The 144,179-nt window shown below is 35.3% G+C and overlaps 8 protein-coding genes across 13 annotated transcripts; 5 read left to right on the forward strand and 3 right to left on the reverse strand.

Annotated features, from left to right (window-relative positions):
• Positions 1-484: 484 nt before the first annotated feature.
• On the reverse strand, positions 485-16,065 carry LOC145888755 (girdin-like). 3 transcript variants are annotated; one of them, XM_082979588.1, is made up of 36 exons: positions 15,911-16,065; positions 14,839-14,921; positions 13,037-13,145; positions 12,848-12,976; positions 11,350-11,433; positions 11,121-11,261; positions 10,525-10,685; positions 10,380-10,461; positions 10,132-10,310; positions 9,908-10,034; positions 9,665-9,800; positions 9,473-9,609; positions 9,212-9,289; positions 8,818-9,039; positions 8,556-8,681; positions 8,367-8,488; positions 8,129-8,237; positions 7,934-8,071; positions 7,752-7,871; positions 7,540-7,692; positions 7,318-7,481; positions 7,103-7,255; positions 6,408-6,546; positions 6,205-6,348; positions 5,871-6,032; positions 5,386-5,643; positions 5,175-5,299; positions 4,975-5,107; positions 4,713-4,912; positions 4,560-4,657; positions 4,235-4,477; positions 3,677-3,769; positions 2,638-2,769; positions 2,504-2,581; positions 1,928-1,998; positions 485-1,572 (listed from the first exon to the last, which is right to left on the reverse strand). In XM_082979588.1, the coding sequence occupies exons 1-36, from the start codon at positions 15,980-15,982 to the stop codon at positions 1,009-1,011; spliced, it is 5,265 nt and encodes a 1,754-aa protein (XP_082835714.1). In that variant the 5' UTR covers positions 15,983-16,065; the 3' UTR covers positions 485-1,008. The 3 variants fall into 3 exon arrangements, with proteins under 3 accessions (XP_082835714.1, XP_082835713.1, XP_082835715.1); XM_082979587.1 differs by having other exon boundaries at positions 1,880-1,998; XM_082979589.1 differs by lacking the exon at positions 3,677-3,769 and having other exon boundaries at positions 1,880-1,998.
• Positions 16,066-17,894: 1,829 nt separating this feature from the next.
• On the reverse strand, positions 17,895-27,363 carry LOC145888441 (uncharacterized). Its single transcript, XM_082979187.1, has 13 exons — positions 27,118-27,363; positions 25,400-25,626; positions 24,492-24,577; positions 22,361-22,450; positions 22,083-22,212; positions 21,828-21,925; positions 21,542-21,744; positions 21,380-21,486; positions 21,174-21,324; positions 20,931-20,995; positions 20,560-20,606; positions 19,533-19,620; positions 17,895-19,468 (listed from the first exon to the last, which is right to left on the reverse strand). Exons 1-13 carry the CDS (start codon positions 27,231-27,233, stop codon positions 18,636-18,638), a joined length of 2,241 nt encoding a protein of 746 aa, XP_082835313.1. The 5' UTR covers positions 27,234-27,363; the 3' UTR covers positions 17,895-18,635.
• A 3,286-nt stretch (positions 27,364-30,649) lies between these two features.
• On the forward strand, positions 30,650-39,254 carry LOC145888634 (uncharacterized). The gene is made up of 15 exons (XM_082979428.1): positions 30,650-30,848; positions 32,161-32,331; positions 32,604-32,765; positions 32,864-33,040; positions 33,351-33,458; positions 33,597-33,718; positions 34,211-34,284; positions 34,340-34,397; positions 34,550-34,633; positions 36,564-36,692; positions 37,160-37,217; positions 37,366-37,513; positions 37,569-37,720; positions 37,788-37,933; positions 38,495-39,254. The coding sequence occupies exons 1-15, from the start codon at positions 30,723-30,725 to the stop codon at positions 38,868-38,870; spliced, it is 2,091 nt and encodes a 696-aa protein (XP_082835554.1). The 5' UTR covers positions 30,650-30,722; the 3' UTR covers positions 38,871-39,254.
• A 332-nt stretch (positions 39,255-39,586) lies between these two features.
• Positions 39,587-44,666, forward strand: LOC145889405 (lysosomal protective protein-like). The gene is made up of 11 exons (XM_082980357.1): positions 39,587-39,792; positions 39,904-40,012; positions 40,083-40,217; positions 41,627-41,788; positions 41,893-42,072; positions 42,139-42,297; positions 42,360-42,487; positions 42,550-42,625; positions 42,707-42,799; positions 43,827-43,931; positions 44,157-44,666. The coding sequence occupies exons 1-11, from the start codon at positions 39,602-39,604 to the stop codon at positions 44,238-44,240; spliced, it is 1,422 nt and encodes a 473-aa protein (XP_082836483.1). The 5' UTR covers positions 39,587-39,601; the 3' UTR covers positions 44,241-44,666.
• A 3,021-nt stretch (positions 44,667-47,687) lies between these two features.
• Positions 47,688-53,936, reverse strand: LOC145888833 (uncharacterized). Of its 3 annotated transcripts, none has more exons than XM_082979698.1 (13): positions 53,734-53,936; positions 53,165-53,670; positions 51,224-51,324; positions 50,899-50,968; positions 50,703-50,807; positions 50,443-50,535; positions 50,197-50,328; positions 50,118-50,147; positions 49,909-50,064; positions 49,597-49,852; positions 49,350-49,484; positions 49,033-49,198; positions 47,688-48,981 (listed from the first exon to the last, which is right to left on the reverse strand). In XM_082979698.1, exons 1-13 carry the CDS (start codon positions 53,888-53,890, stop codon positions 48,189-48,191), a joined length of 2,700 nt encoding a protein of 899 aa, XP_082835824.1. In that variant the 5' UTR covers positions 53,891-53,936; the 3' UTR covers positions 47,688-48,188. The 3 variants fall into 3 exon arrangements, with proteins under 3 accessions (XP_082835824.1, XP_082835825.1, XP_082835823.1); XM_082979699.1 differs by having other exon boundaries at positions 53,165-53,343; positions 53,413-53,936; XM_082979697.1 differs by having other exon boundaries at positions 53,165-53,936.
• Positions 53,937-59,299: 5,363 nt separating this feature from the next.
• LOC145888342 (radial spoke head 10 homolog B-like) lies at positions 59,300-66,075 on the forward strand. Of its 2 annotated transcripts, XM_082979072.1 has the most exons (18): positions 59,300-59,569; positions 59,875-60,002; positions 60,135-60,249; positions 60,326-60,526; positions 60,698-60,874; positions 60,975-61,113; positions 61,902-62,020; positions 62,098-62,284; positions 62,398-62,512; positions 63,071-63,308; positions 63,373-63,480; positions 63,582-63,658; positions 63,792-63,846; positions 63,924-63,969; positions 64,026-64,112; positions 64,797-64,986; positions 65,080-65,134; positions 65,465-66,075. In XM_082979072.1, exons 1-18 carry the CDS (start codon positions 59,399-59,401, stop codon positions 65,513-65,515), a joined length of 2,259 nt encoding a protein of 752 aa, XP_082835198.1. In that variant the 5' UTR covers positions 59,300-59,398; the 3' UTR covers positions 65,516-66,075. The 2 variants fall into 2 exon arrangements, 1 of the variants encoding a protein (XP_082835198.1); XR_014399432.1 differs by lacking the exons at positions 65,080-65,134; positions 65,465-66,075 and having other exon boundaries at positions 64,026-64,504; positions 64,797-64,933.
• A 3,225-nt stretch (positions 66,076-69,300) lies between these two features.
• LOC145888343 (G protein-activated inward rectifier potassium channel 3-like) lies at positions 69,301-75,955 on the forward strand. The gene is made up of 13 exons (XM_082979073.1): positions 69,301-69,429; positions 70,419-70,535; positions 71,142-71,330; positions 71,386-71,476; positions 72,178-72,282; positions 73,825-73,937; positions 74,004-74,154; positions 74,233-74,359; positions 74,465-74,562; positions 74,643-74,729; positions 74,799-74,896; positions 74,949-75,047; positions 75,201-75,955. Exons 1-12 carry the CDS (start codon positions 69,335-69,337, stop codon positions 75,031-75,033), a joined length of 1,356 nt encoding a protein of 451 aa, XP_082835199.1. The 5' UTR covers positions 69,301-69,334; the 3' UTR covers positions 75,034-75,047; positions 75,201-75,955.
• A 6,871-nt stretch (positions 75,956-82,826) lies between these two features.
• LOC145888535 (uncharacterized) lies at positions 82,827-94,347 on the forward strand. Its single transcript, XM_082979307.1, has 18 exons — positions 82,827-82,942; positions 83,416-83,489; positions 84,514-84,581; positions 84,642-84,827; positions 85,023-85,122; positions 86,515-86,596; positions 86,652-86,763; positions 88,820-88,930; positions 89,621-89,668; positions 90,113-90,156; positions 90,231-90,327; positions 90,523-90,683; positions 91,325-91,388; positions 91,717-91,837; positions 92,822-92,903; positions 92,976-92,994; positions 93,050-93,979; positions 94,034-94,347. Exons 1-18 carry the CDS (start codon positions 82,874-82,876, stop codon positions 94,204-94,206), a joined length of 2,541 nt encoding a protein of 846 aa, XP_082835433.1. The 5' UTR covers positions 82,827-82,873; the 3' UTR covers positions 94,207-94,347.
• The last annotated feature ends 49,832 nt before the right edge of the window (positions 94,348-144,179 follow it).

The raw sequence follows: 144,179 nt of genomic DNA on the forward strand, positions 1-144,179 counted from the left end.
TTCAAATTAATGGGCCCTCAAACGATTCATTTTTCTGTTCATACAGCCTGAAGTTTGTGCTTCCTTTTTAGTTCACTTTTCTATAGCACCCGGCAGCTAGTAGCTACCTGATTCGAAATGCCCAAAACCTCAATAAAACTGGGTCAAATTCGTCCTAGCAACAGCACATGTGCTCACTCAACTGTAAATTAGACCACCATGCACAACTGATTGCTTTGTGACTTCCTCGAGAGAGAATAAAATATAAGGTGGGCTTTTCCCGCCGGTAAAACTTATTTTTAAAGAAATACCAATATGCTTCCTTATGTATTAGCATCCCACCTCGATTGGTAACACTTTGGTCTTTAATTGAGCGCAAAATAGCAACCTCGGCGTAGCAACACTCTTCAGCGCAGGGAAACACCGAGGTGACACTTTTGCCCTATGCACATGCATGAAACCTTATTGCTGAAATTCTACAGCTTCGTGACATAATAAACAAAGACAAATCACTACAAATTGTAATTCAATCCTCACCACAGTTTGTGAAATATAATATTTGGTCTTTTAAATTTAGTTTAAACTCGAGAAAGGCACTTTTTCCTGCTCTCGTTTGCAAAAAGAATTCAAAATCACTAAAAAACACATTTTGAGGAAGAGAAACACAAAACAGGATTAAAGGCTAATTACTAATCTAATACACAAACACAGTGAGTAAAAACATTTTTAAAGCAGTACCGCTTACACAACTACATTGGCAAACTAACATGTAATCATAAAAATATGGTTATTTCTGTTGCAAACAAAGTACATGCAAGGGCATTTATTTAGAGTTCAGTAATCTGCTAAAATGTAATGCAATGGGCACAATTGTACATGCAGCAATAAAAACTGCATGCACTGAGCACAGGTAGCATGACCAATTGCAGCTAGAGCGTAAACACTATAACAGTAAAATATACAATAGCAATCAACATTTAGTGCAAGTATTATAAGTGTGTTGAGCGTACTACAAAGGTCATGGTATATTTAAACACATCCATATTCATACCACTGAGTGCTTTTGTCCTCGTCATTGCTCGCTGAAAATTGTTCCTTAGATCTTTCATCAGGAGATGCAGAGGGTGACCTTGTCCTTGGGTCGTTTCTAGCACTTGATCTTCTTTGTGGTTGTGGGATGTCAGGGGGAACATCCCGTCTAATAGGACTTTGACTATATGGTGCATGAGAAGGTGGAGGTACATCACGCCGAATCGGATTGTTCGAGTGATCAATAGATGATGGGATAGGACTTAAACCTGAGTCTTCAATCCCTCTGTTGGAAACTGGAGTTGAAGTCATATCACGGGTATGACCAGGCGTCACTCGCGGTGAAACAGGTTTGCTTTTATTCTTGCTACAACTAGTGTTTTTTGACATGTCATATGCTCGGGGACTGCCAACCAAACTATCCAATCGCTGCACAGTTGCATTATCAGATCTACTTTTTAAGGATACATTTTCTGTTGTACTATGCATGCTCCTTGGTCTTGGTTTTGGACCACTTGAACTTCGAAGAACCACCTCAGGCTGTTTTTTCCTTGCAGAAGGAGTCTATAAATAGTGACAACAAACTTTGTTTCTAAAATACATTTGTAAAATATATTCACACAATAATTTGTTTCAGAGAAAATTTTTTTGCAACATTATATTAGGATACAACAATATTTATGTTTTTTTAGTTTTAGTGGCCCTCTGCCCAATATAAGCAGAACAAAATAATCATCAGTTATAAAAATTATTGGGTGTTTCAAATATGTTTTGAATGTTCTTAATATGTGTTACATGCAATGTTTTAAGTCGATGAGTGAAACTTTGTTTTAAAGCAAAAGGTTAAACAGCCAAAATAAATGTAAGAAACCTGCGGTTTTTGTTCACTTTCTGAGAGAAATTGTTGTAATGTGATAACCTGTTTGCTCGGTGAAGCTCGGGACTCAGAATGTCCATCAACCTTTGTTTCATTTGCCATCGATTCATTGCCTAAAAAGGATTAAAAAAGTTACAGGATAGTTAATTGATTGGAGTGAAAAATAAAACATATTGCATGGAAAAGTTATATTTCGCAATTTTAAAACTAAAACTTAAAATATCATTTAGTTACACATTGTCATGAGGTTATTAATTAATAGGAAACACTTGACAGGTAAAGGACAACTTGCAACACAAAAGGCAAATATTTGAGCAGCGGTTCCCAACCTTTCTTGGTATGCAACACCCCTGCAGAATTTCTGACGATATTGCGACAAACCAATCATTCTTTTCAAATGATTCTCAATGTTGGTATTATTAAAATAATAAAAAATTTTGTCAATATAGAATTACACTACCAGTAAGTGTATGATGACAAATTAACAGAGTAAATAAAAACAAAAGCTCATGACACCAGTAAAAGTTATAATTGGCACCTGTTCAGAAACCACTGGTTGAAAGCCTTAAAATATTTTTTTATGCAATATCAAAACTAGGAAAGGAATTCAGTTAGTACCTGATATCGAAATTTCATTGTTTGATTTTAAGTGAAGGCCATGCTGAGAAAAGGAGGAGCCTCTTATTGAACTCGATCCTGAAAAGGACGAAATTTACGGTACTGTAAAAATGTTTATATGTGGAAGGAAATACCTGTTGATTGTTTGGACGGTAGCCGGACTTGTGGTGACACTGACAGGGAATGTAGAGCATTGGTGGAATATGCTAAATTTCCTCCAAGTCGAGTTTTTCTGCTTTCATGGGAATCCCCTTTGCCAGAGTCCACTAAAAAGGTTAAATGGGTTTTTATATATCCACAAAAACATTTACAGAAAAACAATGCATTTTATACACAACACATTTTTAGAACTACCAATCTTAGTTCACCAGAACTACACACTACTAAGCTATATTCAAGATTGTCATTTATAACAAATTTTTTTTTTCAAATGTCCATAAAACACATTTAAGCCTATTTACAAGTTCAGTTGGAACCGAATTGAATTGGACGGAAATGAAAGGAAGTAAAAAATCTAATCAGCCATAAGTTTCTATCAACTATAAATTATTAGTTGTTTTTAGTGGCCAAAAAAATCTGAAAATTAGCATGACTGCATGTCTTATCGATAGAATGAAAGAGAATACAAAAATAGACTCTATTAAGTTTAGAGCTGAATTAAATTACATTGCATGCAAAGTGAATGGTCTACACCAGGGCTGGCAAACTTGAGTTTGCAGTATGATGTCAACAAAAACACAACATAAAAGTAACATAGTTTGTATCAAATTGTATTCAGCCTTTATTTGATCTTATCACAGACTTACTAACCTAAATGAAATTAGGAGAAAGGATAAAGCAAAGCAAATAGGTTGAATTGATCATAAAACAGGCTTAATGTTACAAAATCGTTTTTTGAAAATATCTGAATTTTGTTTGGCCATTTTATTATTTTCAACATGTGATCTTAAAAATATGCATGCAACTACACCCTTAACAAACTTGGTGTCAACAGAGTTTGGTCACCAACACTTAAATATGCAATAAATGGTGATTTTATTCAAGAATGGTATTATCAGTGAATTACACTCATGCCATTCCTAAGCTTTTCTCCATGCACATTGCACAATGACATGGATAACGACACATGCAGCCACCAAATGTGTCAGCCACCTCATGCAATGCTGATCTTACATGTGTACGATCCCTTTCTTCGCGCAGGATAAATTCGCTGAAGTTGATTAAACAAACTCATATTGCGCCGCATCCTTCGTTTTTTGTGTGTTGCTATATAGCACATGCAAACAATGACACAAAACTTGCTATCACAAAATTAAGTCTTTACTTACACAAAACATTTCCAGCAACTTACTCTATTGATTGTACTAATACTATTATCCATGCAAACTAATCGCATTAAATTATCATGTTTTTATGTTTCCTGCTAAGCGTGGAATTAAATCTTATTTTTACTCTGTACATACACGACATGTGATCAATAAACATGATTCGTTTTCTGGGTTCAGGGTCATTCAGAAATCTAATTTTATCTACAGACAGTTCATGTGTGGGAAGATGTTTTGTAAACAAGATGCTCACAACTTGATAGCAGGTTGATTTAAACATGTTCAACCACAACTTGATAAAGCAACAATATAAACAATAATTATAGCAAAATTGCAGTGAATGTATATTGCCAGTGTGTGGTGAGATAAAATGAATAATCGTCAATGGTAAAAACAAATAATTTACCATTATCTTTTGTTCCTCCATCAGAAATCCAGTCTGCAGAGCCAGAGTCAGCAGATGCGGATTCATTGTGCAAACTATGCATAGAAGTAGATGAAACATAGTCAGAATTGGGTCCATCACGATTAGGTTGGTCGCTATTCTGTGTGTGCAAGCTTGAAGATGTGGGCAAACCGTCACGCTTTCGTCTACTGTCACCGGTTTTTCCCAGGCTCTGCCATGTTTTTCGCAGAGTTGCACCAATTCCTAAAAATTATATTAAAATTTTGTTTTAAGGTTATATGGGTTTTAATTGTATTTCAAAAAAACAGAGTTTACAAGATGTTACCTTTACGCTTTGCCGGAGAGTGTCCGGGAGTTCTGTAGAGATCCATGATCTTTTCCTCTAATTTTTCTTTCTGTCGACGAATCTCTTGCATTCGTTCACTAACAAACTCTTTTGTTAAGTTTGTAGTTAAACACATAATACAATTAAACCTACGTATATTGCTTCTGCTCTGAATATATTTGATCTTTGCTTTCTAAAGTTTGTGAAAGCAGTTCCTCATTTTGACCCATTAGACGACTTATTTGTTCAAGAAGATGACGATTTTCTTCTTCCAGATTTGCTTTCAGCTGCATTAAAACCTCGCACCGATTGTTCAATTTGGCTGCTGTTATATCGAGTTGCTGATTATGATCCTGTGGCAACAGTGTACAAGGTGAATCACTCTATACGGTGAACAAGAAAACAGCCAACCAACCTTAATATCAGAGCTTTCTGCTTCTAGTTTAGCATACTCAAGTTTAGTTTGATTAAGACTTGATTTAAGACCTGAATACTGGGTCTGCAATTCTTCATACTCATTATTCAGGTTCTTGTATGATTTGTTTAACCTAAAATCAACACAAAAACAGAAATGTACAATTATCACTATCTCCTAATTATGACCTATTATTTTACTTTTCATGTGCCTCTTGGAGTGCCTCAAAGTTTTCTGAAACATTATGGGTTTCAGTCTCACGTTTATGTTGGTCTTGTGATGTTTTTTTTATCATTGTTTGTAACTTTTCATCCTTATTCTTCAACTGAAATTGAGATAATTGTCATTAATCTTGAAATAACAATATTACAATTTGCCTTTTTCTGCCAAAACCTTTTTTAACAAACCTACCTCTGTTTTTATATGTCGAATTTGTTGTTTAAGTTTTTGATGATCTTGCAACAAATTTTCCAGTTCAACAGTTTGTCTCTCATGCAGCACTGCCATGTCATCATGATCTTTTACAAGCATTTCCTTCTCTTTAACTGCTGCTTCCAACTTATTTGTCATATCCAATTTCTCGTTTTCATTTGCAAGATAAGTTGTACTGGACTGGGCATTTTGTTTCGTCAATGAACTGCACTGTGACCGCAAAGTGGAGTTTTCCACCTGGCAACAACAAAATTGTTGATATAACAGATAGAAAAAATAATAAAAACGATAGCATATAGAGCTTTTGCTGCTTCTGTGTTTACACTTTGCAGTCACAAAAACTGAAGATATCTTTAGGCAAAATATATTTTTCTGATAAAAACATCTTTAGAGCTGTCTGATAGGCATGTTCAGCTTCACACTTTTTGATCGGAAATGATAAACACAAAGTTGGGAGAAGTTACCTGAAGATTAGCACATTGTTTTTGTAGAGTTACATTCACTTCTTGAGTTCTTTCTTGTTGTTTTTGTACATTTAAGATCTGTGACTTTAAGGATTTCACATGACTTTGTAAATCTTGTGAGGATGATTTTAAGGAAGAATTTTCTGTTAAGAGGGTTGCATTCTACAAAAACACAACAATCATGCAACACTTGCCGATTTGTATGACACAGTTTTAAATTAATATATTTTCCATACATCTCCAGTGTCAACAAGAGTAATACTTACACTAATTGCAACTGTCACATTGGGATTTACGTGTTAAGAATTTTTACAGCCTAAATTAAAAATTTTACCTTTCGTTCAACTGAAATAAGATGGTCCTTAATTTTTAAAATCTCTGATGAGGCATAGTCTTTTTTGGAAGACAGTTTGGGTTCAGCTGAAAGTATTTCTTCCTGGTGACGTTGCGACAAAGACTCAAAATCATGCTTAATAGTCTAAAAGCAAAGCAACTTCATTAAAAGCCAGTGTATAATGAACAAACCAAAAAATGAACCTTCAAGTCACGTCTTAATTTGTTGTTCAGTTGAACAGATTCTTGCAGCCGAGATTCAAGTGAAGTGACTTTGCTTTCTTTTGCTTCTAAAGATTTTTTTAACGTGGATTCAAACCGAGACTCTAAGGCTATAAATCGTCTGTTGACAAAAGCATTGTAATGTTAAACATCACATAATAAGAAGCTGATAAATTCTAATTCAATGAGGAAAGTACATCCATAAACAGCATACAATTTTTGTAGGTTGTGTTCAAGAAAATTATGTTAAACCATTATTTGTAATTATTTCCCCTTTATAGGTCAAGTTGGTTCAAAACACAGAAAAAATCATCATTGTTTAAAGTAGTGTTTCCCAACAGGTGTGGTACGCGACGGCATTCAAGGTGGTACGCGAGCATCTTTCCGTAAATTGCGGATATATTTTGAACTTAAAAGTAATCTCAAAATGTTTGTTACTTCATCCCTTAGGTTACTTTGTAACACATAACTAGGTGGTACGAGTCAAAATTGTTTTACCTCTAAGTGGTACGCAACCACAAAAAGGTTGGGAATCACTGGTTTAAAGTCTTTTAACAAAACAAAAGTTATTACGATGCAATAATCACAAAGTATTATAACAACACAGCCTTAATTTTGTCCGGAACAACAACTACTGAAATTTTTTACAGATATCTGTGAACTGAAAAGTCACCTACTCATTATCATTATTTGAGCCGGACTTTAACAAATCTTCTTGTCTTAAACCAATGCTGTTTAATTCAGTATGAAGTCTATCCAACTCTGTCTGCTTTTGTTGACAATTTAACTTCTCATTCACCAATTCTTCACGTAGTTCATTTAAAGTGGATCTATTTGTAACAGAATAGGACATATATAAGAAGTAGTTATTTTATATAATTAAAACACATACTTGTCGACTATTTGTTGCTTTTGAAGTTTTGATAATTCACTTTCCTTTTGTGAAAGGTGAGAAGAAATTCTTTGCATTTCTTTTTCAGATGAACGCAAATTTTTTAATTGCCTGGACAAAACATGCATTTCACTGTTAGCTGTCTCTATTTCAAGTGCCCTTTCCTGGAAATAATAAATATATGATCACTTTAAATAACATGGCATTTAAAAGGTCACTCACATCCAAACTCCGCTTCAGCTTGTTAATGTCATTCTTTTGCTTATAGTTGGTAGTTTCAAGAATTGAATTTTTTTCTGTTAGGTTTTGGTTTTCTTCATCAACTTTTTCTAATCTCTTTAATTTATGTGAAACATGGCTCAGTTCTGATGTTGTCTTAAGAACATAAGGCAAAGTTTTATTTGTCAATTAGTTTAGTCAATGGCAAATTCAACCTTCTCATGGTTCCTTTCAACTTGATGCAGGTCATTTTCCCTTGAGTTCAGTCTTTGTTTTGTCAGATCTAGCTGTGATCGAAGTCGTTCCATTTCATTTTCTAGTTCTTCTTGTACTATCTAAATAACATTGCTTGCAGAAAATTTTAACTTAAGAATATGAAAATTTAATGGTTAGTTACCTCAAGTTTTTCTGTGTTCTTTGCAGATGCCTTCATTGCCTCAATTGTCTGTTGAAATCGATGAGAAGTTTTTTCAGCTTCTAACTTATCTTGTTCAAGTTCAGTCATTTTGCTGCAAGTTTTCTTCAAACTTTCCACCTAGATTTAACAGAACAGTTGGTGTTTTTATAACCTCTTACTATTTTAAGATATTACCTGACGTTTGAGTCTACTTGCTTCCTGTTCTGTCACAGTTTTGTCAGCTTCTAATGCCTCAAACTGATCTGTGATGTTTGTAAGATGTTGAACCCGCTTCTTTAACTGCCTGAAAAATGTTTCAATAATGTTTATACAATAAATATCTAGTTTGTCCACAAACTATCTCCTGTCAATCTTTTTCAAACAAAACACCAAAAATCAAGTAACAACTTTATGAATTGTGGGGACAGCAAACCTGTTTTCCACTTCCAAATCACTGATATTCTGTTCAAGCTTTGTTAGGTTGTTGTTACTAATTTCTAATTTTTTTACAGTTTTTTCAAGTGTAACATTTTGTTTTTCCAACTTAACATTTTCCTGAAAAAAAACATAAATAACAAAACATTAGTAGTTGCCACCCACCAAAAGTGAAGCAAAATGAAACCTTTTCCAATACATCTGCTCCTTCAACAGCCTCCTTCATTTCCAGAACTTTCTCAGTGAGTTGTTTTTGGTCATATTCACTTTTGTGTAACTTTGAAGTGACATCTTTTACCAGCTCCGAAAGAACCTGCACAAAAATATTTCTAATTAATTAATAATCAAACTGACCGATTTCTTCCCGTCAACTTCCTTTAAAAAAATTAAAACAAATGGTTTCTTTATCTTGATTGGGTGCATGGAAATTATATGTCCATAGTTATTACCTTGTTTTCTTTTTCAATAGCTTTCACTTTGGCATCTCCACCAATTTTAGCTCTTTCTCGAAGAGTTTCAGTAGTTTTTACCAACTGTTGGTTTTCAGCAACCAACTCATCAATTCTTCGGTCAGCTGATGACTGACTGCTTTTTAAAGCAGTTTCAAGTCTCTGTCTTTCTGCAGACAGTTCATTTGATAGTTGCTCAAAATCAAGAACAGACTGTTTTTCCTGCAACAGGTCAGCTTTTATCAAGACCAGTTTTACAACAATACTTGGGAATTTTTTTATTCACAAAATATCTTGCCAAAAAAAACTCTTATATTTGTGTTTTTTAACAACAGAGCAAAAACATTTAGAAAACTTACCTTTAAAAAAGATTTTATATTGGCTTTTGTTTTACCTTGTTAATGATATCCTGAAGTTGCGCAACTTTTTTGCTTAATCTATCATTTTCCTTCTCTGATCGAGCCAGACTTGCCTAAAAAAGGTTTGAGTTTTTCTTAAATTTACTAAAACAAAAAATGCATTCAGACAGGGTTATTTAAACTTTAGCTTTTTTCAAAATTTTATTTACTATATATAAGGAAGCAACAAGCCTCGTATTGAAGTCAGCAGATTTTATTGCACACAAAAACACCTATTTAATAATTTTTTATACTACCTCTGTTATCTCTGCAGTTTTCGCCGAATCTTTGTAAGTGTTTACCAATGTTTGCAAATTTTTGTTTTCTCTTTCTAATCTCAATGCTCTTGTGTGGATCGATTCCTCAGATTCGGCAAGAATAGACAGGCGTCCACCTATTTTGAACAATATTATTACAAAAAAGTAATTATTAACATCACATTAACTTACTCCCTGACTTTTCTTTTGCTTGTTCAAGTTGGTAAGCTAATGAACCAGATTCATTCATACTCTGCATTTTCTCATATTGTAAAGTTGAATTAATGTCTATTAATTCCTGAATTTGCAATTTGTCTTTTTCTCGATCCTTTTTCACAAAAAAGTAATAATGAAAAACTTTACATTCGGAATATTTGTTCCTCTATCGTTTGTGTGTAGTTGGCTATGCACAAACTTTAAAACAATGAAACTTACCTGGGACATTTCACTTATTTGCTGTTTGAGTTCAATCATCTTCTTCTCAGCATCTACTAAATCATCAAGGCGGTTCCTTGTTGATTCCAATTGTTCTTCCAATAGGTTTTTTGTGTCATGTAATATCCTTAAAAGCCAAAAAAACACAACACTTAAACACTTGCCACAAAATAATTGAGAAATTTACAGAAACACAATTTAAGGTAGGAAGAGGAAAAAGGTACCTGTTATCTTCCCTGATTTCTTCAACCCTTTGACGGTAAAAATCGATATCCTTCAGTTTTTCTTTCAACATATCTGCTTCAAATTCAAGTCGTGAAGCTTTGGCAGCTTTGTCTTTCAGAATATCATTTTCATCCCGAAGAGCCCGTGCTCCTCTCGCATCATTCACCAAATTAATGTTCTGTGAAATCGTAACCAGTCTTTCAACCCAAGTTATGAAGACTAGGTGAAATGGAGTATAAAAATGAACCTGTTGCTTAAGCTCTTTAACTGCATTTTGACAATCATGTACTTCCTGTTTAAGATCAGAGTTTTCTTCCATTTTTTCATCCCTGAATACATCAAGCAACATAACACAATGTTAAAGCAAAAAACACAACATAAATTTTTCCTACAATTCTTGTCTTGACTTTCGCAAGTTAGCTTTTAATTCGTTTATTTCAACAATCAGATGTTGTTTAGTGGCCGAAGATGTTAAAATATCTTGTTGCTTTGGGGAACCACCAGTTAGTTGTGACTGTAGGTAATCTCTTTCCAAACTCAAGTCATTCAAATTCTGAACAAGAAAGCAGTTATGTTTGTCCAAATTAATCTTGTCATAACATATAATTGCCAATTAGGTACACTGGCAATGCAGCCAAGGCATTACAGCGAAGCTAAATCAGCCACTTTTCCCCACATTTTACCAAATCAGCCAAGAAGTTGGAGGGAGATCTGTAAAAAGCTCCCACAAAGGTATGAGGCTAACCAGGCACAAATTAACCCAATGATACATATACGTACAGGCAGTTGAGATCAGCAAGTAAGAGCCTGTAGATTGGGGCGATTCTACACTACCATGTGATAACATAAAACACTTTTTGGTTTAAAAAGTTTGCCAGAAGGGCTTTGCATTTATTGAATAAAACACTTCTGCATTATTATTGCCAATGATATTATTATACCTTTAATGACAGTGTTAAGCATTTTGTTCAAACAGATTAAATATTACCATGTTATATTTGTCCCTTTCTGTCACCAAGTTGTGGACATGAATAGACATTCTTTGCAACAAAACACGTAGCTCATCTTGTGGAATTTCATTTGCATCTTCCCATTGCAAATTTAACACATTGTCAGTATTTTCAGTAATCTACAGAAAAAATTTAAAAGATAGTTCCTCAACAATCCACATCCTATTAAACACTTATATTTAAAAAGTTTCAGAACACAAAACCAACATTCTTTATATGGTTCATCATCACTTCCATCCCTTCATATGTAAGCTGTTTCATGGTTTCAACAAACATTTCACGATGATCACACTGAATAAATATCATAAACTAAGTTTGTTTCATAGACATTAGAGTAAAAAGGAAAAAAAATTGCTATACATAAAGCTTTAAGTTAACCCTTAACCCTATTAAAGTATAACATAATTGTTTTCAAGCTTTTTGTCCTTTGATGATGTTTAATTAGTTGTTGACCCAGTTTCAGTTCAAGGTTCGAATTAGCAGTTCGCAATTCGCAAATTGCGAACCGTTTTTGGAGTTGTTGCGACCCGTTTTTGAGATTATTGCGATGCAACATGCAGCAGATTATAAGGCGCCGCATTCTTTTTTATCTATTCATTCGTACACGCAACAAGCACTGATGCAAACAACGTTGTTAACGTTTCTTGGCAATGTCAACGACTATTTTCTTTCAATCCTCGTATTTTTTCAAGCCTCTATTGCGAAAGTCAATGAAACGATGGCGATGTATGACAAAACAAATATTGGGTTGATGAGTTTAAAACAGCAGGTTTTAAGCATAATACACAATTGCGTACGCAGCAAAATTTAAGTATTGGAATTTAAGTTGTAAAAATTAGCTTCTGCTAGTGTCATGGCACATTGTGTTTTTGATTGTTATACCTATAAACATAGGCGTATCCAGGATTTTTTAAGGAGGGGGGTCCAAATTTTTTGGGGAATTCCCCGATTTTCAGGTGTAAACTAAGGTTAATTGTGGTTGGGATTCGCAAAATATGAACGTCAGTGTTCGCGCCAATCGTCACAAAAACGGTGGCTTCCTGGCTTGCACAATTATGTACCACTATGGAACACTCAGTGCGATTTTTTACGGTAGTGCTTGCGCTGTAGTTTTATTGCTACTACTTTCAAAGAAATGCTTGAATATATTTGTAACCAAAAGGGATCAAAGGTGGGCTTACGTTATCAAGAAAACATACAAATGAAAACTATTTTCCAAGCATTGGCCTTATATTCTTCTTTGCACATTTGCGAGCGTTAACAGTTGTTTTCAACACGCGTAATATTGGCAACGTGTTTAACTACTAAACCAATTGACTTTCATGGAAGTAAACCGCTTACTATTACAACAACGTGATCACTACAAAACGACGTTTCGTCCTTAGACTGACTGTTTCGTAACAATGCAACATGTTTGGTAACAATGCTCCCTATTTGGAAACAAAGGCGAATGCAAGCACGATGCGGTTTTTAGTTCAACATTAAAGAAAATTTCTGGTTTTCACGCGGATTTTGACAGAGGGATTTGTTAGCTATTAAAACAAACTAAAATATTTCACAAAATGGGGGGTCCAGACCCCTCGGACCCCCCTGGATACCCCCATGCCTATAAATAATGCACCACTGTTATTAACAAACATATTTCCTATTAGACTGTACTTGATAGTGACTCCCTTTTGCAACACCTTTACTGACCACAACACACCTGTACAGCACACCCAAGTATGAGCAACAACAATTTCTCCATTTCAGCCAAACCCTCGGGTGTCTTATAGTTTCTTACAAGAACCAATAACTTTGGCAAAGGCATCACAATAACTTGTTTTTGAATTTCCTGGTAAAAGCAATAAAATTAATTTGTTTGCAACAATTTAGCAAACATTCCCTAAAATACCTCATAATATGACTTGATATGTTTCAACAGAATAGTCAAATTTTGAAGAATGAGATTGAGATCATTCCGGACATTTTTGTTTGCAACTGGATTTTTTGGTCTTGGGTCACTGAATAAAAAAAAATCTTTGGAAAGGCAATGTATACAAAAACCACAAACATTATTATAATTAAATATAAATCAGAAAAAATATTTATGGATAAATATATTTGTCCAACTACTTTCTTTGCATTCACTTTATAGAAAGGCTTTGACTTTGCTCAAATATTTAGAGGGTTTGTATCACAAGCGTGATGCAAAGTGGTTTGTTATACCATAACAATACACAAAATTGGATTGCATGCAAGTTTAAATGTTAAAACTGGCATGTGATTGAAGAAAACTGCTTTTCCACAAAAGATCAAATAACAAACACTCAACAACCTCCCAGTACATATCTAATTACAAATCACCCAGGTTTTACTTCATGCTAAACAAGGCAATTGTTCTTGTCAACCATCAACAATAGCTTTGTCAGTTTGTTAAGTCATTACAAGATTGGAAGGAACTTAAATAACTTCGTTAACAGTCATTGGGCTGGTTGACACCAAAACATTTCCCCACATTTGCAGTGAACAAAGGCTATAAATGAAACATAGCTCTTTCAGAGTATCAACGAGAAACCACGTTTAAGATTATTAAAACATCTTTGTCAAAAGGAATTAATGCTTGCAGAAATTGCCTTTCAGACATAGCTAACCTAAGCGCGATGTGATACAATGTAAGTTGCACACAAATTACTACAGTTTGATGCCGCTTTTGCACAGAAATAAACAATTGAAACCTGTTCGCTAGTTGGGTGAACCCCACTTCAAAATTTATGGGAGCGCCTATGGTCAATGATTTTACACATCACATACCCAAACATCCTGCTGCCCCAACCAATAACATGGTTTTTATGTAAAACCTAATGAGATAAAAAATATATTTTTGAGATGCTGGAAAATACAAGACGTAGCCATAGCCATAGCAATAAAGTATACTGTATAATAAATCTTAAAATGAATACTAACTAGTGCATTGGAAAGAAGTCTAACGAAACAATATCATCTATACCCGTTTGTTAAACAACAGAATATATAAATGTATAAATGTAGGAAAACCAAGCGAAATGCAAAAAATAATTTGTTTGTAAACTGAAAAGAAAAGGTCAAATCCTAAAAGATTTAAAGCCTTAAATTTTTGGTTGTTTGAGCAATATTTGTTCAGTTTTGATGAGAGCAAATAATATCAATGGCTATGTGTTTGCAGACTTACCAAAGGATCCAGGGCAAACACTTTATTGTTCCATTTGTAAACACATGACACATACACTATGCTGTTAACTAACTTACAAAAAACATTCAAACTTTTATTGCAGTTAACATTTGAATTTAAAAAAATACAATTTCAAAAGCTATTTTGTCGAGCAGTGCTCAAAAAGACCTAAAGGCATGCTTGAAACACCCCGACAATACTAAAATGTTGCATGGACAACATTTGGGAACCTCTGGGCTGCATGCTGGTTAAATTTTTCTAATGTAGCTGTCAATTAGTGTCGAAACAACCCAAATCTCTGAAAGTACTCTAAAAAATTGGAATTAATAGAGCAAAACTTTTGTGTCACATGTGTTGAAAGCATGCACACATTCATATTTTAGTGCAATGTAAAGTATTTCCAAAATCAATGACGGGCCGCAATAAAAGGTTTGGCATATGATGTGCAAGCCCGACTCAGGAAATCCAAATGAAACTCCCATTTGTAACATCCAAATTGTACTCACATTTGTAACATTATTTCATTCAAAACAACGCCATCAATCAACTCTTCCATGTCCAAAGTTTCTCTTCTCACAAGTAGTTGTATCTAAACACACAAATTGTTTTCATCTGCTCGCCAAACTGTTTCATATACAATATAATTTCATTTAGTATATACTTTGTTTATTTAAATAGCAGTGAGCAGTGCCTTAACCAGTTTAACACATTACTATTATTAGTAGAATTGTGAGACCAAATGACCCAACCAGGGTTTTTCCAATCAGTTCAGCATGTGATTTAAAAGTTGACACAAAATAACACTCAGAAAATACATTAAATGCACCAGACTACTATTGCTCATTCATGTCGAATGAAATGGAGTTCCAAGTCAAAAAATGTCACAGAAAGCTGTTTCAAGTCTTTAAAGTGCAATTTGCTTGTTGTAAATTGGATATAAATTGATTACCTTGATCTGCCAGCAATATTGATTTGTAAGAATAGATATTCTTTATCAGTCTGTTACAAAGTAACAATGGAGCTTAACCACACTTAAATGATCCCTCAAAACACAGTTCTTTCGCTGTCTACATACCATAACGTACAAGTTTCAAAATAAATTTAGCATACATAAAACGTTGTTACATACTCCTATTACATGGTAAAAACTAGTGATGTGTTGTGCCGGATATTGACCAATTTTCAATACCCAGACCCGGCCGGATAATACCCTTAATTTTACTGGATAGTTGGGAAAGCATTTTTGTCCTAAAAGCGGACAGACATTTCGCAAATTACTCGTTTTTGGGACCCAGTCTGTTATACTCGCCGACGTAAGGTTTTTCTGTTATTTGTTATTAAGGTTTTTCATGACGTATTATGCCATATTAATAAATGCCCACGTTTAATTGTTCCACTCATGACAGGCTAACCTTAATGTAGCATTCATTTTGGCAATCAAACATTATTGCCATAATACACGAATCGGTGTTAACAAACTGCCGGATCCAAATTATCCGGCCGGATTTGATTACTAACTATCCGGATCTGGCCGGGCCGGATAATTTGGAACTGGGAACATCACTAGTAAAAACTTACCCATTGAACCAACGGTGAGGACATAAACACAGTTGTTGGGTCCAACTTTCTATCCTCACCATTGGAGGTCATTGTAAATAATTTTCCACTTTTTAATGACTAAGAAACATTTACGTACAAATACTTTTAAGATTCTCTGGATTAAGAAACATTTGAAACCTGCACAAAAATCATAATATGACCAATTTCTTCACAATTTTCTTCTTTTACTTGCCAACCAAAGGTTGTGTACTATTTTCGAAAGTTTTTTTGTGTTGCTTGGTCATTATGTGTATAAAATTTTTAGTTTGTAATTTTAGAATATAAATTCAAGTGCCAGTTGTAGTAACTATAAGAGGATTTGTTATCGTTGGTTGAGGGGACGGTGCCCTGTGCACGTACTAGCTAATGTTGATGGGTTTTCTTCAGGTGTAGCCTACGTACTTTAACCGTGCTATGCTATCGCTATGCAATGTTTCTTTAGCCTACCTAGGTCAGATCCTCCGATCCGATAGTAATTTCAAATCGAAATTGGTTTGTTGAGGTAGCTATCTAAACATTAGCAACATAAGTGTTTTTCTACCATACAACTCTGAATTTTAGTAACTTTGCATTTCACGAGAAAGTAATCACTTATCCATTATTAACACAACAAAACATTTAGCCTTCTCCACTCCACTACACAATAGCCGTTTCGGTCATGCTTTACTGAGCAACCGTTAAGAAAGATTTTTTATCAAGCTGAAATACCTACAGAATATTAACAGAGAATGTTGTGGAAAAATCGCCAAACATTCACGCACACAAATATTTGTGTAGTTGGAAATAAAAGCATGAACTTAAAATTGCAAGTTCAGGCGTTTATTTTCACATTTCCACACAAATCCACGTCAATCGAACCCAGAAACCCAAATCGAACCCCTTGGCATTGAAGGAGATAACAAAAACCACCACGAAATATGAATTATTTTGAAGGACACGGAGATAAGTTGCGACACATAGTAAATTATGACTTATTTGAACTATTCTGCTAGGTGGGGCGAAGATGTGCCAAAATTGGTTTAGTTTAGTTGCTTGAAAAGGATCTTTTTGCATCAAATTGCATCCAAACAATTTGGTATTAAGCGCTCTGAACATCTAAATCACCCTTCAAACATGACTCATTTTTAAGCCTATCAGTGGGTTGAGAAACTGAAAAATGTCTGTCATTCAAACTATTTTGCTGAACGTTGTGCGAAGTTGGTTTAGTTGTTTAAAAAGGAAATTTGTTTTGTCGACTGCAGCGTACGACCATGCGTCTCTTCGGGTAATACAAACAGGAAATCCCTGAATGTGGTCCCTCCCTACCAGTGCAGTATTCAAATGTTTGCTTGATGCTGTTATAACCGTAACTAGGTCTGCTTGCGTGTTCTTGCTATAGGAAACTATATTGACTTCGTGAGCTCACTTATGTTATTGAATAGAACGACACGTTGCAATATCAGGCGACGTAACTTAAAATTGTCCCAAGAGCGTCATAGCAACTGAGCGTAAAATCTACTTCAGTTTGTAGGGATTTTGGCTTGTTATAATTTGAATATTTTGTTTAAACTTGGTCTTTCGAAACCGCTTTCAACTCGTTTACATTTACACCCCGTCTTTCCGGCGCCTTAGCCAGTTATCGCGCTTGTGTTACGTCTTTTAAATTGCGCTACTTCAGAGAGCAGTGTGAATGGGTATAGCATGTACCAAGTTGCGATGAAAATGGTCTGTCGTCGAGCTGGATGTCAGAGGGCTGTGGGATTTCTGCAGAAAAGCCCAAATCCGTCCGCATCCTTCGTTCCAGTTGTGTGATAAATTAAGGCAAGAAAAATTGCGTGGTGCTATACGCGCCTTATTATGTTTTTTTTTCAGGTCAATAAACTCGACACACCAAAAAAAAACTTCCCGTTTTTTGGTCCATTTTTTGAGGAAACATCATCCTGAAATTTCCAACTATAACATACGGTTGTGCAATATTAAATATATTCGCCATAACCACACACGCAAACTTTAGTGACAAATACTCATTTTCAACTCAGCAGTGCAACTGCAAATTAGTTTCTCAACCTTTTTGCTGCATCACAATTTTGGCAAAATAATCTTTATGTTGCAGTTTGGGATCCTATTAAAATACAGTAATAATTGTGTCACAACATATATTAGCTATCGAATGGAGGCATTGCCAATCACATGTCATGCAACAATTACATAAAGCAATGTTATTATCAAATACTTGACCAGCATCCAAATAAAATCTTGTTTTAAGGATAAAACTAAAATATAAAGTTTTACATTCCAACATTATTCAAACAACAATTTTCGAAATGCTACAAATAAAGACAGTTTGCAATCCTTGAATCAACAATCAAGTATTATACACAAATCTTTCCTTAGTGGGCTCATATTGAAGTGTAATGACTAACAAAAGAAAAAATAGTTTAGCGGTTCACCTGATAATTTGATGGGTGCACATTAGAATATCACAACATTCAGGATGAGAAACACTCGCAAATAATATTATTTTTTTTTGTAATTTTAAACAGGTTCAGTACACACTGTGCAAAGTGGAACATTTCTTTTTTCGGATAAAGCACACATATTTCTTAGCATTATAGTTTCTGTTAAAAAATTTGCACCCAATGATAATACAAGTGAGGTAAAGTGCGACTATGTTGTCCACCTGAGGGTAACAGTACAAAATGAAGCATCCACTTGAACTATAAAATTATGCAGGAAAGGAGTTGAACTTTCTGGAAATGCTAATGGGTTGTAGCACAAATGGTGTGTGAATGTTTCCCAAAATAAACTCATCGTTTGCACAATACTGCAGACTAAATGGAGCAATGTTTTGTGGTGGTATGGACCTATCAGTAGCACCATCAACAGAAGAAGCATTTACAAGTTCACCTGCACTTCCAATGTTCTGTGTTGCTTGAATATTTGGGAGAACAACTTTGTTCGGAGGATTTACTTTCCTCATTGGATCTTTCCTCAGTTCCTCTAAAATGTTTGCAATTGCAGTCGGACAACAGTTTACCTTGTTTGTTGAGGGCAAAATTCCTGCATGAGTGGGTATTGGTGCAAATACAGGAGGCATAATGTTTACAACTGGGGTAGTAAAAATAATGGCATTATTCTGAGTAATGCAAGTTTCTGGAACAAAACTAGGTGCTAGCATTTTGGCCAGAACTGGGTTGGCGTGAAGCAGATTGGGGTTAATTCCAAGAGGATAATGGTGATGAATTACTGACGGATTATTCTGAGGGCATAACATGCTATTGGTTGTGTGACATTTGGACAGTTCCACCCCAGGGGGTAGATCACTGTGATTAGAAACTTCTTTGTTTGGAGGGTTGAGCCAAATTTTAGAATGATGATCCAAAATATTGTCTGTACTTTTAGGGAGACCAGAGGTGGGTGTAATGTGCAGCTTTTTTCTCTGACCATTATTACTGCCACTGGAAGACGTATCGCAGTTTTTTTTGTCAGGTTGCTCATCAACCTGTTTGTTGTTGAAAACACTTTCTGTTGATTTTATGGAATAGCCAGGCTTTATATCTGCAAAATTCAAGTAACAGCTGCAAACTAAAAGCTCAATAGATTGTCATCATTTTATGCTTACTTTGTTGGGTATTTTGCTTTTCAACTTTTTTTGTTTTTTGCTTTTGCCCAGGTTCACTTGTTTGTGCATGTTTCCCCACAACCAACACCTGTGGAAATAATTTTGGTACATCAAGGGGCAGGGTTGCCAGTTGGGCGCTTCTAATTGAACACGTTATCTTAGGTGCACTTTTGGCACATTTTTTTTTTAGATAGTTATTTCATCAAATAAATGACAAAACACTGTTTCAGCCACATAATGAAATATGGCATTATATTGCAATGATGATTGTGATCAATATTATGCAGCACTCTGGCTCTTGGGAGTCTTGCTCACTGTCTTAGTTTTCCAATCTTTTTTTGTGGGATAAGTGCTCCAACTGTAAGCATGAAATGACTATCTGTGTAACCAACATAGGCGCCTAGTCCGGGGGGGGGCAGGGGGGGCGGCGCCCCCCCAGGTTTTTTAAAAAAAAAACAGTTGGCTATTACGCGCGTCTTTCCGCACCATGTAACTCGTCGCATTTGTTACGTTAAAAAAAAAGACCTAAAAACAATGTGTTTCTTACACGACGCACACAAAATAAGTTGACCTAGTTGCGCTTGCGTAGCTGACACCGGTTGTTGCAACGTCTCGCAGTATGATATGCCAACAGGTAGTTATTGGTCGTGTCGTAGACCGATCTCGTGTTTTCATCGTTAACGCCGCCCTTTTGGCTAATACGCCTCATGCATTGAAATTCAAACACAGTTTTTCGATACTTGATGACGTCATAGTAACAAATTATGACGTCATAATATAGCCGCCCCCCCTGGAAAAATGAAAACTAGGCGCCTATGGTAACCAACATGTATAAACATTGGGGCACATTTGGGTGTGTCATTTTTACAGAAATTGGCGCTTTTGGTCATAATAAATAAAAAAATTTTGACACTCAGCAAAAACTAGCTGGTGTTCAATTTAAAAAAAAGGGTTAAATGACTAACAATAAAAATAGAGTGAAGAATGTTATTGATGCAGTTTTCATTAAATTTAAGTGGTAACTTACTTCTTCAATTTTCAGTTGAGAAACAGTTCCAGAAGCAACAGAGGTTTCTTCAAACAGACAAAAACAGTTTTTTGATAATTTTGAATAACAATGCTTGCATTAAACAAAACCTGATACTAAAAGTAATATTTTTGTCTGGAGCTTTTATCGGTGTTAAAAACAACTATTATGTACAATATTTTTATTAATAGTTTGTCATGTTTTATTGAGTGCCTATTTATAGTATATATTGGTAACAATACATTATACTCCTTGCGTGCTTTAAAAAATACCTTTTACCACATTTCTATGAATGTTTAGGTCAAGCTTGCTCAATTTGTTGTGATAATTTTTACATTATTCCGTTTTTTGCTAGTAGATAAACGACATACTTGATGTTGACGTTTTTTTAGATTCAGTTGTGCCAAGAAAGGATGAAAATAAATCTGGTTCAGGCCTAGAGTAACAGTTTTTAGCAAGTTATTAAATGACATTGTTGAAAACAAACTTCATGAACAACATGGAGATAAACTTATCACTACAGCCAAAACTATTAGAAACTTTGGAAAAAATACAGTGTCATATTACAAGCTAGAGGGTACGAGAAACAGCCTTAATAATACATAATGTCTTACCCAAGAAGGTAATTTATCCAAACGAAAGTATCTTCCATGCCAGTTTGATGTCGATCAATAAGCAAGGTGGCATAAGACTGCATCCACACAAAACTTCCATTTTTTAAAACCCAGCGGTAATATGGTGTGACAACTTGCCCCTTAGCCAAAGCTAAATAAAACAAGCGATTCTTTTTATTTTTATTTTGCCAAACAAAACAACACACCTTCTTTGTGACATAAACTAATTTTGTGAATATCCAATGAATGAACAAACTGATACAAGGAATGTCCTTTCACTTCGTTTGCATCATAAGATGTTAGAGCTTTTACTCTTCAAAATATTTTCATTGTTTTTTTTTAAATGGGGCCAGTTTAATAGATCTAACCTTTCCTCACAGTAATTCACTGTAAGGGATGGATTAAGTCGTGCAATAAAAAGGGGAGCATCAGACTGTACATCTGTTAATGAGGGTGGTGGCATAATATGTCCAATGCCAATAAATCCTTTTGCAGAGACAGTATCACTATTAACCGAACATCTTTCACGATTGCTAATGGTTGAACAGTTCTTTCCAGTTATATGAACCACCTTCGTTATCAACAAAATTGTTTTTTTGGTTAAAAAATACTATCCACTAACTATTAAAAAAAAATTCAATAGTGACTACTAACCTTGTAACCAGATGTTTTTACACCTAAACCACGTCGAGACAAAGTTGATCTCATGCGCACAAAAAATGAACATTCATTAAACTTCTCCTTGGAGTCCACTAAAATTTGAAAAATATGTTGGAAAAATAAACAATTCCTTAAAAACATAAAATTCGCTGTAATCCATTTGTTTGGTCCACTGTTTTTTACCAAAAGCGACAGACATACATACAAACAAAAGTTTTTTTCGAGCATTTCACATAAAAAACATCTAACCTTTGGCTTCATTGTTTTTATTGTTGGGTGGATTGAACACATGACAGTGCTTGTTGGAAAGATAATCTTTGACCTCGTCATGATCAGATGGGTGGATGTAGTTGTAAATACTTGTTCCGATTAAGTCAACCTAGAAGCAACCAAATGTTTTCTTTGTAAGAGTATCCATATTGCTAAGGTTAACAAATTTCATTACCCACTCAAACAATGGCATAAATGGTAATGCAAGAATTTATGTACTTGTGGAGTATTTACCAATCAAACCTTCACAAATTTACCTGTGCAAGTCCTAAGTAGATTGTCACTGTATTTGAAATGTATAAAAATCTTCCTTCTTGGTTAAGCACAAACAGGAAACCATCCAAACTCTGGAGATAAAATATTCATTGAACAAAGTTTTCATTAAAATTAAGAAGTTTTTAACACAAACATAATAGGCAATTCAACAGTAGAATTTCATGATACAGATGTTTCGATTGTTGTCCTACAATCATTTTCAGTGTAAAATGCAGGCGAACCGGCAAAATGTTACAGTGAAGTGACAATAAGTAAAAAAAGGTAGTAGAAGAAGAGCAAAAAACTGAGATTAGAAGCCGAACAGTAACCCAGACAGCTTCGAAGCTAATTCGCGGATCCGACTCTCTCGTTTTCGGAGAAAAGAAAAAGGCAAGCGTCTTAAGCCGCCTCAGCCTTCGATCTAACGCGTAGAGTTGTTTACAGGACAGCTTAAAGCGATTAAGTCAGCTTAAACCCAATTGCGGCAAGTGGCGCGAAGAAGTTAGGTTTATTTAATTTGTTTATGAGGTTGTGCATTTAGGGTTTGCTGTTCTAGTACAACTACGTGAGTATGCTGTAGGGGCTAGAAGGATGTGTTTACTCCAATTTTAGTACATTAATTTTGATTAGTATTGCAAAAGTGTTAAATGAATTGTGCATCAAGATACAAAATAGCAATATTCATTTTGAGGACCTAAGTTGCATTTTGGAGACCTGAAGGAAACAAATGCATTGCAGGGTTGCTGGCACTTGCTTGAAAGAAGAATGATGTATCCGTGAATATGAGACTCATGTCCCTATTGATGTGGCATGTACATTTTCCATCACAAAAAGAACAATTTTTAGTAACTGAAAATAGCACAGTCATACACTTGTGTTAACTGTTATCAATTGGTGCTGGATGTGCTATAATAGAACAAGTCATTGCAAACTGGTTGTTTATTCATTTTTACTGCATCTTATTTATGAAAGGATTATGTGAACAACAATCAACCATAAAATACAAAAGCAGGCTTATGTGAACCTTTTCTGTTTGTCAAAATAAAACAAATATGACAAGAATGCCATGACACAAATTTATGTCGTGTAACTATCACATCTTATGTATATTTGTTTCAAATTAATCAACATTGGGCTGCTATGAAACATTCCATCCGGCCCTTTCTGACACTCAATTGTACATGGGATTAGAGAGCTTCTAAAAAGGATCCTGTGAAGAAGGACAGAGACAATTAATACAACTAAACATACAATTTTCACTTGAATACTATTACCATGGTGTTGTTGTGCAAACATTCCAGGGAAATTCAGCCTTTCAGTTTAATCAGAAATTAAAAAAATATGGGTTGAATCAGGCTTTCTAGTTAAATCATCTTTTATATATCTGGCAAAATCATCTATTGATATTATATATCAACTAACATTATAATCAAGGACCAATTTTCAGAAACCCTAACTGCCAATAACTTTTCTCTGCATGCTTAGATCACAAATATTGATGATTTGTTTAGTGCAGAGAATTACAGCCTGTCAGCCTGAGACACCTAAACTTAAGCTGACTTAAAAGCCCCATGTAAATTCATCGTTTTCACCCGTCGAATTTAAAAATCATGTTACGAGTCGACTTGATGCTCAATTCGACATGGCCATGTAAACTGGGTTCGTGAGTTGCCTTTGGTAATGATAAAAACAAAGGGTAAAAAACAGATTAAATGTAAAAAAATTCAAAATACTTACTCTGTGCCATTAACGACTTTTTAACAACCTGCCTTGGCCGCCATGTATTTAAATTTTTGCTTTTTTACCGTTTGTGTTTGTCATTACCACACACTGTATGGCTTCTAATCTCAACAATTGTGCTTCTTCTACTTCCCACTTTTTTTTACTTATTGTCCATTCACCGTACCATTTTGCCAACAAGCCTGTATTTTACACTGAAAATGATTGTAGTACAACAATCAAAATGTCTGTATCTTAAAATTTTCGGCTATTGCATTGGTTATTTTGAAGATTTACAAAACAGTCAGTTATGTTCCTGAGAAGTTTTTGTTTGTTATTAACCACATCATTAAGTAACACTATACAGTAACATAACTGATTATGATTAACTTGTTTTTAGTGTGTTCTACTCACCTGCAAGATCAAACAACCCAAGTTGTTTACAAAATATTGGCTCACTTGTGTTTCAGAACAAGAATGTTGGTAAGAAAGACTTTTATCTGCAAGATATACCAGTACAACGAAACATTATGGAAAAATAGCTGTCATGATATTTCCGTTTCTTCACAATAATATTGTATGACCCCAAAAGCAGCCTTAGGGCATAATAATTCTGTTTCATTATAAAACATAATCTTTTTTCCAAGCAAGTAGTTTTAAATGCATAAAACAGAGTCATTTTCTGAACAAGCATTTGCCAAAAATTTAATAAATTCATACAAAGAAAAATTAGGGCCCTAGGGATGAGCAACATAGAAGAACAAACTATTCCAAAACATTAAAGAATTAGCTTTTTTCAATCCAAAATCCATTTCTGTTTTTGATGAATATGCCGTGTTGCCTTATCATACATAGCCTTATTCCTCTTGCATTGGTCCCAAACAGGGTTGCCGCAAGATTTTTAAACATACAGTGATGTTATATTGAGATTCCAAACGTTTAATTCAGCCTTAATTTCAATATTTTCATTTTGCGACAGATCACAAATGCTTTCAGTTGATCAACACATGCGGTAGATGTAGTGTATACAAAAAACATACAAGCCATCAAAGAAAAATACTTAAGCAAGTAAAGCATTAAAACTTGCAGGAAAATTAAGAACTAAGTCTTATTATTTTGTGGAATTTAGATTTGGATTCAGATAGTTTGGGATTTAAATCCTCCATATTCGTTATTCTAAATTGCCCATCCGTATTATGGCCATAAATTTCATCCCATGTTTCATCACTTCACAGAAAAACTAACTTTGCATAAAATTCCTTTGTTACACTTTCTGGTAAAAGTTAGGATAGTACAACAAAAAAAGTGTTCACCATACATACCTGCAGTATTAGGTTGTTTTGCTGATTCTATTTTAAAATTTGAATGCAGATAATTTTGCAACTGCAAATGACACATAGTCAGTCGAACAATTGATGCTTTGTCAAGTTGGCTTGAAGTGTCGGATGATATTGGTAACAACCTGGCCAATTCATAAAATTCATGATTTTCTTTTCCACGCCTGGTTCTGGCAGCATTTCTAGATTTTTCCTTTTTGATGTGAACTAACCTGAAATTAAAAAAGGAAATTACAAACTAAATTTTTGCACCCAATTATTTTAGGTTTACACAACATCAGGGTTCAAATTAGTGGTAAAAAACATTACAACCTAAATTCCAATACTTAAATTTTGCTTAGTACAGGATTGTGCATTAGGCTGCTGTTTTAAACTTGCTGACTCAAAATTTGTTTCGTAATACATCGCGATCGTTTCATTGATTTCCGTAAGTATTTATTGCATAATAGAGGCTGGGCAAAATACGAGGATTGAAAGAAAATAGTCGTTGACATTGCCAATAAAAGTTAATTATGTTGTTTTCATCAGTGCTTGTTGCGTGTACGAATGAATAGTAAAAGAGGATAAGGTGCGTTATAATCTGCATCATGTTGCGTCGCAATAATTCAAAAAACGGGTTGCTGCAGCCGAGTCTGCTATATAACAAGCTAACAATGGCCGCTAGTGTTTTGAAAAACAATACTTTAACTTGACATTACAAATATGATTGTTTGTCGTGTCAATAACCTGTCAAAAACAAGTGTTTTTAAAACCACGCCTTGTAGATTCATTTCTGCCGCAATTTCATTACAGACACTACATGAATTATATAATTGTATAGTTAGTGGTGCAAGACCATATCATGTGCCATTGTATATATTTGTTTTTAATCAGCGAAAATTAATGGAATAAAAAATATTGCCTTATACTTGTTAAGCAAACAGAAACAGTCATATTGTTTCATCATTATGGTATATGTTTTTGCGTTTTTCGTTAAACATGGACAAACTCACATATACATAATCAACTTAAAAGTCACATGTTTTTCTGCCAAACTTGATCCTTACATCGCATAAACTGCACTACTTGATATTAAAGCTGAATTTGTATCGCAAATGTCTGAAAATAAATGAAACCACAAATAGCGGCTTCAATAATTAGCTACCGAAACCAGACAACCCCTCATATTTTTTTTCAAGATTCAAAACTGTGGCCGGTCATTAAATCCATGAGATCAAGTCAAGTCAAAGAAAGAAAACAAGTTAGGCAATATTTGAAAAAAAGTTGAAAAAATTCTATAAAACTGCTATATATTCATGTTAAATACATGCATGGTCTGGATTTGCCCTCAAACAAGCTTATATATTCTGCTTGGTTTAGCTAATAAACAAATTCCTTTGGTTATTAATGGTTTTAAACAGCAGCAAAACTTCAGGTAAATTTTTGGTCTGATTACACTCAATAGAGATGTTTAACATGCAGCAAAGTAGATGTACGTACCACATTAGAAAGTTTGTTTATTTTTGGTGATCGTAAATTGTGGACGATGGCAACGTTTTTCACATGTTAATTGCAGTTGACAGCTTTTATGTTAATTTTACAATAATCAAAGCTCCCATTTCAAAACTTCTTGATATTGTTCCCAAAACGAATTATCCTAATGTCCCAAAACCGCATTTTGGAATTTCTATTGTGGACATCATATAAGAATGCAAATAACTCACTTTGATATTTTGGATTTTACTTGCTGTTGGCCTTTTGTATGAGAAACGTCAGATTTTTCTTCAGGTAAGATTGTAGGTTGAAGTGAAATATCTAATTTTTTTCGCTTGATATCCATGTTTCCTATGCATCTTTCTGCCGCTTCTCACATTTTTGAGGCAATACCACGTAAAAAAAACCTCGCTACAATAGTTGTTCGCACTTCGAAAGTGCGAGACTGAGAAGGTGCATAATGCAAGTGAGCCCCTGCCTAAGAAGTATGACCCCGATGCGCATGATCAATTGTGATTAGCTTCAACTTTAGTTTAGCAGCACCTTCACCAGGGACGCACAACCTTTTTATTAATGCCGGCCGCATTGCACAAACTTTATTTCACCAACGGCCGTCAGTGAGTCCAAACTGATAATTTCCCCATTTACTTCTGCCCAAAATTGTAATAAAAAGTTATGTTAAACAATTTTTTTTGCATAAAAATACCTGATCTTATTCTGTTTTATAACAAAGATTGAACAATTTTATAAGCCAATCAAGTTTTTAACAATGTACGGCGACAATACAAATGTTTTTTACGCATGTGTACGGCCGCATGAATTTAGCATCCACGGCCACATGAGGCCGTACGGTGGCAGGTTGTGCACCCCCGACCTATACACTAATGGAATGATTCGTCCTATCTTAGTCAACGGTATTTTTAATCTTGCTTAAATTAAGTTTCAACCGCGTGAAGCAAATGAAAACACGCATACGTGTTTTCTGTACCACCCTAGTACGGCGCAATCCATCGTAAATTGCAATTGCACAAACCAAGACACGTGCACAATAAAACAAACAAGGAGCAAGCAATATCACGTGTGCTGCTTTCTGCTGGATAAGAAATGTTGGTCTGTGCTAGGATGTGTTCGCTTTTGCTCGACAAGAAAGAATACCAGCACACTATATTGAGCACACTTCGGCACTCGCAGTGCAAGTTATGGCGAATATACTCCAACGTTTAACAAAGAAACATGTCGTGGACACAAGGCACAGCCATTTACTTTAACGTGTTGACAAAATAAACTATTGCGGTATAGGGTATAGTAAATCTACTCAAACCATCTCAAACGTATAACAAAGCAACCTATAACGTTGGCAATATGCAGCGTTTTGATTTTTAAAAAATTGGCATAATATGCAATAAAAAATTATTTAGTTGCAAGGGGTTTTGAATCTTTTCCATGTCGCGAGTTTTGTTCATGTATTTGGTCCATGTGACCAAAAATGGAAGTGACGCAAATGACGCAGGCCGAGTAGTTGGCCAAAACGGCGGAATTTTTGGGCTATTTGCGCAACTGATTTTGCCATGGCAAATGTTGTTAGACAACAACGTATGCTGTTCGTAGCTTCCGCATTTCTTCATTAGCCCTGTTTACATGAAATGGTTTGCGAACGAGCTTGCGGCATCGAGCCGTGAAGAACTAATATACCATAACGAGCGAGCTTCGGGGCTCAATTTACATGATCGCGCGAAATTCGGTTCTCGCAAAATGGATATGGCGGCAACGGATAGTTTATTGGAAGTTAGGGCTCTACTTTTACTTCATAATTACCAAAAACGGTGCAAACGAAGAAAGGCTTTGCTGTTGTTACATGTCAATGCGTTGCTTTCTCACAATCGAAGACTTGAACGGCCGTGGCGATTGCAGAGGTGAGATATTGGTGGTATTTATGGGCCAAACTTTATGCTTACTGGAATACAGTGCTTCGCTTTGCATTCATAGTTTTGTATCTTGGTTAAGTTAAATGTTATTTTCGTTTGTTTTAGGTCAGGACAATGGTGGAATGTTATAGTTCCCGGTTTTAATGATTCCCAGTGGTTGACCCATTTCAGATTGAGTAAAGAATGCTTTGGGTGTTTGTGTGAAGAAGTGTGGGAGTCAGGACTTTTCTTTCTTCAACACTTTTTAACAACTCTTGTATTGCTTCGTTGGTCCAAATTACTGGACTTTTTCGCAATATTTTTGTCATTTTTTATGAAATAAATATTAATACCAAGCACACAAATTAAAACCTCAAAACGAATATCTTCGAAAAACATCAACAAGCAAACCTAACCTAAGTTGATTTTGCCGCCAAATTTTTCGAACAGCTGGTTCGCGAAAAGAAGCTAGTTGGGCGAACTAGCTTCCGAACCCACCCCTATTAAGCTAGTTCGCCGAAACCGCTTCCGAACTAGCTTGGGCTGTGATGCGTAACGCTTTTTCTGATAATGGCGGGAAGCGGGTAAGAAGCGTGCCGCGAACCCGCTTTAGACGTCCATGTAAACAGGGCTATTGACAAGACCTGATAAGTCTATGTGCACTGTCAAAAATATTTCTAATTTCCAATACACTGCTTTTGAAAATTTGACCCTATCGAAGAAACATTAAGCACGGTGTGACCATAGTTGTACTATGGTATGACAACCTTGTGATTGTGATGAAAAAAACAAACATTTATACAAATGTTCAAGTACAGTAGTGGACATCTCCCTTTATTCTAAACTTTTTGTAACGTTCATGACTTTTTTATGTTATTTGTCAAGCCTTAATTTTTTTTATAGCAATGCTTAATGAAAAATTATTGAATAATGATTTGTTACAAACTGAACAATTTTGTGAAAATCCCAGGTGGCTGCCGCGATGGATTATTTTTTCGCGTTGCCATTGGCCGTTAGCCGCGTAACATCACCGAAGCGTGCACAAAGTAAACAAGTACTTTTTAATCTTGTGTGGTATGCAAGCGTTTTAGGTTTGTATGTAGTCATACAGTAATGCATGTATCCCGTTATAGTAATTAGGCACGGTCGTACGGATGGTACGCAGTCGTAGATAATTGGGTTTTTGAGCCTATATCCTTTATGTTTCCGAAAATGCGTGGCTCACAGATAATACTGTATTGATCAAAAGATTAAATTCATCATTTCCACCCGACCGCTACTACTAGTTTTCCAGCATAACTAGTGTGGCAATTGATGTTGTTGAAACTAAAGTGGCATTTAAAATTTAAATCTATATTCTATATGCACGGTGTGCAACGACAAGACTTGGAATTGCGTCGCTTTATCTGGCAAATAATTATATTATGTTGTTTTGTCCATTAGTGATTATTATGCTGATTTTCAAAACTTTTTGTTGGAATGTTTTTGTGAGCTCGTTATTTCAGATTAGTTTAAAATTATATTTTATAAAGTGTTTTATTTTTAAATATCAAGCAACAATCATATTTCACCAATATAAGTTACGGTACAAGATCGACAGTCTGCTGTATTGTTTGATTATGTCTATTTTTTGAACTAATGTTACTTGCAGTAAAGTCATTTCATGTTTTTTTGCCTATTTTATGTTGTGTTTGTATCATCTAAACACAAGGCAGAAGTTTAACTTAATAAAAGCAGTACAAAATTAATTTCTGGTCACAGTTTCTTCATACAAACTCCTATTTTTACTTCATTGTGTTTTTTTTATGAATACAGCTGCAATTGCAATCTAAATTTCAAATATTTGTTTGTCAGATCATTTGAGTGTGATTTGAACTTGTCATATTGGGATAATAAGAACAGGGTTTTACACTGTTAGTCCATAAAAACACATGAAGAACTCCATTAAAAGTGTTAAAAAAGTTATCAGTCATGCTGCCAATCAAAGTGTGCGCCTTTATCCAAGCAATCAAGAATACTTGTATGCTATGCGGGAGGATTTAGCAGATTGGTTTAAGGTAAAAACAGATTTTACAGGTTAAATTGGGTATTTTAAAACTTTTAAGTATAGAGTGTCTGATGTCAAGGGCATCCATAATTGTGATAAGTACTGTAATTAGTGGACATTTACCATGTATATTCAACATTGAAACAAGTATATACAGCGCATTTCAGTAATTTGCATGATAGTTCTTGTGTACACATGTGTTTGTCCACAAAAAATATGAAAACAATCCCTATTGTACTAAATCAACGTGACTTTTTCAATTATTTTATCAAATTATATACTGCTACTTTTGGTAGAAAATAGGATTGCCTATGTTTTCGCTAATCATCACATGAGCATTATTTTATGGAAAACTCAAATGTGAGTTTTTTTGTGGTAGTACATTGTATTTCTTTGGAAGAAAGGATTTTGGACAATGGACTGCAGTAATAGTAATATGTTGAAGTCATGTTTTTAGAGCTTACCACATGCCACTGTAACAACGTGACTAAATAAAGTACATTCATTTTGTCATTAGATTTACAAAAAAAGCCACTTCTTTCATAGCAAAGCAATATGCTTGGTAAAAATGCCATGTATTCGGTAACAATATGCCATGTTTTGTAACAATGGCAAAGTTAAGCAGATGTAGTTAGTGTTTAGGTGAATCCCAGAATTAATTCACAAGCATTTACAAGTGTTTAGGTGAATGTTAAAGAATAACACCGGAAATTTTGACAAAAACGTTACATGTGACTTCTCACTTTTGCCTAGCTACTGGCCAAAGCCATACTGTGCCAGGTTTGAGCTGACTAAATTGTTTCCTTTGAACAATTGCACTCACTTTACTGTTTATGATATTGTTAACCTTGTGAATTTGGGCCCTTTATTTTGATTAGCTTCTAATCTTTCCCCCTTATTTTGATTATCCCCTAATTTGGTACTATTTTATAAAACCTAATAAGTTATAAATTATACCAAATTTTGTGAAGAGACTGCAGGCTAGATGGTTGTATCCCGTGGCCCAAAGGTTTCCACCCCTGGAGTAGTGGTTGCATCCTCTACACCCAATTGTTAATTACATGCTAAAAAATGTACTTTAATAATGTATTTGCATGTGAAACACCATGGATTATTTCAACAGTCAATTTATTTCGTATTTACAAACACTTTGGGGCAAAAGGGATCTTGTTTTAACACGCAAACAAAATACTAAAATACTGTGTTTTTTTGCTGTACTGTATTTTTCATTTTCCACATTTGTACTCTGAAACAAATCTAAATGAAAGAACAAAAGAAAACAGTCAGCTACATGTTTAATATGCTGAAATTGTATGTTGTAGGGTCTGTATGCTGTGGACATCAATGTCACAAATTTCTTTGATGTGTTATCGACTGGTACACTGTTGTGTCAACACGCAAACAACATCACAACATGTGCAAATTATGTTAAAGCCACAACAAGCAGCAATCACAACATGCTATTTCCTCAAAGAGTTCTTGTTTACAACCAGGTACATTATGCAAACTAAATTCTTTTACACACTAGCAATTCTCTTCGTAATTATTTTTGCTGTGTAGTTTGTTTTTATTAGCCAAACAAAAATTATATCCACTGTTTTCCATATTTCTACACAATAAAATTCTTTTACTGTGCAATAGCATTTTTTACTGTGCACACACACGCACACACAAAAAAACACACACACACCATATGTATTGTGTCTAAAACTACATTTGCCTTAGGATTGCCGCTTTTAAAATGTAGCATTGATTTTATGCACAGGGCAGATATGTTCGAGCAAGTAGCTTCTTTGCAAGAGATAATGTTGCCAGCTTTATTGGATGGTGTCGCAGTGAACTGAATATTCCAGAAAGTGTAATGTTTGAAACAAATGACTTGGTTTTAAGAGTAAATGAGAAAAATGTGATTTTGTGTCTATTGGAGGTAAATGATTTTGTTGTGTTGTGTTGGTTTGTTAAATTACCTGGTTCAATATATTACTTGTGGTGTTACAATATTACGAGTTAGCTTTTAATAAATAGGTTGCTCGGCAAGGAAGTAAATTTGGTGTTCCAGCTCCTGTTCTAATTCAAATGGAACAAGATATTGACAAAGAAATAGAGTTTGACAAAGAAGCTAAACATAAAAACAACAACCAACGGCCAAAACAACCAGTCGCACAAAAAGTGACCTGTGACTTCAAATCCCTTGATGAAATGGTAACAACTTTTTATTTGAAAGATTTGAATAAAATAAGTGCTTTGAATAATTTTTTTAGCCATTTTTTTACAAATCTGTCTGCTACAATAGTAATAAAAACCTCCATAATACTCTATGACTGGCACATGATGCCTTCTTTTGACGCCCTTCCATGCTACTATAAAAACAGTTTCAAGAATCAGCACTGTTTATTGGTCACATATTTCTACTGGCTTTGTTTGTCCAGCGTCATTGTGTGGAAATCCAGAGTGATCCAACAATTCTTTAATGTGTCCAGTGGTTATCCATTTTGTTTCTTTTTGAATTTAGGTGCAGTATATTCTTGGTATGTGCACATGTCCCAGTCAGTTTCCAATGGTAAAAGTTTCTGATGGAAAATATAAAGTTGGTGACTCAGAAAATTTAATTTTCATGAGGGTTAGTAAATCTTATGTCTAATAATTGTGTTGTAAAATGTGTGCCCTATTTCAAAAGTGGCCCAGTGTGGCGATCCTACCAATCATGCAGTTGCATGGAACATTGCTGCATTGCCTATTCTATTTTAAATGTGTACAGATTTTACGTCAACATGTAATGGTTCGTGTTGGTGGTGGTTGGGATACTCTTGAACATTACCTTGACAAACATGACCCTTGTCGTTGTCAGAGACATAGAGGTGACAAAAGTTTATCACCAAGGTATTTCAAGTTTGAATGGTACAAAAATATTTCCAGAACCCTTTTATTGGTATGGTATTTTATTCAGACAATTTCAACCTTAATTTTTAACATTAGGTGTACAGGCTACTGTGATTGCCAAGTAAGGACCGGAACAGTGGGGCGATCCTGCCAATCATGAAATTGCTTGAAACACTACTGCGTTAATTTTTAATAAATAAATATAAAACAATAATGGTATTGTTGTTTTGCATTTACTGTGGTTGGTGTTCAGTTCTCTGATAATTCAAATACTGAGATACTGAGAACATGTTGTATAAATATGGAAACCTGAAACATTGTGTTTGTGATAAGCCAGCTGCACGTTATCAGAAGAAAATATCTTGTTTTGTGGAACTATGCTGATTAGGTTCATGTAATGATATTTGGTAATTGCTCTTTTTATATGTGGCTTGCTGCAAATTACCTCAATAAACTGTTGTAATTTACTTCATAGCTGCTTTACCTTTGCAGACATTCAAGAACATCAAGTTTATCAAATTCACAGTCCCTTCAATTGACTGAAAATACTCAGCGGAAACCTAAAAGTAAAAGTTTTGTTGTTGTTTGTGTGGCAATAATTTAAAGATGTTTATTGGACAGAAATCAGTCATAATCCACCAGAAACTCGTTATCAGAGAAAAGACACAAAAAGAGTAAGGTAGGCTGATTGCTGTTGTAAAGACTTCACAGAATCATTAAAATTTTTATGTATTCAGCTAATGATTTATTTAGCATTATTGCATGTACACTATGCATGAAATTGATAAATGTTACTTTGTCCCGATTGGAAGCATGTTGTAATTAATGCAGTGCATCTGGAAGATCAACACCTAGGCTTGATGGAGAACGTCAAATCATCACTAGAGTCACAGCACAAAACAATGTGTTTAATAGGTTGGTTATATTAAACTTTTTGACATTGTCAATTTTTTTTTTTGCTGATGAAAAAACAATAAACTACACTGGATCGGTGAACCAAGCCACCCTGGTAGGCTGTCGATCAATAACCGTATCCGTAGTTGCTGAGCAAAACGTTTTATTAAGGTACTTTCCCTTGTGTGGCAGACCTTCGCTTGTACATAGTTATTTTATGTTGTTTGTACACTTTGCAGAAACTGATGATGCCCTTTTCAGGGTGAAATATATTTTTCTGCTTAAAATAAAAACATCTTTAACAGAGCTGTTTAATCTGATTTGTTTATTGTTCTGTCTGAATTCCACTCAGTCCTATTATATTAATAATATTCAAGACCAGGGGTGCACAACATGGCATGCATGCCAGATTTGGTACGCCATTTGTTTGTAAATGGCACAAACAAAAAGGTGTTCAATGTGTGTTTAGACCAACAATGTAAAAGCAAGCTGTTTCCTTTCTTTGCCAAAATGTTTTTTGTGCTGACATACTCTGTCTTTGGGGACATCATCCCCAAAACAAGAGGTTAAATAATTTCTGTCATGGTAATATTACTCATGGGACTGTATAGTATATAACATGAGTGGCCAACTTGTCAGCGAAGGAAAGAAGAAAACTTTCAATTAATACACAAACAAATCATAGGCAAATCCAGAACTGTTTCAAGGAATGGGGCAACTTTTAAGATTTTCCTATACTTTTGCATGATTGGGGTCGAGTTAACACAAAACTAATGTGCATTACTGCCACACTTTTCACATTCAAGGCAGTTTGCATGATTATGTTACTGTACTGAAAGACTGAAGTGCATATTTCACAATTGAATATTTTACGGTATCACATATGCCAAGTATTGAGTGTTGATTATGAAATAAATAAGAATGTTATTAGATACATGTTGTCCATGGGTGTATATTCTGCATGCCCAGATAATAAATTAATAACTCCTATATTTATGCCGTCCAAACATATTTCAACTTTTACACTGTGCTAAAAATATTTCTTTACACTTAGGAAACCACATGCAATTGTAAAGGGCATGGCTTCATAGTTAGTTGCGCCTGAACAATGACATGTTTGGTAGCAATCATAGGCATCGATTTAGGGGTGACTGGGGTGACATGTCACCCCTCACAAACCAACAGGGGTGACAATGCATGTTTTGTCACCCCTGGATTTCGTTTAAATTAAAAATTATTGTTAGAAAAACCACATACATTATACTATTCGTTAAGCTAGTTTTAAACAACCTGTATTATCACCGTCACAATCAGGATAAATGCAAGTGTCTATTTGATTGTTACCCACTGCAGCAGTTGTTGTGATATAATGGTAAGAATCAGCATTGTTGCGTAATAGATTTGTATGTCACTTCATAATTACTAAATCTGCAATAGACTGATTGAAACAAAAATGTGCCGCTTTCAGTAAATGTGATCCGTAATTAAAGTGTCTAAAACTTAGTGCTAGAAAACATGATTCAATATAAAAACAAAGTGACACGAAAAGGAATTCGAGGCTTTTGCCTATGTTTACGGCGATACGACTGACGAAATGTTTTTTGCGTATTTCTAAAACCTGGAAAAGTCAGCCTTAATATTTTACAAAGTGTTAAAAAATCGACGCCTATGGTAGCAATGTAGTGTATTTGACAACAATGGTATATTTGGACGTAATCAGGTGAATATCAATAAAAAAACTCAAATGATTGACCATCACATGTTGGCCACCCTTGGTATACAACAACTATGGCACACATATACGATTGAGTTGTGCACCACTGGTCTGAACTTATCTGGTGAGAATATAATGTGGGTACCCTCATCATATAGTATGTTGTCATTATGGTATTTTATACCAAATGTTTTGTGTAAAACATACCTGCATTAGATAATCTTTAAATGATTGTAGACTGAGCAGACCGAAAAGCACTCCGCCAATTCCTTCAAAACCAGTAGTTAAACAAGACGACTTGCTACTTGTGCAAAGAAACAAAACTGGAACCCATTATGTTCAGCGTTCAACTAATTCCAAATCCAGGTTAATGTTAATGTATATCTGTATGTTGGGTAAAATGACACATAGATATAAAACTGAACTATGTCCGACTGACTTCATGAGTTCATGAGTCAATTTGAAACATTAAGAACAAAGAGACTGACCCATAGTGCTGAAAACATTGACATGTTTTATGAATTGAGCCATTTTGGCAAAAACTTATATCATCATCAGTTTAAAAAGTGTGTAGTTGATCTAGCTCCCCAGTAACAAGGAGCTGACCAGACTGATGTCACAAAATGTAGATAAGGAAACAATTAACTCACAGTAAACCAAATGAAATGTGTTGTTGTTTGCATTTTGTTTACAGCACTATGAGCCATTCTCGTTATTGCCAGAATTAAATCCAGTAAATCCATTATTGGTGTTCTTCAAATATTTTATTCTAAAAGTTAAATGCTTAAATTTATGTTATGCTTGTAAACCTAATGGTGTGTTTTTGTTTAAAGTGTTTCAAACAAAAAAAGAAGCTCTGAAACTTCATTGACTCAAAACCATCAAAGAAATGTAAGCTTTCATGCTTGTTTTGTGATTCATGTTTATCATGTTAAAAATAAAAAAAACAAATTTTATTGATTATGCTTCATTACTTTTAATCCAAAATACTAGATAGATACTATATATGTGTTAGGCAAACAAACAATTGTGTCTGTAGAGATTGTCAACCTCATCGGTTGAAGGATCTTCTAATAATAGAATGCAAAACACAAATATGCGGAATACTGTTGGTGCTACACCAAGTAATAAACAAATTAAAAATCTTCAGTCCCAATATTTGAAAATTCAACCCGGAAAAATAAATGGTATTTTCAAACCATTCTTGTTTCTGCCATTAGTACACAAAGTTTATGTTTTGAGAGTTTTTAGTTGGCAACAAAGAAGTTGGGCAACATGCACTGAGCTCTAATGGATTTGGTGAAGTTCGACCTTTGTCATTGCCAAGTAGACGAGAGATGGAAATGCTACGGGTTTTTGAAAAGGAGTGTATAAAAAATCAATCCGTCATAACTGTAATTCATTGTTACAAGTTACTTTGTTACTTTTTGCCCAAAAGAATTGTTGTAAATGATTTTGTAGGCTGAAGACATTTCTGAGTGTGATATAACCTCTGAAGATAATGAGGTGGCACTCCACATGGGCGATCACACTACAGAAAAACAGAAACCTCATCAAGATGATAAAACCCTTTTTTCACATGCATTTCCTAAACCCAGAAAAGACAAGTAAGTCTTTTTATGGAATATTGCAGATCAGAATTTCCAGTAGACTTAAAGTATGGCTTTTGAAAGTAAGTTATTGTTTCGAAATATGCAATTCAGAAGGTTTACGTTCAACAGCATTACTAAATGCAACTACAGAAGGTAGGCTACAAAAATGCCACAGTGTGAAAGTGTAGTTTTCACAAAATGTGTGTGTAAATTAAGAGTCTTTGTAATATATTTGTTACCTGTTGTTGGAACAACCTACTGTAATTTTTGTGACATAACTTTTAACGTATTGGTGTAGTGTATTTTCTGCACAGAAAATATATTTTTGCAACATTTGAATAAAGGCATGAAACAATTACAAGCCTTCTGGAATTTGGGACAAACTGTTCATTGTAACATATAAGAATACAGTTTTTTGTTGTGTAGCAAACATAGTAACATTCTCAAAAATATTAGTTGTTGTATTTGTAGCTTTTTTGTAACCTTAGTGTTTATACACAATATTTATTTAACATAATAGTATTTTATCTTTGTTTGATAATTTAAAAAACATCAAACATGTGAATTTATTTCAAGGATGGAACAACATGACAGAAGAACTAAAATCCCAACTCCAGTTTCATTCATGAAGCCTCTTTTGTCAAGTAGAAGTTTTGATAACACAAGTCACAATTTTGATTGTGGTCAACCAAAAGAAGAATTGTCCAAAGGAAACACACAAGTTACAACAAACAGCTATAAATTACTAGATGCAAACCATCTAAACACTGACATGTCACACAAGGGAAATTTAAAAACTTTTGATGTCTGTTCTGATGAATTTATAAAACCAAAATATAGCAGCAAATCGTTTGATGAAAGTGATGTTAATTTTTATGCAGTGCCAAATAAAAAACCTACACAAAATTTGTTAGTTAATAAAAACCCATTGCGTGGTCCACAATGGGTCTAAATCAGTTTTCTTGTGTCATTGAACTGTGAAATTCAATTAATTCCCTTATATTTGCTATGTGTTGTTATTAATTTTTTCCAACTGCAGCTATTTTCAGGTGTTGTAAATGTTTATTTTTCTACTTTTTATATTTTTTGTAAATTTTATTGTGTACATAGAACTAGTGTAGCACTGTGATGGACAATAATATTGTTGAATGTATGACCTTATCCTTCCACCATGTTACAGCATTTGTTTTTGCAGTTGCAAGCCCCTAGTATTACTTCAAATTATATTTTTACATTATTGTGTTCCTTTTGCACTATAGAGTTTTGTATTTTAAAAATGATGTGTTGTTTTACCAATTTATCAAAAAGACTTCATCTTTGGAATAAATTCTTTGTGTTGCTACCAGACAACTCTATGTAGAAAATAGTATTACCAGTGAGGTGTTAGCCTGTAAATTTTTGGCAGATCTCTGTTAATCCTTTAACCACAGTCTTGAAGACCATAGCATTGCTTTACAAATACAAAGGTTGACTGTTACTTAGCAGCTTTACCGTTGCACAACCCTTTGCACAGTTTATTATTTCCTGTCAGACATTGCATAGTCAAGATGTTCAATTTCTTTTCACCAATTCAGTTAACACGTTTGTTTCCTGTTGCTGATTTCCGTGCATTTATTTAGAAGATGTAAACTAGGCGCACTCGCACAGTTAACTCGTCACTACTGCAGTGAGTACAAGGCAGAAATGGCGAACGATCTATGTTTGTTCAGCTATTTACTGATTTTAAATTTTTGCTGTGGATCTACTTTTGACAATTTAAACTGGAGATCCGAATCTGATCTTATTCGTGAACTTCCCGGTCTTCGTCAAATGCCATCCTATAACATGTTTTCGGGATACTTGGCTGCTTCATCAACGAAAAGATTACACTACTGGTAAGAGTCCTGTTGTTTTTGCGAATAAAAGCCATACTTGTACGCAGCCTATAATTGATTTTTTAATGGTACTTTGGCTTGAATTGTCTAAACGTTTACTTAACGTAACAGGTTTAACGAATGTCAAGACCCAAATTCGCAAACACTTATTTTATGGTTTAATGGTGGTCCAGGATGCAGTTCGTTGGATGGATTGTTCATTGAAAATGGACCCATGATGGCAAGTGTTTTGTGTTTGATCGTATGTTCAACGTTGATAGTAATTTATAAGTCGGCTGTGTGTTGTGTAGTTCGACAAACTCACTGGAAATATAATTGAGAATCCTTACTCATGGAACAAGCTTGGACACACCTTATACATCGAATCTCCTGTTGGTGTTGGATTCTCATATGATACCTCCAATTCCGGCTTCAACGATATTGTGGTAGATTTGGATATAACACTTTTAAAAATTACACGCAGGGGTATATAGTTCTTTAACCAATCTCTACCACTATAATCAACAACGCTGTAATGTTTCATGTATGGACATGATTGGCGGGATCGCCTCACTGCGCAAATCCTTACTTGTGGTGATCACAGTTATCGTATCGATATCAGTTGGTACAGGCTTCGCAGCCCAGGCATTGCAGCGTATAGCTGGGAGCGAGATTTAAAATCCGGGAGCTTGATTTTTCAGATGAATTATGCAGTTGCATGAAACATTACCCAAAATCGTATATGATCATCATGCTATATCAGTAGATTAAATGTTGGCATTGGTTTAATGCCACCGATTTGAATCTTTTGGCACTTATTGAATTATTATTTTCTGACTCGGATAGTTTCTCAGTGTTTTAAGCTTGTGGAAAATACGAATTTGTTTGTGTGTTAAACTGAGGTTGCAGTGAAGACATGGTCAAGCTGTAGCCTACGGCCCGCAGGCCAAAATTCAGTCCGCTGGTGGGTCGTTAATATGGTCTGTCACATTTTGGTATTAATGAGTGTTGCTTCCAGCTGAAGCGACACACTGTTACAGCTTTTTACCTTCTTTCTAAAAAATTACTGGCCTGCATGAAAACGTAATTTAAACGCACTTGTAGGATACACTTTATGGCCAATTGGTCAGCTGAAGAGTTTGCAAGACTTCCACATTGTGGTTATTATACATCCGCCATTAGCCATTGTGTACCGAACTAGATGTGGACCGCCGGAAACAAACAACAATGGAAACACTAGGCCAAGTTAAAGTGTCGTCAGGCTCTGCGTCACGAAAATTCATGTATAAGCATAAAAGCCAATAATGTTTAAACATATATGTATGTTTATTTGTCGAAGGATTATTAATTAATAACTAGCGGAGTGATTCCCAAACTTAAAAAAGTTTTTCATCATGGTCGCAATTTTGTCGAAGATTCGCTGTTCAAGGTAAAAGGTACACCACTCAGATAACATTGTGTGTGAACAAATCGCCTTCTCGTTACTTGTGATAGAATAAGGAGCAGACTTGCAGACCACGCATGCACTTTAAGAACCGCTGCATCAATATTATTTCTAGTGGTAAAGGGTATTTTTGTCCTGAGGGCATACAAATCATGTTGTTACTAATAAGGAATAGGGGTGTGTAGTAGGTATTCCAATATTTTGTCGAATCCGAACTTTTAGTGTTGGTCGCTAATCATAAATGAAGCCTATGATGTTGCAGACCTGCAGACCAGGCTAATAGGTCGAAACTGTTGCCCAGTTTTACAAAAGATAACGCTGATCGTCTGCCACTTTCTTTGAGTTTCCTGGTTCTATAAAGCTTTTATAAATACGTGTTATTTTACTGTTTTTGCTTTTGTTTATTCAAAGGTTGCTAAGGACAATCTACGAGCTTTGAAGGATTTTTTTCTGAAATTTCCCTCATATGAAGACTGCCTCATATATATCAGTGGCGAAAGCTATGCCGGTGTCTATGTGCCCTTGTTAATTCAAGCAATACTGGACGATGGAGACTTGCAAACAAACCTCAAGGTGACAAAATGAGTGCATGTGTGTAATAATATTGCTGTGTGTCACTAGGTGTAAGATGTTCTTTAAGGTTGGTACCAAACTTATTAAAAAAAAACTTATTCAAGGGGATGATGATAGGCAACGGCCTGTTTAATACGGCGATAAATGATGAATCTTTGATGTATTACACTTTCTACCATGGTCTGTATGGTCCCAGCTTGTGGGACAAATTGCACGAATACTGCTGCAATCCCAATGGACAATGTCGATTCAACGCTATATACAATGAGGATTGTTTACTCAAAGTATATTCTAAAATAATTTGAATTCCAAGCTTGGTTAAAATATAATGTTTCTACAAATCTATTTAGTTGTCAAGAGTTCATCATATAGTTACAAACGAAGGCATTAACCTTTATAACTTGTATGCCGATTGCTACACGGGATCACAATCTGTTATGATAAACCAACATCGACGTCAACTTCTATTGGATACATTCGATGGGATACCAACAAAAACAATGCAAAAGGTTCCTGCGCCTGATTACGTAAAAAAAAACATTTTAACGTGAAAATGTACAAAACCTTCCAGGATCAGATGACAGGAAATCTTGGACTCATTCCTGCTTGTTCAAATGCGTCATTGATCACAAACTACTTGAACAGAGAAGATGTGCAGTCTGCTTTGCATGTCAGGAGAGGTGTTTGGGAAATTTGCAAGTAGGCCACATATACTACATACTGTCATATGTTATAAAAAATTACACGAAGTTTGTTGTCAGCGAGACGGTTCTTAAGGAATACGAAAAATCGCATCCTGACATGTCAGCAGTTCTTCAAAATATTCTCGCCACGAAAGTAGGCAACTGACGTTTGGTCGATTGGATCAAAAGAATTGTTCATTGTTAATATAACTGTTTTTGCGGTACATGCACACAGGACGATTTTCGAATGATTTTGTACTTTGGTGATACTGACATGGCATGCAACCATTTAGGAGGTGAATGGTTCGTAGATCAACTGGGATATGAGGTACGTTGTATAGGGTAACCATATCTGACAAAGCACGTGCAAGACTATTTTTTAACCATTTTTCGAAGGCGTATTGATGTTAACCTTATTTATTTTTTGGGGAGGTCTGTGTCAGTGATGACCTTCGTTGGGGGTCCCGGGTGTTGCAATTGCACAAGCGGAATATTACATGCATATTGACTCAGAACTTACAAACATTCATTTTTTGTATTTTGAAATAGTATTAGCATCACAACATGTCGTGCGTATTATTTTTTAAAAAAATACTTTGACAATGGTCCGTTATCAATGCTTCACAGCTGCATAGGTTAGAACTTAAAACAACATACTTTGACAATGGTCCGTTATCAATGCTTCACAGCTGCATGGGTTAGAACTTCGATGAAGAATCTTGTTTGGTAATAATATTATCAAGTATTATGACATGTCTGGAAAATTTTTAATTAATTTTAAAGCTCTTCTTGCAAAAGAATCTATTTATTTGATCGACGTTTGGGTCGTCATGCAATCGACCTTCATCAGGACAAAGTGTGTGAGTGTAAACAGTTTAAATATAAGAAAGCGCCGAAAACACAAAAAAAGAGGGGTAAGAAACACAAAACGAAGGAAAGTTGTGCACAAGTCAAAAAAATACGAATCAACGTAGGAAGGAAGATTGATTTTCGTTCATCACTAGCGTGCCTTATCTGGAAGATGACTCGTTCGACCAAAATCGCCATAATATGTGTGACAATTAGTTTTGTATAGTAAACTTTTTTTCGGGCAAATACCAGCTACTCAAAAATATTGCTAATACGGCAGAGCTATTATCGTAAGTCGTTCTGGCGCCCTGTCACTTGAATTTTTGTAAAAGTGCGTTTACTCTGATCCGTTTAGGACTTGAGGTACAAGCAACCTTAAATTATACAAACAAACTTTTGTATTTGCTTTAACGAATACAGTTATCTTACAAATTAGTTTGTACAAATTTGGTTTATACATCTTTTTAATGATAGGCTTTCATTTAATAAATTTTTCATGTTTGAAGATTGTTTTACCTCGACGTAAATGGACGGTTTCTCGCACTGATGAATCGAATCAAGTTGCCGGATTTTACAAGGAGTTTGATCGTATAATATACAGCACAGTGAAGGTGAAAATAATTTTGTCCTATGACCGCCGAGTTTTGTTCCTTCTATTAATTTTTAAAACCGGTGAACTGGTGAACGAGAAGGTCTAGTTTAAACCAACTAAACTAGACATTTGCGAGGAAATAACAAGTTTTTTTTAAAGAAATATCTAAAGAAATTTGAGATTTGTTGGGATAATAATGCGTTGCATAAGCGTTGTTCAGATTGTTAAACACTCTTAATTTTAGGGTGCCGGACACATGGTTCCAGCAGACAAACCATATGAGGCGTACACTATGATACAACGGTTTCTTGAAGACGTACCATTGTAAAACATCGATAACTTGCTTTGTAACGGAAATTATAACCACGCTTTTCTCCCAATACTTTTAAATAAATCGCTATTCATTAGGTGCAAACGGATTCGATAAGCTCCACAGAAAGCATTCGGCATATAAAGAATTGTCAGCCCGACAGGGCTTTGCGGATCGGGTTCAGGCTTGAGTTAAAAACAATTGGGCTTAAGTTTATACTCTGTCCCAGTTGTCTTTTTTACACGAATCTACAGAGATGCTAAAACCTCTTGTAGAAATCTCAAGTGCCGAAGATTAAATTTAATATGAGGTAACATCGACCATGTCACTCCTTTAGGGCTGCCATACCATCCTAATTTCTAGGATTTGTGCTAATTTACACGAGCCCTGTCTTAGAAAATACTACTGCTGTGCTTGTTTGGGAAAAAAAATATCGTTTAATTTCGACTTGCGTGCTTAGATTTTCATCAAATACAGATTATAAGTGGTGATATGTCGCGGCGCTAAACGTTTTTAAACGGACCAGTGAGGCAAAAATAAATTATCGTTGTTAGCCTGCAAAAGCGCAGTGGTTGTTAACCTTTTTTTACCTCGCCGAACCCCTTGGATCTTCTGCAAGCATTTGTCGAACCCCGATAACATAAAGAATAAGACAAGCAAAAATAGCAAACGTAACGGAATACGAACTGAAATCAATTTATTATAACTTTAATAAATTTAGGTTACTGTGTACAAGCAAAGTCATTTTCGCATGCAGGATGCTATGTTATATCGTTTTACCGCAACTAGAATGCAATGCTGGTGTTCAAAGATGGGTCGACAGAAATGACCAAAGTCTGAGATTTTGAATTTGCGTTCAATGTGGTGGACATATTCGTCCCATAAAGGCAAGAAACAAAAAAATCAAAGGTTTGAAGTTTTATCTATTGAGCTTAGTTGTTTATGTATTGGGATATATAAGCTCATATACAATGTTATGTTGTTTAGTACATTTGTGCCACTAAGTAACATTTACAAGCCATATTAGAGGTGGCAATGTGGAACATACGCTTATGGTATATAGATTCTAAAAGTACTACAAAAGTTAAATATTTGGACAAATGCAATCCGAACAAGAAAACAAAAAATAAGATAGCCTTCCATGTTTTACTCGTAACTGGGTGCACAATTACGCCTTTTGTGTCTGCCGGGCTGGGTTGAAAGTAAAAAAAATCTTACCGGAACGATTGAACATACAAAAAAAATAAACCAATGTGTTTTCGTATACTAGGTGAGATTTCCTAAGAAAGTGAATAAATTAACCAAATTTAAGTCTCTCAAAACTATTTAGTACACACCAGCCGTTGATTTCTTACCGGAACAGCGTTCCGGCGTACTTTCAGTACTGCTACCGGGACACATGTACCACCTTGTGACTTGTTCTTCAAGAAAAATTGCTATTTTTAAGCAATTAGTCTGTAACAAAAAGTGCACCGAAAACTGCAGAAGTTAGAAACCAGAGACTGATACGGGGCACTGCAAAATCCCCCAGTGACTGATTGTTGGGACAATTATGTTCTTGCTGTAGACTACTAAATCGACTCCGTGAGTGAACTTATTTTGTTTAATAGAACGTTGAAATTATCAGACGGCGTTAGTGACTGAGTAAGTTAGTATAAAAAATTGACTTAGCGAGTTAAGATACAAGAATTGAAACACGTGACCGAGTTGTAGCGAGCTATAATTACCAAAAAAGGTAAGAGCGCGATAACGAGAAAATAACTAGACTGACTAAGCGAGTAACTGCTGTGCTACAGTTAGTTAGTCAAGGGTCAGAGTGAAATGCAAACGGGTAGAACGTATTTAAACAAGTTGCGATAAAAAAGGTTTGTCGTCTAGATGGATGCCCCCTGGGGGGCGCTTTAAGCAACTATCTTGCAACTAATTTTGACCTGAATGCGTAGACAAGAGGCAGGGCTAACATAAAATCACAAATTAAGGTATACTTCTGTGATTCAATTTTGAGCTACATCCCCTTGAACATTTTGATGCTTTTTCAACTAAATTTTTCACAGCACCCAGCACCAAATGTCTAGCTGGTTGAGAAGGGCAAAAAATGCACTAAAACTGCACCAAACACGCTGAAAATCGCGAGAAGCAACGTTACGCAATTGAAACATAGCTCGCGTCGCTGCATTTTAACGTTAGGGGAGACAGGGGATACCTCGGACACGGGGATGCCTCGGACCAGGTATTTTACGTCACAACTAGGTATTGTTAAGACACTTTTACAAAAGCTTTATGTCTACATCAAACGTTAACAGGAACTTTGGAATTAAATCATGTCTGCTTAAAAAACTTATAATCGAAAAAGTCAATTTATCAGTGAAACCAAGTTTTTCAAATTGTATGTGTAAGGTTATATATCTGTCACAGTTAATCAAAATGCAGTAATTTTTGGTTAATTGCATGTTCAAATATGTATTCTTGGATAGGCCAATGATGATTTTGTGTAACCTTTAAAAATACGGCCATGTTTTAATAATTTCTATGTCGACACGTGGTCGGGGATACTTCGGACAATCGGACATCATGGCAAGAAATCGCAAGAAGACAACACTTTTTGAGTTTTATGAAAAATTATCAGGTCATAGAAGAGAATAAACAAAGGCTTGATGAAATGATCGAATTTCGGCATGAAGAAAAATCCCCAAAGATAAAAAATCGTTTGTTGACGCGAATATCTATGATATCCGTGCTGCCATTGAATGTACACGAGTTACCCAAAACAAGAACGTGTGGAGGAGTCGAAACGATTAGTGGCCACGTCCCGATTCCTGAAAGCTTGAATGATATTTTATGCGCTAATGCCCCAATGCTGATATTGCGTCAAGTTTGATTTCAGTCTGTTAAAACTTGCTGTCCGAGATATCCCCAGTCATGTCCGATGTTACCCCGGTACGGGGTGACTTCGGACAATTGAGACCGGTTTAAAAAATGGGCTGAATGAACATTTTTAGTGAGCTAAAACGAACGAAAAACCTTTTGTTTTTTTGAGTAATGCTTTACTAGTTACAACAAAATAAAATTTAAGAATGTGGTTCATACTAAAACCGTCCGAGCTATCCCCGGTCTCCCCTATATGTTGAGATACAAGGTATGTTTTGTTATCGTTTCATTTTGATTAAAAGGTCGCAAAGGTAGTCCTTGGCAGATGATTTAAAAAGTCATAGGAGTCAGATATACGGTGTGTCTCTTTCTGCAAACATGAGTCCCTGCAATTCGTACCAAAACTTGCAGGCCAGATTGAAAGAACCCACAGGCAGATTTAACTGTGGGCTTTGCACATGTCTGGTCTAAAACAATGTATGAATATGGGATTCCATCTTGATTTCGAAAATACCCTTGCTCCTGAAATAAACCTGACAATTCGAACTTGTAAATCTTTTTCCTCTGGCAAGGGCCAAATACAATAGCAATTAAAACTGGAACCTTCAAAAATAAATTTATAGAACCACATTTTCTATTCAACAATTAACATGAACACTATATATAGCATTAACAACCAATCAACAGTACAACTTAAGCAATCTTATGGTAAATAAAACGAACATATATTGGCATGTTTAAATTGGATATAACCGCTCCGATGGCAAAGGTTTAAATATGCTGTAAAAACTGTGTACACACATTTCCTCAGTGAAATTATACAAAGTTTTTTTTTTATTTCCAGTATTTTAAAGTGAGTTTCAAAATTAACCATTAGCCCATCAAAAATCTGTAAACTGGTTTATGAAATGGTTGGATAATTTCTACTTGTTGATATGTTTAAAATATGAAAAAATTACTGATGACAATTGGTACAATGGTAATAAACAACACCTCTTAATCTTACTTTGCATTTAACCAGGAATCTTTCCATAGTTGTTTAAAAACTGTTGGATCAATAAATGCAGATTTACTCAAGACTACAAAATATTTTTTTGCTTAGGAGTAACTTTCATATTTGCTCAGGGCAGCTCTCACTATACCTGATGGAATGCGTTTGGTGTCAGTGTTAACTTTGTTGTTAAAATGAGCCACACGTCTTCTTTTTTGGCGATTTGAAGTTGGTTTGGAATCACAATTATGTATAATATCAGTGTGTTTTAATGGGAGCAAATTTGCATCTTTTTCATCATTTTCTTGATGACTGTCTGAAAATTTGTCTGCGACTGCTTGTTTTTGGCCATCAACATTTGTATCTTTACCAGAGGTTTCTGTGGGTTGATGGTTAAGATGAACATGGTCAATTTGTCGATTACCAACTTCCATTTCTGTCTGTGGTAAACTTAAAGGAAGTGTAATTAAATCTGTTGTGGTATCTATGGATAAATTTGGTTGTTGAGATAATGTGTCTGCAACATCTTCTTCATTATTATCAATAGGCATGTCCAACTTTTTTACCATTCCTTTTACAAACTGTTTTTGAGCTTTACAAATTACTGGTGGCACTTCCAATAAGGTACCTTGACTGTCCTGGTCAGTTTTACTTCCTGTCACAAGACCGATTGGATAATTTCGATACTGCTTGAAAATTTCATCGACAATCTGAATATCCCAGCTGACACTCTGGCGGTTGTTTTCAAAGTTTAGGTGTAAAAGATCTTCAACAATGTTTTCATTGTCATAGCAAACATTTGCTGAATTACTGTTGACAATTTGTGGTTTATCACCACAATCTTGAAATGGATATACTGTCGGTGTCAGTTCATGTTGGCGATTGACAGATATGTTTTTTCTATAAACAGAATTTTTTTTAAAAAGTTACAAAACAAAGAGTAAAATTTACCTTCGCAATACAGTATTCAGTGATGTAAAGTCTGTGTTGTCCTTTACAAGGCCAGATTGTTCTTGATTATGTGATTCTGTAGTAAAGTCAAACTTCAAAGTTTTTTGATTTGATATTGATGGAGAGCAAGGCAATGAGTTGCAGTTTTCTGTTTTTCTGTTGGCAGCTGTATGTGTAAACCAAGGTGGTGAGAACTATCGGTTTTTATTTAAAATCATGAAATGCAAGTAAACAATATTTTTTTCTTGTCTGTGTGTCCCATATTTAGTATTTCATACACATGTTCATAAGTTCGATGACTTGCATGAAAAAAATACCTTGCAATAAAAATTTTCTTGATGAGGAATCAGAGCGCCTTCTAATTTTTCCAAAACTGCCTATGCGGGAGAAAAGATTTTTTTCTTCCACACCAAGGGCTGGTGAACCATCTTGGATTGGGTTGGTGCCATTTCCTACATAAATACCTTGTTTGGTAATACATTAAAATTTGTCTGCCCCCAAAAAATAATGGCAAGCCTATTTTATAAATTAAAATTTTAACAAAAAAGTTTTAGAAGCACCAACCACCAAAGCTGTTCATTCGAAGAATAGTTCGTTGAGCTTTTAGTGGGATAGCAGTTGGGTGATGTTTGATAATGAGTTTTTTAATGTGGTATGTCCAATCAAGTTTGTCTGACAAAGTTTGAGTCGTCAATTGATGTTGTATTTTTTCCCGTGGTTTCGATATCGGTCCATGGTTAGAGGAAGGATCATTAAAGGGTGTGACTATGAAACTTAATGGATTTGCTGAGACACTCTCCAAGAGGATAATGTTGGAGCACTGTAAAATAAAAATTATTCCCATTTTTTCCTGATTTACAGTGACAATTTCCTTACCAGTATATGATACTTGCACATAACAATGCCATCATCCCTCTTTTTTGTTATCAATAACATTTTGTCAAACAAATACACATATCTTCCTGTTTTTGCACCTTGAAGTTTCAATTCACCTTCTTTTAATATTTCACCATATGTGGCAAGTTCCCCTCCCTGATTAAAGTTTGGTGTCATAAACAACTTTTTAACATACTATCTATACTTACTTTCCAATTGCCGAGCATACTTTGAATTTCCTAAAACACAAAATGTTACATAAAAACAATTTTAGTGTATAAATTTTACTTGTATGTAAACAGTGTCCTCATGCTTTCTCTTCATTTCATTAATGTGGTGTGCAAGTTTTGTCATCACAAGTAAAGCCTGCTCCATTGCACTGCAATCTTCAATTGTTGTTTTACAATTTTTTAGCAAATCCTGTGAATAAAGTGGTTGTAACCTCAACAAACAAGCATCATCAATTTTGTAACTAATTGATATTCTTAAATATTGAATGCAAAAATAGCATTTTTGAATACAAAGTGAACATACCTGTATGAGTAAATGATACTTAAGCACTCGCTGAACGGGTTTTAATAAGTATGAACCCAATGGAAGTGCATGCTGAAGATGGGCTTGTTGAGCCTTATACAAACAAAACAATTTAAGTTAAATCAGATAAACAAAATTGCTTAGTAAGTACAAAAAATTTAACAGGGATCAGTAACGCAAAACAACACAAGGACACTATCAAGTTGGTCAGGACATTTTCTTTGTTAACAAATATATATTTTTTAATTTATGAAGCAAACCTTTAAGAATTCGGCAAATGAATTTACTTTCATGCAACGAGTCATTATTCCAATAGATTTCGGGTAGTTTGTGCAGTAATCAGCATAAACCTGAAAACCTTTTTCCTACAAGGTAATATAAAGAAAGCTTGCACCTATATAAAAACTGGAAAAACAAAACTACAAATATAAAAAAGATAGAAAGAAACACTGATACCTCTTTAATAAAACAGTTCGCAATTGCAGTTGGAACTCCAACACAGTTTTCAAGTGATGACAGAAATTTCCTTTGTATATGCATAAAACATTACGATATCATTATTATATGCCTAACATTATGAGTTTGTCTTAAGATTTAAACATGAAGCAGAATCGAAATAGCTTATTTTTGTTTGAAAGTATGTTAAATTTTTTAACACTACACAAAAAACAAAATATGTCATAGCCACACAAATAATTTCTGACCAATTTCATACTTTCACTTTATACTTAATAAATTTTGTTTAGACAGAAAATCTTTTTAGTTTGCCATAAAAACACACCTGTTAAATACATAAATTTTTTTTATGTTTCCAAAAAGGTCGTCCACTGTTTTTTGGGTCATTGGAAGGTCAGTTGCACTTTTCATTGCTAGCAAGTATCCCTGCAGAAGTAACAAAACATAATGATTACAGTTCATACTGGCAGTAATTTATGAAAAGCGTTACACTTCAGGAATACCTTGTGTATAAAAAGTGCCAGCAATTGATTGGAGTTAAGTTATAGAGAACCCCCCTAACCCCTTAACAAACATTGTTAACCACACGTTTAAACTAATGATTTATTCCTGTCACGCTGAAGAAATCCGAATCTGGGGGGAATAGAGGCATTTTCTGGCATAAAGCTATCTTCTTGTCCAGCGCTTAAAATCGTCAATAAAGCGCCACAATCAGTTTTCCGTAATCGTATTCGCCCACAATTAGAAAAAAATTCTGGATTCGCCCTTGATCTAAATCCGAATCAAATGCAACGAATTTACCACATGCTTAAACGATACATCATGGCGCAAGCCAGCAAAGGCTCGATGGAGACGTTGGACTAGAATCCTTAGGTGAGAAAAAGCAAAAATGAACTAAGAAAAAAACTATTCTTTCATGTAGTAAGTAATTCACAGCAACAAGATCTTTGCAAACTGTGCGCACTTACTCAATAATGCCAGGAATGAGACATTTCAGTACTATTTCAACGAATAGGTGTTTGACTACCAACAGAAGCAATTTTTGTTTTTTATTCCCCACAGTATATTGTTCAACATCTGGGGAATATTTCTTACATCTTGAGTGATGATAAGCTAATCCAAAAATTATTTTCAGTAATTCACTTTTGTCCGTCAAGCGTAGGTTACTTGAGGATTATATATCTCCCATAATACAAGTAATTTGCAAGTATTCCTACACTACTGTTCCGGCAATAATTTAACGTAGACAAACGTTATGTCCACCAAATAGCGAAGCTTCTGCGATGAAAATCCAGACAATCAACAAATATTGAAAAGCCTTTTGTAGTAGGCTATGTTACACCACCCAATAATATCGTGAAGTGGCACTGAACTTGCAGCATAAACCTCACGTGGTTGAAAAGTTACTTTCTCATCCATCCCTTAGAACCAATATTCAAAAAGTATTTTTTGGTTGAATTTAAAGAAAGTAATAAATATCAAAAGCAAATAAGCCAAATGACAGTCCCCACCGTTTCTTCCTAACTGGTTTGCAGCTCGATCAGTAATAGAATTAGCTTTTGAATACTTTTTTTATAAGACACGCGACCATATGTAAAACTTATTGGACGCTTCAGGCAAAGCAATGTAGAGTCATATACCACCGCCTTAAATACGAAGTGCTGGTGGCCCGTTTTGTTGCCAATTTAAAGGAACTAAGCGGATTCACAGGGTAAATTGTGGCCAAGGTACATGGGTGTGCACGCGGACAATAACTTGCCAAGCAACCTTCGCATATACGTAGGGATCTCTGCCACTATTTTAGACGTCTGATTTCCCTGTAGCTCAGTCGGTAGAGCAATGGGCCTGGTTAGTCCAAGGTTCAAACCTCGCCGGGAGCTTGATATTCTCGCTCCGACTTGTCAGAAAAAGTGACTGATCCAGCTAGGCTGCAATGCCTGGGTTGCGAAGCCTGTTGTAAACTTAATTGTCCCGATACGATAGCTGTGATGGCCAAGTCCCAAGTCCTGCGCAGTGGCGCGATTGCATGATCAATTTTGAAAAAGTTTTTGACAAATTTTGAAAGTATGCGCTGTATTTTACAGTTTGTTGGAGATATATGTGTTGGCTGTACAGGAATGTTTTCCATTTCTGCCAGATACTGGATTTATATAACAGATCAGAAGTGGGGGTAATGTTTGTATGGCACAATATGCAGCAACAGCATAAACTTCAAAATGTATAACCCGGAATTTGTGCCACAATTTGTTATACTTGTTATACATACCCCTAGGACGTCTTCAAGTGCTCGAACATACATTCTTTCTGTTTCCAATAATTCCAGCATTATTCTGTCAACGTATGTCAAAGCAGGGTCATCGGTCATAGCCATTGAAGAAATTGGAGATAAATGATCCACTTCACTTAAGCGCTTGTTGATGTCTTGCACTGACACTTTTTTTTTGTCTGAAAAAACAGGTCTTGGGATGCAAAAATTGCCGTGGGTGTTATGTAAGTTATAGCCAGTCAACGCACCCAAATCATGTGTCGTCTCTTCAACACAATTCACCAGCGTCATATTACGATCGACTGGCACGCGATTGCTGTTTTCGAAACACTGAAGCGCATCGACTTGTTCCAGTCCAGACGCAGCACCGAAATAGTCACTACATCGTGATGTACGAGACGACAATGAAGAAGCGACTGAGCTGAGGCTAGCTGGGCGCCCAAAACTTTGTCTTCCATTTCCAGGGAGAGATCTTCTTAGGTCTATTGGATCGCTTGCGGCATCATCTTGCAATGTACGAATAGGTTGATTGATTGTGCTTTTGTCCCAATATTTTACTTTATGGCTACCTGATGGCAAGTTAACTTTTGGAAAAGGTTCCTGATCTGTTTCAATGGACTTGTGCCTAGAAGACATCATCTCATTTAACTCAGTTTGCTGCATTTGAGAATCTCTTTGCACGCAAACGTAGATTCGACAGTGGCCAGAATGTCCGTTCGTATTCATTATAGAACAGTCTCCTACTTTTACATTATTATTTTTCCTTCAAGTTAAAGCTGAAACATAACCCCAACATGAATTTACACTTTATGCACAAAGTGTACCTCGTCCAGTCACTAAGCTATTAACTAATGCGCGCATGCATTGATTCACGAAAAACATAAACTTTTACATATCGAATTTCAAGCCAACACTTGCCCAATGGCGTCAGAGAACACACATGTGCCATACCACAAGGGATTTACTGGCGATCAGCAAGTGTTTTAGATTAAATTTAAGTTATTATTTGATCCAGCTATTCTCGGTAACTGCCGTGTCGCCACAACCAAGTTGCTTCAGGCTATTTAACTAAGAATATAATATTCTCATTTTTAAATACGAACACGTACTTTAAAATAAACCTACGCAATAAGCTGCTAAAACATTAAATGTTCCAAGCTATCTACAGTGACAATTGCAATAGCATTAAACGTGATATAGGGTTCCTCGGAAGAGATAACAAGACATGACGAAAAAGGTGGATGATTTGGACGAGTGACTTTTCACGCTTTTCGACGCAGTTGGTTTCCTCAGGTGCCACTTTAAACCGACAGGCCTGTTTACCTATTCAATCTCAAGAATTCACTTCGCGTGCATTCTTTGTGACACGGTTAAGTTTGTCACGGCAATTGATATGCAGCATGGTGGCATAACGGCTTGCACATTTGTGGCATATGTTGCTTTATGTAGAACACTATACTTCCAAACTTTATTTGAGCATTGCGACATGCTTAAAGCAACGTTTACTTTTTCATTGCCGATTGTGCCATACTAAATTAATAAAAAGTAGGTACATAGTGTAAACACTAATTTGATTGACAGATTCATTGAGAGCCATGAGAATAAATCTAACTGACCGTGTTTGACGAACAGATCACTGCTTGTCTAATATGCTTGCAGCTGTTGGGCAAACCTGTGGGTAGTAATAAAAATGTGTGACGCAATGAATTTTATTTTTGGTTTTTACTAAACAAGTAGGCTAATGATATTGTTGCTAACGCGTTGTCTGAACAAATACAAAAATAATCATGGTTATGGTCAAGCCCTATAACGTCTAGGGTTGATTACTCGGAACCTCATGATGCTTTTGTGAATTACAGTTGAAAACCATAGCGCCCTCTCGGCGCTATGTTGAAAACCATTGATTCCTAGTCTATTAAAACAATGCTTTTAACGTCGAGACCAAAAATTATGATTAAAATTCTCAAGTTTCGAGTAAAATACACGTCAAAATGTAATTTGCAGGAGCCATTCGATAATTTTTTTTATTGGGAAATTTAATGTCAGAACCAAAAAAGTCACAAGTCTAGATAAGACGGCAAGCTTAGAGTCTTCTCATAATTTTACTTAGAGAAATGTTTCGTATTGTAGACAAAAGCTAGATTTTTACAAAGGTTTAATCGAAATCAAAAACTGCGGTCCCTGGTTTTTCAGCTTATCCACAGCCTGCACTATATTTATTTAAAGCATAATTTCACCTCTTTAATTTCACGCTTGTCTGATTAACATAGTCTTTTTAATCATTTAGTTTTCCAAGCACATATCAGTAAAATGACATGACACAGCACAAATTATACAACCAGAAATATTACCGAACAAAGAAAAATGTTTGCTTTTTTGTATGTTTTTCTTTACGTGTGGGCCAGAAAATACTGATTTATTGTAGGCCAGAAAATACTGATTGCAAAATAGTATTTTAATGCGTAATTAAAATTTCTGTGAAAAGATCTCCAAACGAACCTGTTAAATATGTCTGCTGGTTTGCCTTGGTGATGGCTTGTTTACCATAGCGAGCTTTTACTATCCTCATTCTGGCAGAATAAACTTGCCAATCTTCCATATTTTACAAGGTACAACATACATTCACCAAAAAGTTGTGTTTGTTGGATTAGAATTAAATTGTTAAAAAAATTTTTGCAGTTAAATCAATTAAAAAAATCGCCTATTCAACTTGATCCTCTTTACGCGATTCAGCATAATGGCGGCATGCGAAAAACTTTTCTAATTCAAACAATTCTGCTCACCGTTGTAGTAAAAGGTGCCAATATTGACCAATATCAAAAGAATAGAAATTTAATGCTCTACAACATGCAACTGACAGATTTGAAATTAAGATGGCTGAAGACATCCAAATCGCCCATTGAACTTGACCCTCATTAATTTTCCGTTTTCTTGTTATTGGTCAATATTGGCAACTATTACCACAATGCTGAGCAGAATTGTTTAAATTGGGGAAGTTTTTCGCATGTCGCCATTATGCTGATTTGCGAAAAGAGGGCCAAGTTCAATTGGCGATTTCTTTTATTGATATAACTTCAAAATAGTTTGTTTAATATGTTTGATGAGGTTTGAACTGCTTGTTGGCCCCTGTAAATGATTCTAATCCAAAAAAACACAACTTCTTGTTAAATGTCTGTTGTACCTTGTACAATATGGCAATTGGCAAGATTATTCTGCCAGAATGAGAGTGGTGAGCTTTTTGACTTAAAATTTGTTATCCAAAAATTTTTTATTTGGAAAACGACGAGCAAATATCGTTTCCATGTCGGTAGAACTCACAAATCTAGACTTTTTACATGGGCCATAGGAACCGTCGATGGTACATTGTTGTCCAGGTTACACTGTTGCGCGCATCTTGGTATTTCATTACGTGATCCCAATCTGTTGATGTAACACTGTAAAAACGCAAAAGGCTGTATTGAGTGATCTTTCTTCGACTTTACATGCGTAAATTACGAGCTAATGTTGTCGCAACTTACTAGAAAAATGTCACAGGCACACTGTGTCTGCATTTATCAAAAGTTTGTATAGTTATGAAGCAAATTTTACAGTACTTCTATGTGAGGTCGAAACACTGATCAAATTCATGTTTTAATGAGACTGGCAACACAATGCTACAGGTATAAAGATCGGCTGAAAATGCATTGGTTTAGGTTTAGATAGGGTTCAGCTACTTAGTTTTGGTGCGCACTTCAACTGCAGCGATTAAGTCTTAATTGTATAGTAAACGACAGTAGATGGACACTAAAGTTTATCTGATTTTGTTAGTTCGTAGAACTAAGTTAGTCTAAAACGTTTATAAAAAATAATATCTTAATATCTTTTGCAAGTTTTTCTAAACTGGCCTCATGCAAAGAATTAGGAGAACACACTTGTTATTTAATTTAGTGTCCTTCGTTTCACCAGAGGGTAGTTGACAAAAAAAATCGTCAGTTAACAAAACTTTGATCTTAATACGCTTTTCATATTCATAACCGAATATGAATATGTTTTTTTTAATAACTTTGGTATCTTTAGAAAGGTCAGCCTATGAAATTTTACGTGCAAAAAAAATCATGCTGCTTCCTCCTAGAGTGGCTGAGTAACCCGCATTCAAAGTTTTGTTCGCTGGCGATTTTTTTTGTCAACTAACATCCTTCTAGTCTTTGTTTCCTATGCCACAATTTTCCTTTCACTAGGTAGCTGCCAAACGTGCTAGTGGCCTTTAATTTCAGATGTTTTTCTTTGGCTAAATGTAAACTTTTGGGTTTGGTATTTGCCGACAATTTTTGCTTTTCCCTAAAGTAAATTTTCCCAAAAAAAGGAACTTACTGCATGCATTTTATTCTAAAACACCCATCTAAATCAATACATTTTCAGCCAATCTTTACCTGCAGCATTGTGACGGCAGACCGATAGATGACATTAAGTATTCCAAAAAATTGTTCAACCTAATAACGTATCAGTTTCTGCAGCTGCCAAGGGTGTAAAACAGAAACAAGAAGTTATGCAACACAAAAGTCCTCAAAAATTCGTTCATTGGTTAAGTGGAAAAACATATTAAAATGGCCAATAAAATAACTGAACTATATAATAAGCAAAGTGGAACAAATAATATTAATTGTGTATAAGCTGCAGACAGATGGCCACTGTTTCGACCTAAAAGGTATTTTTTTTAAATATAACTAGTTAAAAAAAAAATTGCCGATTTGTGTTTTTCTTTTTGCAACGCATGTACCTTATATAGGGCTGGTCCTATAACCAAGAATGGTTCCACCGGTCCTTCGTCACGTCCACATTCAAAATGATTACTGAAAGTTTTACTGATTATTCTCCGACGTTTACGAAAAAAAAAATGACAGGACTATCAGACGACTTTGCTGACCAAACAGCCAAGCACCGTTGGACCTTTGTGGTCAAAACAGTGGCCATCTTTCTGCAGCTTATACACAATGAACTATATAAGGTTGACCCTAATGATTCTGCTAACCAAAACCCTGATTCCTGACAAAACTCTCTGGCAATGACGCTGAAGTAAGAGCTCGCGCAAAACAAAATCAACACAATAAGATAAAAAATGGATTTTACAAACTGCAAGGCCTGTAAGAGAAAATGGTGTAAACAATAACATAGTGCAAATAATAAAAACAAGTAATCAGGAAGTTTATGTAGTGTATGCGTAGTATTGTGGCTTTGCTTTCCAGCAGGCACTGAAACTTATTTCAGGTAGCCCAGTGCTTATTCCATGAACACAGAGAATATGGTGGCCATGAACAAACAGCACAATGAACACAAGGTCTTGTTTGGCCATCGGACAAATGCTGGGTTTCATGGGTAACCTGCTTGTAACTGTTTGCATGATGGTTGCATGCTTTATCACATAACTTGGTCTTGTATAACATGAGATCTATCTCATGCAATGATAAAACAATTATCATGCACATGCAGATAATCTTTTTGATTGGTAAAAAATGATTCTTAATCGACTCATTAACATAAATATCCGAACCTGAAAATGATTAAAAAGCTTGTGCTAAATAAACTCGAAAATGCATTTTTTAAGCAGTGAACCCCTAGCTTTTTTGGCTTATGACACCCTACTGAAGAAATGCAAATTTTGCAGCACCCAGAGGCCATATTATCAACGTGCACATTGAACGCTGTAATTAGACTGGGACAAATAACTATTTTTGGTGTCTTCGCAATTTGCATAAACTTTCGGCTTAGTCCATAATGTTGCTTCGGGCCTGTGCAAGAAAGTATAAAATGTTATGTACAAGCAATTGTCCTTAAGTTACTTCAAAATGCAACTTATTTCAATTTTACATTTAGGTCTTATTTACAATTGACACTGGAAACACCAACATTTTGTGACCAGTCAAAATAAAAACAATGAATGCAAAAAAAAACATTTGGAACTAAAAAAAGCACTGTATAGGTAAAAAGCTCGGGACTTTCTTAAGCTACAAATGGTAAACAAAACAGAATAGGATTCGGTATACTGGATTCAATGTAGTTGTTTTTGAATTATTCTATACTGCTCATTCCTAAATATAACCATATTCAGCTATGTACATTATTTTGTTCAAGTACTTTTTATTGTCAATACCAAAGTTGTTTTATTTGTCACAAACAGCATATACCAACATTTATTGACATTTATGGCATGATATATGTTTCTATTGACTCAGTGGTATTGACAAATAAATCTTGGCCATGAGTGTCACTGGTGACATAAAGTTTGAGGATAAGCAAAGTGACTCCATTTCTGGGGAAGATGCTTCTTTATCTGACTTTATTGTTACCCATTATGAGGGCAGTCGAGACAAGTCAGGCTGTTATGATGGAGAAGGTGAAGTAAACTTTACCGGAGGAAATACTTACCAGGTATTAATAGCCCTGATGCACAAAACCTTTTTTGAACATAAACATATGAGACACATGTTTAGAGCATTATATAAAACAGTAATCTTATTTTTCTTATGTTGTTGAATACATAGATATCACACCATTCATAATCCAAGAAATAACTTGAAAAGGGGCAATGGAATACATTGCCAAATTATATACATGTACATGTAGAATGTGTCATAGTCAATATTGCAAAATCCTAACTGATGTTCTTTTACTGTGATAAACGATTGCTTATGGTTAGTCGAGTTCCCAAATTTCTTGTAATGAGTACTGTTTAGGGAACTCTGTCAAAAGGGGCTATGCATGGCAGGGGAAAATATGTTTGGAGTGATGGAATGTCATATGATGGAGAAATGATCAACAATGAAATTTCAGGATTTGGAAGGTATCAGTGGAAGGACAAAAGGTAAAACTTGTCTCTGTAAGCTTTTTCCCACTGTTTATTTGTTACTTTCCAAACAGAAAATAAATTAAATGAAGTGGATTGTTTGGGAAGTCATTTTCTGTTTGTATTTTTAGTGACAGGTTTTTGTTTTAGTTTTTATGAAGGTGAAGTGTTCAACGGCCTTCGCCATGGAGTTGGTGTTTTTAAATCCACGGAACATGGTGTGTCTTATTCTGGTCAGTGGTGTTTAGGAAAAAGGCATGGACGTGTAAGTTTGCAGAAATGATATTTTAATCTAGAAAACTTCACACAAAACTTCATTGTATTAATTTATTTATCTCAAGGGCATTATGCATTATAATGAGCACTCATGGTATGAAGGTGATTGGGTTAACAACACACGCCATGGATGGGGAGTGAGACGATATCACACAGGAAATGTGTATGAAGGTCAATGGCTTAATGATAAGCGCCATGGTGATGGAACAATGCGTTGGCTTACTACCAATGAATCTTACACTGGAATGTGGGAAAACGGAGTCCAGGTGGCTGCAGTATTTTGTAACATATGCAACATTTAAATTATTAGAAATGTTTCTTCAAAAAATAAAACGTTTTGTTGTGAATCCTCCAGTACCTTTTTAGAAAATTTAACTGTAACGTGTAAAAAGAACAAATTTTATGCCAAAACGTCTACGTTAAGCTTATTTTGTTAGCACGGATATGGAACTCATACATGGTATTTGAATCGAGTCCCTGGGTCTCAATATCCATTAAGAAATGAATATGTTGGTGATTTTATTAATGGTTTACGGCATGGTCATGGTAAATTCTTTTTTGCCAGTGGAGCTGTCTATGATGGTGAATGGGAAAACAGTAAAAAACATGGCTGGGTAGGTGGTAACATTATAAAGAGACACTGTTTTTTGTGTATCATGTTACTTACATGAACAATGTGGAGGGTATTTAGTAAGCCTACTTACAATTCTTCAGGGAAAGTTTATTTTTAAAAATGGCCGAGTGTTTGAAGGACAGTTTGAAAATGATCATATGATTGATTATCCAAACATTGAGTTAGATGCAAGTGAACCTTCTGAAATTCCAGGATTCACCACCATTCCTACCACTGAAGGTATTTTTCTCAGATTAACTTGACATTTTAGTTTGACTGAAAAAAGTTTTGTGTTAGCAATATGTGAGACATCCTTATAAAGTTTACAAAATATTAACATTTAACAATTAAATGCACAGATGCATTTATGGAAGTGCTCAAGCATTTGACATTGCTTCTATTGGCTTTTAATTATGTTTCAAAATAATAACATATTTTTCAAACTTGGACCCTGTAATTCTCAAAAAAAGAAAAGTGTATAACCAAAAATTTATCTGAAACAAAAAATAGTAAAGGGTTCTTTTCTGTAAAACTATTGCAATCAAACAACTTTCAAGATTTTGATTTTTGAGGCAACCTAAGCATTGCGGATTTTGAGCACTGGCTACTACCTACATCATTGATTCCAACCCTATTTTAAAGATACCCATTTCAAAAAAAATCTTGTGACTCAAGCAAATGTAATCGTTTTACTGCAGCATTAACAGCTATTTTATTCCTCTAAAAATTCTACAGTCACAAATTGAAACTTTACAGTATAAACAACAGTGCTGTAACATTTCTGACACAATACTTGATGATCAAAATGATTAATGATGCTAGAATTTAATATCATGCTAATAAAGTAATACTAAAAAAATTTCAAAACGTTGTGTTTTACTTGCAACAAAAAGCGACTCAAACTAATTCTATGGGGATCTGACTTTAAAATTACAACCATAATCTTGGGAAAATAAACTTATACATCTTTACCAACAGCAAAAAAAAATATTCTGTTTTTATGTTAAAAAAACATTTTGTAAATGTAGCCGAAATAAAAATGTCAAAAGATGGATGTGGAAATGTTCTTGGTCCAAACCTAACAATTGATATTGACTTTATTTTGGAAAACTTCCCTCAAGATGAGCGAGAGACAGAATTGAAACAAGTTTGTTACACTTTAACAAGGATATTTACATTTTTTCAGACATAATTTTACGTATTCCCTGAACATAATTTTTATAGGTTACCTTCTTGATGATCAGAAACATTTCATTACTCAGAAGAGTTTACAGTTTCTACAGTGCTCTCGGTCATGACCGATCACCAGATAATACTTTTGTTATGACAAGGTTTCAGTTTTGGAGGTTTTTAAAAGATTGCAAACTTCATCACTTTAACCACACTTTGGCATCACTTGATCGCTTTGTTGGTATGATCTTTTTATGGCAAGTTTTGATTGATGCTAAAACTTAAAAAAAATATTTTTATCCAAATAAAGTGTTGTTATGCATGTGGTTTCTTTATATCTACAAACATTTCCAGCACGCTGCACTGTTGGTGAAGACGTACACAACCCAATGGAAAAAATTCTTCTCCGGGAATTTTTAAGTACCTGCATCACAATTGGATACATTTTGTTTGAAAAGCAATTGCAAGGGTACTCCACTTTTACAATGTTTCTAAATAAATAATCACAATTTTTTTGTTGGTAAATTGCATACACGTATAAAATAGATTTCAAAAATTGGATATTTGGAATAGTACATTGTATGAGAATGTGTTACAAGCGTATGTAAGCTTGGTTGATAGTAGGGAATAATTGTTGTTTGTTTACCCACAAAAGGTGGTTTGGCAGTTACATATAAGCACCACTAAATATCTAATGAATAAGGTATGTTAAATTTTTTGAAATACACGTATCAATATATTTGTGGCCCAAATATGTCAAGTTGCAAAAACATCATGCCATTTGTGGCACAGCTAAAATTGCATGTTGACGGTCATTTGTTGTAATGCTTCATGCAATTGCATGATTGGCGGGATTACCCCACTGTGCAGGTCCTTACTTGGAAATCACCGCTATCATATCAAGATCATTAAGTTTACAGGCTTCACAGTGCAGGAATTGCAGTCTAGCTAGATCAGTGGCAAATAGTGTCCAATATGGTTAAACATATTTTCTGACAGAATATATAAATGATGTAACACTTTGCAGTAAATCAGACAAAAAGGGTTCAATAATTGCTGGATGTTTGCAATGGTTGATAGAAGAGCATTTAATCGAATTCTCATGTCAAGTTGGAGGTCACTTTTTGTTTGAGCCTCGGAGAGCTGTGACTGCTCTGGCCTATATGGACAGAAGTTGGCAAATCTTTCAGAAATCTTGTGCAAAACGATTGCAAACACCTTATGATCCAACACTGACAATGCGTCAATTTTTGTTTTTGCTGCAGGTGATGAGTTACTTTGTATTTCTATGTAATGAATCTTGTTTAAAATATATTTGTTGTGTATCAGGATTTAAAAATAATTGGAAATAACCTGCAAACTGCAACAGTATTAAAGATTTTAGCAGCTGATGATCCTACTGTATCAGATGGTGAAACATGCAATATGGAATTGGAGGTAAATGTAAATAAGCATTGGGCTATAAAATTTCATTTTGTTGTAATGTTAAATATACAAGTCAGATTCAAAGAAAAGCTAATTTAAAAAAATGATTCTAGATGACATTTCTGGAGTTTTTTGAAGCAGTTGTAGGATGTGCATTGCAGTACAGTGTTTCCACTGACAAAGATGAAAGGTGTGTATTATGTTTTGTTGTTGTTCATATTATGAGTCTTTATTCTGTTTAGTATTTGGAAACTATTAACTTTTTTGAAACATCAAATTTAACTTTTTTTCCCAATTTGCATGCACAAAACTGTATGTTGCAGGTTAACAGAGTCCGAAAGCAGCAGGCATCCTTTTAAAGCAGAACATCTAAATGAGGTGGGTATATAAGGAAATTCTAAATTATCTTTAGTGTATTTTCAGCTTGCATGAATATTTGTGTTTTATGTACTCAGCAACCTGCAACTTTCACCCACACTGAAAACTACATGTCAAAATCAGGTAAGTTCATACTTTTGGTATATTTTTCCCCAATTTAAACCTGACTTTCTGTGTAGGACAATTTTTGCAAACACTTACTCAGCTTACTAATGTAGACAAGGATCAGGATTCTGTCAAGGAAATCAACCGACTTGTATCAGAAGGTTGTAGAATTCTCACATTTTATTCTGTGCAACATTGGTGTTCAGTGTATGTTATTTTTTACATTTTGGCTGAAAATCTCTAAAGCTGAGGTGTCACTACAACCTTGACAGAAAAAAAATTCTTGAAGTCAGATCAAAATATAAAATTTATGTCTCCTGTGAGATTTGAATTCACGACTCTTGGCATTTCAGACCTGCTCTACCAACTAAGCTTCTGGAGCCTCATTGTCTGGGTATAATCCCCGCAATGAGTTCATATTTATGTAATGCAAGGCAGGTGTGCCCAAGTGCTTACAAAACTGTGTTTTCGTCAACTCCTGTTATGCAGTAGAAATGCCAAGTTCAAATATCAAAAGAGACAGAAAAGTTTGTGTTTGGCTCTAAGTTGTCAGGTAAATGCTACTTTGTTCCAGTCCAGAATGAGATGCCACCTATACTATTTGGTCGATATGGATGGTGTATCACCAAGTAATAACATGTGTGATTGCAGTTGTTTTTTTGTTTTTGTGTTATTTTTGTGACTTTTGAAGTATATTTTTTATATATTCGTGTTTTCGCAAAATAACTTATTCATGGATTCAATATTCATGGATTCAAAATTGATTCACAGCTCTACAACAAAAAAAACATTCTTTGCATAAAATATAGTTTACAAAAAAATAGTAATTGTTACTGTTATTTTAGACAATGCACCACTGACATCAGCTACTGAAGTGGAATTTTTAAACTGGACTAAACTTCTCAATTTCTTTTTTGTCAATTGCCTTTTCCCTGCTTGGAATAAAGTTACTGCCCTCAAAAGTGAGGCTGCAAGAAATCGGAAATTAACTGGTGAAAATCTTCGTATGCAGAGGCTGGAACATGAAGCAGAACGGTGTGTAGTATATGTAATCTGTCATTTTTTTGCAGCATAGTGCAAATCAAAAAGTGTTAGTAATATGAGCCAACTGCAAATCATTTGTTTCAGGCGCTGGTCGCTGAAAGCATCCAAGTCTGAAAGTACAGAAACAGCCGACGACCAGGTAGTGCCATAGTTCAAAAATTTGATTGAAAATTGCAGTTTGTATTTTATCCTGTGCATTTAGTAAGCAAATGTTCAACATGGTTTTAGGTTTGTTAAATTAATTTGCCTGGTAAAGCTCTTGCAGCTCAGTCGGTCGAGCATTGGGTCTGATCAGACCAGAGCCATGAGTTCAAACCTCACAGGAAGCTTCACATTTTAGATCTCGCTCAGACTTGTCAGAGCTTGGCTGTAACGTCTTGGCTGCTATGCCAGTGAACCTGATGGCTTGCTAAATTAGCCAACTAATTTGCTATAATCACTCACATTCGTTTTATATTGTCTTTTACAGGAATGTGGTGATTTACCTAATGCTCATGGAAAAGACACTTCGCAAAACTAGAATTTAAATTTTCATTGTAAGGAATGTATGCACTGTGATATTTTTATAACTCAAGATGTATGTGAACGTTATCGCGCAAATACAAGACAATTTCTCACAAAAACAAAATGTTAGACCGTTCATAAACATTGTGTTGCAAAAATATCAGAATTAAAAGTAACTGTACGTCATATACCAATTCTACGTCATATACCAATTCTAAGCATATTCAAATGAAAAAAATGGTTTACATCATGTTTTTTTGGATTTTAAGCTGCATTTCAAATTTTTTTTTTTGACGATCGGGCCGCAATGATTATGATCTAGACTGATAACGTATAATTGTAATTCAGATTGTATCAAAAGCGTTGCTGTTCAGAATACAAGCCAACCGTTTCTGTTTTTGTAGCATTCAAGCCGTGGGCCGCATAAATCAGCATGCTGCGGGCTGCATCCGGTTTGCCTCGTAGACACGAAATCTGCCTTGGAACGGCTATAACTGTGTACTATCAGCACTCCGCGGCCGTAGTACCGAATCATTACTGCTTAAAAAGATACAAGCTTGTATGCAAAGAAAACGACCAACACATCCATAAGTCAGAATTACCACTAGCTTACAGCCCTACACACCAAAAATAAGCACGCTGCGTTTTAATGCCACAAATGACAAAAATTGTGAATATTTAAGTGACTGGACCCCATTATTACGTCAGGAATCTTATTAGAGAGTACGACGATAATTTGATTTTTTGCTTCAAGAAGCTACTCTAATATGTCTCCCGCACTGCACCTAAACAATCCGCACTTGATGAAAATTAGCGCGATTAATTTAAAAAAACTAAGCGAGCCAATCGAAGATAAAAAGGTAAGTTAATCGAGCCATTGTTTAGAGGAGGGTTAGTGACTTTACTTAATTGCAAATTGAGGGTACTTTCTGTGATTTATTTTTTTACAAACAAACCTACACTCTTTTTCCATTTTAGCCAAAATAATGTCCAACAGTGGGGCAAAATGCCCCTGGGGGAGCGGTTAAAGCAGTTATCTCGAATATAATTTTGACCAGAATTCTTAGACAAGGGTCGGGACTAACAGAAAATCACAAATTGTGCATACTTTCTGTAATTGATTTTTCCACAAAATCCACCTCGATATTTTGGTAGTTTCAGCTGCATGTTCAACAGCACCCTCGGCTAATTGACTTCTGACTAAAAACCCTGAAAACCATACTAAAACTGCCCAAACACGCAGAAAATCGCCCTGGCAACAGCCTGTTCATCCGCACTCATTGAACCAAAACGCCGGGCACCCATGCATGGCCCATTGCATTGTTAGACACAATTAACTCTGTTTCGCAGGACAGAGTTTGAGAGGGGCATTTCCCGACCAAGAAACTCTTTTCCATAGAAATACAAAAAACGATAACACACCAAGCCCTTGTCATTATTTTAATTACCACCCACACCTACGAAATATGCAAAACCCATAAAAAAAACAACCCAGTAACGAACATCCCCATAAAACTGACCCAAGCCTTCCGTCAATCACTTAACTTGTGACTTCCGTTACTGGGGAACTGGTCAACACCCTCTCCTTGAGGTGGACTTGCCCTAAATAATGGACCCCACAGCACATTTTTTATTCCAACTCTCGTACTGCTCCCTTTATTGGATTTCCTTGCGTTTTCTTCCTTATAATTAAACCATACAATGTAATCCTACCCTTTTTAGTGCTTCTTCCTTGTACATATTGTAATCTTTTTTGCGTTAGTTTCCCTGTGTTTCTCTTATTACTCGCCGGGCACTTCCCAAGCGCCCTAATAAATACAAAAAAACGTGTATCAGAGCATTTATAGGCTACCTGCAAATTTTACATGTACTATTGAAGTTCTGTTTTGCAAACAACCAAGGCTGTTAAACGACTATTAAAGAATATATACCACCCGCATCCATAATGTGCGCATTAAGTGTTCATGAAAACGCAGCGTCGGGCAGTATGCCTCCATGGTGAAAAAGGGGATAAATACACTAAAACAATTTTACCATCGAGACGCTAGTCGACAAAACTTTTTTCCAGTCGACAAAACTTCAAACGCACATAACTTTGCTGTTCTGAATGGATATCGATAATTACCTTCCATATTCAAGTCAGTCATTGACTCCTCTACAAATCTGCGGCCCCAATGAACACAGACCATCATAAAGCTTATTAAAATAAGCTACCTTTCAAACCATACCCAACTTGTTTAAATTGGCGAGGAGAATGTATGTCTGCCGACCGAATATTAATCATAATCGTCATAAAAAAATACGTTTTTCGTTGATAACTCTTTTTTTAATCAATTAAAAAAACATAACTTGTGATGAGTTAGGTTTAAATAGTCAGGGCTGCTATATGTCGGACCAATATATATGGAAATAATACAGCCTAATTTCCCTTGAAATTTGGATATGGGAAAACTACAAAACATGCATTACTGAATCTAAAACAACATAAAAATAAGATTGAAATTCAAAACACAGCAGGCGTTTTTAAAAAAAATATGGACCATAATATTTTCCAAGAGATTGTTGTTTAACTTAAGTATAAAACTAAGAAATAATAATTAAAGGACGTGTGGAAGTTCTTTTCACTGTTTTCGCATAGAGATATATCGATATGTTTTCCGTTTAGTTGAGAAATGGAAGCGTGAGTCGATTGTAGATAAGCCAAAATTTCGAGTAAGGCGCACGAAAATATTCACATTTAAAATCGTTATACGCAAACAGACAACTAGCCTATTGCGCAACACTATATGTACATTAAATCTTGGTTGACGTATCGGTAATCAGGGTGGGGCTAAAGGCAGACAAACTATCAGCATGACATTGAAAAGAAAAACTCAAACAAGCCGCGGCTAACATACGGTATGGACAATTTTCACGCAAGTAATTGATCGTTTATTGACACCTATCAGGGTCGGCAACCCAGATTGTTCATGGCACGCCAAGTGCCACGAGTTCATGTACTAATATTGTTGGAATGCACAAACCTCTACAAAAAAGGGTTAAACGATAAATTTATGTCCTGTAGTGATAGATTTAACACTTAAATTTGCATGTGTAGATCAACAATGGGGCGTCTGCTTAAGCAGTGGTTATTGAAAAAGGACGACATATTAGCAGTCATGTAAACGATAATGCATACCCAATGTGATTAGTAAATAAAAACTGGATCAAAAAACCAAAGGCCCCTGGCAGGCTGTCGATCGCACACCGTATCAATAATAATGTATAAAAATCGATCTGAGCTGTCTAAAGATCGCTGTGTTGGGATTTTTATACATTATTATTGATGCATACCCATTGATGTTCACATGCGAATTGACCATACTTTGTGAACTTGCACGCTGTGTCCACACAACAGTACGTTGCCGAAAAGATGCCTGAAACGAGACCTGTTATTTGTTTTTTTTTACCTCTACCGGATATAATTCGTGGCAAATACCCTGATTCCCAAAATTTATCTTGCTTTTGTGCGTAGGAACAAGTTTATTCCCCGTTTTATATTTTATCATGAAAAATACGATCAATACATTTGTGAGCAATGTGGTTAGCTTACTTAAAAGTCGATCGAAGTATTGATTGAAAGGACGTGCCTGGTGCACAGTTACTGTGCTGCGGTAGTACCGTGTTCACTTGCCAGCTGAATTTTAAATGAAATATTCATGTGGCGCATTCAAAAAATGAAGTTGGGCTGGGGTTGTTGCTTTGTCACAAAAAGGGCGGCTACTAAAGATGGTTTCTTTGCGTTGCATGTTTGTGCTTGTAGGGATTTTAAATTGGTGATCACAAATGACTTGTAATGGTGTTATTAAGAAATGGTTACGCTTATGAAACTGCGGTGGAAACGTTAAGATCGCCCAACATCATGTCCCCTGATCAAGCGGTACAGTCAGCGTAAGTAACTATATAAATTCAGGCTGTGACCTTTTGATTGCACTTTTGCATGAATGTAAAAGAAATGAAATGTCGGCACTAACAGGATGACTGCGGTTGCCCTGAACGTTAGGAAGTCGCTTTGATGTTTATGTTTCAAAAATGTTCTGAAGACACATGTCATTTATTCAAACTAACCCTATCAAACAAAATTGATTTTCAAAATCAATAAAATTGTTCATAAACGAGTTTTTTACAGTTTGATTAAATGAACTACCAGTTTAAATTAATCCTATTAAACATTTTCAACACAGAGAGGTTAACTGAAATAATAAAAGGCAAAACATGTAATTAGGAGCATACAGTGCAATTGGCACAAAAGCAAACACATGTTTACAACAATCTTAAATTAAATTTTTGCTATTTACTGTTGTGCATCCAGACGCAACATGTTCTAAACATGAAGAAAAATATTTGTGTTTCGTTTTGAAGTTTTTGTAGTGCTACAATCTTTTTTGTAGTGAAAAATATTTAAAAAATATATTTTAGATTTGTATTAAATATAGATAACTAAAAGATGCAATAATATAACCATACAAAGATTTATTTTTTTTTAAATTTGCACTGTGCACAGTTATTAACAAACACCATTGAGATGCTTTTATGTGGTGATATCACACTCCGTAAAACCATTTTGGCACTTATGGCAAATGTAAATTTTTTTGGTGCAATTTTGAGACTTTTTCTGGAAATATGTAATATGTACCATAAACTTTGTTAAGAAAACTTTTTGAATTGTAATTGTCAGATATTACATACATAATTTTTTTCTGCCAATTATTTCCCCTGGGACCCTAACTGGATTCATCAGTTGGAAAGTCCAGCAAGAATATTAAGTTACTTGGCGTCATATGATTATTAACCATATAATAATATTCTACATAACAAAGGACAATGCAACTAAGTTATTGTTGATTGCCGTTTTTTTTTTGCAAAACTTATTTTCAAAGAAACTTTTTCACTGAAAATATACAAGCAAGCCTACAAAAGACAACAGGAACCAACTTGGTAAAAACCTCTCAAACTAAAACTTTTAAACGTCCAATGAAGAAAAGGAGACAAACAAGGTATTGTAATATTACACTAAAGTTTACAACAGTTACTGAGTAAAACTGTAAAAATCAATCAGGCAGACAGCTCTAAAGATGTCATCAGAAAAATATATTTCACTTTAAAAAAGGCATAAGTTCAAGTTTTATGTTTGCTTCTGTATTAACACTCTGCAGAAACTTTAGAGCTGTCTGTCTGATTGATTTTTACAGTTTTACTCAGTAACTACAGATACAGTTATTGATCGACAGCCTGCCAGGGTAGATTGGTTAACTAATCCAGTACAGTTTGTATTATTTTGTTCCATCTTCAAAGTTTACAACACACACAAATATGCTTTTCACTTGAAAGTTCAATTTTCTCCCAAATTTATGTGAAACATTTGTTTCTATATTTTAAATTGTATTGTCACTTTTGTTTAGATTAAAAAATGATTCATAACACGAAATTTGCATTGTTTGGAAAGGAAGGCTGAAAGGATATAATTAAATTTGTAAAATAAAATCGGTTACAAAAGTTTTTAATTTTGTAATAAAATTTTTGTTGTATGTTTCATAAACATTTTATGATATATGTAACTTTGGCTCTATTGTGTTTATATTATTTGTTGATTTTTCTGTCAGGTTTGTAACTAAACATGGTCATTGTAATGTTCGTCATGGAAACGTGAAAGACAGACTTCGCTACTTTGCTGATTTATTTACCTCAATTGTTGATCTAAAATGGAGCTATAATGTTGCAATTTTTGTTGCAACTTACACAATGACGTGGTTGGGATTTGGATTTCTATGGTGGCTGATAGCATACTGCAGGTATGTATAATTAAAACATCAAGGAACAGTCATTAAACTACACATAAATGTTTAGAGGTGATCTAGTAACTGAGTATCCACAAGATGTGTGTGTATTGGGGATCGGATCGTTTACTTCAGCTTTTTTGTTTTCTATTGAAACTCAGGTTGGTAAATCAAGCTTGACACACAGTTTAAAAAGTAAAATATATATATTTTTTTGCTTGAAGTAAAAGTATTCTTTAATCCCAAAGTTTATCGTAATTCAGTCATTCCCAACCTTAATTCTATCATGTATATACCACTTTTCTGTGTAATTCGTGCTAATCATCTTATAACAGCAAGGAAACAAGAATAAACTAAAAAAATAAACAGTTTATGTGATGTGATGGGAACATGTTGTTAAATTATTTTTAACGTTATTTTAATCAGATGATAAGTTGTCCACTTCAAAAATTTTTATTTGTGTATTTATATATAATTTGTCTACTAGAAGACTTAAATAGCACCAGTAGTAAACCACAGTCCTAAATGTATGCAAAGAATGTTGTGCATTAAATTAATATAGTACTGTGGCTCATCTTATATTTTAAATACCTAGTAAACACACATTTATAAACCAATGTATAAAGGTGTTTTATTAGGCAATTATAATTTTACTAAATGAATTGGCATTTCACATACTTGTTATTTATATTCCAAATAACTTTAGAATATTTCACCATAAACAGTAAGTCAGAGTTTTCGTGTTTTGTTTTTTTACCTAAATTAGGCAAAATTATAGCTTCATTACAATATATATTAAAAAGTATTTCCTGCTTGTTTCAAAGTGACAGCACAAAAATAATGAATGTATTTATCATTGAAGGTTACAATTGGGTATGGAACCAGGGCTATTACAGATAATTGCCCAGAAGCTATAATTCTTCTTTTAACTCAAAGTATTTTTGGATCAATTGTTGATGCTTTTATGGTAAGGTTTTTTAGAAACTTTATTTGCAGTTTAAACTAAAAAAAATTAGGTTTGGTAATTTATTGGCCAATTGCAATTAATTTTTTTGCAAGTTAAGGTAGCTGTACACAGAATGCATATTGCATTAACGTACATAAATCGCATCTAGACATGGACCAACTGATTATGTGCGTAAACAAAACGAATAATTGTTCTGAACCATTCATTTAAAGTTCTGCACAAAGAATTTGTTGTCGTACAAAGTTACACTTGGTTGAGCAGGCTGGTGCAAGACCAAAGCCAACTCTGTGTACAAGCACTGTTTTAAAACTGTGATTTTAGATATGTATACACTCTATTGCATAGTAGTTAACCATGAAAAAACAAGAAAGCCTGAGAATATTTGATAACTAAATGCGTCTTATTTTGTGTGTTCACATGAATTTGTTTCATTATTTTGACAATGAAAAAAAGGAAAAGAGACACACACAATTGTGTTTTTCTAACAAAAGTCTTTGTGATTATAAAAAGCGTCAATAACTGCATAATTATTTCCATGTAATGAAAACTAGACAAACCGAAATTGCATGTTTGTAAACCAATTGTTATCTTTGCCCAAATATTGCAGAAATTGACATTTACAATTAGGGATATGCCAAATGGACAAAGATTCGGGTTCGTGCGAATCCGAATAAAAAGAAACATTATTCGTGCGAACCCGAATATATTCGCATGTAAGTGTAACGTCAATAATAGTTGGTCGTTTGCATCACATGCGCAAGTATGTTGCTTTACCAACTGCTGTTTTGCTATCATACGACAAATAAATTGCATACAGTTGATTTCTGTGGCCTTTACCGCTAGTGTTGAGGAAAAACCATACTTGATTGACATAACGTAATAAAGCCGTTATGTTATGATTGACCAAATTAATGTTTGAACAATGCAGGACTTCCATTCTTTTGTTTTCAAATGAGCTTCTGTATTTTGATGATAAAAACCAGTGCTACGAGCAGCTCCCAGAACTATAATACGATGTTAGACCAACGGCATTTTGCTACATACGCAATGGTGTTTTCGTCACGTTTTGTTCATTCTTGGTGATAAACTAATAGCAAAAACAATATATCATGGATAAGCAAAATATCTTTGTTATATGGTTAAAGAAAAGAGCAATAAAATGTACATTGGCAGATTAAAAAAAGTATGGCATCTCAACACTTTGTGTTGTCAAATACATGCATTACAAAAGATATGTTTTGTAATGCATGTTTTTGTCAACTCAAAGTGCATTACAATTGCTGTGTTTAATGCTTATTCCAGTTGTTCCAGTGCAACAATTTGTTTGTAGTCTCCCTGTTCAATCAGGTAGTCTTTCTTTTATTATAACAAGAAAGGTTATCAGACCACTTATTTGAGAAGCAGGCACTGGACTAAGTTCTACAAATATGCAATATCGATTTTGAAAATTCCTTACCTACTGTGTAAAGTGCCTCATCACAAGCGCATGCTAACACAGATTTATTTTCATTTATTTCAACTATTTTTTCTTGATTTTACAAGGTTGGTTGTATGTTTGTGAAAATTTCTCAACCAAATAAAAGAGCAGAAACACTTGTATTTAGTGAAAAAGCAGTTGTTTCCCTAAGAGATGGGAAAATGTGCCTCATGTTTAGGTGAGTTATACATTGATATATTTTATAGTTTTCAAGAGACAATTTGGTTTAATTTTCCATTTCTAGAGTTGGAGACCTCCGCAGTTCGCACATAGTTGAAGCTCAAATACGAGCAAAACTTATTAAGTCACGACAGACCCAAGAGGGAGAATTTATGGCTCTCGACCAAACTGACCTGGATGTAGGGTATACAACTGGTGCAGACCGTCTTTTTCTGGTAGGTGTGGCAAATTTTTGTAAAAAATATTTACAGGTTGGCTGTGACAAGGCTAATGCATGAATATAACAAACACAGGTGACTCCATTAATAATATGTCATCTTATCAATGAAAAATCTCCTTTCTGGAACATGTCATCAGCAGACTTACAAGAGGAGGAATTTGAAATTGTTGTTATTTTAGAAGGCATGGTGGAAGCAACAGGTGCTTTAATTTTGTATACTGATGCACTTTGAATGGTATATAGTATCATAACCAAATATAGCTTTCGTCCAGTCAAGTGTGAAATGCACGCTTTTTTTATTAAAGGGATGACATGTCAGGCAAGAAGTTCATATGTTGAAGATGAGGTTCTGTGGGGTCAAAGGTTTATGCCCGTGTTAATGTTGGAAAAGGGATTTTATGAGGTCTAGTATATTACATACAACCTTTGCCTGAACAATGGGTTAATATGATATCTCTCTAAAATCTATTGTAATATTTTTAGGTAAACTACTCTAATTTTCACGACCACTTTGAGGTTGACACCCCTTCTATTAGTGCAAGAGAGCAAGCTTATCAAATTACATGTGAAGTAAAATATTTTAACATTTTTATGTGGGTATAAGAAGCATTTTCACCAAGTTTACATCTTTTTCTTAAGGGATCAGTAAACTTTCCAGATTCAACAAAACGATTCATGAATTCACAATACTTAACACAGAGTAGCAGATTAAATAATGGTGAAGCTGACAGCAAGTGGTCAGTAATGTTGCACATTTTTTTGCAGTTTTAATATGTGTTGTTGTTTTAGTGCATTGCAGACAGTTTCCACTACAAGTTCAAATGAAGATCTTTGTAATGATATAAATTCTTCTGTTCACAGTGTGGATCACTAACTTTAAACATGCAGGTGGTGGTGTACTTTCACAGCATAATAACTTTTTTTGTTAATCCATATGTATTTCTAACAACAGCAAATATTTACAATAAATTCTGATAATATTTACTGTTACATTAAGCTTGACATACTATGTAGCTACAACAACACATATATAATTTTTAGATTTCTGATCACCCAAAACATCGGACAGTGCAAAGAAAGCAGGATGATCATATTTCTTATGTGCTGGACTGAATTTCATATATTTCGGAACATAGCTTTAATGAGTTAATTGATTATCGCAAAGATAGCACAAATTTTGGATTGAAATATATACATTTAATTTTTTTTTGTATTGTGTTTGGTAACTATTTATTATCTCAAATGCAATGCAAGATACAAAACAGGTATTTACCCGATACAGGACAGAATTGGCAAACAGGTGTGATCTTTTTCCTATATAATGCTGAACACAAAGTGAAAAGAATTGATGATGATAAATGATATTATGCTCCCACCAATCAAACTATTGGGGGGGGGTAATGCCCCTTCATATCCCCGAGATTTCCGCACAGGATGGTGTAACTTGTTTTTTTTTATGGACGGCCAGTAGGGTCATAATTCGTCTGAATCGACATGTTGTTTATTTAACCAACCTGTTACTTATTTAACCAACACGTTACTTATTTAACCAACATGTTACCTGTTTAACCAACATGTTGTTATTAAGCGACATGTTACTTGGCGCCAGAAGGGTAAAAATTCACACATTGCTCATTATTTAAGCAACATGTTGGTTAAATAAGCAACATGTTTGTTAAATAAGCAACATGTTAAAATGGACGTTGCTAGAAGGTGTGGGATTTATGTTATGTTTACTGTGTGATAACACAAAACCTAACTATGGCTCTATAAAGACTCCAACACTGTGCAATTAGTAATTACTGGATTGTATTAAAATTAGTAAAGCATTCGAATACTCGCAATAAAAGATGTAATTGCAATGAGGCAGTTCGAGTAAATCCAATGATGCGTAATGAGACAGTACAAAATTCCAAAGTCACATGTCGAAAACTCTATGGCTTTACAGCCCAAGCGGTCAATTATATAGACCAACTTTTATGCGTTTTTGCCGGGTAAAAATGACATTAAACAAACGTAGATAACAAACAATCATAAGGCTTAGGTCAGCGGAAAGTTCCGGTCACTTGAAGCTGATCAAGATAAATTTTTCTTACGTGCGAGAGTGGGCTTATTAGATTAATAACGCACGACAATCGTGACAAGGCAAATTAAAGAATGAAGTGCGTTAATGAATGAATGTTGGTTAAACAATAAAAAGCAATAAAATACAATTTTAACTACAAAGGTGAAGGGTTCGCAGTTGGTATGTCGAAAGGTGTAGATGGAATTGCATCACAGCTAACCCAACATCAAACCTGTCCAGAAAGTCCTGGTGAGATAACATGCTGCCTGCAGGTCCTGTCAGAAAAAATGAGACCAAAAGCCATGATCTGAGAGATCGAAAACTATGATCTGTGAGAGATCCAAAATCATGATCTCGGAGAGATCACATTATGATCTGTTTATTTGTGGAAAGTGTCGCAAATATATAGGGATACATCAAAGACGAGACAGAAACAAAGAGATAATTGCTGCGATTACGCGACAAAGGAGGCGTAGAAGCAGTAGCTCAAGTTGAAAGACGTAACGCAAGTGAGATAACTAGCGATGGTGCCAGAAAGACGGGTGTGAATGTAAAAGAGTAGAAAGACCAAGTTTAAAACAAAATATCAATAAATATTCGAATTACGACAAGCCAAAATCCCTACATAGCTTCCCCACCGGACAAGTGTTTTCCGAAAACTGGTTCATGCGCACGCAATTATCCAAGTCATCCACATTTAAAGTTGTCCGACGTGGCATGCTCTCTGCATCTGTTGAAGTGCGTCGTACGTATATAGCTTCATCGTAATGACGATTTTCTTCACGAAGCACGTGAAGTGGAAATTGACGAGCATTGTCACGGACTTTATCTTTGTTGCTTGGACGTGGATGCGTCGATTTTGCGCAGCGGTTTCGCGGAAAACTTGTGTGGGATAGGCGTAGTCAATCGTCGTAAAACTGCTTTGAAACGGTTGAAGTATAACTGGAGAAGACAAAATTACACGAAAGAATAAACTGTGCAATAAGATTACAAAAAAAGGAAAGGTGGTAATTTTAGGCTAGGTTAGCTATACGCATGTCGGTAAACAAACTTGCCAAATCATTAAAAACCATACATGGAATATATCAACAGCACAACTTTTGCCGTCTACAGCCCGTTGACCTTGGCTGTGCCAACTGCTCAATCCCTAACTAAAAATGGAGCAAGGACTTGATCCCTAGAGGCAAAAAAATTTAAAAAATGCAGGCAGTGAGGAGGAGGCCTTGCCGCAATCACCGTGTAACGACAGGCCTCTAATGTCGTGCTTCTCGCGTTCGGAAGGCTTTCTAAAACGTCCCCATCGCGGCACTTTGGTCCGCTTTGTTAAGGCATGTAGACATACCTGGCATAAAAAAGTATGTGAGGAAATATAACACGCAGTAAAAAAAAATCAAAAACTACCGTTTCGGCGACATGCGTTAACAAACCTATACCTTAAAATTACCTAGGAGGGAAAAATGGTAAAGTTAAGAAACACATTTCGTGACGAAAAGAAGAAAAAAATAGTAGTTTAACATTACAAAACAAACTTCACAGCAGTTTGGCGTTGCACTTGAATTTCATTGACTCCGGCATCAGAAGGCATCGCGCTTGATTTGATCTGACTCCAGTATCAGAAGGCGTTGTGTTCGAGATCACGTCGGGGTCACCAGAAATGAAGGGTCGCATGGACGAGGACCCGACATCAAGCTTCCGACACCATGTTGGCAGCAGGTCCCGACACCGGTGGTCTGTTCTTGGAGCGAAGTTCGGTCTGAGCCCAAAACAAAGATCTGGGACCGAACACCGTGATGTCGGAGAGATCACATTATGATGTGTTTATTTGTGGAAAGAGTCGCAAATATATAGGGATACATCAAAGACGAGACAGAAACAAAGAGATAATTGCTGCGATTGCGCGACAAAGGAGACGTAGAAGCAGTAGCGCAAGTTGAAAGAGGTAACGCAAGTGAGATAACTAGCGATGGTGCCAGAAAGACGGGTGTGAATGTAAAAGAGTAGAAAGACAAAATATCAATAAAGTATTTGTCATGTCTGCAAACTGTAGGGGAGACCGGGGATAGCTTGGACGGTTTTTGGAAAATTGCTCATATTTTTTTTAATGTAAGAACCACATTCTTAAATTTTATTTGAAAAGTTGGTTTCACTGATAAATTGACTTTTTCGATTATAATTTTTTAAGCAGACATGATTTAATTCCAAAGTTCCTGTCAACGTTTGATGGAGACATAAAGCTTTCGAAAAAGTATCTTAACAATACCTAATTGTGACGTAAAATACCTGGTCCGAGGTATCCCCGGTCTCCCCTTTGTATAATTGTGTTTCTTTTTTGTTTAAATAGAAACCGTTCCTGTTCTGGTGCGTGGACCTTGTGCCGGTCATTTCGTTGTATTGAATACAAGTGTGTGTTGTTGTGTTCTGCGGACTGGCCACTACCTGGGAAAATTTGGGGCGCGTTTTTAACACATTTTGACTAAAGGCTAAAACTGCCGTGTGGCGTGTAGCGCCACCGATCCGCTGGAAAAGCACGTTACAATGCCTATACTACATTTGTTGTTGCATACCAAAATGAGTACTGATTATAGGCTATTTCTTACGCGAGATGAGCCAATTTACTTTTTAAAAGCCCAAGAGAAAATGTAAGCATTTGTTGCGCACGCTCCAATGCGATGGAATTCGTGGTTCACGCTTTAAGTTTAATAATAACCTTTTTTTGTCATGCAGCACGCAATTTTCATAAACGCTTATTGTAGACTCTGAACGCCCGGCCTGCGAGGGCCAAGTCTCACTATTTAAGCCAAAATTGTCTCCTTATTCAAATAGACATTACTATTTAAGCCAAAATTGTCTCCTGTAAGGGGTAAATAAACAATTTTACTAACACAAACTATTTCACCCTTTCAGCACGCAGCAAACAAGCAAACTAATCACTACCAAGAAACAATGTCATTCGAAACGGAGTGTTACGCATAGTGGTCATTGTTTCGTTACTATGAATGACGTGGAGATGTAACACTTATGTTCGTAGATATTTTTAATTGTTTGAGCATTTTACTGCCAGTCGATTAACCACCACCATTCACCGAATTCAACGCAACTTAATTCGCAACAACCAAAGGATAAGACGATATTGGACAATAGGAGAGAAACTATCAATCTTCACAAGGAAGGGGCATATGTAGCACTACGCATGTTTCCCAACCTAATTCTTCACACGTTTGGAACACAGACGGAACGAAGGTTGGAGACGGAGTTAGGCTTTCCTGCAGAACTCTCACAGTCTTCTGGCATCCGGCTCGACGACAGCCCTTTTTTTCATTGTAACTTGTGTTGCCAGATTTTTTGTTTCAACACGCCCAAAAGCGCCAATTTCTGCAAAAACAGCACGCCCAAATGCGCCCAATGTTAATGAAGTTTACACATATCAGTTATGTACATCAATAGTCATTTTATGCTTATGTTTGAACACTTAAACCGTAAACTAAGACCATTAGCAAGACGCAACACCTGTAACACTCATTATTTTGATAACAGTCGTCCTTGCAATATGATTATGACGTCATATTTCGTTGTGTGGTCAGTTTGCAGTATTTTGAATACGGCTGAAACAGCGTTTTGTCACATAAATATTCAGCTAATTACCAAATTTTTAAATTTCTAAAAACACGCCCAAAGCGCAAGGTGCAACAAAAAAGCGCAAACACCGAAGACAACACGCCCAATTGGGCGTGAAAAGCTCCCAACTGGCAACACTGGTCGAAAGATACACGCTCCTTTCACGCCTTTTCATGTGGTTGGTATAATCATTTGTATTCCTTCGAAATGAACGCAAGTCTGTCATGTAAATAAGAATAAATTAATTTTTGAAAACGTTTGTTTGTGATAGGATAATGCAATCGAAAGTCGTTTACAACACTCGATAAAATGCTTGAATTAATTGAACACAGTACAGTTCAATCATGCGAAACGATTTTGGTAAAGTTTGACAACGAAGGTTTATGCCAAGTTACGAATCCTTTTCCTCCTGTCCATCGCACGACCATTCGATCTGAGTTCAGTAAAAAATCACCCACAGCTTGTCACCACTTATCGAAATGATCTAGCTAGATTTCCGAAAAGTGACTCATTTCTTTAAAGGTGAGTTTCTGTGACCTTTGGAACGTCATATACGTAGCGTCTGAAGTGAGGAAAGGATGATCCCCAAAAAAAGCCAAAGAGAAATCTTGCTCGCATTTATTACGCAACAATCTTTAATTATCATCCGTTGATGTTTACACACTGAGGATGTGTGACGTATTTTTAAATTGAAACAACATTTACTTTGGTTCTTCGCAAACTATATTTGTTCGTCGGCAGTGGACGCCATAGAGCTATATTTTTTTCAAACTTTTCTGGGCGAACAAACGTTGACTTTGTTGCCGCTAAATTATGTCGCCGTGCCTCGAATCGTTTGGATCAAGTTTACTGAAGTACTTGTAATCAATAACTGTAACGGCAGAATTTTTCGCGCCTGGCACCGCGAGGCCGTCACACCAAGGTTGGAAAGTTGTACTCTGTCTCAATTTCGAAAAACGCGTGTATTTTTTACCACACACTGCACATGGACGAAAACGAACACGTGCACATGGACGAAAACGAACACGTGCGTGTTACCCGTATGCTACAATAAAAAGCGAAAAAGTATGCTCACCGAAGTTTTGAGCCAGGAAGACATCAGTAAACCAGATTCAGTTCTTTTAGTTAAATTATTTATTTTCTATATTGCCTTATTCAAGTAGAATCGATTAACTTTTACTGCAGTACAATATGCCTATAACTTCAGAGCACCCTATACTATACAACAGTGATTTTCAACCGGTGTTCCGCGGAACACCAGTGCTCCGTGAAAGATCCTCAGGTGTTTCGCAAGAAATTTATTAGTTTGACTGGTGTTCCGTGGAACACGTGTCGATAATCTTTTTTTATGAAAGTAATCATCCTCTATCACCTGTTTAAATGTTCTATTGTTAATTGTGCAAGCCTGTTGCTGGTTAAGTACATTGCCGGGCAGTACTTCCAACAATTTGGTGTTCCGCAAGATTATTTTGATAAAAATAGTGTTCCGTGGCTCAAAAAGGTTGAAAAATACTGCTATGCAACACACACCTCAACAAGTAAGTTACCAAGACCGAGAATTTATACTATCCTTCGGGGAAAGTGCTGCCAAATATACAACCAAAAATTTCATTCCTTAAAATTTCATTCCTTAGCTAGTAGGTGACTATTTTTTGTCCGATTTTTTTTCCAGCTGCATTTTGTATACGGCCTGGAAAGGCTTGAAACATTCCCCAAAATCAACCTTAGCACCAGCTGTATTTTAAACCACAGGTATTGCTGCCTAAACATGTATCTTGTTTTAGGTGATGGTTAAAATCAGTAATAAAGGGATGTTTTTGACAAACCGTCAAGATGTGCTCATTCATGCGTAAACTTTATTATGGTGAAAAACATATTTTGCCGGACAAATGACTGTTATCTCTATTAATTAACAAACATGTAGGCCACATCCAAGTAAGTATGCGCTTTGGACTATTTTGGTGACAAACTGCGACTGAATGAAGCTATAAAAATATAGAAAAACAGGTGAAGATATTATCCTGCAACAAAAAAGTTTAATAATGTAAAACTTGCGCCGATATAGCTGAGTTGCTAATATCGCACTTCTGGGGCATTTTTATTTGTATAAAGTATGTTAGTATGTTATTAAATCACCCGGCTCCCTTGGTCTATTTTAGTTGTAATGCTCTATATTTTCACCAAATGTGCTAATAAGGTTTACAGCGTTATGGTCAAATGTATGATATTGTGCATGGGAATGTTGTGTGTATACCAGATTGGAAAAAATGTTGTGGATTTATCCTCCGCGCACTTCTATGTAAATTTACAGATAATCCATGCAAAATAAAATAGCTAATGCATTAACATACGAAGATATTGTGATCTTCCGAGCAATTAACGATCACTGAAAAGAAATCCTCCATGCAAATAACAAACTTTCCAATCTGGTGTCTAATTTAAAAATATGTTGGTGTTCTCAAATCCGAATAACTTTTGAGCTGGTGCATGGGTAGGTATTGTCCAGATTGGGAAGCTTGTAATTTTCCCAGATTTTTAGAGGGAGAACTTTGATTGTGCGGTAGTGATGTGCTGTAGCTGGTCCCATACAATACACTTAAATTTATCTGATAGTTGCTTTAGCATTTGCAACATAGAAACACACAAAACGTTTCTCTACATTATTCATTTTTGGGAGTCTGCTGAATATTGGTTATTTGTAAGTAGCTATGCAATATCAATGCGTTAGTGCTGTAATGAAAATGTGCTATATTTAGTTGTTCAAAAAATTTAAAAAGGCTGAATCACATTACAAATAAGTTTTTAGCACATTTATACACGCAACACTTGTTAAATTCATACTAAGCTTGCCGTAACAGAACATAAACTCTGCTATATTAGCTACTTTTGGCCTGTCAGTGAAACGCACGCTTAAATTGCAGTTGTGTGTTTTTAAACTCTAAGACATCACAAACATGAAATTTTTTTTTTATAAGTAAACTAAAATTTAATAAAATTAACATATAAATAGTTATTTTTAGGGTTTGTGAAAATAATGAATGAGTTAAAAAAAATTCTTATGTTGTCTGAAGATGATAACCAAGGTCGTATTACATATAACAAAGTAAGTGTTATTGAATAAATTTAAATATCCTTGTACCTAAACGTATTTATTTTTTGAATGTTTCACTTTGATAAACTAATTCAGTTCTAAAACATAATAAACAGAAAAGAAAAGTTAAATGGTAAAATGTTGCTAAAATAAGGTAGATTTCTTGAAGAAAGTGTCTTCATGCAATTGAGTAAATCAGTATTAATGCAAATAATAAAACTTTAAACATGGATTAACAGTTACTCTCAGCAGTCTTTAATTAACACTCAGCTGAGGTTAATTAAAAACAACATATGTTTTGAGTAAATGTTCATTGTCAACATACAAATGTGTGCAGTAAGTCAAGTGGAACCTTTCTTATTAGTGTATCTTTGTTGTTGTTGATCCTGGAGAATTGTGTGTATGCTGTTTACTTAAGTTATTCTCAGTTACCCAATTTAGCTTCCTATTGACAATTAATCAGTCATTATTTTTTATTACTTTAGGAGACTCTTATGATATTGTCAAAAAATGTACCATGCCAACGAATTCCACCATGTCTAGTGGGAGATTTCTTTGGGTAAGTTTTATAATAGTACTGAGAAAACAAGTTTATAAGTCTTGTGTTGTACTTACCAAAAGATTTGACTGCCTATAACCTTGCCAAAAGTGGAAAAGAAAACAGCATTTGTAATAAAAATCTTCCATAGCACATCTTAGATTGGAGTGTACACCACTCTAGCAATTAAAATCATAATTCAGACTCAGAAAAAATCATGGGTAATATATTTTACACAATGTCACAATCGTAGAGCGGTATTCAGTTTACTGCCTGTATCTTGGGACACTTGAAGTTCATTGTTTTGGTTCAGGAAACTTTTTTCAGTTATCATAAAACTTTATTAACTTTAATGTAGTAGACAAACTTAATATTTGTCTTTTCAACAATCTTTATTCAAAAATGGTTTTAAAAATGTTGCACACTTGTATTAGGTAACTTGCAATAAGATGAAATGCCTGGCAAACGTTTCTATGCACATAAGATGTAATGCAAAACCAATGCTGTAATGCTGCACTGAAGCTTTGTCATGCCATATAAACTGGATCCTTGTTTAGTTTATGAGCTGTTTATCATCATTATGCCAGAGAAGTCCTGACAAATAATTTTAGTTGCATTGAACTAAAATACGCAGTCTGCGTTGCGTAATACTAACCGCAGTTTTACTTCCCTCAAAACAATATAGCACAATGCTAAAGGGGGGTGTTCTGACACCCAAACACCCCTCTAGATCTGCCACTGTATGCAGATAATTAAGGGTGCTTGCATGCCAGCAAACCAGCCCTTTCTTCTTAAAAGTGCCACTGGTTTTATGCAATGCCTACACTCCAGGATTTGATTTTTTGAAAGCCAAGCGATATATTTGTGATATTTTGCACCATTTTGCAATATAACTGAACAGACTCTGCAAACTTTCGTTTTGAAAAAGCAAAGCTTACAAAATATGTTTTGGTAGTTCTTTAACTTGAATTTTATCAACATGTAGGTTTACCCAGTCTGCCAATCGTTCTTGTGTGATAGAGGTAATATAGACTTACTGTTTCAGGGAAGATGGCTGTTGGGATCCTGAATTGTGGCACCAGTCATTTTCAACCAGCACTCAAACTAAATCTGGTATGTAATAATTTACTTCACAAATAACTTTTTGTGTCATATCTGGACTACTGGGTTTAGAAAGAATTTGCAAGACTGCTGATGATATTGATATACACAGTGGATTAGTTTTGGGTCCACAAAGAAGAAGTTTTCAAGGGGGTTGTCATGTCCGTGTTTCATCCAATATCGGCAAATCATATTCATCATCTTCAAAAACATCAGGCTCCAGTGGTGTAAAGGCACTTACCAATGCTCCAAATCCAAGTTAGTGTAACCCAAACAATGCTTTACTCACTTCAAATATTAAATTAGGTTTTTGAAAATTTCAAACTAAACCTCTTGTTTGGCATCTTTGTATTTTAGTAAGGTGATAATGTTCTATGTAAATCAAACCAAGAAGACTGAATTAATTACAAGGCCTTATTTCAAACAGTTCTTTCTTCACTAATTTTATATTAGATACCAATGCAACCAAGCATACACGGCAACATAGCCACCAAGAGCATGAGCAACACAGATCTTACCGAAACAATGGAATGAATGAGGAAAAAGTGGAATGGTAATAAAATTTTTGGTTATGTTCAATATATGTACATTGAGTTCTTTAGAATTTTGACATGAAACTTAAGAAGCTGTATAATCTGTATACTGCATGATAAGTTTTGCATTTTTTTGTTAATTTTTTACTGAGTGGTCATGTCATACTACACCAACCAAGTTAGGAATGTTATGCTTAGAGATAGGCAATATAAAATAATACACCAAATTTCCACGATCTAGAATAGTTAAATTGAATCCTGAATACGGAATCCCATATTATTTTCCTTTTCCTGGATGCCTGCCTTTTTTACTCACACAATGCTGTACTATTGCATGTTAACAACATTTAATATCGATACTTTTGTGTGTTAAATACACATGTATTTACATTTTCTGCATGCTGTAATTGTCATCGATCGGCTTCCTATGACCGCATGTTGGCAAGTGTTATTTGGTTGTATGAAGTTCTACATTCAAATATGTTCTCGGAGTCAAGCGCAAGCTTGTTTTGCTTGTCAAATTTTGACATTTTTTTTTTATTTTTTTTAGTAATATGTTAAATCTACTTGAATGATTCTATCTCCAGTTAATCTAAAATAACGAATGTTTGTTTGTGATGATTATTTAATTATTCCATGTAATTGATGCCATGCTTATGAAAAGAAAATAGGTGATTAATTTGAAAACGCTTGCACGAAAATTTGAATCCAAATTATTTTGTTAAAGTTTTGTTAAAGTTTTGTTAAAGTGAATTTGAATTGTTATTGATTATTATTCTCTATAAAAGCGTAGTGACAAAATGTTATGTATATTTGTATGTTCAGGTGGGATGATTCAATGTTTGTAGCTTTGTTGTGTCATTTCAATTTAGTGTTATATCTAGACAGTAAATTAAGGAAAAAAAGTACTGTTATTTCAGATGTGTTTCAGTAAAAAAAATCCAGACCAGTAAAATGATCTTTTTGAGCAATCTCACCTAGTATATATTGGCAGCTGCAAGGCAATTTCAGGAATTTTAGATCAAGGGAAGCTCCATGACCCCTTTCACAATTTTCTGTGACATCCTTGGTTTGGCTGTTGTCTAAATTTTAGATGATGTATTGAAACATAAATTTACTAAAAAACTTGTCTTGTCGTTAGCATGTGTTGCAATCTTTTTCAACCCATCTTTTACAATTGCAAATAGTGCCTTCCAACTTTCTGCAAACAACACATTTTTTCTGCTGTGTTAAATGTGTCGACTCACATAGCATCGGTTCTAATCCGATACTATTTTAAAGTATCAGTGATCGGCTCCAATCCGATAATATGGGACATCCCTAGTAAACATCACACTAATATGCTGTACAAACACTAACTAGCATACTAAATTTTTGATCTGTAGTTTTTATAATTTTGCATTGATTCATAGGAATGTAGATCAAAGGAGAAGAGGTGACCAAAATGATACTGAGGGAATTGAAAAATCCAAAGATTTCATCCGATCATTTTCGGTAAATCTCTATTACTTTTAGAGGTAATTTTTACTTCACGTTTTTTGCCATGCAGCATCCGAATAAAAAGCATTCTCAAAGGAATTTCTCATACGTAAACCGCGACGAAGAACCAGAATGGATAAGTTATGGGCCAAGTAGCAAATTTGACACTATCGAGTTGCAAGGTAACATGAGCTTGTGTGTTTGTTGGAAAGGATTTTTCGTGATAATGTTTTTGGCAACTACAGAATGAACAAGATATGTAATAACCTTTGTTGTTTGCAAAATGTGTAACTCCCAAGTTTTCTTCTTGAAGTTTATGGAAGTTAAAACTAATGGGTATCTTTCAAAAACAACATTATATAACACACAATATTTGTAACTTTGATGAGATAGCATGTCAATCTAAAATTAACTCCATGAGGCCGTACATAACAATTAACCCATGGGCCTAAATACAAAAGTGTTTCTATAGTTTTTTTTTTGTTTGGGTTTTCCAAATGAGCGCAAGATATTTTAGGTCACTATCAGACAACAGTGGCACTCAATAACCAATCGAGCAGCTGCAAGTCGAGCATTATCTGTTTTTTTCTAGTGTCGTATTCTACCAATTGGAATAATTGAGAAATGAGAAATGATTGTAACTAGGTAAAAGTTATTTTGTTGGAATAAATATATCACAATGGAAGAAAGCATTTCAAACACGATGAAAAATATTGTATTAGCATAGGGACTTGATTTCCGCCTGCATATTCAATCATTTATCCACATGCCCTGTATGATGAATAACTATCCTACAGCTAAGTTTGAGTAGAAACTTGCTATGTGTAACAATTTTGTGCTGGTTGTGACTCCTGGGCCCTTTGGTATATTATATTGTTGTAATGCCAAAGCTAGACTATTGGATTACTTAAATATGCAGTGAAATTCATTGATAGTTTTGCGCAGTGGCGGATCTAGGGGGGGTGTTTGGGTGTCAGAACACCCCCCTCAGCATTGTGCTATATTGTTTTGAGGGGCGTAAAACTTCGGTTAGCATTACGCAACGCAGGAGCGAACACTTCGGGCCAGTGTTCGTCTCCGCAATTTCTTTGTTAATCAGTCGCGCCCGCCGCGTTCACGCGGCGATGACCGCTTTCGAAACAATTATTTGCTGTGCCGTTGATACTCGAAAACCGTTTTTAAAATAATTATTTCTGCAGCAGTTTCAACACAACAACTACAAAAGTTATGTTGTTTGTTGTCACAACGCAAAGAAATCAACACAAATTACATGAAAAATGGCTTGAAACAACTATTTTAATTTTTGCCGATTTTTTCCACGAGCGCGGAAATTATGTGGCTACAGTATTTGATAAGTGCAAGGCCACTTAAACGTTCCTGCCCCATCGTACAGATTAAAGACTATCTGCGAAGATTACAAAATGACCGTTCAGCAGAAGCAGTTGTTACTGGAAGCGTCCAGAATATCTAAAACGTCCGTCGTTACGGTGGCCACGAAGAGGAAAACACTGCGTACCGCATAACCTGATGGTTGACACAACTTTGCCAAAAATTTAGAGGCTGCTTCACCAGAGAAATACTTGTACAGCTTTGACTGATGCATGTTGCTATATTGTTTCGGTTTCGATTAAACTTTACTGGACAAACTAAATTATTTTCCGGCAAGTGCTGCAGCATTTTATTGCGTTCTCCAGAAAATGTGACGTAATAATCTGTAGACGAAGAATCCCCCATTGTCACAAAACAATGATACTACAGGAACAAGGAGATAAACTAATGACATTTCCAATCAGGACATTCTCCAGATAAGCCTAGCTCGCGACAAACTTCTTGCGATTTGTATATTGTCCTGAATCTAATTACACGCAACGAAGACGGAAATAGTCTAGCGCTTAGGGTGTTTTTTTTTCACGGCCAGATACCTATTTTAGCCTAAGCCAAACGCAATTATTGGCGTAGTTTAGCAAACCAAACGAGATTATTGGCGTATTGTAGCCTAAGCCAAACGCGAAATTGGCGTGACCAAACTCGGACACCCCCCTCATTTTTTTTGTAGATCCGCCACTGGTTTTGCGATATACTTATGATGCTGCAATATTAGCATCCACCATGTAAATATAAACACTAAGTATACATGTTTGGGTTTTGTTGATGTGAGTTTTGGTGTAAGCTGAACTATCACACATCCACCAGTTAATTAGTGGAAATAAATTACAACTTTTGATTGTAATTTTGAAGGTTTTGAGGAGTCCCAAGATTTTAGTTGGATGGGTAAAGAAATACCTATGGATGATGTTCCTAAAAGAAAGAAAAAATCTGAAGTTTCTCCAAATAAAGAAGATATCGCAAGTAATCCAAGGCTTAATTTTGCTTATGAGTATTTGAACATGTAGCATTCATGATTGAATGAAAAGCATTATTGTTTTAAAATACAATCTATTAAACCAGGTCCAAACTTTATGGGACATAAAAACATCATATGCAATGGCAATTTTGGTGTAATGGTTTTGGCCTGTTTTAGCACCACTGTGTGGTATATACAAGAACATAAGCTTCTTTTCAAGAAGCCATTGCATTCATTTGTAAACTGCATATGGCCCTCCAGTCAAAAAGTTCTGCCGGCTCTGAACTAAATGTTTTGTCGTTTTCTCAATCACTGCTCCATTTTAACTTTTTGGACGATACCAAATTTATTGTCACATTGAATGGATTTTTTCTGGGGTAATGTGCATAATTCTAGGGATTTATTGGTTTTTCTTTTTTTCTAATGTTTTGTTGATAACATTTAATTTTTTTAAATTACCAGACCACTAAATGTTTTACATTTTGCCAATCTGCAGGTTTTATTCGGACAGTGAATTTTCCTATAATCTAATACCAGTTTTATGTTCTTTTGTAAATCTAGTTGGTTTAGACCAGAATGAGCATATTTGCATGTTGCAAAACAAAACACCCACAAAATGATTCGGCAAAATAGCAGAATATTTGAAGATGTGTATTGTAACCTATCTAAAGTAAAGTAAATTGTTTTTAATTTAGAGGCACATACTGGCGATGACTTGAAACTAAAGAACTCGTTTATATCAGGTTAGTTAAATTGATTGTTCATGCAAAAGTCCTGAACACATTGCACAAAAAGGTTACTTCCTCCAATAGTGATAACTAGGACTGGCCTAGATTTCTACTTAATCAGCCAACCAAGAGGTTTTTTTGAATATATATATTTCGCCTATGCGGCATCCTCAGTATTCTAAAAACAACAAGAGTAATCGTAGTGATTAGCATTAATAGCACACATCAAGACTAACATGTACACACTTAAACCTCCAGGCCGCCCTCCTGTACCAAACCAAACCAAATAAAAAACACACAAGCATAGCAGCAGTTGAACGGTAGCAAAAAAAAATGCACAATAAAACTTTTGTGATAAAATGTGGTTGTACATTTTTTATGTTGTGCAAGAAGAGTACTAATGACAAGACTTGTTTGGGTCACGTTTATTTAAATTTTCTTGTGCTGTTTATTATACAGAGGAGCATCAGGTTAGTTCATCAAACTCGGACCCTGTGAATAAGGTATCAATTGTTATTATTGAATGTTACATGAAAATATCTAAATGGCTTCCTAAATGGCAACCAATTTTTATTAGGAGATTGCGGTTTCTGATACTGAGGATGAAGCTGATATGAAAGAAGTGAAGAGTAGATTTAGTCGCTGGTTTGAACATCCACAAACTTCTGTAACTGGTATGTTGTTACAATAATCATTTTTTCAGAACAAACCTTTTACATAGTTTTGATATCCTTGTGATTGCAAAAATGCCTTCTGATTCATTTCTGTCAACACGTTTTTTAAAAGCACACTTATTTTCTGAACTTGTATTTTGAATTACTTGCATACATTTAAGTTTTACTATTATAGCAACAATTTTTGTGTGATAGAAAGTGTCCCGTCTCCAGCTGTAATTACAATATCCCCCAAATCTTTGGAAACCACTGAAGTTGCAGCAAGTGAAACAGATGTTCATGAGGCAGATGCTTTTAATCGTTTAATTGCTTCATTAAGAGCATCAGATAAAGTTAAACAACAAATGCAGCAACGTGTAAGTGAAAACTCATAGTTAAAATATATTTTTTTTTATCCAATATCAAAACAAAAGCATTAGATAAGTTTCATGATAATAAAGTAAATATTTCCTCTTGAATGTTACTGTATTTTTGTTATTTACTTTAGAAATACCTAAATTTTTATGGCTGCAAAGCTTGTTTCCACCTTGTTTGTATATTGGAACATAATAAATCCACTGTAGTTTTGAGATTTAACAGCTGTAAAAGAATGTATACCTGTAAAAATATTTGACACATTTTATTTGTCAGGAAATTCTCTCCACTAATAATGTAAACAGCCTGTTGCTTTAGTTTAACAAAACTTTGTAATGCAACCTCTGCAATTAGTGTCACATGAGGCAATGCAAGGTGTCCCATAACAAAACAAAGTTTTTTGTTCTGGATGAATTCACATTTCAAAATTAAGACTGGATAAACCAAGTGAAATGTGTGGGTAAATGACATCATTTTCAGCAACATTGTTTGTTTATGTCATAATAATTGAGAGCTGCGTGCTAGTGTAAAATCTAGCACAGTGCCACAGTCAACAGCTGCACTGATGAGACTTTGCAGGTCGAAACAGTGTGTAAACATTGTTTATGTTGTCCCTTTATTAAAATTTTGTAATGTTATTCAGAATCAACAAATTCAGGCTCTACAATCCATCATTAATGTTTCAAAATCTCGGAAAGTTTCAGATTGTAAGTGTTACATATAAAGATTTTACCAAGATCTTTAAGTACAGTAAACATCTGTAAATCCAGCTTCTATTTGACTGTCTTATTAATCTAGATGAGGCAAAGTTCCAGTTTATTATTCTCAAATGTATGTTTTGGGTTTGACGTTGCTACATTAGGTTATCGTTTAAATTAGCTGAATTATACACGACTTGCAAATCCCAAAAAATACTTAACATGGGTTTCTTTACTACCCAAAAGCTTTTGGTGATTTTCTTTGATCAGTTTGGGTTGAACAGTACCATTCTAATAGTAAGACTACATATCTGATTTAAAAAAAAATCTTTTGTAGTTACAAGATTGTCATCTCCTGAGGGCACGCACGGTGATGGGGTATTAAAACCTGTTGCACAAAGCAAGAGTTTAAAGCAGCAGCTTGAAATGCAAAAGAATGTGTACCAACTTAAGAAAAGGTATATGTGGGTTTAGTTGTTAGTAGTTGCACCTGACAAGTCATAAACCAAGATATTTCTAGGCAAACATTGTAATAGCTTTATACTTATAGTTTTACGAAATGGAACAACATTTTGTGGGTAAGAAATTCGTGGGATATATTTTGCAATTAAGTGGTTATTCAAAAAAAGGTAAAAATAAATGAATTGGCTGCATAAAATAAAAGCTTATGTATGACGTACATTTCAATTGTCTTTATTTGAAACATGTAAATCCACTATTGTACTAATCTAGGATAAAATGTTTAATACTGTAAAGTTATGTATGTCTATTTGCACAAACCAAACAATGAATTTTATTGTGTCTTGTCTATAGCCGATCCCAGAAAAAGGTAAAGGGGGTTAGGGGCGTTTACTGCTAGAATTCAATGGTTTTCAAAGATGGGTCGGGAAGAAATGACAAAAATGTCTAAAGTCCAAGATTTTGAACTTGCATAATATTTTATAGTTAGGACGCTCAGGGTCATCACTGCACTTCAGGTATGGTCGCTCAAAAAGCATATTTAGCCTAGCCACAGACACGTCTTTTGATTGTACCACAGTACACAAAATATGTTTGGAAATGTCTTAAAGTTTGATGATTTCATGTGTGTGTTGGAGAAAAATGATTTTCAAATTCTCGTGCACAGAAGTGCACAGCATCTAATATCTTAACTCGTGCGATTACAAATAGTGGTCATGTTCATTGTTACATCACAGAAGTGAAACTATTATGGTTACAGTCAAACCTCCCCCATGTCTACTTAGCTTACAAAACTAATTATTTTTGTTTCTGCAATTAAAGTAAAACTAAGAAAATTGTGACTGAAACGTTCACTGGTATTTTGTAAATCGCTGAAACGTCACCATTGAACACAAAGGGTTCAATCGAATCCAGAAAAGAACCACTGCTTTAAACACTCCATAAACTTGTGTTATTAACTTTTTAATCTGTTTGTTCCATAGGCAAATTGAACAACAACAGAAATCTTCTCTCAAAATATTTGCACATGATGAACCTGCCTTATTAAAGGCATCAAGTTCAAAGGTGAATAATGTTAGCAACAAATGTAAATATCAGAAAAAATGTTTTGTGACAAAATTTACCTGTGTGTTTCAGGTCCATGAGTCAAACAATGGTATGTATTTGCTTATTATTTACCCCTTCTGCATAATACAAAATGTTTTTTACAGCTATAACAGAGGAGAGAGCTTTGGCAACAGCCTCACTTGCTGCAAAGTTAGCAGAAAAAACTCAAAAAAATGACTTCCTGAATTTAAAACTAAAACGTTCCAGTAATGAAGTTGGACAAACCATTTCTGCATTTGAACCATCAACTGAAGATAAAGCTATTTCTTTCATTAGCATGCCACAACCAAAGTCGGAAAACATTGGAGCTAAAAACTTGTTTCATCAACATGAAAGTGCTTTACTTATAGCACAAATGCTTGCCAAGGCTGGGGTTACTGAAGAGCAACTTAAACAGCTTACACTTGATCAACAAGAACTTATTATATCTATGGTGCAAAATCAATTTTCCCACAGAGATATACTAAAGTTGGTAAAACAAGATTCCCATGCAGAATATGCTAACAGTAACCACCCACGTCATCTAACCACCAGCCAACTATCTGTCACACAATGTTTAGCAAGCAGCACCAATTCAGCTCCAGACATTTCGCCGCTACATGTATCTGGAACACATACTGTAAGGAAACTGCCCAATGTTACAACTTTGACAAATTTGCCAATACACGCAAAGGAATCAGTTCCAGTTTCTTACACCCAGCAAACACATGGGTCATCCCGACCACAACCAAGCAGAGTTTTTAATCATACCGTTTTGCCAGTACACCCAACACTTATTTCTCCTGTTGTACCACATTTAGTTCCCTCTAACATTACCCACCCCTTGATTTCGCCAATTGCTCATCCCACTTTTACCCAAATGGTTCAACCAACAGCAAGTGCAATCTCCCAGCCTCATCCTGCATTATTAATGCAAATGCAACAACAAATGTACGCCTCTCAAGTTGCACAACAGCAGCAGCAGCATGCAGTTTTAGCTGCTATGCATCAACAGCAACTTGTCAATGGGCAGTTTTCTGATAAAACTCAATCAGGTAAATATATTACTAAATCAGGTAAAGTAAAACAATTAACGCTTTTTTGTGTAGAAATTCAAAAGGATGAGACATTTCAAAATCCATTGTCTCAGTGGTTTAGTAGGGAAGTTTTGCGACAATCACAGTTTTCAGCAGCAGCACCACCAGTTCGTGATTCAACTAGAGTTTATAGCACACCTAATGCACATCCCAATACAGGACCTGTAATGCAAAACAAACATTAAACTTGTTTTGTTTGGTATTATGTGTATAAAAATAAAAAAAAATGTATGTGTAGGTTGGTCAGGCATTTCGACAGACAAAATAGTGAACTATAAACCGTGGTACCGTTTTTTTTTTGCTAAACTGGGCGTGTGTTTTGTAACTGCGGAGTAAAATTATGTGTAACAATACAAAGGTGCCAATGTTCAGGCAGAATCAGCACAGATACTCTGACTTTTGTTTGGGCAATTTTAGTGTTAGTTTCGGGTTTTTTTAGTCGGCTACACCATTGGTGCTGGACGTTGTTTAAACTCCGGTTGCAAAAGTACCAAAGTATTTTAGCGGATTATGGGAAAAACGTTATTTCATTTGAGTTTCGAGTCTAGTGTACAATTGTACGTACCTGTGTTGTAGAAATCGGCGAAACCCCAATTTACGTCACAATGAAGTTGGTGGTATAGCATACACTAGACCAGTGTTTCTTAACCTTTTTTGGATCACGAACCCCTAAAACAATCTTTGAAAAACTATGGACCCCTTTGCAAGAAACACATTGCAAATGTCGAAAAATTAAAATTCGTGGACAGCGAAACCTTATGGACAGAGGAAAATACGTGGATTTTCGGAATAATTTTATTTCGTTTCATGGACCCCTTAATGCATCTTCTCGGACCCCTTGGGGGTTCATGGACCCCAGGTTAAGAACCCCTGCACTAGACTGATTTTCTGTTGGTCCCACATATCGGTGTTTCTAAAATGCACATTGACAGACGAGTTTATTGAAGCTATGTTTTTTTTACAGAAGAAATAACCGTGAGAAAATAAGCAAACACAGAAGACTTCCTGAAACATTCCATTGGGTGACGGGGTACTGCAGCGTACCAATATATAGGATTCCCCGTCGCTGCTTTGATGAATTTAAAGTCTGCTTGCGTGTTCTTGCTGTATAGGTTACTAAGTTCGACTCCGTGGCAGACTTGTTTATTAATTGAAAGACACGATTGCAATACCAGGTGGCTTAAAGTTTAATTTGTTCCATTTTTAGTGACTGAGCGAGTAACTTCTACCGCGTGCCAGTTGTTAGTTAAGTGACCGAGACTATAGTTGGGAGGCAAAGTTAATGACAGACAATAATGAAAGCGAATTATGACAACGAATTGAGAGAGAGATAAGTGCGAACGGGTATTTAACAAGTTACAAATGAAGAAAAAGGTCTTTCGTCGAGCCGGATGCCAGAAGGCTGTGCGATTTCTGCCGGAAAGCCTAACACCGTCTGCAGACTTCGGTCCATATGTGTTCCAAATGTGTGAAGACTTAAGTAGGGAAACATGCGTGTTGCTACAGTACTCAAGTGGAGACGAGGTTACACGAATAACAGATTGTACTTTTGCTTAATAATGTCGTTGGTCCGTTGCCAGTGATCCGGTAGCATCCCAGCAAACATTCTTCGTTTGAGTAACATTAGAAGTCGGTTGTTCACAGCGTCGAAAATTTGTTTTTACGGCTGCTATAACTGAAGCTAAGTCTGCTTGCGTATTCTTGCCGTTGATACTAAATTCAACTCCGAGAGCAGACTTATTTATTAATTGAAACACACGTTTGCAAAATCAGGCGGCGTAAAGTTTAATTTGTTCCAAGCGCGTTACAGTGACTGAGGGAGTATTTCTATACTGCGTGTGTAGGGCGTTATTTAAGACGTCTACATAAAATAATAACTCTGCCTTATATCTGACTCCTAATAAAAAGGCTACTCTCTAACCCAAAAACAATCTATCAGTTTAATATAAGTAACAGTCGCACGAATATTAATAATAAAACGTTACAAACCTATGGTTGGCCATGGGTGTCATAATTCGTTATGTTGTACACGTACCTTAGATAACGAGCGTGTACCTTGTTAACGAACGCGCACGTTATTTAAAGCCTGGCCAACAGTGTCATAATTCGAATGAGAGCGACATCATGTGGAATAATAAGGTACGCGTGCGTTAATAAGCAGCACGTTCGCTATTAGTGTACATGCACCTTAATAGGATACGTTTCATGGCCAACCGTGTCATCAGTCAAACTCATGTACGCGTACCTAATTAACATGTAACTTAACGTGCGCGCATGTTAAGTTGGCGATAGTGTCATAATCTTAGGTAAAATTACTTGTACTGTCACCAGCTTATGGCGTAGATATGCTCTTGTTTTCTGCTTTCACTTTTGCAAATATCACTCATGTAACCACCTAGTGGATATCTGTAGTTCGCGCCGTTTACTTCATTGTTAGTCTAGATCAGGGGTTCTTAACCTGGGGTCCATGAACCCCCAAGGGGTCCGAGAAGATACATTAAGGGGTCCATGAAACGAAATAAAATTATTCCGAAAATCCACGTATTTTCCTTTGTCCATAAGGTTTCGCTGTCCACGAATTTTAATTTTTCGACATTTGCAATGTGTTTCTTGCAAAGGGGTCCATAGCTTTTCAAAGAATGTTTTAGGGGTTCGCGATCCAAAAAAGGTTAAGAAACACTGGTCTAGATAGAGCAGTATAGACACTTAAACCACCCCGTTTCATGCGTGGCTACTCAACATTAGTTTTCACGAAGACTTTGCAATATTATAACTCTAATATTTAGTTTGTTTATGCAAAAACGTTGTTACACACTAAGAGCATTTTGTTTTTTGGTAGATTTGCCTAAAGACCAAGAATTTTGATACTTTAGGACGTGTGTAACATTGCCGAAGCATGTGGATAACGAAACAAACGTTTCGTTGATGGAATATGTTTTGTTTGCTTTTAAAATACCTCTATGCAATGCCTTGATAACTATTTTGGTTTAGAAAGAATGATATTTCTAACAAACATGTGTGAAAAGCTAGTTTAACATATCACGAAAACCGGGGAAATCCCGTTTCGCCCGTCCGTGAGGTGGTTTAAGTGCGGTCCTTCTAAAATGTACTCGTGCAATTATGTGGAGCTATGTGTCGCTATGTGCAACTATGTGGAGCTATGTGCAACTATGTGAAGCTATGTGGAGCTATATGTGAAGTTATTTGTCGCTATGTGCAACTATGTGAAGCTATGTGTCGCTACGTGAAGCTATGTGTCGCTACGTGGAGCTATGTGCAACTATGTGTCGCTACGTGAAGCTACGTGAAGCTATGTGTCGCTACGTGGAGCTATGTGCAACTTTGTGAAGCTATGTGCAAGTATGTCGAGCTATGTGCCATTGGTCATCAAGGCCCGCAAAGCTTAGACGCCCAGAGAAGGCAAGAAATATTCATTCATTCATTCATTGGTTTATTTTTGCCCAAAGTATTTCAGTTTAAAAGGATGGGGAATGCGAGAGTATGGGCAGGGGGACGCTGGATGAACCTTCAGGTTTTCGGTGCCAAGCGTCACCCTTGGTGTAATTACTCAACAACACAAGATGAATAATGAAAACGAAAACATAAACATAAAGACGAACGGAAAAATTGTGCAAAAGTGAACAATGAAAATAAGAAAATTTTACAATAAAAAAATTTACAATAAGGAAATGTAAAGACGTTGTAGAAAACATAAATAGTAAATAACGAGAACAAAACAATCAAACTAAATATAATTAAATACTGCACGTTAAATCTTGGTTTTACTCTATACGTCACTACATTTTACATTTTGGATATCTTGTTTATAGATTCTGCTTTTCTAACACTGTATGAAATTGGAATTATTGCTTTTGAATTCCCTGTATACAAGAAAACAGTTTTAAACAGTTGTCCGCCCTCCGATCGTCCTTATACTCGCATGTGTGCGGCGCTTGGTAAAAAGTGTTTGGCGACCCCTGTTTTATGCAATATAGACCAGGTGTATATGTTGTTACTTCAACGTATATTTGCCTAGTTTTGTTAATGAACAGTAGTCTTTATTTTGGCATTGTCTTGTATTGTTCTCCTTAGTATTGTTGTTGTGTCATCGCTGCAACAGTGTGTATTCTTTGGTTACATCACGAACAAAAATTTGTTTCAATACTAGTGTTTGCAAGCTATTTTGCATGGAAAGGTGTATGGGGCTAATTGGCAATTGAGTAACCTTGGTAAAAGGCGGTTTATAAACGCATTGGAAGACATACCATAACCAAGGCGTACATAACGTTACGTTGACATCTTTTCAAACCTTTTCGCCTCATGGTTGTTTTGGATAATAAGTTGCAGGTGGTTTGGGTTGATCACATAGCGACACATATTTGCACATAGCGACACATAGCTCCACATAGTTACACATTGCTCCACATATAGTCACACATAGCTCCACATAGTTGCACATAGCTCCACATGATTGCACATAACTCCGCATAGCTCCACATAGCGACACATAGTTGCACATAGCTCCACATAGCTTCACATAGTTGCACATAGCTCCACATAATTGCACATAGCGACACATATTTGCACATAGCTCCACATAATTGCACATAGCGACACATAGTTGCACATAGCTCCACATAACTTCACATAGTTGCACATAGCTCCACATAATTGCACATAGCGACACATATTTGCACATAGCTCCACATAATTGCACATAGCGACACATAGCTCCACATAGTTGCACATAGCTCCACATAGTTGCACATAGCGATACATAGTTGCACATAGCTCCACATAGCTTCACACAGTTGCACATAGCTCCATTTGCACATAGCTCCACATAGTTGCACATAGCGACACATAGTTGCACATAGCGACACATAGTTCCACATAGTTGCACATAGCTCCACATAGCTTCACATAGTTGCACATAGCTCCACATAATTGCACATAGCGACACATAGTTGTACATAGCTGCACATAGCTCCACATAGCGGCACATAGTTGCACGGCCACATTCTAGAAGCACCCATCCCAACAGGAACTTGCAACGTGAGGTTTTACTGCAATCAAATCTGCCTTTGGCAAACGTGACACAATTAAATTGCAACGTATTTAGCCTTAAATCCCTAGTTTGACAATATAGAACAGTTAAGTTACATGTATATTTGATCAAGCGGTTGATAAATACGAGATTTACACACAGAAGGCAACCAAATCAGGTGCAGCTTTGGCCCGGCTGTGCTAAAGCTTTAATCTAGAAGGGCAAGTGCCTATAGTCTCCTTAAATGATCACAGGCCCAAATGTACCATGGCCCACACAAATTTGTAAGTACTGGAAATATATTTTTCAAATATTCAAAATTTGTTCTCTTTTTCTGTAATTAAACATTTCGACTGCGGAGTTGCGCTGTATTCTCAGCTAACCTTGTACTTTTACGTGCGTGCATGCTTTCACAAATTATCTTCATTTGAAGTTATACCAAAGTAAACATGTGCAAATAACCAAAATGTTAAGTAACCGGCGACAATCTGATTATGTTTTTATTGGATTCACTCGGAATAGACACAGCTATTTAAACACAATCATGGAAGTAACTACAAAAACCTGCTAATATCAAGATTATGCAATTGTAAATTCCATTGCACTAGGGGAGATCAAATTTAAGTCAAATTCTTGCATAAAATCACCATATGATTCATACATTACACTTAATTCAAGAACTTGTCCACAAGTGTGTGCCAAAGGTCCATTTTGCAGTATATGAGTTTCCGATTAAAAATAATTTTTTTCAGTACAAGCTTTATTATACACTGGAAAACACTGGCACTCCAGTATTGCTTTTTCGATTGCACAACGTATGTAACCATGCAATTTTCAGCACTTGTCCATTTTCCAGTATATAATTTTTAGTGAAAAAATATTTTTTTTCAGTACAAACTTTATTATACAGTGGAAAACACTGGCACTCCAGTATTGCTTTTGCGGTTGTACCAAGTTTGTAACCATGCGATTTCATTTTGCAGTATATGACTTTTCGTGAAAAAATATTTTTTTTCAGTATACAAGCTTTATTATACAGTGGAAAACGCTGGTACTCCAGTATTGCTTTTGCGGTTGCACAACGTATGTAACTGTGCGATTTCAGCACTTGTCCATTTTGCAAAATATGACTTTTCGTTAAAAAATATTTTTTTTCAGTACAAGCTTTATTATACAGTGGAAAACGCTGGTACTCCAGTATTGCTTTTGTGGTTGCACAACGTATGTAACTATGCGATTTCAGCACTTGTCCATTTTGCAGTATATGACTTTTGGTGAAAAAATATTTTTTTTCAGTACAAGCTTTATTATACAGTGGAAAACACTTGTACTCCAGTATTGCCTTTTCGGCTGCACAACGTATATAACTATGCAATTTCAGCGCTTGTCCATTTTGCAGTATATGATTTTTCGAGAAAAAATATTTTTTTCGGTACAAGCTTTAATATACAGTGGAAAACACTGGCACTCCAGTATTGCTTTTGTGGTTGTACCAAGTTTGTAACCATGCGATTTTATTACTTGTCCATTTTGCAGTATATGACTTTTCGTGAAAAAATATTTTTTTTCAGTACAAGCTTTATCATACAGTGGACAACGCTGGTACTCCAGTATTGCTTTTGCGGTTGCACAACGTATGTAACTGTGCGATTTCAGCACTTGTCCATTTTGCAAAATGTGGAAAACGCTGTTACTCCAGTATTGCTTTTGCGGTTGCACAACGTATGTAACTATGCGATTTCAGCACTTGTCCATTTTGCAGTATATGACTTTTCGATAAAAAATATTTTTTTTCAGTGCAAGCTTTATTATACAGTGGAAAACGCTGGTACTCCTGTATTGCTTTTGCGGTTGCACAACGTATGTAACTATGCGATTTCAGCACATGTCCATTTTGCAGTATATGACTTTTCGTGAAAAAATATTTTTTTTCAGTACAAGCTTTATTATACAGTGGAAAACGCTGGTACTCCAGTATTGCTTTTGCGGTTGCACAACGTATGTAACTATGCGATTTCAGCACTTGTCCATTTTGCAGTACATGACTTTTCCACAAAAAATATTTTTTTTCAGTACAAGCTTTATTATACAGTGGAAAACGCTGTTACTCCAGTATTGCTTTTGCGGTTGCACAACGTATGTAACTATGCGATTTTAGCACTTGTCCATTTTGCAGTATATGACTTTTCATGAAAAAATATATTTTTTTCAGTACAAGCTTTATTATAAAGTGGAAAACGCTGGTACTCCAGTATTGCTTTTGCGGTTGCACAACGTATGTAACTATGCGATTTCAGCACTTGTCCATTTTGCAGTATATGACTTTTCGACAAAAAATATTTTTTTTCAGTACAAGCTTTATTATACAGTGGAAAACGCTGGTACTCCAGTATTGCTTTTGCGGTTGCACAACGTATGTAACTATGCGATTTCAGCACTTGTCCATTTTGCAGTATATGACTTTTCGTGAAAAAATATTTTTTTTCAGTACAAGCTTTATTGTACAGTGGAAAACGCTGGTACTCCTGTATTGCTTTTGCGGTTGCACAACGTATGTAACTATGCGATTTCAGCACTTGTCCATTTTGCAGTATATGACTTTTCGTGAAAAAATATTTTTTTTCAGTACAAGCTTTATTATACAGTGGAAAACGCTGGTACTCCAGTATTGCTTTTGCGGTTGCACAACGTATGTAACTATGCGATTTCAGCACTTGTCCATTTTGCAGTATATGACTTTTCGTGAAAAAATATTTTTTTTCAGTACAAGCTTTACTATACAGTGGAAAACGCTGGTACTCCAGTATTGCTTTTGCGGTTGCACAACGTATGTAACTATGCGATTTCAGCACTTGTCCATTTTGCAGTATATGACTTTTCGATAAAAAATTTTTTTTTTTCAGTACAAGCTTTATTATAAAGTGGAAAACGCTGGTACTCCAGTATTGCTTTTGCGGTTGCACAACGTATGTAACTATGCGATTTCAGCACTTGTCCATTTTGCAGTATATGACTTTTCGACAAAAAATATTTTTTTTCAGTACAAGCTTTATTATACAGTGGAAAACGCTGGTACTCCAGTATTGCTTTTGCGGTTGCACAACGTATGTAACTATGCGATTTCAGCACTTGTCCATTTTGCAGTATATGACTTTTCGTGAAAAAATATTTTTTTTCAGTACAAGCTTTATTGTACAGTGGAAAACGCTGGTACTCCTGTATTGCTTTTGCGGTTGCACAACGTATGTAACTATGCGATTTCAGCACTTGTCCATTTTGCAGTATATGACTTTTCGTGAAAAAATATTTTTTTTCAGTACAAGCTTTATTATACAGTGGAAAACGCTGGTACTCCAGTATTGCTTTTGCGGTTGCACAACGTATGTAACTATGCGATTTCAGCACTTGTCCATTTTGCAGTATATGACTTTTCGTGAAAAAATATTTTTTTTCAGTACAAGCTTTACTATACAGTGGAAAACGCTGGTACTCCAGTATTGCTTTTGCGGTTGCACAACGTATGTAACTATGCGATTTCAGCACTTGTCCATTTTGCAGTATATGATTTTTCGAGAAAAAATATTTTTTTCGGTACAAGCTTTAAAATACAGTGGAAAACACTGGCACTCCAGTATTGCTTTTGCGGTTGTACCAAGTTTGTAACCATGCGATTTTATTACTTGTCCATTTTGCAGTATATGACTTTTCGTATAAAAATATTTTTTTTCAGTACAAGCTTTATTATACAGTGGAAAACGCTGGTACTCCAGTATTGCTTTTGCGGTTGCACAACGTATGTAACTATGCGATTTTAGCACTTGTCCATTTTGCAGTATATGACTTTTCGTTAAAAAATTTTTTTTTCAGTACAAGCTTTATTATGCAGTGGAAAACGCTGGTACTCCAGTATTGCTTTTGCGGTTGCACAACGTATGTAACTATGCGATTTCAGCACTTGTCCATTTTGCAGTATATGACTTTTCGATAAAAAATATATTTTTTCAGTACAAGCTTTATTATACAGTGGAAAACGCTGGTACTCCTGTATTGCTTTTGCGGTTGCACAACGTATGTAACTATGCGATTTCAGCACTTGTCCATTTTTCAGTATATGACTTTTCGTGAAAAAATATTTTTTTTCAGTAAAGCTTTATTATACAGTGGAAAACGCTGGTACTCCTGTATTGCTTTTGCGGTTGCACAACGTATATAACTATGCAATTTCAGCGCTTGTCCATTTTGCAGTATATGATTTTTCGAGAAAAAATGTTTTTTTCAGTACAAGCTTTAATATACAGTGGAAAACACTGGCACTCCAGTATTGCTTTTGCGGTTGTACCAAGTTTGTAACCATGCGATTTTATTACTTGTCCATTTTGCAGTATATGACTTTTCGTGAAAAAATATTTTTTTTCAGTACAAGCTTTATTATACAGTGGAAAACGCTGGTACTCCAGTATTGCTTTTGCGGTTGCACAACGTATGTAACTATGCGATTTCAGCACTTGTCCATTTTGCAGTATACGACTTTTCGATAAAAAATATTTTTTTTCAGTACAAGCTTTATTATACAGTGGAAAACGCTGTTACTCCAGTATTGCTTTTGCGGTTGCACAACGTATGTAACTATGCGATTTTAGCACTTGTCCATTTTGCAGTATATGACTTTTCGATAAAAAATATTTTTTTTCAGTACAAGCTTTATTATGCAGTGGAAAACGCTGGTACTCCAGTATTGCTTTTGCGGTTGCACAACGTATGTAACTATGCGATTTCAGCACTTGTCCATTTTGCAGTATATGACTTTTCGATAAAAAATATTTTTTTTCAGTACAAGCTTTATTATACAGTGGAAAACGCTGGTACTCCAGTATTGCTTTTGCGGTTGCACAACGCATGTAACTATGCGATTTTAGCACTTGTCCATTTTGCAGTATATGACTTTTCGATAAAAAATATTTTTTTTCAGTACAAGCTTTATTATGCAGTGGAAAACGCTGGTACTCCAGTATTGCTTTTGCCGTTGAACAACGTATGTAACTATGCGATTTCAGCACTTGTCCATTTTGCAGTATATGACTTTTCGTGAAAAAATATTTTTTTTCAGTACAAGCTTTATTATGCAGTGGAAAACGCGGGTACTCCTGTATTGCTTTTGCGGTTGCACAACGTATGTAACTATGCGATTTCAGCACTTGTCCATTTTGCAGTATATGACTTTTCGTGAAAAAATATTTTTTTTCAGTACAAGCTTTACTATACAGTGGAAAACGCTGGTACTCCAGTATTGCTTTTGCGGTTGCACAACGTATGTAACTATGCGATTTCAGCACTTGTCCATTTTGCAGTATATGATTTTTCGAGAAAAAATATTTTTTTCGGTACAAGCTTTAAAATACAGTGGAAAACACTGGCACTCCAGTATTGCTTTTGCGGTTGTACCAAGTTTGTAACCATGCGATTTTATTACTTGTCCATTTTGCAGTATATGACTTTTCGTATAAAAATATTTTTTTTCAGTACAAGCTTTATTATACAGTGGAAAACGCTGGTACTCCAGTATTGCTTTTGCGGTTGCACAACGTATGTAACTATGCGATTTTAGCACTTGTCCATTTTGCAGTATATGACTTTTCGATAAAAAATATTTTTTTCAGTACAAGCTTTATTATGCAGTGGAAAACGCTGGTACTCCAGTATTGCTTTTGCGGTTGCACAACGTATGTAACTATGCGATTTCAGCACTTGTCCATTTTGCAGTATATGACTTTTCGATAAAAAATATATTTTTTCAGTACAAGCTTTATTATACAGTGGAAAACGCTGGTACTCCTGTATTGCTTTTGCGGTTGCACAACGTATGTAACTATGCGATTTCAGCACTTGTCCATTTTTCAGTATATGACTTTTCGTGAAAAAATATTTTTTTTCAGTACAAGCTTTATTATACAGTGGAAAACGCTGGTACTCCTGTATTGCTTTTGCGGTTGCACAACGTATATAACTATGCAATTTCAGCGCTTGTCCATTTTGCAGTATATGATTTTTCGAGAAAAAATATTTTTTTCAGTACAAGCTTTAATATACAGTGGAAAACACTGGCACTCCAGTATTGCTTTTGCGGTTGTACCAAGTTTGTAACCATGCGATTTTATTACTTGTCCATTTTGCAGTATATGACTTTTCGTGAAAAAATATTTTTTTTCAGTACAAGCTTTATTATACAGTGGAAAACGCTGGTACTCCAGTATTGCTTTTGCGGTTGCACAACGTATGTAACTATGCGATTTCAGCACTTGTCCATTTTGCAGTATATGACTTTTCGATAAAAAATATTTTTTTTCAGTACAAGCTTTATTATACAGTGGAAAACGCTGGTACTGCAGTGTTGCTTTTGCGGTTGCACAAAGTATGTAATTATGCGATTTCAGCACTTGTCCATTTTGCAGTATATGACTTTTCGATAAAAAATATATTTTTTCAGTACAAGCTTTATGATACAGTGGAAAACGCTGGTACTCCTGTATTGCTTTTGCGGTTGCACAACGTATGTAACTATGCGATTTCAGCACTTGTCCATTTTGCAGTATATGACTTTTCGTGAAAAAATATTTTTTTTCAGTACAAGCTTTATTATATAGTGGAAAACGCTGGTACTCCTGTATTACTTTTGCGGTTGCACAACGTATGTAACTATGCGATTTCAGCACTTGTCCATTTTGCAGTATATGACTTTTCGATAAAAAATTTTTTTTTCAGTACATGCTTTATTATACAGTGGAAAACGCTGGTACTCCTGTATTGCTTTTGCGGTTGCACAACGTATGTAACTATGCGATTTCAGCACTTGTCCATTTTGCAGTATATGACTTTTCGTGAAAAAATATTTTTTTTCAGTACAAGCTTTATTATACAGTGGAAAACGCTGGTACTCCAGTATTGCTTTTGCGGTTGCACAACGTATGTAACTATGCGATTTCAGCACTTGAACATTTTGCAGTATACGACTTTTCGATAAAAAATATTTTTTTTCAGTACAAGCTTTATTATACAGTGGAAAACGCTGGTACTCCAGTATTGCTTTTGCGGTTGCACAACGTATGTAACTATGCGATTTTAGCACTTGTCCATTTTGCAGTATATGACTTTTCGATAAAAAATATTTTTTTTCAGTACAAGCTTTATTATACAGTGGAAAACGCTGGTACTCCTGTATTACTTTTGCGGTTGCACAACGTGGGTAACTATGCGATTTCAGCACTTGTCCATTTTGCAGTATATGACTTTTCGATAAAAAATATTTTTTTTCAGTACAAGCTTTATTGTACAGTGGAAAACGCTGGTACTGCAGTATTGCTTTTGCGGTTGCACAACGTATGTAACTATGCGATTTCAGCACTTGTCCATTTTGCAGTATATGTCTTTTCGACAAAAAATATTTTTTTTCAGTACAAGCTTTATTATACAGTGGAAAACGCTGGTACTCCTGTATTACTTTTGCGGTTGCACAACGTGGGTAACTATGCGATTTCAGCACTTGTCCATTTTGCAGTATATGACTTTTCGATAAAAAATATTTTTTTCAGTACAAGCTTTATTATAAGTGGAAAACGCTGGAACTCCTGTATTGCTTTTGCGGTTGCACAACGTATGTAACTGTGCGATTTCAGCACTTGTCCATTTTGCAGTATATGACTTTTCGATAAAAAATATTTTTTTTCAGTACAAGCTTTATTACACAATGGAAAACGCTGGTACTCCAGTAGTGCTTTTGCGGTTGCACAACGTATGTAACTATGCGATTTCAGCACTTGTCCATTTTGCAGTATATGTTTTTTCGTGAAAAAATATTTTTTTTCAGTACAAGCTTTATTATACAGTGGAAAACGCTGGTACTCCTGTATTACTTTTGCGGTTGCACAACGTGGGTAACTATGCGATTTCAGCACTTGTCCATTTTGCAGTATATGACTTTTCGATAAAAAATATTTTTTTCAGTACAAGCTTTATTATAAGTGGAAAACGCTGGTACTCCTGTATTGCTTTTGCGGTTGCACAACGTATGTAACTGTGCGATTTCAGCACTTGTCCATTTTGCAGTATATGACTTTTCGATAAAAAATATTTTTTTTCAGTACAAGCTTTATTACACAATGGAAAACGCTGGTACTCCAGTATTGCTTTTGCGGTTGCACAACGTATGTAACTATGCGATTTCAGCACTTGTCCATTTTGCAGTATATGTTTTTTCGTGAAAAAATATTTTTTTTCAGTACAAGCTTTATTATACAGTGGAAAACGCTGTTACTCCAGTATTGCTTTTGCGGTTGCACAACGTATGTAACTATGCGATTTCAGCACTTGTCCATTTTGCAGTATATGACTTTTCGTGAAAAAATATTTTTTTTCAGTACAAGCTTTATTATACAGTGGAAAACGCTGGTACTCCAGTATTGCTTTTGCGGTTGCACAACGTATGTAACTATGCGATTTCAGCACTTGTCCATTTTGCAGTATATGACTTTTCGTGAAAAAATATTTTTTTTCAGTACAAGCTTTATTATACAGTGGAAAACGCTGGTACTCCAGTATTGCTTTTGCGGTTGCACAACGTATGTAACTATGCGATTTCAGCACTTGTCCATTTTGCAGTATATGACTTTTCGTGAAAAAATATTTTTTTTCAGTACAAGCTTTATTATACAGTGGAAAACGCTGGTACTCCTGTATTGCTTTTGCGGTTGCACAACGTATATAACTATGCAATTTCAGCGCTTGTCCATTTTGCAGTATATGATTTTTCGATAAAAAATATTTTTATCGGCACAAGCTTTAATATACAGTGGAAAACGCTGGTACTCCAGTATTGCTTTTGCGGTTGCACAACGTATGTAACTATGCGATTTCAGCACTTGTCCATTTTGCAGTATATGACTTTTCGATAAAAAATATTTTTTTTCAGTACAAGCTTTATTATACAGTGGAAAACGCTGGTACTGCAGTGTTGCTTTTGCGGTTGCACGAAGTATGTAACTATGCGATTTCAGCACTTGTCCATTTTGCAGTATATGACTTTTCGATAAAAAATATATTTTTTCAGTACAAGCTTTATTATACTGTGGAAAACGCTGGTACTCCTGTATTGCTTTTGCGGTTGCACAACGTATGTAACTATGCGATTTCAGCACTTGTCCATTTTGCAGTATATGACTTTTCGTGAAAAAATATTTTTTTTCAGTACAAGCTTTATTATATAGTGGAAAACGCTGGTACTCCAGTATTGCTTTTGCGGTTGCACAACGTATGTAACTATGCGATTTCAGCACTTGTCCATTTTGCAGTATATGACTTTTCGTGAAAAAATATTTTTTTTCAGTACAAGCTTTATTATACAGTGGAAAACGCTGGTACTCCTGTATTGCTTTTGCGGTTGCACAACGTATGTAACTATGCGATTTTAGCACTTGTCCATTTTGAAGTATATGACTTTTCGTGAAAAAATATTTTTTTTCAGTACAAGCTTTATTATACAGTGGAAAACGCTGGTACTCCAGTATTGCTTTTGCGGTTGCACAACGTATGTAACTATGCGATTTCTGCACTTGAACATTTTGCAGTATATGACTTTTCGATAAAAAATATTTTTTTTCAGTACAAGCTTTATTATACAGTGGAAAACGCTGGTACTCCAGTATTGCTTTTGCGGTTGCACAACGTATGTAACTATGCGATTTTAGCACTTGTCCATTTTGCAGTATATGACTTTTCGATAAAAAATATTTTTTTTCAGTACAAATTTTTTGTACAGTGGAAAACGCTGGTACTCCTGTATTACTTTTGCGGTTGCACAACGTGGGTAACTATGCGATTTCAGCACTTGTCCATTTTGCAGTATATGACTTTTCGATAAAAAATATTTTTTTCAGTACAAGCTTTATTATACAGTGGAAAACGCTGGTACTCCTGTATTGCTTTTGCGGTTGCACAACGTATGTAACTGTGCGATTTCAGCACTTGTCCATTTTGCAGTATGTCTTTTCGACAAAAAATATTTTTTTTCAGTACAAGCTTTATTATACAGTGGAAAACGCTGGTACTCCTGTATTGCTTTTGCGGTTGCACAACGTATGTAACTGTGCGATTTCAGCACTTGTCCATTTTGCAGTATATGACTTTTCGATAAAAAATATTTTTTTTCAGTACAAGCTTTATTACACAATGGAAAACGCTGGTACTCCAGTATTGCTTTTGCGGTTGCACAACGTATGTAACTATGCGATTTCAGCACTTGTCCATTTTGCAGTATATGTTTTTTCGTGAAAAAATATTATTTTTCAGTACAAGTTTTATTATACAGTGGAAAACGCTGTTACTCCAGTATTGCTTTTGCGGTTGCACAACGTATGTAACTATGCGATTTCAGCACTTGTCCATTTTGCAGTATATGACTTTTCGTGAAAAAATATTTTTTTTCAGTACAAGCTTTATTATACAGTGGAAAACGCTGGTACTCCAGTATTGCTTTTGCGGTTGCACAACGTATGTAACTATGCGATTTCAGTACTTGTCCATTTTGCAGTATATGACTTTTCGATAAAAAATATTTTTTTTCAGTACAAGCTTTATTATACAGTGGAAAACGCTGGTACTCCTGTATTGCTTTTGCGGTTGCACAACGTATGTAACTATGCGATTTTAGCACTTGTCCATTTTGAAGTAAATGACTTTTCGTGAAAAAATATTTTTTTTCAGTACAAGCTTTATTATGCAGTGGAAAACGCTGGTACTCCAGTATTGCTTTTGCGGTTGCACAACGTATGTAACTATGCGATTTCTGCACTTGAACATTTTGCAGTATATGACTTTTCGATAAAAAATATTTTTTTTCAGTACAAGCTTTATTATACAGTGGAAAACGCTGGTACTCCAGTATTGCTTTTGCGGTTGCACAACGTATGTAACTATGCGATTTTAGCACTTGTCCATTTTGCAGTATATGACTTTTCGATAAAAAATATTTTTTTTCAGTACAAATTTTTTGTACAGTGGAAAACGCTGGTACTCCTGTATTACTTTTGCGGTTGCACAACGTGGGTAACTATGCGATTTCAGCACTTGTCCATTTTGCAGTATATGACTTTTCGATAAAAAATATTTTTTTCAGTACAAGCTTTATTATACAGTGGAAAACGCTGGTACTCCTGTATTGCTTTTGCGGTTGCACAACGTATGTAACTGTGCGATTTCAGCACTTGTCCATTTTGCAGTATGTCTTTTCGACAAAAAATATTTTTTTTCAGTACAAGCTTTATTATACAGTGGAAAACGCTGGTACTCCTGTATTGCTTTTGCGGTTGCACAACGTATGTAACTGTGCGATTTCAGCACTTGTCCATTTTGCAGTATATGACTTTTCGATAAAAAATATTTTTTTTCAGTACAAGCTTTATTACACAATGGAAAACGCTGGTACTCCAGTATTGCTTTTGCGGTTGCACAACGTATGTAACTATGCGATTTCAGCACTTGTCCATTTTGCAGTATATGTTTTTTCGTGAAAAAATATTTTTTTTCAGTACAAGTTTTATTATACAGTGGAAAACGCTGTTACTCCAGTATTGCTTTTGCGGTTGCACAACGTATGTAACTATGCGATTTCAGCACTTGTCCATTTTGCAGTATATGACTTTTCGTGAAAAAATATTTTTTTTCAGTACAAGCTTTATTATACAGTGGAAAACGCTGGTACTCCAGTGTTGCTTTTGCGGTTGCACGAAGTATGTAACTATTCGATTTCAGCACTTGTCCATTTTGCAGTATATGACTTTTCGATAAAAAATATATTTTTTCAGTACAAGCTTTATTATACTGTGGAAAACGCTGGTACTCCTGTATTGCTTTTGCGGTTGCACAACGTATGTAACTATGCGATTTCAGCACTTGTCCATTTTGCAGTATATGACTTTTCGTGAAAAAATATTTTTTTTCAGTACAAGCTTTATTATATAGTGGAAAACGCTGGTACTCCAGTATTGCTTTTGCGGTTGCACAACGTATGTAACTATGCGATTTCAGCACTTGTCCATTTTGTAGTATATGACTTTTCGTGAAAAAATATTTTTTTTCAGTACAAGCTTTATTATACAGTGGAAAACGCTGGTACTCCTGTATTGCTTTTGCGGTTGCACAACGTATGTAACTATGCGATTTCAGCACTTGTCCATTTTGAAGTATATGACTTTTCGTGAAAAAATATTTTTTTTCAGTACAAGCTTTATTATACAGTGGAAAACGCTGGTACTCCAGTATTGCTTTTGCGGTTGCACAACGTATGTAACTATGCGATTTCAGCACTTGTCCATTTTGCAGTATATGTTTTTTCGTGAAAAAATATTTTTTTTCAGTACAAGCTTTATTATACAGTGGAAAACGCTGGTACTCCTGTATTACTTTTGCGGTTGCACAACGTGGGTAACTATGCGATTTCAGCACTTGTCCATTTTGCAGTATATGACTTTTCGATAAAAAATATTTTTTTCAGTACAAGCTTTATTATAAGTGGAAAACGCTGGTACTCCTGTATTGCTTTTGCGGTTGCACAACGTATGTAACTGTGCGATTTCAGCACTTGTCCATATTGCAGTATATGACTTTTCGATAAAAAATATTTTTTTTCAGTACAAGCTTTATTACACAATGGAAAACGCTGGTACTCCAGTATTGCTTTTGCGGTTGCACAACGTATGTAACTATGCGATTTCAGCACTTGTCCATTTTGCAGTATATGTTTTTTCGTGAAAAAATATTTTTTTTCAGTACAAGCTTTATTATACAGTGGAAAACGCTGTTACTCCAGTATTGCTTTTGCGGTTGCACAACGTATGTAACTATGCGATTTCAGCACTTGTCCATTTTGCAGTATATGACTTTTCGTGAAAAAATATTTTTTTTCAGTACAAGTTTTATTATACAGTGGAAAACGCTGGTACTCCAGTATTGCTTTTGCGGTTGCACAACGTATGTAACTATGCGATTTCAGCACTTGTCCATTTTGCAGTATATGACTTTTCGTGAAAAAATATTTTTTATTCAGTACAAGCTTTATTATACAGTTGAAAACGATGGTACTCCCGTATTGCTTTTGCGGTTGCACAACGTATGTAACTATGCAATTTTAGCACTTGTCCATTTTGCAGTATATGACTTTTCGATAAAAAATATTTTTTTTCAGTACAAGCTTTATTATACAGTGGAAAACGCTGGTACTGCAGTGTTGGTTTTGCGGTTGCACAACGTATGTAACTAAGCGATTTCAGCACTTGTCCATTTTGCAGTATATGACTTCTCGATAAAAAATATTTTTTTTCAGTACAAGCTTTATTATACAGTGGAAAACGCTGGTACTCCAGTATTGCTTATGCGGTTGCACAACGTATGTAACTATGCGATTTCAGCACTTGTCCATTTTGCAGTATATGACTTTTCGATAAAAAATATTTTTTTTCAGTACAAGCTTTATTATACAGTGGAAAACGCTGGTACTCCAGTGTTGCTTTTGCGGTTGCACAGCGTATGTAACTATGCGATTTCAGCACTTGTCCATTTTGCAGTATATGACTTTTCGTGAAAAAATATTTTTTTTCAGTACAAGCTTTATTATACAGTGGAAAACGCTGGTACTCCAGTATTGCTTCTGCGGTTGCACAACGTATGTAACTATGCGATTTCAGCACTTGTCCATTTTGCAGTATATGACTTTTCGATAAAAAATATTTTTTTTCAGTACAAGCTTTATTATACAGTGGAAAACGCTGGTACTCCAGTATTGCTTTTGCGGTTGCACAACGTATGTAACTATGCGATTTTAGCACTTGTCCATTTTGCAGTATATGACTTTTCGATAAAAAATATTTTTTTTCAGTACAAATTTTTTGTACAGTGGAAAACGCTGGTACTCCTGTATTACTTTTGCGGTTGCACAACGTGGGTAACTATGCGATTTCAGCACTTGTCCATTTTGCAGTATGTCTTTTCGACAAAAAATATTTTTTTTCAGTACAACCTTTATTATACAGTGGAAAACGCTGGTACTCCTGTATTACTTTTGCGGTTGCACAACGTGGGTAACTATGCGATTTCAGCACTTGTCCATTTTGCAGTATATGACTTTTCGTGAAAAAATATTTTTTTCAGTACAAGCTTTATTATACAGTGGAAAACGCTGGTACTCCTGTATTGCTTTTGCGGTTGCACAACGTATGTAACTATGCGATTTCAGCACTTGTCCATTTTGCAGTATATGACTTTTCGATAAAAAATATTTTTTTTCAGTACAAGCTTTATTACACAATGGAAAACGCTGGTACTCCAGTATTGCTTTTGCGGTTGCACAACGTATGTAACTATGCGATTTCAGCATTTGTCCATTTTGCAGTATATGTTTTTTCGTGAAAAAATATTTTTTTTCAGTACAAGCTTTATTATACAGTGGAAAACGCTGTTACTCCAGTATTGCTTTTGCGGTTGCACAACGTATGTAACTATGCGATTTCAGCACTTGTCCATTTTGCAGTATATGACTTTTCGTGAAAAAATATTTTTTTTCAGTACAAGCTTTATTATACAGTGGAAAACGCTGGTACTCCAGTATTGCTTTTGCGGTTGCACAACGTATGTAACTATGCGATTTCAGCACTTGTCCATTTTGCAGTATATGACTTTTCGATAAAAAATATTTTTTTTCAGTACAAGCTTTATTATACAGTGGAAAACGCTGGTACTCCAGTGTTGCTTTTGCGGTTGCACGAAGTATGTAACGATTCGATTTCAGCACTTGTCCATTTTGCAGTATATGACTTTTCGATAAAAAATATATTTTTTCAGTACAAGCTTTATTATACTGTGGAAAACGCTGGTACGCCTGTATTGCTTTTGCGGTTGCACAACGTATGTAACTATGCGATTTCAGCACTTGTCCATTTTGCAGTATATGACTTTTCGTGAAAAAATATTTTTTTTCAGTACAAGCTTTATTATACAGTGGAAAACGCTGGTACTCCTGTATTGCTTTTGCGGTTGCACAACGTATGTAACTATGCGATTTCAGCACTTGTCCATTTTGAAGTATATGACTTTTCGTGAAAAAATATTTTTTTTCAGTACAAGCTTTATTATACAGTGGAAAACGCTGGTACTCCAGTATTGCTTTTGCGGTTGCACAACGTATGTAACTATGCGATTTCAGCACTTGTCCATTTTGCAGTATATGTTTTTTCGTGAAAAAATATTTTTTTTCAGTACAAGCTTTATTATACAGTGGAAAACGCTGGTACTCCTGTATTACTTTTGCGGTTGCACAACGTGGGTAACTATGCGATTTCAGCACTTGTCCATTTTGCAGTATATGACTTTTCGATAAAAAATATTTTTTTCAGTACAAGCTTTATTATAAGTGGAAAACGCTGGTACTCCTGTATTGCTTTTGCGGTTGCACAACGTATGTAACTATGCGATTTCAGCACTTGTCCATTTTGCAGTATATGACTTTTCGTGAAAAAATATATTTTTTCAGTACAAGCTTTATTATACTGTGGAAAACGCTGGTACGCCTGTATTGCTTTTGCGGTTGCACAACGTATGTAACTATGCGATTTCAGCACTTGTCCATTTTGCAGTATATGACTTTTCGTGAAAAAATATTTTTTTTCAGTACAAGCTTTATTATACAGTGGAAAACGCTGGTACTGCAGTATTGCTTTTGCGGTTGCACAACGTATGTAACTATGCGATTTCAGCACTTGTCCATTTTGAAGTATATGACTTTTCGTGAAAAAATATTTTTTTTCAGTACAAGCTTTATTATACAGTGGAAAACGCTGGTACTCCTGTGTTGCTTTTGCGGTTGCACAACGTATGTAACTATGCGATTTCAGCACTTGTCCATTTTGCAGTATATGACTTTTCGATAAAAAATATATTTTTTCAGTACAAGCTTTATTATACTGTGGAAAACGCTGGTACGCCTGTATTGCTTTTGCGGTTGCACAACGTATGTAACTATGCGATTTCAGCACTTGTCCATTTTGCAGTATATGACTTTTCGTGAAAAAATATTTTTTTTCAGTACAAGCTTTATTATACAGTGGAAAACGCTGGTACTCCTGTATTGCTTTTGCGGTTGCACAACGTATGTAACTATGCGATTTCAGCACTTGTCCATTTTGAAGTATATGACTTTTCGTGAAAAAATATTTTTTTTCAGTACAAGCTTTATTATACAGTGGAAAACGCTGGTACTCCAGTATTGCTTTTGCGGTTGCACAACGTATGTAACTATGCGATTTCAGCACTTGTCCATTTTGCAGTATATGTTTTTTCGTGAAAAAATATTTTTTTTCAGTACAAGTTTTATTATACAGTGGAAAACGCTGTTACTCCAGTATTGCTTTTGCGGTTGCACAACGTATGTAACTATGCGATTTCAGCACTTGTCCATTTTGCAGTATATGACTTTTCGTGAAAAAATATTTTTTTTAAGTACAAGCTTTATTATACAGTGGAAAACGCTGGTACTCCAGTGTTGCTTTTGCGGTTGCACGAAGTATGTAACTATTCGATTTCAGCACTTGTCCATTTTGCAGTATATGACTTTTCGATAAAAAATATATTTTTTCAGTACAAGCTTTATTATACTGTGGAAAACGCTGGTACTCCTGTATTGCTTTTGCGGTTGCACAACGTATGTAACTATGCGATTTCAGCACTTGTCCATTTTGCAGTATATGACTTTTCGTGAAAAAATATTTTTTTTCAGTACAAGCTTTATTATATAGTGGAAAACGCTGGTACTCCAGTATTGCTTTTGCGGTTGCACAACGTATGTAACTATGCGATTTCAGCACTTGTCCATTTTGTAGTATATGACTTTTCGTGAAAAAATATTTTTTTTCAGTACAAGCTTTATTATACAGTGGAAAACGCTGGTACTCCTGTATTGCTTTTGCGGTTGCACAACGTATGTAACTATGCGATTTCAGCACTTGTCCATTTTGAAGTATATGACTTTTCGTGAAAAAATATTTTTTTTCAGTACAAGCTTTATTATACAGTGGAAAACGCTGGTACTCCAGTATTGCTTTTGCGGTTGCACAACGTATGTAACTATGCGATTTCAGCACTTGTCCATTTTGCAGTATATGTTTTTTCGTGAAAAAATATTTTTTTTCAGTACAAGCTTTATTATACAGTGGAAAACGCTGGTACTCCTGTATTACTTTTGCGGTTGCACAACGTGGGTAACTATGCGATTTCAGCACTTGTCCATTTTGCAGTATATGACTTTTCGATAAAAAATATTTTTTTCAGTACAAGCTTTATTATAAGTGGAAAACGCTGGTACTCCTGTATTGCTTTTGCGGTTGCACAACGTATGTAACTGTGCGATTTCAGCACTTGTCCATATTGCAGTATATGACTTTTCGATAAAAAATATTTTTTTTCAGTACAAGCTTTATTACACAATGGAAAACGCTGGTACTCCAGTATTGCTTTTGCGGTTGCACAACGTATGTAACTATGCGATTTCAGCACTTGTCCATTTTGCAGTATATGTTTTTTCGTGAAAAAATATTTTTTTTCAGTACAAGCTTTATTATACAGTGGAAAACGCTGTTACTCCAGTATTGCTTTTGCGGTTGCACAACGTATGTAACTATGCGATTTCAGCACTTGTCCATTTTGCAGTATATGACTTTTCGTGAAAAAATATTTTTTTTCAGTACAAGTTTTATTATACAGTGGAAAACGCTGGTACTCCAGTATTGCTTTTGCGGTTGCACAACGTATGTAACTATGCGATTTCAGCACTTGTCCATTTTGCAGTATATGACTTTTCGTGAAAAAATATTTTTTATTCAGTACAAGCTTTATTATACAGTTGAAAACGATGGTACTCCCGTATTGCTTTTGCGGTTGCACAACGTATGTAACTATGCAATTTTAGCACTTGTCCATTTTGCAGTATATGACTTTTCGATAAAAAATATTTTTTTTCAGTACAAGCTTTATTATACAGTGGAAAACGCTGGTACTGCAGTGTTGGTTTTGCGGTTGCACAACGTATGTAACTAAGCGATTTCAGCACTTGTCCATTTTGCAGTATATGACTTCTCGATAAAAAATATTTTTTTTCAGTACAAGCTTTATTATACAGTGGAAAACGCTGGTACTCCAGTATTGCTTATGCGGTTGCACAACGTATGTAACTATGCGATTTCAGCACTTGTCCATTTTGCAGTATATGACTTTTCGATAAAAAATATTTTTTTTCAGTACAAGCTTTATTATACAGTGGAAAACGCTGGTACTCCAGTGTTGCTTTTGCGGTTGCACAGCGTATGTAACTATGCGATTTCAGCACTTGTCCATTTTGCAGTATATGACTTTTCGTGAAAAAATATTTTTTTTCAGTACAAGCTTTATTATACAGTGGAAAACGCTGGTACTCCAGTATTGCTTCTGCGGTTGCACAACGTATGTAACTATGCGATTTCAGCACTTGTCCATTTTGCAGTATATGACTTTTCGATAAAAAATATTTTTTTTCAGTACAAGCTTTATTATACAGTGGAAAACGCTGGTACTCCAGTATTGCTTTTGCGGTTGCACAACGTATGTAACTATGCGATTTTAGCACTTGTCCATTTTGCAGTATATGACTTTTCGATAAAAAATATTTTTTTTCAGTACAAATTTTTTGTACAGTGGAAAACGCTGGTACTCCTGTATTACTTTTGCGGTTGCACAACGTGGGTAACTATGCGATTTCAGCACTTGTCCATTTTGCAGTATGTCTTTTCGACAAAAAATATTTTTTTTCAGTACAACCTTTATTATACAGTGGAAAACGCTGGTACTCCTGTATTACTTTTGCGGTTGCACAACGTGGGTAACTATGCGATTTCAGCACTTGTCCATTTTGCAGTATATGACTTTTCGTGAAAAAATATTTTTTTCAGTACAAGCTTTATTATACAGTGGAAAACGCTGGTACTCCTGTATTGCTTTTGCGGTTGCACAACGTATGTAACTGTGCGATTTCAGCACTTGTCCATTTTGCAGTATATGACTTTTCGATAAAAAATATTTTTTTTCAGTACAAGCTTTATTACACAATGGAAAACGCTGGTACTCCAGTATTGCTTTTGCGGTTGCACAACGTATGTAACTATGCGATTTCAGCACTTGTCCATTTTGCAGTATATGACTTTTCGTGAAAAAATATTTTTTTTCAGTACAAGCTTTATTATACAGTGGAAAACGCTGGTACTCCAGTATTGCTTTTGCGGTTGCACAACGTATGTAACTATGCGATTTCAGCACTTGTCCATTTTGCAGTATATGACTTTTCGATAAAAAATATTTTTTTTCAGTACAAGCTTTATTATACAGTGGAAAACGCTGGTACTGCAGTGTTGCTTTTGCGGTTGCACGAAGTATGTAACGATTCGATTTCAGCACTTGTCCATTTTGCAGTATATGACTTTTCGATAAAAAATATATTTTTTCAGTACAAGCTTTATTATACTGTGGAAAACGCTGGTACGCCTGTATTGCTTTTGCGGTTGCACAACGTATGTAACTATGCGATTTCAGCACTTGTCCATTTTGCAGTATATGACTTTTCGTGAAAAAATATTTTTTTTCAGTACAAGCTTTATTATACAGTGGAAAACGCTGGTACTCCTGTATTGCTTTTGCGGTTGCACAACGTATGTAACTATGCGATTTCAGCACTTGTCCATTTTGAAGTATATGACTTTTCGTGAAAAAATATTTTTTTTCAGTACAAGCTTTATTATACAGTGGAAAACGCTGGTACTCCAGTATTGCTTTTGCGGTTGCACAACGTATGTAACTATGCGATTTCAGCACTTGTCCATTTTGCAGTATATGTTTTTTCGTGAAAAAATATTTTTTTTCAGTACAAGCTTTATTATACAGTGGAAAACGCTGGTACTCCTGTATTACTTTTGCGGTTGCACAACGTGGGTAACTATGCGATTTCAGCACTTGTCCATTTTGCAGTATATGACTTTTCGATAAAAAATATTTTTTTCAGTACAAGCTTTATTATAAGTGGAAAACGCTGGTACTCCTGTATTGCTTTTGCGGTTGCACAACGTATGTAACTGTGCGATTTCAGCACTTGTCCATTTTGCAGTATATGACTTTTCGATAAAAAATATTTTTTTTCAGTACAAGCTTTATTACACAATGGAAAACGCTGGTACTCCAGTATTGCTTTTGCGGTTGCACAACGTATGTAACTATGCGATTTCAGCACTTGTCCATTTTGCAGTATATGTTTTTTCGTGAAAAAATATTTTTTTTCAGTACAAGCTTTATTACACAGTGGAAAACGCTGTTACTCCAGTATTGCTTTTACGGTTGCACAACGTATGTAACTATGCGATTTCAGCACTTGTCCATTTTGCAGTATATGACTTTTCGTGAAAAAATATTTTTTTTCAGTACAAGCTTTATTATACAGTGGAAAACGCTGGTACTCCAGTATTGCTTTTGCGGTTGCACAACGTATGTAACTATGCGATTTCAGCACTTGTCCATTTTGCAGTATATGACTTTTCGTGAAAAAATATTTTTTATTCAGTACAAGCTTTATTATACAGTGGAAAACGATGGTACTCCCGTATTGCTTTTGCGGTTGCACAACGTATGTAACTATGCAATTTTAGCACTTGTCCATTTTGCAGTATATGACTTTTCGATAAAAAATATTTTTTTTTCAGTACAAGCTTTATTATACAGTGGAAAACGCTGGTACTCCAGTGTTGCTTTTGCGGTTGCACAGCGTATGTAACTATGCGATTTCAGCACTTGTCCATTTTGCAGTATATGACTTTTCGTGAAAAAATATTTTTTTTCAGTACAAGCTTTATTATACAGTGGAAAACGCTGGTACTCCAGTATTGCTTTTGCGGTTGCACAACGTATGTAACTATGCGATTTCAGCACTTGTCCATTTTGCAGTATATGACTTTTCGTGAAAAAATATTTTTTTTCAGTACAAGCTTTATTATACAGTGGAAAACGCTGGTACTCCTGTATTGCTTTTGCGGTTGCACAACGTATATAACTATGCAATTTCAGCGCTTGTCCATTTTGCAGTATATGATTTTTCGAGAAAAAATATATTTTTTCGGTACAAGCTTTAATATACAGTGGAAAACGCTGGTACTCCTGTATTGCTTTTGCGGTTGCACAACGTATGTAACTATGCGATTTCAGCACTTGTCCATTTTGCAGTATATGACTTTTCGATAAAAAATATTTTTTTTCAGTACAAGCTTTATTATACAGTGGAAAACGCTGGTACTGCAGTGTTGGTTTTGCGGTTGCACAACGTATGTAACTAAGCGATTTCAGCACTTGTCCATTTTGCAGTATATGACTTTTCGATAAAAAATATTTTTTTTCAGTACAAGCTTTATTATACAGTGGAAAACGCTGGTACTCCAGTATTGCTTATGCGGTTGCACAACGTATGTAACTATGCGATTTCAGCACTTGTCCATTTTGCAGTATATGACTTTTCGATAAAAAATATTTTTTTTCAGTACAAGCTTTATTATACAGTGGAAAACGCTGGTACTCCAGTGTTGCTTTTGCGGTTGCACAGCGTATGTAACTATGCGATTTCAGCACTTGTCCATTTTGCAGTATATGACTTTTCGTGAAAAAATATTTTTTTTCAGTACAAGCTTTATTATACAGTGGAAAACGCTGGTACTCCAGTATTGCTTTTGCGGTTGCACAACGTATGTAACTATGCGATTTCAGCACTTGTCCATTTTGCAGTATATGACTTTTCGTGAAAAAATATTTTTTTTCAGTACAAGCTTTATTATACAGTGGAAAACGCTGGTACTCCTGTATTGCTTTTGCGGTTGCACAACGTATATAACTATGCAATTTCAGCGCTTGTCCATTTTGCAGTATATGATTTTTCGAGAAAAAATATTTTTTTCGGTACAAGCTTTAATATACAGTGGAAAACGCTGGTACTCCAGTATTGCTTTTGCGGTTGCACAACGTATGTAACTATGCGATTTCAGCACTTGTCCATTTTGCAGTATATGACTTTTCGATAAAAAATATTTTTTTTCAGTACAAGCTTTATTATACAGTGGAAAACGCTGGTACTGCAGTGTTGCTTTTGCGGTTGCACGAAGTATGTAACTATGCGATTTCAGCACTTGTCCATTTTGCAGTATATGACTTTTCGATAAAAAATATATTTTTTCAGTACAAGCTTTATTATACAGTGGAAAACGCTGGTACTCCTGTATTACTTTTGCGGTTGCACAACGTGGGTAACTATGCGATTTCAGCACTTGTCCATTTTGCAGTATATGACTTTTCGATAAAAAATATTTTTTTCAGTACAAGCTTTATTATACAGTGGAAAACGCTGGTACTCCTGTATTGCTTTTGCGGTTGCACAACGTATGTAACTGTGCGATTTCAGCACTTGTCCATTTTGCAGTATATGACTTTTCGATAAAAAATATTTTTTTTCAGTACAAGCTTTATTACACAATGGAAAACGCTGGTACTCCAGTATTGCTTTTGCGGTTGCACAACGTATGTAACTATGCGATTTCAGCACTTGTCCATTTTGCAGTATATGTTTTTTCGTGAAAAAATATTTTTTTTCAGTACAAGTTTTATTATACAGTGGAAAACGCTGTTACTCCAGTATTGCTTTTGCGGTTGCACAACGTATGTAACTATGCGATTTCAGCACTTGTCCATTTTGCAGTATATGACTTTTCGTGAAAAAATATTTTTTTTCAGTACAAGCTTTATTATACAGTGGAAAACGCTGGTACTCCAGTATTGCTTTTGCGGTTGCACAACGTATGTAACTATGCGATTTCAGCACTTGTCCATTTTGCAGTATATGACTTTTCGATAAAAAATATTTTTTTTCAGTACAAGCTTTATTATACAGTGGAAAACGCTGGTACTGCAGTGTTGCTTTTGCGGTTGCACGAAGTATGTAACTATGCGATTTCAGCACTTGTCCATTTTGCAGTATATGACTTTTCGATCAAAAATATATTTTTTCAGTACAAGCTTTATTATACTGTGGAAAACGCTGGTACTCCTGTATTGCTTTTGCGGTTGCACAACGTATGTAACTATGCGATTTCAGCACTTGTCCATTTTGCAGTATATGACTTTTCGATAAAAAATATTTTTTTTCAGTACAAGCTTTATTATACAGTGGAAAACGCTGGTACTGCAGTGTTGCTTTTGCGGTTGCACGAAGTATGTAACTATTCGATTTCAGCACTTGTCCATTTTGCAGTATATGACTTTTCGATAAAAAATATATTTTTTCAGTACAAGCTTTATTATACTGTGGAAAACGCTGGTACTCCTGTATTGCTTTTGCGGTTGCACAACGTATGTAACTATGCGATTTCAGCACTTGTCCATTTTGCAGTATATGACTTTTCGTGAAAAAATATTTTTTTTCAGTACAAGCTTTATTATATAGTGGAAAACGCTGGTACTCCAGTATTGCTTTTGCGGTTGCACAACGTATGTAACTATGCGATTTCAGCACTTGTCCATTTTGTAGTATATGACTTTTCGTGAAAAAATATTTTTTTTCAGTACAAGCTTTATTATACAGTGGAAAACGCTGGTACTCCTGTATTGCTTTTGCGGTTGCACAACGTATGTAACTATGCGATTTCAGCACTTGTCCATTTTGAAGTATATGACTTTTCGTGAAAAAATATTTTTTTTCAGTACAAGCTTTATTATACAGTGGAAAACGCTGGTACTCCTGTGTTGCTTTTGCGGTTGCACAACGTATGTAACTATGCGATTTCAGCACTTGTCCATTTTGCAGTATATGACTTTTCGATAAAAAATATATTTTTTCAGTACAAGCTTTATTATACTGTGGAAAACGCTGGTACGCCTGTATTGCTTTTGCGGTTGCACAACGTATGTAACTATGCGATTTCAGCACTTGTCCATTTTGCAGTATATGACTTTTCGTGAAAAAATATTTTTTTTCAGTACAAGCTTTATTATACAGTGGAAAACGCTGGTACTCCTGTATTGCTTTTGCGGTTGCACAACGTATGTAACTATGCGATTTCAGCACTTGTCCATTTTGAAGTATATGACTTTTCGTGAAAAAATATTTTTTTTCAGTACAAGCTTTATTATACAGTGGAAAACGCTGGTACTCCAGTATTGCTTTTGCGGTTGCACAACGTATGTAACTATGCGATTTCAGCACTTGTCCATTTTGCAGTATATGTTTTTTCGTGAAAAAATATTTTTTTTCAGTACAAGTTTTATTATACAGTGGAAAACGCTGTTACTCCAGTATTGCTTTTGCGGTTGCACAACGTATGTAACTATGCGATTTCAGCACTTGTCCATTTTGCAGTATATGACTTTTCGTGAAAAAATATTTTTTTTCAGTACAAGCTTTATTATACAGTGGAAAACGCTGGTACTCCAGTGTTGCTTTTGCGGTTGCACGAAGTATGTAACTATTCGATTTCAGCACTTGTCCATTTTGCAGTATATGACTTTTCGATAAAAAATATTTTTTTTCAGTACAAGCTTTATTATACAGTGGAAAACGCTGGTACTCCAGTGTTGCTTTTGCGGTTGCACAGCGTATGTAACTATGCGATTTCAGCACTTGTCCATTTTGCAGTATATGACTTTTCGTGAAAAAATATTTTTTTTCAGTACAAGCTTTATTATACAGTGGAAAACGCTGGTACTCCAGTATTGCTTCTGCGGTTGCACAACGTATGTAACTATGCGATTTCAGCACTTGTCCATTTTGCAGTATATGACTTTTCGATAAAAAATATTTTTTTTCAGTACAAGCTTTATTATACAGTGGAAAACGCTGGTACTCCAGTATTGCTTTTGCGGTTGCACAACGTATGTAACTATGCGATTTTAGCACTTGTCCATTTTGCAGTATATGACTTTTCGATAAAAAATATTTTTTTTCAGTACAAATTTTTTGTACAGTGGAAAACGCTGGTACTCCTGTATTACTTTTGCGGTTGCACAACGTGGGTAACTATGCGATTTCAGCACTTGTCCATTTTGCAGTATGTCTTTTCGACAAAAAATATTTTTTTTCAGTACAACCTTTATTATACAGTGGAAAACGCTGGTACTCCTGTATTACTTTTGCGGTTGCACAACGTGGGTAACTATGCGATTTCAGCACTTGTCCATTTTGCAGTATATGACTTTTCGTGAAAAAATATTTTTTTCAGTACAAGCTTTATTATACAGTGGAAAACGCTGGTACTCCTGTATTGCTTTTGCGGTTGCACAACGTATGTAACTGTGCGATTTCAGCACTTGTCCATTTTGCAGTATATGACTTTTCGATAAAAAATATTTTTTTTCAGTACAAGCTTTATTACACAATGGAAAACGCTGGTACTCCAGTATTGCTTTTGCGGTTGCACAACGTATGTAACTATGCGATTTCAGCACTTGTCCATTTTGCAGTATATGACTTTTCGTGAAAAAATATTTTTTTTCAGTACAAGCTTTATTATACAGTGGAAAACGCTGGTACTCCAGTATTGCTTTTGCGGTTGCACAACGTATGTAACTATGCGATTTCAGCACTTGTCCATTTTGCAGTATATGACTTTTCGATAAAAAATATTTTTTTTCAGTACAAGCTTTATTATACAGTGGAAAACGCTGGTACTGCAGTGTTGCTTTTGCGGTTGCACGAAGTATGTAACGATTCGATTTCAGCACTTGTCCATTTTGCAGTATATGACTTTTCGATAAAAAATATATTTTTTCAGTACAAGCTTTATTATACTGTGGAAAACGCTGGTACGCCTGTATTGCTTTTGCGGTTGCACAACGTATGTAACTATGCGATTTCAGCACTTGTCCATTTTGCAGTATATGACTTTTCGTGAAAAAATATTTTTTTTCAGTACAAGCTTTATTATACAGTGGAAAACGCTGGTACTCCTGTATTGCTTTTGCGGTTGCACAACGTATGTAACTATGCGATTTCAGCACTTGTCCATTTTGAAGTATATGACTTTTCGTGAAAAAATATTTTTTTTCAGTACAAGCTTTATTATACAGTGGAAAACGCTGGTACTCCAGTATTGCTTTTGCGGTTGCACAACGTATGTAACTATGCGATTTCAGCACTTGTCCATTTTGCAGTATATGTTTTTTCGTGAAAAAATATTTTTTTTCAGTACAAGCTTTATTATACAGTGGAAAACGCTGGTACTCCTGTATTACTTTTGCGGTTGCACAACGTGGGTAACTATGCGATTTCAGCACTTGTCCATTTTGCAGTATATGACTTTTCGATAAAAAATATTTTTTTCAGTACAAGCTTTATTATAAGTGGAAAACGCTGGTACTCCTGTATTGCTTTTGCGGTTGCACAACGTATGTAACTGTGCGATTTCAGCACTTGTCCATTTTGCAGTATATGACTTTTCGATAAAAAATATTTTTTTTCAGTACAAGCTTTATTACACAATGGAAAACGCTGGTACTCCAGTATTGCTTTTGCGGTTGCACAACGTATGTAACTATGCGATTTCAGCACTTGTCCATTTTGCAGTATATGTTTTTTCGTGAAAAAATATTTTTTTTCAGTACAAGCTTTATTACACAGTGGAAAACGCTGTTACTCCAGTATTGCTTTTACGGTTGCACAACGTATGTAACTATGCGATTTCAGCACTTGTCCATTTTGCAGTATATGACTTTTCGTGAAAAAATATTTTTTTTCAGTACAAGCTTTATTATACAGTGGAAAACGCTGGTACTCCAGTATTGCTTTTGCGGTTGCACAACGTATGTAACTATGCGATTTCAGCACTTGTCCATTTTGCAGTATATGACTTTTCGTGAAAAAATATTTTTTATTCAGTACAAGCTTTATTATACAGTGGAAAACGATGGTACTCCCGTATTGCTTTTGCGGTTGCACAACGTATGTAACTATGCAATTTTAGCACTTGTCCATTTTGCAGTATATGACTTTTCGATAAAAAATATTTTTTTTTCAGTACAAGCTTTATTATACAGTGGAAAACGCTGGTACTCCAGTGTTGCTTTTGCGGTTGCACAGCGTATGTAACTATGCGATTTCAGCACTTGTCCATTTTGCAGTATATGACTTTTCGTGAAAAAATATTTTTTTTCAGTACAAGCTTTATTATACAGTGGAAAACGCTGGTACTCCAGTATTGCTTTTGCGGTTGCACAACGTATGTAACTATGCGATTTCAGCACTTGTCCATTTTGCAGTATATGACTTTTCGTGAAAAAATATTTTTTTTCAGTACAAGCTTTATTATACAGTGGAAAACGCTGGTACTCCTGTATTGCTTTTGCGGTTGCACAACGTATATAACTATGCAATTTCAGCGCTTGTCCATTTTGCAGTATATGATTTTTCGAGAAAAAATATATTTTTTCGGTACAAGCTTTAATATACAGTGGAAAACGCTGGTACTCCTGTATTGCTTTTGCGGTTGCACAACGTATGTAACTATGCGATTTCAGCACTTGTCCATTTTGCAGTATATGACTTTTCGATAAAAAATATTTTTTTTCAGTACAAGCTTTATTATACAGTGGAAAACGCTGGTACTGCAGTGTTGGTTTTGCGGTTGCACAACGTATGTAACTAAGCGATTTCAGCACTTGTCCATTTTGCAGTATATGACTTTTCGATAAAAAATATTTTTTTTCAGTACAAGCTTTATTATACAGTGGAAAACGCTGGTACTCCAGTATTGCTTATGCGGTTGCACAACGTATGTAACTATGCGATTTCAGCACTTGTCCATTTTGCAGTATATGACTTTTCGATAAAAAATATTTTTTTTCAGTACAAGCTTTATTATACAGTGGAAAACGCTGGTACTCCAGTGTTGCTTTTGCGGTTGCACAGCGTATGTAACTATGCGATTTCAGCACTTGTCCATTTTGCAGTATATGACTTTTCGTGAAAAAATATTTTTTTTCAGTACAAGCTTTATTATACAGTGGAAAACGCTGGTACTCCAGTATTGCTTTTGCGGTTGCACAACGTATGTAACTATGCGATTTCAGCACTTGTCCATTTTGCAGTATATGACTTTTCGTGAAAAAATATTTTTTTTCAGTACAAGCTTTATTATACAGTGGAAAACGCTGGTACTCCTGTATTGCTTTTGCGGTTGCACAACGTATATAACTATGCAATTTCAGCGCTTGTCCATTTTGCAGTATATGATTTTTCGAGAAAAAATATTTTTTTCGGTACAAGCTTTAATATACAGTGGAAAACGCTGGTACTCCAGTATTGCTTTTGCGGTTGCACAACGTATGTAACTATGCGATTTCAGCACTTGTCCATTTTGCAGTATATGACTTTTCGATAAAAAATATTTTTTTTCAGTACAAGCTTTATTATACAGTGGAAAACGCTGGTACTGCAGTGTTGCTTTTGCGGTTGCACGAAGTATGTAACTATGCGATTTCAGCACTTGTCCATTTTGCAGTATATGACTTTTCGATAAAAAATATATTTTTTCAGTACAAGCTTTATTATACAGTGGAAAACGCTGGTACTCCTGTATTACTTTTGCGGTTGCACAACGTGGGTAACTATGCGATTTCAGCACTTGTCCATTTTGCAGTATATGACTTTTCGATAAAAAATATTTTTTTCAGTACAAGCTTTATTATACAGTGGAAAACGCTGGTACTCCTGTATTGCTTTTGCGGTTGCACAACGTATGTAACTGTGCGATTTCAGCACTTGTCCATTTTGCAGTATATGACTTTTCGATAAAAAATATTTTTTTTCAGTACAAGCTTTATTACACAATGGAAAACGCTGGTACTCCAGTATTGCTTTTGCGGTTGCACAACGTATGTAACTATGCGATTTCAGCACTTGTCCATTTTGCAGTATATGTTTTTTCGTGAAAAAATATTTTTTTTCAGTACAAGTTTTATTATACAGTGGAAAACGCTGTTACTCCAGTATTGCTTTTGCGGTTGCACAACGTATGTAACTATGCGATTTCAGCACTTGTCCATTTTGCAGTATATGACTTTTCGTGAAAAAATATTTTTTTTCAGTACAAGCTTTATTATACAGTGGAAAACGCTGGTACTCCAGTATTGCTTTTGCGGTTGCACAACGTATGTAACTATGCGATTTCAGCACTTGTCCATTTTGCAGTATATGACTTTTCGATAAAAAATATTTTTTTTCAGTACAAGCTTTATTATACAGTGGAAAACGCTGGTACTGCAGTGTTGCTTTTGCGGTTGCACGAAGTATGTAACTATGCGATTTCAGCACTTGTCCATTTTGCAGTATATGACTTTTCGATCAAAAATATATTTTTTCAGTACAAGCTTTATTATACTGTGGAAAACGCTGGTACTCCTGTATTGCTTTTGCGGTTGCACAACGTATGTAACTATGCGATTTCAGCACTTGTCCATTTTGCAGTATATGACTTTTCGATAAAAAATATTTTTTTTCAGTACAAGCTTTATTATACAGTGGAAAACGCTGGTACTGCAGTGTTGCTTTTGCGGTTGCACGAAGTATGTAACTATTCGATTTCAGCACTTGTCCATTTTGCAGTATATGACTTTTCGATAAAAAATATATTTTTTCAGTACAAGCTTTATTATACTGTGGAAAACGCTGGTACTCCTGTATTGCTTTTGCGGTTGCACAACGTATGTAACTATGCGATTTCAGCACTTGTCCATTTTGCAGTATATGACTTTTCGTGAAAAAATATTTTTTTTCAGTACAAGCTTTATTATATAGTGGAAAACGCTGGTACTCCAGTATTGCTTTTGCGGTTGCACAACGTATGTAACTATGCGATTTCAGCACTTGTCCATTTTGTAGTATATGACTTTTCGTGAAAAAATATTTTTTTTCAGTACAAGCTTTATTATACAGTGGAAAACGCTGGTACTCCTGTATTGCTTTTGCGGTTGCACAACGTATGTAACTATGCGATTTCAGCACTTGTCCATTTTGAAGTATATGACTTTTCGTGAAAAAATATTTTTTTTCAGTACAAGCTTTATTATACAGTGGAAAACGCTGGTACTCCAGTATTGCTTTTGCGGTTGCACAACGTATGTAACTATGCGATTTCAGCACTTGTCCATTTTGCAGTATATGTTTTTTCGTGAAAAAATATTTTTTTTCAGTACAAGTTTTATTATACAGTGGAAAACGCTGTTACTCCAGTATTGCTTTTGCGGTTGCACAACGTATGTAACTATGCGATTTCAGCACTTGTCCATTTTGCAGTATATGACTTTTCGTGAAAAAATATTTTTTTTCAGTACAAGCTTTATTATACAGTGGAAAACGCTGGTACTCCAGTATTGCTTTTGCGGTTGCACAACGTATGTAACTATGCGATTTCAGCACTTGTCCATTTTGCAGTATATGACTTTTCGATAAAAAATATTTTTTTTCAGTACAAGCTTTATTATACAGTGGAAAACGCTGGTACTGCAGTGTTGCTTTTGCGGTTGCACGAAGTATGTAACTATGCGATTTCAGCACTTGTCCATTTTGCAGTATATGACTTTTCGATCAAAAATATATTTTTTCAGTACAAGCTTTATTATACTGTGGAAAACGCTGGTACTCCTGTATTGCTTTTGCGGTTGCACAACGTATGTAACTATGCGATTTCAGCACTTGTCCATTTTGCAGTATATGACTTTTCGATAAAAAATATTTTTTTTCAGTACAAGCTTTATTATACAGTGGAAAACGCTGGTACTGCAGTGTTGCTTTTGCGGTTGCACGAAGTATGTAACTATTCGATTTCAGCACTTGTCCATTTTGCAGTATATGACTTTTCGATAAAAAATATATTTTTTCAGTACAAGCTTTATTATACTGTGGAAAACGCTGGTACTCCTGTATTGCTTTTGCGGTTGCACAACGTATGTAACTATGCGATTTCAGCACTTGTCCATTTTGCAGTATATGACTTTTCGTGAAAAAATATTTTTTTTCAGTACAAGCTTTATTATATAGTGGAAAACGCTGGTACTCCAGTATTGCTTTTGCGGTTGCACAACGTATGTAACTATGCGATTTCAGCACTTGTCCATTTTGTAGTATATGACTTTTCGTGAAAAAATATTTTTTTTCAGTACAAGCTTTATTATACAGTGGAAAACGCTGGTACTCCTGTATTGCTTTTGCGGTTGCACAACGTATGTAACTATGCGATTTCAGCACTTGTCCATTTTGAAGTATATGACTTTTCGTGAAAAAATATTTTTTTTCAGTACAAGCTTTATTATACAGTGGAAAACGCTGGTACTCCAGTATTGCTTTTGCGGTTGCACAACGTATGTAACTATGCGATTTCAGCACTTGTCCATTTTGCAGTATATGTTTTTTCGTGAAAAAATATTTTTTTTCAGTACAAGCTTTATTATACAGTGGAAAACGCTGGTACTCCTGTATTACTTTTGCGGTTGCACAACGTGGGTAACTATGCGATTTCAGCACTTGTCCATTTTGCAGTATATGACTTTTCGATAAAAAATATTTTTTTCAGTACAAGCCTTATTATACAGTGGAAAACGCTGGTACTCCAGTATTGCTTTTGCGGTTGCACAACGTATGTAACTATGCGATTTCAGCACTTGTCCATTTTGCAGTATATGACTTTTCGATAAAAAATATTTTTTTTCAGTACAAGCTTTATTATACAGTGGAAAACGCTGGTACTCCAGTATTGCTTTTGCGGTTGCACAACGTATGTAACTATGCGATTTTAGCACTTGTCCATTTTGCAGTATATGACTTTTCGATAAAAAATATTTTTTTTCAGTACAAATTTTTTGTACAGTGGAAAACGCTGGTACTCCTGTATTACTTTTGCGGTTGCACAACGTGGGTAACTATGCGATTTCAGCACTTGTCCATTTTGCAGTATGTCTTTTCGACAAAAAATATTTTTTTTCAGTACAACCTTTATTATACAGTGGAAAACGCTGGTACTCCTGTATTACTTTTGCGGTTGCACAACGTGGGTAACTATGCGATTTCAGCACTTGTCCATTTTGCAGTATATGACTTTTCGTGAAAAAATATTTTTTTCAGTACAAGCTTTATTATACAGTGGAAAACGCTGGTACTCCTGTATTGCTTTTGCGGTTGCACAACGTATGTAACTATGCGATTTCAGCACTTGTCCATTTTGCAGTATATGACTTTTCGATAAAAAATATTTTTTTTCAGTACAAGCTTTATTACACAATGGAAAACGCTGGTACTCCAGTATTGCTTTTGCGGTTGCACAACGTATGTAACTATGCGATTTCAGCACTTGTCCATTTTGCAGTATATGTTTTTTCGTGAAAAAATATTTTTTTTCAGTACAAGCTTTATTATACAGTGGAAAACGCTGTTACTCCAGTATTGCTTTTGCGGTTGCACAACGTATGTAACTATGCGATTTCAGCACTTGTCCATTTTGCAGTATATGACTTTTCGTGAAAAAATATTTTTTTTCAGTACAAGCTTTATTATACAGTGGAAAACGCTGGTACTCCAGTATTGCTTTTGCGGTTGCACAACGTATGTAACTATGCGATTTCAGCACTTGTCCATTTTGCAGTATATGACTTTTCGATAAAAAATATTTTTTTTCAGTACAAGCTTTATTATACAGTGGAAAACGCTGGTACTCCAGTGTTGCTTTTGCGGTTGCACGAAGTATGTAACGATTCGATTTCAGCACTTGTCCATTTTGCAGTATATGACTTTTCGATAAAAAATATATTTTTTCAGTACAAGCTTTATTATACTGTGGAAAACGCTGGTACGCCTGTATTGCTTTTGCGGTTGCACAACGTATGTAACTATGCGATTTCAGCACTTGTCCATTTTGCAGTATATGACTTTTCGTGAAAAAATATTTTTTTTCAGTACAAGCTTTATTATACAGTGGAAAACGCTGGTACTCCTGTATTGCTTTTGCGGTTGCACAACGTATGTAACTATGCGATTTCAGCACTTGTCCATTTTGAAGTATATGACTTTTCGTGAAAAAATATTTTTTTTCAGTACAAGCTTTATTATACAGTGGAAAACGCTGGTACTCCAGTATTGCTTTTGCGGTTGCACAACGTATGTAACTATGCGATTTCAGCACTTGTCCATTTTGCAGTATATGTTTTTTCGTGAAAAAATATTTTTTTTCAGTACAAGCTTTATTATACAGTGGAAAACGCTGGTACTCCTGTATTACTTTTGCGGTTGCACAACGTGGGTAACTATGCGATTTCAGCACTTGTCCATTTTGCAGTATATGACTTTTCGATAAAAAATATTTTTTTCAGTACAAGCTTTATTATAAGTGGAAAACGCTGGTACTCCTGTATTGCTTTTGCGGTTGCACAACGTATGTAACTATGCGATTTCAGCACTTGTCCATTTTGCAGTATATGACTTTTCGTGAAAAAATATATTTTTTCAGTACAAGCTTTATTATACTGTGGAAAACGCTGGTACGCCTGTATTGCTTTTGCGGTTGCACAACGTATGTAACTATGCGATTTCAGCACTTGTCCATTTTGCAGTATATGACTTTTCGTGAAAAAATATTTTTTTTCAGTACAAGCTTTATTATACAGTGGAAAACGCTGGTACTGCAGTATTGCTTTTGCGGTTGCACAACGTATGTAACTATGCGATTTCAGCACTTGTCCATTTTGAAGTATATGACTTTTCGTGAAAAAATATTTTTTTTCAGTACAAGCTTTATTATACAGTGGAAAACGCTGGTACTCCTGTGTTGCTTTTGCGGTTGCACAACGTATGTAACTATGCGATTTCAGCACTTGTCCATTTTGCAGTATATGACTTTTCGATAAAAAATATATTTTTTCAGTACAAGCTTTATTATACTGTGGAAAACGCTGGTACGCCTGTATTGCTTTTGCGGTTGCACAACGTATGTAACTATGCGATTTCAGCACTTGTCCATTTTGCAGTATATGACTTTTCGTGAAAAAATATTTTTTTTCAGTACAAGCTTTATTATACAGTGGAAAACGCTGGTACTTCTGTATTGCTTTTGCGGTTGCACAACGTATGTAACTATGCGATTTCAGCACTTGTCCATTTTGAAGTATATGACTTTTCGTGAAAAAATATTTTTTTTCAGTACAAGCTTTATTATACAGTGGAAAACGCTGGTACTCCAGTATTGCTTTTGCGGTTGCACAACGTATGTAACTATGCGATTTCAGCACTTGTCCATTTTGCAGTATATGTTTTTTCGTGAAAAAATATTTTTTTTCAGTACAAGTTTTATTATACAGTGGAAAACGCTGTTACTCCAGTATTGCTTTTGCGGTTGCACAACGTATGTAACTATGCGATTTCAGCACTTGTCCATTTTGCAGTATATGACTTTTCGTGAAAAAATATTTTTTTTCAGTACAAGCTTTATTATACAGTGGAAAACGCTGGTACTCCAGTGTTGCTTTTGCGGTTGCACGAAGTATGTAACTATTCGATTTCAGCACTTGTCCATTTTGCAGTATATGACTTTTCGATAAAAAATATATTTTTTCAGTACAAGCTTTATTATACTGTGGAAAACGCTGGTACTCCTGTATTGCTTTTGCGGTTGCACAACGTATGTAACTATGCGATTTCAGCACTTGTCCATTTTGCAGTATATGACTTTTCGTGAAAAAATATTTTTTTTCAGTACAAGCTTTATTATATAGTGGAAAACGCTGGTACTCCAGTATTGCTTTTGCGGTTGCACAACGTATGTAACTATGCGATTTCAGCACTTGTCCATTTTGTAGTATATGACTTTTCGTGAAAAAATATTTTTTTTCAGTACAAGCTTTATTATACAGTGGAAAACGCTGGTACTCCTGTATTGCTTTTGCGGTTGCACAACGTATGTAACTATGCGATTTCAGCACTTGTCCATTTTGAAGTATATGACTTTTCGTGAAAAAATATTTTTTTTCAGTACAAGCTTTATTATACAGTGGAAAACGCTGGTACTCCAGTATTGCTTTTGCGGTTGCACAACGTATGTAACTATGCGATTTCAGCACTTGTCCATTTTGCAGTATATGTTTTTTCGTGAAAAAATATTTTTTTTCAGTACAAGCTTTATTATACAGTGGAAAACGCTGGTACTCCTGTATTACTTTTGCGGTTGCACAACGTGGGTAACTATGCGATTTCAGCACTTGTCCATTTTGCAGTATATGACTTTTCGATAAAAAATATTTTTTTCAGTACAAGCTTTATTATAAGTGGAAAACGCTGGTACTCCTGTATTGCTTTTGCGGTTGCACAACGTATGTAACTGTGCGATTTCAGCACTTGTCCATATTGCAGTATATGACTTTTCGATAAAAAATATTTTTTTTCAGTACAAGCTTTATTACACAATGGAAAACGCTGGTACTCCAGTATTGCTTTTGCGGTTGCACAACGTATGTAACTATGCGATTTCAGCACTTGTCCATTTTGCAGTATATGTTTTTTCGTGAAAAAATATTTTTTTTCAGTACAAGCTTTATTATACAGTGGAAAACGCTGTTACTCCAGTATTGCTTTTGCGGTTGCACAACGTATGTAACTATGCGATTTCAGCACTTGTCCATTTTGCAGTATATGACTTTTCGTGAAAAAATATTTTTTTTCAGTACAAGTTTTATTATACAGTGGAAAACGCTGGTACTCCAGTATTGCTTTTGCGGTTGCACAACGTATGTAACTATGCGATTTCAGCACTTGTCCATTTTGCAGTATATGACTTTTCGTGAAAAAATATTTTTTATTCAGTACAAGCTTTATTATACAGTTGAAAACGATGGTACTCCCGTATTGCTTTTGCGGTTGCACAACGTATGTAACTATGCAATTTTAGCACTTGTCCATTTTGCAGTATATGACTTTTCGATAAAAAATATTTTTTTTCAGTACAAGCTTTATTATACAGTGGAAAACGCTGGTACTGCAGTGTTGGTTTTGCGGTTGCACAACGTATGTAACTAAGCGATTTCAGCACTTGTCCATTTTGCAGTATATGACTTCTCGATAAAAAATATTTTTTTTCAGTACAAGCTTTATTATACAGTGGAAAACGCTGGTACTCCAGTATTGCTTATGCGGTTGCACAACGTATGTAACTATGCGATTTCAGCACTTGTCCATTTTGCAGTATATGACTTTTCGATAAAAAATATTTTTTTTCAGTACAAGCTTTATTATACAGTGGAAAACGCTGGTACTCCAGTGTTGCTTTTGCGGTTGCACAGCGTATGTAACTTTGCGATTTCAGCACTTGTCCATTTTGCAGTATATGACTTTTCGTGAAAAAATATTTTTTTTCAGTACAAGCTTTATTATACAGTGGAAAACGCTGGTACTCCAGTATTGCTTCTGCGGTTGCACAACGTATGTAACTATGCGATTTCAGCACTTGTCCATTTTGCAGTATATGACTTTTCGATAAAAAATATTTTTTTTCAGTACAAGCTTTATTATACAGTGGAAAACGCTGGTACTCCAGTATTGCTTTTGCGGTTGCACAACGTATGTAACTATGCGATTTTAGCACTTGTCCATTTTGCAGTATATGACTTTTCGATAAAAAATATTTTTTTTCAGTACAAATTTTTTGTACAGTGGAAAACGCTGGTACTCCTGTATTACTTTTGCGGTTGCACAACGTGGGTAACTATGCGATTTCAGCACTTGTCCATTTTGCAGTATGTCTTTTCGACAAAAAATATTTTTTTTCAGTACAACCTTTATTATACAGTGGAAAACGCTGGTACTCCTGTATTACTTTTGCGGTTGCACAACGTGGGTAACTATGCGATTTCAGCACTTGTCCATTTTGCAGTATATGACTTTTCGTGAAAAAATATTTTTTTCAGTACAAGCTTTATTATACAGTGGAAAACGCTGGTACTCCTGTATTGCTTTTGCGGTTGCACAACGTATGTAACTGTGCGATTTCAGCACTTGTCCATTTTGCAGTATATGACTTTTCGATAAAAAATATTTTTTTTCAGTACAAGCTTTATTACACAATGGAAAACGCTGGTACTCCAGTATTGCTTTTGCGGTTGCACAACGTATGTAACTATGCGATTTCAGCACTTGTCCATTTTGCAGTATATGACTTTTCGTGAAAAAATATTTTTTTTCAGTACAAGCTTTATTATACAGTGGAAAACGCTGGTACTCCAGTATTGCTTTTGCGGTTGCACAACGTATGTAACTATGCGATTTCAGCACTTGTCCATTTTGCAGTATATGACTTTTCGATAAAAAATATTTTTTTTCAGTACAAGCTTTATTATACAGTGGAAAACGCTGGTACTGCAGTGTTGCTTTTGCGGTTGCACGAAGTATGTAACGATTCGATTTCAGCACTTGTCCATTTTGCAGTATATGACTTTTCGATAAAAAATATATTTTTTCAGTACAAGCTTTATTATACTGTGGAAAACGCTGGTACGCCTGTATTGCTTTTGCGGTTGCACAACGTATGTAACTATGCGATTTCAGCACTTGTCCATTTTGCAGTATATGACTTTTCGTGAAAAAATATTTTTTTTCAGTACAAGCTTTATTATACAGTGGAAAACGCTGGTACTCCTGTATTGCTTTTGCGGTTGCACAACGTATGTAACTATGCGATTTCAGCACTTGTCCATTTTGAAGTATATGACTTTTCGTGAAAAAATATTTTTTTTCAGTACAAGCTTTATTATACAGTGGAAAACGCTGGTACTCCAGTATTGCTTTTGCGGTTGCACAACGTATGTAACTATGCGATTTCAGCACTTGTCCATTTTGCAGTATATGTTTTTTCGTGAAAAAATATTTTTTTTCAGTACAAGCTTTATTATACAGTGGAAAACGCTGGTACTCCTGTATTACTTTTGCGGTTGCACAACGTGGGTAACTATGCGATTTCAGCACTTGTCCATTTTGCAGTATATGACTTTTCGATAAAAAATATTTTTTTCAGTACAAGCTTTATTGTAAGTGGAAAACGCTGGTACTCCTGTATTGCTTTTGCGGTTGCACAACGTATGTAACTGTGCGATTTCAGCACTTGTCCATTTTGCAGTATATGACTGTTCGATAAAAAATATTTTTTTTCAGTACAAGCTTTATTACACAATGGAAAACGCTGGTACTCCAGTATTGCTTTTGCGGTTGCACAACGTATGTAACTATGCGATTTCAGCACTTGTCCATTTTGCAGTATATGTTTTTTCGTGAAAAAATATTTTTTTTCAGTACAAGCTTTATTACACAGTGGAAAACGCTGTTACTCCAGTATTGCTTTTACGGTTGCACAACGTATGTAACTATGCGATTTCAGCACTTGTCCATTTTGCAGTATATGACTTTTCGTGAAAAAATATTTTTTTTCAGTACAAGCTTTATTATACAGTGGAAAACGCTGGTACTCCAGTATTGCTTTTGCGGTTGCACAACGTATGTAACTATGCGATTTCAGCACTTGTCCATTTTGCAGTATATGACTTTTCGATAAAAAATATATTTTTTCAGTACAAGCTTTATTATACTGTGGAAAACGCTGGTACGCCTGTATTGCTTTTGCGGTTGCACAACGTATGTAACTATGCGATTTCAGCACTTGTCCATTTTGCAGTATATGACTTTTCGTGAAAAAATATTTTTTTTCAGTACAAGCTTTATTATACAGTGGAAAACGCTGGTACTCCTGTATTGCTTTTGCGGTTGCACAACGTATGTAACTATGCGATTTCAGCACTTGTCCATTTTGAAGTATATGACTTTTCGTGAAAAAATATTTTTTTTCAGTACAAGCTTTATTATACAGTGGAAAACGCTGGTACTCCAGTATTGCTTTTGCGGTTGCACAACGTATGTAACTATGCGATTTCAGCACTTGTCCATTTTGCAGTATATGTTTTTTCGTGAAAAAATATTTTTTTTCAGTACAAGTTTTATTATACAGTGGAAAACGCTGTTACTCCAGTATTGCTTTTGCGGTTGCACAACGTATGTAACTATGCGATTTCAGCACTTGTCCATTTTGCAGTATATGACTTTTCGTGAAAAAATATTTTTTTTCAGTACAAGCTTTATTATACAGTGGAAAACGCTGGTACTCCAGTGTTGCTTTTGCGGTTGCACGAAGTATGTAACTATTCGATTTCAGCACTTGTCCATTTTGCAGTATATGACTTTTCGATAAAAAATATATTTTTTCAGTACAAGCTTTATTATACTGTGGAAAACGCTGGTACTCCTGTATTGCTTTTGCGGTTGCACAACGTATGTAACTATGCGATTTCAGCACTTGTCCATTTTGCAGTATATGACTTTTCGTGAAAAAATATTTTTTTTCAGTACAAGCTTTATTATATAGTGGAAAACGCTGGTACTCCAGTATTGCTTTTGCGGTTGCACAACGTATGTAACTATGCGATTTCAGCACTTGTCCATTTTGTAGTATATGACTTTTCGTGAAAAAATATTTTTTTTCAGTACAAGCTTTATTATACAGTGGAAAACGCTGGTACTCCTGTATTGCTTTTGCGGTTGCACAACGTATGTAACTATGCGATTTCAGCACTTGTCCATTTTGAAGTATATGACTTTTCGTGAAAAAATATTTTTTTTCAGTACAAGCTTTATTATACAGTGGAAAACGCTGGTACTCCAGTATTGCTTTTGCGGTTGCACAACGTATGTAACTATGCGATTTCAGCACTTGTCCATTTTGCAGTATATGTTTTTTCGTGAAAAAATATTTTTTTTCAGTACAAGCTTTATTATACAGTGGAAAACGCTGGTACTCCTGTATTACTTTTGCGGTTGCACAACGTGGGTAACTATGCGATTTCAGCACTTGTCCATTTTGCAGTATATGACTTTTCGATAAAAAATATTTTTTTCAGTACAAGCTTTATTATAAGTGGAAAACGCTGGTACTCCTGTATTGCTTTTGCGGTTGCACAACGTATGTAACTGTGCGATTTCAGCACTTGTCCATATTGCAGTATATGACTTTTCGATAAAAAATATTTTTTTTCAGTACAAGCTTTATTACACAATGGAAAACGCTGGTACTCCAGTATTGCTTTTGCGGTTGCACAACGTATGTAACTATGCGATTTCAGCACTTGTCCATTTTGCAGTATATGTTTTTTCGTGAAAAAATATTTTTTTTCAGTACAAGCTTTATTATACAGTGGAAAACGCTGTTACTCCAGTATTGCTTTTGCGGTTGCACAACGTATGTAACTATGCGATTTCAGCACTTGTCCATTTTGCAGTATATGACTTTTCGTGAAAAAATATTTTTTTTCAGTACAAGTTTTATTATACAGTGGAAAACGCTGGTACTCCAGTATTGCTTTTGCGGTTGCACAACGTATGTAACTATGCGATTTCAGCACTTGTCCATTTTGCAGTATATGACTTTTCGTGAAAAAATATTTTTTATTCAGTACAAGCTTTATTATACAGTTGAAAACGATGGTACTCCCGTATTGCTTTTGCGGTTGCACAACGTATGTAACTATGCAATTTTAGCACTTGTCCATTTTGCAGTATATGACTTTTCGATAAAAAATATTTTTTTTCAGTACAAGCTTTATTATACAGTGGAAAACGCTGGTACTGCAGTGTTGGTTTTGCGGTTGCACAACGTATGTAACTAAGCGATTTCAGCACTTGTCCATTTTGCAGTATATGACTTCTCGATAAAAAATATTTTTTTTCAGTACAAGCTTTATTATACAGTGGAAAACGCTGGTACTCCAGTATTGCTTATGCGGTTGCACAACGTATGTAACTATGCGATTTCAGCACTTGTCCATTTTGCAGTATATGACTTTTCGATAAAAAATATTTTTTTTCAGTACAAGCTTTATTATACAGTGGAAAACGCTGGTACTCCAGTGTTGCTTTTGCGGTTGCACAGCGTATGTAACTTTGCGATTTCAGCACTTGTCCATTTTGCAGTATATGACTTTTCGTGAAAAAATATTTTTTTTCAGTACAAGCTTTATTATACAGTGGAAAACGCTGGTACTCCAGTATTGCTTCTGCGGTTGCACAACGTATGTAACTATGCGATTTCAGCACTTGTCCATTTTGCAGTATATGACTTTTCGATAAAAAATATTTTTTTTCAGTACAAGCTTTATTATACAGTGGAAAACGCTGGTACTCCAGTATTGCTTTTGCGGTTGCACAACGTATGTAACTATGCGATTTTAGCACTTGTCCATTTTGCAGTATATGACTTTTCGATAAAAAATATTTTTTTTCAGTACAAATTTTTTGTACAGTGGAAAACGCTGGTACTCCTGTATTACTTTTGCGGTTGCACAACGTGGGTAACTATGCGATTTCAGCACTTGTCCATTTTGCAGTATGTCTTTTCGACAAAAAATATTTTTTTTCAGTACAACCTTTATTATACAGTGGAAAACGCTGGTACTCCTGTATTACTTTTGCGGTTGCACAACGTGGGTAACTATGCGATTTCAGCGCTTGTCCATTTTGCAGTATATGACTTTTCGTGAAAAAATATTTTTTTCAGTACAAGCTTTATTATACAGTGGAAAACGCTGGTACTCCTGTATTGCTTTTGCGGTTGCACAACGTATGTAACTGTGCGATTTCAGCACTTGTCCATTTTGCAGTATATGACTTTTCGATAAAAAATATTTTTTTTCAGTACAAGCTTTATTACACAATGGAAAACGCTGGTACTCCAGTATTGCTTTTGCGGTTGCACAACGTATGTAACTATGCGATTTCAGCACTTGTCCATTTTGCAGTATATGACTTTTCGTGAAAAAATATTTTTTTTCAGTACAAGCTTTATTATACAGTGGAAAACGCTGGTACTCCAGTATTGCTTTTGCGGTTGCACAACGTATGTAACTATGCGATTTCAGCACTTGTCCATTTTGCAGTATATGACTTTTCGATAAAAAATATTTTTTTTCAGTACAAGCTTTATTATACAGTGGAAAACGCTGGTACTGCAGTGTTGCTTTTGCGGTTGCACGAAGTATGTAACGATTCGATTTCAGCACTTGTCCATTTTGCAGTATATGACTTTTCGATAAAAAATATATTTTTTCAGTACAAGCTTTATTATACTGTGGAAAACGCTGGTACGCCTGTATTGCTTTTGCGGTTGCACAACGTATGTAACTATGCGATTTCAGCACTTGTCCATTTTGCAGTATATGACTTTTCGTGAAAAAATATTTTTTTTCAGTACAAGCTTTATTATACAGTGGAAAACGCTGGTACTCCTGTATTGCTTTTGCGGTTGCACAACGTATGTAACTATGCGATTTCAGCACTTGTCCATTTTGAAGTATATGACTTTTCGTGAAAAAATATTTTTTTTCAGTACAAGCTTTATTATACAGTGGAAAACGCTGGTACTCCAGTATTGCTTTTGCGGTTGCACAACGTATGTAACTATGCGATTTCAGCACTTGTCCATTTTGCAGTATATGTTTTTTCGTGAAAAAATATTTTTTTTCAGTACAAGCTTTATTATACAGTGGAAAACGCTGGTACTCCTGTATTACTTTTGCGGTTGCACAACGTGGGTAACTATGCGATTTCAGCGCTTGTCCATTTTGCAGTATATGACTTTTCGTGAAAAAATATTTTTTTCAGTACAAGCTTTATTATACAGTGGAAAACGCTGGTACTCCTGTATTGCTTTTGCGGTTGCACAACGTATGTAACTGTGCGATTTCAGCACTTGTCCATTTTGCAGTATATGACTTTTCGATAAAAAATATTTTTTTTCAGTACAAGCTTTATTACACAATGGAAAACGCTGGTACTCCAGTATTGCTTTTGCGGTTGCACAACGTATGTAACTATGCGATTTCAGCACTTGTCCATTTTGCAGTATATGACTTTTCGTGAAAAAATATTTTTTTTCAGTACAAGCTTTATTATACAGTGGAAAACGCTGGTACTCCAGTATTGCTTTTGCGGTTGCACAACGTATGTAACTATGCGATTTCAGCACTTGTCCATTTTGCAGTATATGACTTTTCGATAAAAAATATTTTTTTTCAGTACAAGCTTTATTATACAGTGGAAAACGCTGGTACTGCAGTGTTGCTTTTGCGGTTGCACGAAGTATGTAACGATTCGATTTCAGCACTTGTCCATTTTGCAGTATATGACTTTTCGATAAAAAATATATTTTTTCAGTACAAGCTTTATTATACTGTGGAAAACGCTGGTACGCCTGTATTGCTTTTGCGGTTGCACAACGTATGTAACTATGCGATTTCAGCACTTGTCCATTTTGCAGTATATGACTTTTCGTGAAAAAATATTTTTTTTCAGTACAAGCTTTATTATACAGTGGAAAACGCTGGTACTCCTGTATTGCTTTTGCGGTTGCACAACGTATGTAACTATGCGATTTCAGCACTTGTCCATTTTGAAGTATATGACTTTTCGTGAAAAAATATTTTTTTTCAGTACAAGCTTTATTATACAGTGGAAAACGCTGGTACTCCAGTATTGCTTTTGCGGTTGCACAACGTATGTAACTATGCGATTTCAGCACTTGTCCATTTTGCAGTATATGTTTTTTCGTGAAAAAATATTTTTTTTCAGTACAAGCTTTATTATACAGTGGAAAACGCTGGTACTCCTGTATTACTTTTGCGGTTGCACAACGTGGGTAACTATGCGATTTCAGCACTTGTCCATTTTGCAGTATATGACTTTTCGATAAAAAATATTTTTTTCAGTACAAGCTTTATTGTAAGTGGAAAACGCTGGTACTCCTGTATTGCTTTTGCGGTTGCACAACGTATGTAACTGTGCGATTTCAGCACTTGTCCATTTTGCAGTATATGACTGTTCGATAAAAAATATTTTTTTTCAGTACAAGCTTTATTACACAATGGAAAACGCTGGTACTCCAGTATTGCTTTTGCGGTTGCACAACGTATGTAACTATGCGATTTCAGCACTTGTCCATTTTGCAGTATATGTTTTTTCGTGAAAAAATATTTTTTTTCAGTACAAGCTTTATTACACAGTGGAAAACGCTGTTACTCCAGTATTGCTTTTACGGTTGCACAACGTATGTAACTATGCGATTTCAGCACTTGTCCATTTTGCAGTATATGACTTTTCGTGAAAAAATATTTTTTTTCAGTACAAGCTTTATTATACAGTGGAAAACGCTGGTACTCCAGTATTGCTTTTGCGGTTGCACAACGTATGTAACTATGCGATTTCAGCACTTGTCCATTTTGCAGTATATGACTTTTCGTGAAAAAATATTTTTTATTCAGTACAAGCTTTATTATACAGTGGAAAACGATGGTACTCCCGTATTGCTTTTGCGGTTGCACAACGTATGTAACTATGCAATTTTAGCACTTGTCCATTTTGCAGTATATGACTTTTCGATAAAAAATATTTTTTTTCAGTACAAGCTTTATTATACAGTGGAAAACGCTGGTACTGCAGTGTTGGTTTTGCGGTTGCACAACGTATGTAACTAAGCGATTTCAGCACTTGTCCATTTTGCAGTATATGACTTTTCGATAAAAAATATTTTTTTTCAGTACAAGCTTTATTATACAGTGGAAAACGCTGGTACTCCAGTATTGCTTATGCGGTTGCACAACGTATGTAACTATGCGATTTCAGCACTTGTCCATTTTGCAGTATATGACTTTTCGATAAAAAATATTTTTTTTTCAGTACAAGCTTTATTATACAGTGGAAAACGCTGGTACTCCAGTGTTGCTTTTGCGGTTGCACAGCGTATGTAACTATGCGATTTCAGCACTTGTCCATTTTGCAGTATATGACTTTTCGTGAAAAAATATTTTTTTTCAGTACAAGCTTTATTATACAGTGGAAAACGCTGGTACTCCAGT

The sequence above is a fragment of the Ascidia mentula genome, chromosome 2 (assembly GCF_947561715.1).
Source record: "Ascidia mentula chromosome 2, kaAscMent1.1, whole genome shotgun sequence".
NCBI lineage: Eukaryota > Metazoa > Chordata > Ascidiacea > Phlebobranchia > Ascidiidae > Ascidia > Ascidia mentula.

Coding starts and splice junctions, on each gene's coding strand:
- LOC145888755 (XM_082979587.1), bottom strand. CDS start 15,982: ATGACCTCCAATGGTGAGGATAGAAAGTTGGACCCAACAACTGTGTTT. Junction 14,922..15,910: donor CCTCACCGTTGGTTCAATGG/GTAAGTTTTTAC, acceptor TTGTGTGTTTAG/ATACAACTACTTGTGAGAAG. Junction 7,872..7,933: donor AGAACACAGAAAAACTTGAG/GTAACTAACCAT, acceptor AATGTTATTTAG/ATAGTACAAGAAGAACTAGA.
- LOC145888343 (XM_082979073.1), top strand. CDS start 69,335: ATGGTGTTATTAAGAAATGGTTACGCTTATGAAACTGCGGTGGAAACG. Junction 71,477..72,177: donor TGTTTTCTATTGAAACTCAG/GTTGGTAAATCA, acceptor TTATCATTGAAG/GTTACAATTGGGTATGGAAC. Junction 74,563..74,642: donor TGGAAAAGGGATTTTATGAG/GTCTAGTATATT, acceptor TAATATTTTTAG/GTAAACTACTCTAATTTTCA.
- LOC145888634 (XM_082979428.1), top strand. CDS start 30,723: ATGAAGAACTCCATTAAAAGTGTTAAAAAAGTTATCAGTCATGCTGCC. Junction 30,849..32,160: donor ATTTAGCAGATTGGTTTAAG/GTAAAAACAGAT, acceptor TGTATGTTGTAG/GGTCTGTATGCTGTGGACAT. Junction 34,285..34,339: donor TACTCAGCGGAAACCTAAAA/GTAAAAGTTTTG, acceptor TTTATTGGACAG/AAATCAGTCATAATCCACCA.
- LOC145888441 (XM_082979187.1), bottom strand. CDS start 27,233: ATGGATATCAAGCGAAAAAAATTAGATATTTCACTTCAACCTACAATC. Junction 24,578..25,399: donor AAAACAACCTAATACTGCAG/GTATGTATGGTG, acceptor TATATCTTGCAG/ATAAAAGTCTTTCTTACCAA. Junction 21,487..21,541: donor GTGAATTACTGTGAGGAAAG/GTTAGATCTATT, acceptor AATATTTTGAAG/AGTAAAAGCTCTAACATCTT.
- LOC145888833 (XM_082979697.1), bottom strand. CDS start 53,890: ATGAATACGAACGGACATTCTGGCCACTGTCGAATCTACGTTTGCGTG. Junction 50,808..50,898: donor CGAACTGTTTTATTAAAGAG/GTATCAGTGTTT, acceptor ATTACCTTGTAG/GAAAAAGGTTTTCAGGTTTA. Junction 50,536..50,702: donor CATTTGCCGAATTCTTAAAG/GTTTGCTTCATA, acceptor TGTTTGTATAAG/GCTCAACAAGCCCATCTTCA.
- LOC145888342 (XM_082979072.1), top strand. CDS start 59,399: ATGAGTGTCACTGGTGACATAAAGTTTGAGGATAAGCAAAGTGACTCC. Junction 60,003..60,134: donor TATCAGTGGAAGGACAAAAG/GTAAAACTTGTC, acceptor TTTTTGTTTTAG/TTTTTATGAAGGTGAAGTGT. Junction 62,021..62,097: donor GAGAGACAGAATTGAAACAA/GTTTGTTACACT, acceptor TAATTTTTATAG/GTTACCTTCTTGATGATCAG.
- LOC145889405 (XM_082980357.1), top strand. CDS start 39,602: ATGGCGAACGATCTATGTTTGTTCAGCTATTTACTGATTTTAAATTTT. Junction 39,793..39,903: donor ACGAAAAGATTACACTACTG/GTAAGAGTCCTG, acceptor TTAACGTAACAG/GTTTAACGAATGTCAAGACC. Junction 42,626..42,706: donor AAAATATTCTCGCCACGAAA/GTAGGCAACTGA, acceptor ACATGCACACAG/GACGATTTTCGAATGATTTT.
- LOC145888535 (XM_082979307.1), top strand. CDS start 82,874: ATGAATGAGTTAAAAAAAATTCTTATGTTGTCTGAAGATGATAACCAA. Junction 84,828..85,022: donor TACCAATGCTCCAAATCCAA/GTTAGTGTAACC, acceptor ATTTTATATTAG/ATACCAATGCAACCAAGCAT. Junction 90,328..90,522: donor TCCACAAACTTCTGTAACTG/GTATGTTGTTAC, acceptor TTTGTGTGATAG/AAAGTGTCCCGTCTCCAGCT.